Source organism: Callionymus lyra, chromosome 18, assembly GCF_982586985.1.
Source record: "Callionymus lyra chromosome 18, fCalLyr1.hap1.1, whole genome shotgun sequence".
NCBI lineage: Eukaryota > Metazoa > Chordata > Actinopteri > Syngnathiformes > Callionymidae > Callionymus > Callionymus lyra.
The window spans coordinates 14569717-14691612 of NC_141835.1; the positions used below are offsets into that span (position 1 = coordinate 14569717).

Here is a 121896-nt window from a genome sequence, read left to right on the forward strand (position 1 = left end):
ACCGGTAGGTGCCATCGGGGAGCCCTCTTGTGGACACCAACCATCACAAGAACCTCCTAACAGACTCAGTGCGACTCTCATTTCTCATGTATGTCAGGAAACAGTCGTACGTTAGATTGATTCTCACGACCACAGACGACACACACATTATATGTAACGACGGCACACAAAAAGAAGGAAACAAAATCTCTTCTGAGACCGACTATCAGATGTTGATCTCGGGTCTTGTTCCATTTACGTGTTGCTTGGAATGACTCTTGATTCGCAGCGCGCTCGCAGCAGTGGGGGAAACCCTGGAAAACATGTGGCATCCATCAGAGCCAGTAGTAGAATGACATCACTGTCACATAATTGACTCTCATCATCCGCCGCCCCTCGCCTTTTCTTTGTTGTCGGGGCAAGTAAAGGCCACGGCGATTGAAATGTTCCTCTCTCGCGTGATAATACCGTCGACTTTGAGCGGGCGACGTTTAAAAGACCACCTTTTCCAGCTACCACACATCTGGTCGTCTCGGGTCTCACAGATCTTTCGCAGATGTATATTTATGCTTCCTTTCAAAGCATCTGCTGATTTATTCACGGGACGGCGGAGACTGCGCTTCGGTAGCAGGCAAACCATCGTTAATAATTTAGAAGATGTCGTAAATCAGTCTTAACCGCAGTTTAGTTTTTTTAAACACTGCTCCAACAAGTGGACAAGTTATAGACGTTAAATCACGGAGCGGAAATGGTCCTAACAGAGCCCGTTCACCTGGTGAGCACCCACATTCTCCAGTTCAGGAACAACACTGTGGATCTTCTTCATGTGACTCACTTGGGTAACAAAATGTGTAAAGATATAGGGCAGGGTTTTGAATTCCATCTATATATGTGTTTTTAACAAATTATTTTTACTAACTAAAGAATCATTCATTCATTTTTTAACCACATATCCCTTATGGGGGTTTAGGGGCGCAGGAGCCTATCCCAGTTTATACGAGTCTGTTGCAGGACACACAAAGACACACAACCAATCTGTATGTTTTTGGACTGTGGGAGGAAACCGGAGTGCCCGGAGTAAACCCACGCAACACAGCAGAACGTCCAAACAGAAAGGTTACAAGTTGGTTCTCTTCCGGCCTTCTTCCTGTAAGGCGATCGCACTAGGTTAGGTAGAACTTTATTGATCCCTCAGGGGGTCTCTTTCGGGAAATTGTTTAGCCAAATTCACTAGCCAATGTGCACCCCATTACTACAGTATACGGGAACATTTTACCTACCTTTGAATATACCCCATAACTGCAATTATTTCCTCTCGAAACCTCACTACCCACCAATCTATGGACAGCTTGTGTACCTACATAACTTGGTTCCACAATGGGCCATGGTGGGTGCCGGTTTTTTATCCAACCAATCAAGAGAATACCTTTCTACCAATCAGGTTCTTAAGCAGTTGACTGTCAGTTTAGTGTTGCTTGTTTCAGCTAAAACCTCGTTGGTTAAACTTTGCGAGCTTAATACTGTAGGTTGAAATGAAAACCTGCACCACCACGGCCCTTGAAGGACCGAATTGCCAAACCTACCGTCCATGGTTTTTTGCCAACTTAAATGAAGTTTCAGGCACCACAGAAAAACATCCTTTTCTTTTCCAAACTTAACTATTAACTCTATAACCAGGCAACCCAGGAAACAATTCTAACGCCGAATTTGGACATCAAATAAGTAAGTAAGTAAGTAAGTAAGTGATTTTTATTTATAGAGCGCTTTTCCAGACCAGGGTCACAAAGCGCTTAAACAATCAAAACACTATTCAAAAAAGTATATACTTTAAAGGTCAAGAGATAGGTCAAGATAAAACTGATAACACAACAGGAGTTCCAGAAAATCAAGGAAAATCCTGAATAAATAAAAATGTCTTAAGATGTTTCTTGAAGGAGTCAGTAGATCATCAAACACAGAGGGAGAGGAAGATCGTTCCACAGCTTAGGAGCAACAGCCTGGAAGGATTTCTCTCTTCTGGTCCTGAACTGTGTGCGAGGAACCATCAGTAGATTCTGATCCACAGACCTCAAATGTGAGTTCTTCTACTAGAGTATGTACATAGCAATCTTACCAATCACCCTCACTTACCAACTGAATACATTTATCTACCAAACTATTCATCAACCGACCTACCTCGAATTCCTACTACACAAACGTGTCGCACACATTGGAGGCCGCTCACAGAGCCAGAGGTGTTGCTAAGTCTTATCAAAGCAAGAACTTGCTGTGCAGTTCACCAGAGCAATCCATCAGCGACACGACGACAGCCTCGGACTCAGAGCCCGGTGTCAACCCCACGTTTATTGCGTTCATATGACAGAGTGGCCGTTATTCAACGTGTCCCACATGCACAGTTGTACGAGGAAAGGAAACCCGCAGACACGAGAACACTCAAAGTGAAACGAAGGGAAAACACCGGCAGGCCTTCGAGATTGATGCTGAACTTGCTCCGCGACGACAACATGATGAAGGACAACTGGCAGGACAGTTGTTGCTCTGCTTTTAAAAAAGAGACGAGTCGCCGTTTTTTTGGCAAAACTCCTCGTTGTAGCGGCGAGTTAAAGAGCCGGCACGACTGTCGTTTCCTGGACGACCAATACTTCTGCTGAAGCGGATCTTATACACAAAACACATGGTGCGGCTCATAACAACACGAGATAGGAACCACAAAACCGATGGGAATGATGTTGTGACTCTCATGTAACATCCATGTTCTGGTTCGTCTGTAATCCATCTCACCGGGATCTCAATATACTCATGGCTGGTTAAGAAACGCGACGACAGAACCTTCCAATGATGTGAAACAGCAGCACTGATCGGTTACAATGGAGGTAAACTAGAGTTCATGGTATTGAGTTCATACAAAACAGTTTTTTATATGAAAAATAGTTCTGAAAAAAAAAAAAAGGAAAGATTGAATATGGATAAAAGTTTTTAATCTGGGGGGAAAAAAAGGGATAAAAGTTCCAAATCTGAAAAAAAACTAAACATTTTGAAAATAAAAATATTCAAATCTGACAACAAATGTTTTAAATCCAAATAAAAAACCTTTTTGTTTTAAATCTATCATTTTTGAATCTTGAAAAAATTTTTTAAGCTATAAAGAAACTTGAGAATATGGATATAGACAGTTATAAATCTGACAAAAGACAAAGAAATATGGAATTTAAAAAGGTTTGAAAGTTAAAATAAAAAGGTTTTAAATTTGTTAAAACGTTTTGAATGTGGAAATAATGTTTTCATTTAAAAGAAAATGTTTTCAAATAAGGAAAGAAAAGTTCTGAATCTGAAAAAAAGAGTTTTTAATATGAAAAACGTTTTAAATGTGACATTTTTAATCTGTCAATTGTTTCTGATCTAGAAACAAATGGAACTGGAAAGGAAAATGCTTTGAATCTTGAAATAAAAAGGTTTCTTTTTTTTTTCTTTGAATAGATTTGGATATAAAACATTTCTGAATCTGGACAGAAAATGGACTTGAACCAGGAAAGAAAGGTTATGAATCTGAGTGGGAGAAAATGAATTTGGGAACATTTTTTGAATCTTGAAAAATACTGTAAATATACTATTGAATTTGTATATAAAAGGTTCTGAACCTGGAACAAACATTTTTAAAGTAAGTATTAAATTTGGATAAAAAAAGAAAATCCAGTGCGATAAATAAAGTACATAACTCTTGATTTAAATGTGTATACATTGTTTTAGGATAAATAGTGTATAAAGAACGTGGGCGGACCAGAGGCTCCAGCTCCTGCGATGCAAGTTTCTTAATCACCAGCCAAACCTCTCCTGACTCTCCACAGAAACCACATCCTGGAGTTCCTTAACTTGTTAAGCCGGTGACATTACTGTGTGTCACAGCATCCTTCGCACAGATGTGTTGCTTTTGTAATTCCCCAAAACCCCAGGTGTTCTGTGGGAGAAGAGGTGAGACAAGGTGAAGAGAAAGGATGGAAAATTTGAGAAGAGCAATCTGGGAAAACGGTAAATGAGTTTCGTCTGCAGCCACAAACCCATTAAAGAGTTAACTCGTTGTAAATACAAGTATAACAAACTCTAGCCATCCGTCACCATTAGGAGGTTGTAAACCTACACCGAGCCTCACACCAACACCTGATCGATCAGCCCCATGTCTCTCGCTTGTTCCTCCCGCCGTAAATCATCGACCCGACGCTCTGTGTAATCCATCAGTTCCCACTCAGGGACTTAAAGTGATCACGTTAGCAGAACAAGCAACTGAATACATCAGAGCCTTCTGTGGGTAGAACTTAACGGGCCACGTGAGAACTGGGTCACCTGGACGAGACTCGGAGTAGAACCCACTGCGACTCCCCAGCAGAAGCCTGGACCTTTATTTTTTAGCCGTGGCTGCTGCTCTTGAACCGACTTTAGAAAAAGTGTTGCAAGGTCAAAGTCAAGGGTAAAGGTCTCGGTAAAAGATCAAACCTCTTCCTGTGGACGCGACGGGGAAGCGCTCCGGTGTCACGAGAGGTCAGAGAGCGGCTCGACCCCGGACTCCCCGGGTAACCAGCAACAGATGATCCTACTCAGGATGGATCCTGCGGGAGTCCAGGAAGCCGCTCGGGTAGGAACATGTTTGGACTGAGAGTTCTTTGGCAGAGGCCCGGTGTCTGGTTTGTTTTTGGGACCTCGGTGACAACCCCGCCGCTTCCCTGAGGTGGGCTCACAGTGATGGATAAAAGAGCATCCAGAGAGGACTTTCTTTCCCTGTAAACACCGCCTCTGATGTGGATCGCAGCTGCTGCTTTTTATAGTCCCAAAATTCCACCTCGGAACTTGACATACAACTAAATAACTTGTGACAGATGAAGTTTTTAAGACATCACATCAGCAAGGTTAGATCGAATGCGCTAAACTCCAGGTTATTGCCTGATAGAGCTTTCATTGGATGAGGAAACCACCAGAGACCGACTTCTTTCTCCAACCAGACCAGAGAACCAGGAGCTGTTCCAATTCCAGCTGAGAGATATAGTCTCTACTTTGTCTCCTGGGTCTCTCGCCTGTGGTCTCCTACCAGTCGAACATGCCCTGAACACAGGCTCTACACTGAGCCTCTTCTGGTTGGCCATGGATCTCACCCTGCGGAGAAAGCTAATTGAATCCAGTTGTATACTCTTAATCTTGTTCTTTCAGTCCAGACTTGTGACCATGTAAGGGTACGGACACATCACTCGGGCATATCGAGAGCTTTGCCTTTTTGGACCCACTCCCCTATTCAAAACAAAAGATTTGCGCGCCTGTTGGTATGGGCTGAAAAAAGTACTACTTTCTAGTGCCGCTTTTCCGTAACACAACACTTTAGAACTCCACCAGACTCAGCTCGACACTACTACTTGCGGCAATGGTGACACAAAAAAAAGGTTGGACCTCATCCACGGACCAAAGAAAAAACTTTTTGGACCAACCTAGCATACTCCTCGCGAGTTTGTTTCTTGTTTCGTGAGTCATGCTGATGACTCTTGAGCACTAAAAATAGCATCTGCTTCGATTTATCGTGCTACAGAAACGCAACACAAACCAGGTAGAGTCGAGTCGACAAGTGATACAGTCGAGTGCGGCTAAGACGAGCCACTGAACAGGAACATAAGGCAGTCAGTTCCAAAAATGCAAGTTTCTCTTTATTACAGTTAAGATAAGGTAAGGTAAGGTAAGGTAAAACTTTATTGTCCCTCAGGAGGTCTCTTTCGGGAAATTGTTTTTTTCCAATAGCCACAGAAAATACACCAATTTTTCATAAAAAATAAAGAAAGAACAAGATGACACAATCTAAGTCTAAAGATAAGATACGACAACGGAGTACTTTTGTGAGTACATTTTTCTGTAGAGCATGAAGGTAAAATACCATATTAATATTGTAAAACAATATTTGTACACAGAGTTTGTATATTCTCCCCGGGATGCGTGGATTTACTCCCTCAACAACATAAAGAGGTTGATTGAGAACTGGGAAATTGTCCATAGGTATGAGAGTGTGTGTGAATTGTTGTCCTGTGACAGACTGGCGTCCTGTCCAGGGTGTCCCCTGCCTCTCGCCCTATGATACTGGGATAGGCTCCAGTCTCCCCCCGCGACCCCGGTAAGGGATAAAGCGGTAGAAAATGAATGAATATTTGAACATTTATTTTACACATTGGTCCCTTGTGTGATTAACTTTAGAATAGATAGGGGGCGCCGTTGTGAGACAAATCTAGCAGCCGTACTCTGGACAACTTTGGATTCCCACAGTCGGAGGTGACCTTCGTTATATTGGTTCATATTTTTGTATTCAGGAACAAACCCCGTCCTCTAGAGTTAAGACACAAAAGCCCTCGGTAATGACCGTCAAGCTCTTCGACTTCATATCGGTGACTTCGTCTGTTACCACCTTTCATCCCCCCCCACGATTGACCTGGTCCAGAGTCATGACCACCCAGGAAAAAGCTTGCAACGGAAATTGGACTCCCAGACAGTGATGTGAACCACACGCAGGTTTTTATTAAACATCAGGGTGGGCAAGAAAATTAAATCAATCTGTTATTGATTAACAATGTCTTTATTCACACAATTAAAAAGAACACAAAATATTTGTTCAGCGAATAAGGGGTCTTATATGGTCTTTAAAAGCTTTAAGTTAGCATTCACCAAAAACCTTACCAATGTCAAGTGGAAATAGGGGGCGTGGAACCCAGCTACCCAGGGTGAAAGGTGCATGAGGACACCATGGAAAGTGAGGTCCAGAATGTAAGAAGTTAACCTCATGCATGTGTGTGTGTTCTATAAATACTTTTACTGTAGTACCCAATTCAACCATCTGGAGGCAGTGTGTGCAGAATTGTTGTTTTTTGACCCACAAAGAAGAAAATCTTTCTTTCGTTTTGTTAAGTACCGAACAGACATCGCAACTTCAACCCATCAACCAAAAAAAACATTTTTTGTTGTTGTTGTTTTTCGTCATTTTGAGTCATGCATTTTTTGAGTTGCCTCTGGCAAAATATCACAACCCTATTTCCAGAGAAGTTCGGAAAAAAATAAATAAAACTGATATAAAAGATTCTAGTCATCAACTAACCTTTGTACTTATTGGGACTTTGGGAGGAAACCAGAGTGCACATTTTAATCATTATTATTAACAATACGCACATTCAAGAACATTTTTTATTTTTCTCTTCTACATTTTTCTATTTTTTGGGGAATTTTTTATTGTCTTAAATTCCTCTAAATTTTATTAATTTATTTGTATTCTTATTTTAACCACAGACAAAATGACGTCACTGTAGTTTGTGGTCAGTTTCCAAACTCACCTCACTATTGTCAACAGGGGCCGGAGCAGGGCTGTGATTGGTCCATCTCGGGGGGTGTTCCCTCCTCTCAGGGCGCAGTCGCAGCAGGTCCAGGGTCGTCAGGAGGATCCTTGGAAAGATCTCTGGAAGACTCCGGGAGGAAGAGGAGGAAGAGGAAGAGGAAGAGGAAAAGAGGAAGATGCCTTACATTCTGATCAGCACTCAGATACGACTGGTGTGTATGCGACTGTTCATTGCGTCATAACTGCGCGACTTTTCCAAGTCGCTGCTGCGCCTGATGTAGTTTGAGTGACAGATGAAGACGGAGAAGAAGAGAAGAAACGAGGATGAACGTTGTTTACTTTTCAACCTCGGAGCTTTAAATCAGAAACACCTGTGGAGCGCATGCGCACCACCCACACTGGATCATGTGATTAGTCTGACCGTGGATTATAATCTCAGATTTACATTTCTTGCATTCCAAAACTTCGTAAAACATATTTAAAGTCTTTAATAATATTTTAGAATTATATATTTAAACCATACACTATTTGTGGGTTTCATATTTTTTTTAAATCAAATTCTTTATTATTTATGATAAAACATCGTCTAAAAATACGTTAAAAAAAAAATTAAATTAATAGTATATATATATATATATATATATATATATATATATATATATATATATACATATATATATATATTTTTTAAATATAGATTTCAATCTTGGTATTCAGTGTTTTTATCTTGAATAAGTAAACTAATGTAATTATTATTAATACTATTATTATTAAAACTTACATTTAGGAAGAAAAGTATTTATATATTAATAATTATTATAAAATTAAGTCATTTTTGATAGTTTTTATTTTGTTATCCATTTTTAAAACGTATAAAAAGATAGAAATTAAAGCAATACATAATTTAAAAAATATATATAAATTGAGTATACAATAAAAAGTATCAATATCTAAGAATTTTATACATTTTTTCTTTTCTTTATACCATATTTTTTGATGGTCAGTAGTATTAAAAAACTATTACCTTTTAATAATTATGTTATAAAGTATGAGAAATACTTGTGTAAAAGTGTGTGTTAAGTGTTAGCATCCGAGGCTATATGCTAACAGCTAGCTGGCTAACAGTTAGCGACTCAGTGGTTAAATAAAACAGCATATACAGTATATATATTTGTTATTATGTATTTAATAACATAGCTTGTGTATGATTTTAAATGTAAACCTGTGTCCCAGGAGACGGGGCCCACCAACGTGGGGGACGAGTTCTCGGACCCGGCCATCATGACCTACCTGGGAGCCAAGAAAACGACGGCGCTGGGAAACAACTTGTGAGTGACCCTCTGAGGTCAGAGCTTGTTCTGATCCGAAGCAGGTAACGGCGCCTGAAAGAGCCAAAAGAGAAACAAAAATTAGACACAGATTTGTTGACAAGTTTGGCCCGGAGAGCGATTAAAAGAGACGCTTTGTTCCTGATTGTGATGAGAAATCTTTCCCCGGCCAGGTTCTTGTCAGAGGAAACGTTCCCGAGAATAAGACTTTATTTATATTTGTGAAGCGTCAAGAGAATATGTGTCAATAAAACTAGTGCCAAAACTCACTTTTAAAGACTTTTTAAATATCCTTTTTTATCAATACTATTCAGAACAGATCCAATTTTGATTGTTATTTAGGATAAATTATATTGTTTTTAAATATTTTTAAAAAGTATTTATGAAAAAAAACATTATTTAAAAAAATAATTATAACAAATGTATTTATTTTTAAATCATATTTTTAAAATTCAACACAAAATGTACGTTAATTTAAATCACTGTAAATATATTAATATTAAGTCAACAAAAGCTTATTTAAAATAACATTTAAAGTAACAGTCAAAAGTGTTTATTAATGTTTATTTTACATTTTGTTTCTAGAAAAGGGTTGTCAGAAAATAATGAACTTGCGATTTTATTTAATTTTTGGTTTGCAAATCTTATTTTAAGTGTAAACATACTTCTTTAATGGTTAATAGTTAAAAAAGTGTGTAAATTTAGTTTTTTTAATTTACAAATAACAAGCAAATATTGACGCTGTTAATTTTTTGGGTTGCAATTAAACCCCCGACCACTAGGGGGCAGCGGTCTTTAATTCCCGTTGCAGTTAAAGGGACATGGAAATCCTGCCTGATCGCGGCAAAGACTGAAGACAAGACGATACTGAGGATGAGAGGATACAGTGACTCTAGCTGCCTTTAAAGCTGATGCTTGGACGTGTTTTGGTTTCATGTATTCAGTCATGTGGTCTGTAAGTTCTGCGACACCAGAGTCAAGTACTCGACAATACTACAAATATATACTTGTTCGTACAGCATCACTATATATCGTTAAGGCATCTGTATCGTGTTAAGTATTATGTCAGATTCCTGCAAATACACGACCCTGTCGGTTGCGACAGCCTCGTCCTCCATGTGTTCTCGGCACATGTTCCCTCAAACTCTGAGGCAGTTCCTCACTTCCTGGCAGACATCTTGCACACGTTGAGCGCAGAAGATTCAAAGAGACGCTGCATCAGATTTTCAAGCGAAAAACACAAACCCTTGAAGCTGATGGAATACAGATCGGCGTGTTGTCGTTGGCCGTGCGGCGCGAATGCTGCCGGGAAGTGAATCAGCGTGTGGCAGGAAGTGAGCGAGCAGCAGCAGCGCCATCATCATCTGCGGAGAGAGAGAGAGAGAAAAAAATGACCCTGGTGTTTGTTGTTCTCAGCTCCGAGTACCACGTGGACGAGCCGCCGCGGCTGGTCCTGGACAAGCTGGAGAAAATCGGCTTCCGGGTGCTGAGCATGACGGGCGTGGGTCAGACGCTGGTCTGGTGCCTGCGCAGGGAGATGGGTCACGAAGGAGCGAACGTTCTCAACTTTCCACTGCAAGTTCCATTCTGAAGTTTAGCAGCAACTTTAATGTGTTTATGGCCAATGTTGTAATGAAGGTGAGCTCACTCTGTTTTAGCTTCTCTGTCATTCCATCCATTGACTCTAGTCTAATGGATCCACTTCAGTATTAGAAAAACTATTTGAATGTCTTTGTTTACATACATTTGCTTGTTACCATCGTAAAATAAACATCTTTTCTTACGTCACTGTCAAGGTTCATCTGTTCTTTAATAGTGGTGAAAGAAAATATCACTATATACACTTAATTCAGTATAAACTCAGTATAAATTCAGTATAAACTAGTTATAAATTCAGTTTAAACTCACTATAAACTCAGAATAAATTCAGTATAAATTCAGTGTTAACTCAGTATAAATTAAAGTATAAATTCAGAATAAATTCAGTATAAACTCTGTATAAACTCTGTATAAATTAAAGCATAAATTCACTATATACTCAGTATAAATTAAAGTATAAACTCAGTATAAATTCAGTATAAATTAAAGTATAAATTCAGTACAAACTCAGTTTAAATTAAAGTATAAATTCAGTATAAACTCAGTATAAATTAAAGTATAAACTCAGTATAAATTAAAAGTATAAATTCAGTGTAAACTCAGTATAAATTCAGTATAAACTCAGTATTAATTTAAGTATGAATTCAGTATAAATAAAAATATAAATTCAGTGTAAATGAAAATATAAACTCAGTATAAACTCAATACAAAATCAGTATAAACTCAATATAAATTTAGTTTAAAATCAGTATAAACTCAGTATGAACTCGATTTTTTTTATATATCGTATGGAAATGGAACTCTGTTTTCCAAATATTATTTTGTTTTCATAATATTAATGGTTGCTAGTTATTTAAAGTGTGTATAAGATAAATTAATTCAATTTGAATTTTTTTTTTTTTACAATTAACATGCAAATATTCGCTTTGTTTGTTCATTTTTGTGTTGCAATTAGACAGTCACTATGTCCTCCACCGCTAAAGGAGCAATGAAATCCTGCAATGAATTTGAATGTCTTTGTTTACATACATTTGCTTGTTTCGTAAGATAAACACCTTTTCTTACGTCACTCTGCCAAGGAGTGACGTAATATTGGTGAAAGTAAATATCAATACACTTCAGTATAAACTCATTATAAGTTCGGTATAAACTCATTATAAATTCAGTATAAACTCAGTATAAATTCAGTATAAACTCAGTATAAACTCAGTATAAATTCAGTATAAACTCAGTATAAATTCAATATAAACTCATTATAAATTCAGTATAAACTCAGTATAAATTCAGTATAAACTCAGTATAAATTCAGTATAAATTCAGTGTTAACTCAGTATAAATTAAAGTATAAATTCAGAATAAATTCAGTATAAACTCTGTATAAACTCTGTATAAATTAAAGCATAAATTCACTATATACTCAGTATAAATTAAAGTATAAACTCAGTATAAATTCAGTATAAATTAAAGTATAAATTCAGTACAAACTCAGTTTAAATTAAAGTATAAATTCAGTATAAACTCAGTATAAATTAAAGTATAAACTCAGTATAAATTAAAAGTATAAATTCAGTGTAAACTCAGTATAAATTCAGTATAAACTCAGTATTAATTTAAGTATGAATTCAGTATAAATAAAAATATAAATTCAGTGTAAATGAAAATATAAACTCAGTATAAACTCAATACAAAATCAGTATAAACTCAATATAAATTTAGTTTAAAATCAGTATAAACTCAGTATGAACTCGATTTTTTTTATATATCGTATGGAAATGGAACTCTGTTTTCCAAATATTATTTTGTTTTCATAATATTAATGGTTGCTAGTTATTTAAAGTGTGTATAAGATAAATTAATTCAATTTGAATTTTTTTTTTTTTACAATTAACATGCAAATATTCGCTTTGTTTGTTCATTTTTGTGTTGCAATTAGACAGTCACTATGTCCTCCACCGCTAAAGGAGCAATGAAATCCTGCAATGAATTTGAATGTCTTTGTTTACATACATTTGCTTGTTTCGTAAGATAAACACCTTTTCTTACGTCACTCTGCCAAGGAGTGACGTAATATTGGTGAAAGTAAATATCAATACACTTCAGTATAAACTCATTATAAGTTCGGTATAAACTCATTATAAATTCAGTATAAACTCAGTATAAATTCAGTATAAACTCAGTATAAACTCAGTATAAATTCAGTATAAACTCAGTATAAATTCAATATAAACTCATTATAAATTCAGTATAAACTCAGTATAAATTCAGTATAAACTCAGTATAAACTCAGTATAAATTCAGTTTAAACTCAGTATAAATTAAAGTATAAACTCATTATAAATTCAGTATAAACTCAGTATAAACACAGTATAAATTCAGTATAAACTCAGTATACTTTCAGTATAAACTCGGTATAAACTCAGAATAAATTCATTTTAACTCAGTATAAACTCAGTATAAATTATAGTATAAATTCAGTATAAACTCAGTATAAATTAAAGTATAAATTCAGTATAAACTCAGTATAAATTAAAGTATACATTTAGTAAAACTCAGTACAAATTAAAGTATAAATTCAGTATAAACTCAGTACAAATTAAAGAATAAATTCAGTATAAACTCAGTATAAATTCAGTATAACCTCAGTATAAATTAAGGTATAAATTCAGTAAAATTCAGTATAAACTCAGTATAAATTCAGTTTAAACTCAGTAAAATTAAAGTATAAACTCAGTCTAAATTAAATTATAAATTCAGTAAAACTCAGTATAAACTCAGTATAAATTCAGTTTAAACTCAGTATAAATTAAAGTATAAACTCAGTATAAATTCAGTATAAACTCAGTATAAATTCAGTATAAACTCAATATAAATTAAAGTATAAATTCAGTAAAAACTCTTATTTTTTATATATCCTTTGGAAATTGGACAGAACTCTGTTTTTCTGTCTTCCAAATATTATTTTGTTTTTATCATATTTATGGTAACTAGTTATTTAAAGCGTGTATAAGATAAATTAATTCAATTTGAAAAAAAAATAAAATACAATTAACATGCAAATATTCGCTTGGTTTGTTCATTTTTGTGTTGCAATTAGACTTGCAGTCACTATGTCCTCCACCGCTAAACGAGCAATGAAATCCTGCAATGACTGAGAACGAGGGGATACAGTCGACTCCAGCAGCTTTTAAACCTGATGATTGGAGATATTTTGATTTCAAAATACGATCAAGAGTCATGTGCCTTCAGTTTGAACCTGAAGCTTAGAGTACAAACCCACTTTTCATGACAACAAAGACTCAAAGGCGAAGCAGGTGCCACAAATTTTCAGTCTTCACCGTCCGAGTAAACAAACAATTGTTTATCATTTACCGTTACGTCATGAAACCTGATTGAAGACAGATCGTGGACCAGAGATCAGAAGTGGGTCCTGGACGGCAGTGGAGCCTCTAGACATCTGTTTCTCCTCCTGAGAGACTCATCTGCTGCGGATTAAATGATGATCAGGTCGATTGTTTGTGTGCTTATTAAAATACAGGTTATTTAGAAATTCGTCTGAAGCACCTCGAACACCCGGATAAAAGATTCAACCACACAAAGAGCTGGAGAACTCCTCGGTCGCACGATCGCCTCGGGTCCACCGGCACATTTCTGGTACCAGATCGCAGACCTGAAGACAACAAATGCTAGATTCCAACAATGACCTCTGTGTGCTGCTACTTTTTATATAACTCTTTAAAACATACTCCAGGTGTCTGATGGACGACTATGCTTATCACCACATAACTACTGGACCCCAGTATTAGCAAATGCAGTTTTCGCAAACTTTTTCAAAAGCTGTGTTTATATAATAGTTTTTCAAAATAAAAGTGGAATCTGTTATTTAACTGCCTTTGCCAGGCGTCAGATACGAAGCTCTAGAGATTATGACAGCTCGGTATTTATGGAAGTATGTCAATACAATCGGAATATTGAATAGTTGAATTTAACAGTTAAAAAGTTGAATTTTTTAATTGTTTTATTGAAATGTTGTGTATTTTCTAAAACATTTTATTATTATATTTTTGGAATAATTCAATTAAAACGTTTTTTTTATTGAAAGGTTCAATTCAAATTTTACTAAATTAATAATAAAGGTTGAATTTACTATTTTTGAATATTTGAATTTAAAAAATTACCCCCCAGATGTTAAAACAAAGTTGACACATTGTCTGGGAAAGACCTGAATTGAAGTGTCACGTGATCATCTGTGCGTCGCATGATTGGCTGAAAGTTTGATCAAGTAGCTCGGTACTCTTTTGGTGATGTCTGGAACTATTATAAAACATTTTATATTGAATTTGAAAAATTTCATGTTTGTTTTTTTCAATTGATGGTATTATAATTCAAACTGTGTAAGACATTTTTATTTATTTATTAATTATTATTATTGAAATTCAATAGAAAACAACTTCAACCTTCTTTAAAAAAAAAAATGTATTTGAATTATTGGATTAAAATATTCAATAGAAAAAAAATTCAACTTTGAAAATTCAAATGATTGAATTCAATTACTCAAATCAAAACAAAAAATAGATGTTTTAAAAAACCTGAATTATAACATTTGAAAATTAAATTGATCTCAATGATATACTTCCATAAGCGTTTTACTGAGGAGTTTGTGTTGCAAAAAAAATATAAAAACTAAAAAGAAATTGTAGGAGAAAAGTTCTGTAAAAGAAAAAAGAAAAAAGCTTTTTACCTGCTAAGAAACAGTTGGTGTCAGAAGTGGGATTCGGCCAACAGTACAAAAAGTACCTCACTCTCGTGCAGGAATGTGCAACATGAAGAACTTCTTATACCTTTATATAGGGTAACTACTAAAACCTAACTCCTACTTTATGCTTTGTTTCATGCCACGAAGTTGATCCGTTTGCACTTTGTTTGAACTTTGTTCTTTGCACTTTGTTCCATCTTCTGTCGAGTGCTGTGTGGTGACTTGAACCCTCATTTCCCGAAGGAATTCCCCACAGATCACATCAATCCATCTAGTCGAATACGATGATGCATTCATGGACATGACCGTGTTGCATTCACTGTCCCAGAAGAGCTCTGTCGACAGAAGCAGCAGGACTCGTGCCGGGGTTGTCGTGCGGCACCAGCCACTGTGGGATCGCTGTGAACGATGTGTTTCCTGTAATTGCATTTCCTCTGTTGTCGTTTTGGACCAAAGTTTGTGTCTTTCTGGGCCTCGTAAACAGAACCATGTGATGCGGGGATTTTTCTGCGACAGGAGGGGAGCAGATGTCTCCGAAAAAACCACATGGATATTACCTCACGGCCGGACAATGGCGGGCAGCGAGAGCGAGGGACGTCCAGGTTGGATGTCACGATGATATCACGTAACTCGTCACGGGAGAAGAGGAGATGCGCAGCGTTACGTCATCAGATGATGGATGTTCCTGGAGGTGAGCGCAGAAGTCTGGCGCTGAGAGGTCTGACCTAATGTGGGTCGTAGATTAGGTCAAGATTACACAACGCGAGCATCACAAATAACGGACTCCATCTTCACTCTTCCTCCTCCTCTGGCACATTGTTTTATTTCATTCCTTTGTTCTCAACCCACTTCTTACTCCATTTTCAACCACCGTATCATCAGCAAACATCATCGTCCATGTAGATTCCTCCCTGAACTTATCCGCCTGGTTGATGTCTCTAAAAATCGACAAATATGGTCAAACCCGCCATCTTGTAATTCAACTTTATTAGCATATTAGCATAATTCTGATTTACAGCGTTAAGATTTATTCAGGAGAAAGTTTTTATTTTATATTTTTAGTGTGACCTTGTCTGCTGTGACTTGGACTACACAAGCAGGGGAGTTTAACTATTTTTTGACTAAAAAGAGAAGCAAAATCTAGCTACCTAGCATTATGGCGCCTAATAAAAAGAAACTTAACTTAAAATGATATTCATTCACTCGTTCATTTTCTGTCACTTCTACTCATTGGGGTCACAAGTAATTCATTTTGTAAAGTGAATTACAAACACGCAAACACTGACAGGGAAATCTAGCTAGCTAGCATTGTTATGATAATGCATTAATAAGAGAAACACACCGAATGTCATTCACTCGGTCATTTTTTTACCCTTTTTTTTGTTATGGGGTCGTATAAGCTTGATATTGATCCCATTTCCTCAGGGCGAGAGGTGAGGTAGTCAATCCATTTTGTGAAGAGAACTTGACATAAGCAAACGCAAACATTGAATTTCAGCTAGCTAGCATTGTTAGCTAGTGCTTAAATTAAAGAACTACACTGACGTTTATCGCAGCAATTTCAGGGCAAGATGTCGTTTTTCCACTTTGTAAAGAGATCTACATATGAGAAAATGCCTACATTGAAATTGAGCTTCCTAGCATTAATATGCTAACTCTTAACGTAACACGCATTGTATTTCGTTCATTCGTTCTTGTTCTGCGGTCCAATGGGCTACTCGAGGTAGTACATCTACTTTGTAAAGAGAACTGTAAGTAAGTAAGTAATTTAGTAAGTAAGTAATAGTTATTTCTAAAGTGCCTTTCTAGACCTGGCTCACAAAGCGCTTTAAAAATAAAAAACAATACACAGTTAAAACTATATACTATAAAAGGCCAAGATACTGTATATAAGCAAATGCTAACAGCTAAATTTAGCTACCTAGCATTGGTGTGCTAGCTAACAGCTAAATAAGAGAACCAAACTTTGTCATTCATATATTTTCTGACTCTAGTAACAAATGAACAGGGCTAATATTGAGTTATAAGCGTCACAAATGTGTGCGTCGGTACCGTGATCCTGAATGTGTAACTGAATTCATTTTGAATAAATAAAAGACGAGAAACACACGGAAGGTTGGACACACGTACAATTTCCAAAAGAAAAGACAAACAAATCTCTTCACACAAGTTACGCATTTTTAACTTAATATCAGGGTTCATACAGGTTAAAGGTTATCCTAACTACTCTGGGAAAGAGGCAGGGGACACCCTGGAAAGGTCACATCAAAGGACCACAACTCACAAGGACACCCAGGAAAGCAAGGGGGATCATACACCCAACAAAACCCCTAGAAAGTCATAGTTACACATATTTTTGTAAAGGCAAGCGACACCTCTGACCATTTTAGCATAGCATTTCGATAAAATGTATTAATTGTAGTTAGTTAATCATATATTAACCTCACATTGAAAAAGATTGAAATACCAAGAATGCAGTGAACGCAGGTGTTTCATGCAGAGATGACAGAGTTACATGCGAGAGAAGGAACTGGAGGAACACGAGAAAGTGTGCCGTCTGGAAGATTGCTTCCTAATGTACACAAAGGTCCGGAGAATAATCATCCAAACCGCCGGCTCTGTAATCGAGAAGCATAATGTTCACTTTTCATCACGTGAGGCCGCGAAGAATTCCCATAAAAAAAAAAGAAACCCCGTCCACCTTGTGTTCCACTCCACGGCCTGATTACAGGTTTTAACTCGGTGATTTCAAACGCCGCCACATCTCACGGTCTGCGGTCTTGGATCGGGCCGGTTCCTCGCGGAGGCTCCTGGGGCTCAGACGGGCCGAGAGGAATGATTTTCACATTAGCCTCAATCTGCTGCAATAAATGAGGTAATGAGTTGTCACAGAGCACCAGACGGCCGTCCGCCGATGAAACGACCGCGGCCCTGATTGCTTGCGATGTTGCGTGGATAATCTCCGCCGTTTTAAACACCAAATTGACTTAATTGACAATGAATACCTTAAAGCCTGGTCGGCTTATGCGAGGACGGGAAGGGGAAAAAAACAGATGTAGTCGCGGGGGGAGTCGGGAGGATTCTATCTGGACCTAAATCCCGACCAGAACGTGGCAACATGAAGGCTTGCGTGACGTTCATGGAAGTATCTAACTGGGTGAATTGATTTGCCAACTCCTGCTGTAAGACAAACACACCATCCTACTCCTGACACCGTTTGTTACAAGGGTTCTAAAAGGGCACCACGGTTATAACCGGACTGAAAAGCAACACATATTTCAGGGATATACTTTCCTGTTTTTATATATATATATATATATATATATATATATATGTCTATGAAAATAAAAACATGTACGTTCATTTTTAAATAAAGAGTTATATTAGAATCAGTGATTTTCTCTATTGTGTTAATGGGCTCATGATCATACAATCTAGCTCTTAAATCTTTGCGAAAAGTACTATAAGTTTTTGAAGCTATTTGGCAATTTGTTTTTTAGAGATATTGCTTGTCAGTAGTAGTGTGTATTGGCAAGAATCTGGCAATTTGATTATTATTACCATACAAGGGCAACGATACGATATATCGTGATACCTTAGGTTCAAGGATATATTTGTAGTATTGTCGAGTACTTGACTGAGGGATCAATAAAGTTCTACCTACTCTCGATGAAATTGTCACTTGTTATTTATTTTGAAACCAAAATATGTCAAAATATCAACTTTGAAAGATGCTGGAGTCAACTGTATCCTCTCGTCCTCAGTCATCTATCGTGGGTTTAATAGTAACACTAAAATTATGAATATTTAAACATTAGCTAAAAACACATATTTTTTTTCATTTAAATACACATAGACCATACTATAATTATGATTAAAAGGTAACATGTATTTTGAAAGAGAAAATAAAAACCATATCGATACAGTATTATGTGTAGTGATTTATATTTGTGTTAGTTCACACCCACTAGTAGTAGTAGTTTGGGTGTTTTTTTCATTCTTTAACTACCATTATGGCGACTGTTAAAAGTACCAGTTTGTCACCTGCACACCAGAGAATACATGTCCTGACCTGCTCTTCTTCAGGTGTAACCTGCACTCACGACAACATTGAGCTCTGGAGGACGGTTGGTCCCTGGCTAACCTTCAATGTGCTCCTGAACTTCAGAGGCTGAAAGAGACCATAAAAAAGAGTCACTCACAACAGTGGTATGAAGAAGAGTATATTTGAATGAACATGATCCTTGTATGCACATACAATAACACCATGTCTTATTAGATTAGAGAGTTGTTTTTCATCTGAAAAAAAAGGTTTAATCGTTGATCAAATAGTGAAACAAACACAATAAAAAAGGAGGTTTTCAAGTAACATGGATCTTATGTATGTATCGCTGACAAGTCGGACATTATACTCATGATGCAACACTGTTTTTTATCATTTAAAAGAATCTATAGAAGAGTGGGGTGTTGGGTTAGCTTTCAATCCTTGTCTTCTTTCTGCATCTCTTCGATGAGTCTCTGCCGCTCCGCTGCCTGTCGCATCTTCATCAGCACCAGACTCTCGTAGTCGCGCTCGTTCACCAGCGTGTTCTGGGGAGAGGAAGACGGTAAGAACAAGGATCAGGATAACGAAAAACGATTCATTTTACAGCAGGATAATGAACTCTGTCCTGGGCCAGTTATGCAACCAATTTTTAAACACACAACTTGGTGACAACAACAGTGATGATGACATCTGTGTAAATATGTCTCCTGGCATTAACACTATAGGGACAAATACTGATTTGTTAAAGTGATAGTTCCAACTTCACCCATTTTCTACTCACCCTCATGTCAACTAAGGGTTGGGTTTGTAGCAGAAGTTTAAACAATAACATGCTACAGACAAAGTATTCTGGGTAAATATTGCGAGTGCGTCAAGTTTACTGTCTAGACCAGGGGTTTCCCAACCTTTTTTGTACCCCGGACCGGTTCAATGTCAGGTTTATATTGACGGACTATGTTCGGATAGAAAAAAATCAAAACTAAAATAGCATGACATTCCAAAAATACATCTCACCATTACGCTGAATCAGCAATAGCTCTGGACTGGTTACAAAAAAGAGTGTAGATTTGATTGTATGCCGACGATGTTGTTCTGTATCCTCTCTTGATGGAGTCTACTGACTCCTTTAAGAAACATCTTAAGACGTTTCTATTTGTTCAGGCTTTTCCTTGAATTTCTCGAACTCCTGTGTTGTTCTCGGTGTTGTCTTGATCTTTGAAGTATGTACTGTTTTGAGTATTGTTTTGATTGTTAAAGCGCTTTGTGACCCTGGTCTCGAAAAGCGCTATATAAATATATATTACTTACTTACTTACTTACTGTATGTGTATGTGTTCTGTAAGATATTTTGTGCCAATGTTTCAGTTTCTGTTTTTCCATTATTTAAATGGACTTAGGACTCTGAAACTGAAATTTAGTTTCTAAAAATATATTGAATTATTCAAGAGTCACATGCTACTGTTATTTAAGAGAAAAACATATGTTTTTTTCAAAATAAAACAGTAATAATCAATAGAACAGATTTTTTTTTTTTTTGCGGCCAGGTAACAAATGTCTCTCCGATCGGTACTGGTTGGGGACCTCTGGTCTACACTACCGTCGATGGAAGCGCTATGATATTTACCCAGAATACTTTGCGTTTGTAGCACGTTGTTAGCCTTTAAGATTTTTAAGGTGCGACTTTTTGGACAGCGATTTTGAGCGCTAGTCGCTTCATTAAAATGGATTCAAGCTTTTGCCTACACCTTCGAGTTTACTCTTAAAAATAATCTCAACCCTTAGTTGACATGAGGTTGAGTATAAGATGAGTTAAGCTTAAATTGTGGGCAAACTATCACTTTAAGACTACAAGGCACATTAAGCGCAGCACAGCTTCATAGCTTAACCAAAGTCGTACTAAAACATTTTGCCGTATTTCTATCGCTGTGTTCCACAAGCAGTTCAAGGTAATAAGTACACGATATATCATGATGTATTGTGATACTGTAACTAACAAGGATATATTTTAAGTTAATATAACCAAAATGAATACATTAGGTGCATCGGATTCTAAGGCACACTGTACATTTTTTAATTGAATTAAAGGATTTAAAGTGCGCCATATAGTGCAAGAATACGATATACAGATGCTAATGCTAATGCTATGCTAATGTTGTTGATGATAGTATGCAAATGAAGCACGTCGGCCTATTAAAACACAGATACTATCGAGCTTTTTCTCGTCTACTGAGGGATCCATTGTTTTGCTAGATTACGTCCAGGAAGTGATTTTTTCGGGGCCAAGGAAGTGTCTTTTTAACGTCTCGCTGCGGGGCAGACGAGTGTGTGCAGAGAGAGCATAAACCATTTAAAGAAGAGAGGAAGGACTGTCAGTGAGCTCCGAGAGCATCTGGAAAGCATCACCGGGGACTCCAGCATCCGCCGAGGGCGAGGAGACCGTGAGGAGAGACCGTGAGGGGAAGTTACCCCCAAACTCTTCTCACAGCCGCTCCGTCGAGGAAGGCAACTATTATCATTCCAGTAATGTGAGCTCAAGCCCTTTGTCTGACACGTAACTATGAAATATCACGCAGATGCAATTAGATAAATCGCTATTTGAATCAATATAACACGCAACGGAAGGACTGGCAGACTCCACACTGCCCTCTACTGGCTGTTAAGTGCTCCTCTGGCAGATTGACCAACATCAATGCTGGGCAAAGGGCGGCAGCTCGGGCTCTGAGGTCTTCGGATCAGAATCTACTGATGGTTCCTCGCACACGGTTCAGGACCAGAGGAGAGAAATCTACTGATAGATGATGGATTGATGATCTACTAACTCCTTCAAGAAACATCTTAAGACGTTTTTATTTGTTCAGGCTTTTCCTTGATTTTCTGGAACTCCTGTTGTGTTATCAGTTTTATCTTGATCTTTAAAGTATATACTTTATTGAATATTGTTTTGATTGTTTGAGCGCTTTGTGACCCTGGTCTGGAAAAGCGCTATACAAATAAAAATGACTTACTTACTTACAAATGAAGGCCTTCTAACTCCATCAATGCAGCCCACATGAGTCAAAATTATACTATCAATCTAACCATATAGGAATGTTTTGGGATTTATATTTATTTATTACTAGCTCTACTCTGGATCTAATTGGTTAAAGACTTTGGATTTAATTTTCTCCGTTTTTTTTTTGTTTTTTTTTATCATTTAGAAAAAAAGGTTTTTTTTTAATATATATATATATCACAAAATGTATATTATCAGAAATATTACACATCTTATGGCGTAATTTGTTGCACTTTATTTGTATTTTCAATGTCAAAATAAATGCTATTTTCTTATCTTCATAATCTTTAATACATTTTAAGAATAAAACTTACGTAAGAACGTCCTTTTATTTAATCATTTTTTTTGTCCCTTCTTTCTTATGGCTTGACGGCACCTAGTAACAGTCACAGAATATATTGTGGCCCCCGAGAAACTAAACCCGAGTGAGTGAAAAGTTCAGCACGTACAAAAGGTTGTTGTTAAAAGTAAAAAAAAAAAGAAAAAAGGGGGGGTAAAGGCCACCGTGGAGGCAGGATGGCTGCGAAACTCCCATACAAACAAGCTAGTGGTGTGACATCAAGACACACACACACACACACACACACACACACACACACACACACACACACACACACACACACACACACAGGTCTGACCCGGGGCCAGAGATGACATCATGCATAACACCAGTGCAGCGAGTGAGTCGGCGAGCGAGCCATTACGAGATTATGTTGCCACGGCGACGCTACAACAGTGTAGTAGGATCAAAACCCCGCAGCCCGAGTGTCACCCAATTTGAGTTTGATAACAGGATTAGTCACGAACAGACATCTGCGATATTTTACCGTGTCGAGCCAACGAGCAACGTGTGTTCTGAGGTCCACGTTCATCCTCTAATGCACTTCAATGAAGGTAATCAAGGAGCCATTCATCTGCTTCTACAAGGTCATGACTCAGAGGTTATTCTATGTTAATCTTTGTATCCTTCTCTTTGCATCATTTCCTTTGATCTATGTTCTTTATATTTGCACTTTGTCATCCTATCACTTTTTGCTCTTTGTTCTTGTTTCTAATGAAACTATTGTCTGCTGTGAACTGGAAACCCAATTTCCCGAAGGAGATCTCCAGAGGGATTAATAAAATATCTAATCAAATCTAATTATTTTTTGGTTTTGGCAAACATTTATTTAATGTGATGGTTGTAAGGTAGTGCTCACTTTTCTTAGGTCCATTAAAAAACATCAAATTTTTTCCAAATTCTATTCAATGAATCTGTATCGCTATAAGCTTGACTAGGGGTCGAGGATCAATGCCGCTGTGGTTTAAAAGTGACCCTGAAACCCTTAGGGTCTGGTATGTTACACTGATTTTTGTGACTGAAATTAAAACAAATTGCCCAAATTGACTTCCTAAATCTAAAGCTTTTGCATGCCGGCAAACATCTGGACTGTCACTAGGACAGTATTCCAGAACATCTCCATCTTTGGTCATTGTTTTACGAGGACAAAATGACTTCCTACTGGCATTTCCTAAGTAGGACTGGGGGGGCTTTTGGGCCCTTGAGCAGCTTCACCAGGGGTCTTTTTATTTAATTGCAGAATACCCATTTATAATTGTAAAAATTAAATTTTGCACAAGGTTTTCATATCAGGATCAAGCGTATAATAAGCAGCTGCGGATAAATATAGCATTTAAAGTCTGTTAACTTTGGTCGTTTATGGTGTTAATGCAAGTACACTTAAAACTTTATTGATACTAAACAGTGACAGAAGAAATATTTGTGAAGATTCAACTGATTAGAAAATTAGAAAAATTTACCAATCAGCGACTTTCTTAGTTATATGATAGACTCATTGAGTTGGTACGCTTAAAGATTCAATTGGAGCCGTCAATCAAAACAGCTAAATTGGTACAATGTATCAAACTAAACAAAGGAGTGAGAGATTGTCGTCACAGAGGGATGCGTTTGTTGCAGTCTTATAAATTAAAAGTTATATATATTTTTTAAATATTATTTTGTAAATTCACTGTACCGCAAAAATAAGGCCATGTTTCTATATATATATAAATGGGATTCTCATGAAAATAGTCTTAATCTGTTTTTCAAGTATATAAAATTATAATTTGGGAATGCCTCAGTGAGTTTATTCAAGGTCAGGGTTGACCAACCCGGTCCTCAAGGGCTGCTAAAAGGTGCAGTTTTTAACTGATCAAGCATGGATAGTTTAACCAACAAAGTTTCAGTTGAAACAGGCAGCACCAGACTAAAAGTCAACTGATTAGCTCCTAAGAAACCTCCATGCTCGAGGTATTCTGCCATTTAGCGCTCGCTAGTTTTTAATGCTATAAAATGTAGCCCTCCTCCAAAAAGGTTTGGACACGCCTGATCTATCGCTACACCTTCTAAGGTTTGACATCTCAGGACATGATGTCCGACAACAAGTTGCGAGCGTCTACATTTTCACAAAAAGGTCACGCTGTGCGAAAGAGGGTGTATGTGGTCATAGTGCTGGAACTAAAGAACGGCAGTTGGACGAGGCGCTGAAGGCTTCTGGAAGCCCCTGCGGCCAAGGAAATAAACACTGATGAGAAAAATGGCAAGACATGAACATCCAGCGAACTTCTCTTCAAGATGGATGAGCTCCGGGATCAGTGAGCAGGGAGGTGTGCGTCGGGTGAGAGCTTTGGCTCCAGATATTGACGCAGAATGATGTCTTCCACAACAGACACAGCCGACTGAAACAGGTTCAGTAAAAATGAAAACAGATCTGGAGAGTAAACAGCCCGGAGGCTTAAATTCAGTTTACAATGAGCCTGAACCTGAACCGATTAATTTCAAGAGAAGTAGGTTAATGTAAGACAATGTTAACTCGTTCTGGTTGTGTACCCCAGTTATACTCTTAGTAACCAGCATTTATTTCTTTACATTTCAGGTTAGTGGGTCACTAAATTGAATGAGCGTTTATACAAACCTAAGAGAGACTAATTTTGTAGATGGCCTGCTGGTAACAAGGGAGCTTGATTTCTCCACCACAACAGCAACTTAGTTGCCATAATCAATTTAAAATCAGCATTTATTCAAAAAATACATCAAATTAAATGATATCTCCAACATGCAAACGTCAGAGCAGGTGTGAACCACGTGTTCATGTCTAGTGTATAGACTCAGGCACTAGTCCCCCCCCATTATGGAGCCTGTTTTAAAATGTGTCTGGTTTGGAATTAGTTAGTTAATTATTAATTGTCATTTGTTTGACTTTGAGAAACCATGTACTGTAACAAATTCATAATAGAATGTTCAAATGTCAAAATGCCTTTCTGGCTCGTTAATTGAGGCTGGTCACATTCATCTTTGTTTAAAAATAAGGTCATACTTTTTGTGAGCAGCTCACAAACCAGGAAAAAGTAACACTCCCGCGGAAGTTTAAGACTAGATTAAAAAATATATACACAATTTCGGAACATGATTTGGAGCTTGTAATCCATGTGTTTGTTTCTTCTCGTCTGACTATTGTTTTCATGTCCAAACAAGAAGGATCTGTCTCGTCTGCAGTTGGTAGAACTCTGCAGCGAGAATTCTGACTCGCTCTAGTAGAAGAACTCACATTTCACCGATCCGTAAAACTCTTCACTGGCTTGCAGTTTCTTTCAGGATCAACTTTAAAATTCTGGTTCTTACTTTCAGATCTATTCATGGTCAGGCTCCTCCTTACATCACTGATCTGATCCAGACTTACACCCCAGCTCGGGCTCTGAAGTCTGTGGATCAGAATCTACTGATGGTTCCACGCACACGGTTCAGGACCAGAGGAGAGAAATCCTTCCAGGCTGTTGCTCCTAAGCTTTGGAACGATCTTCCTCTCTCTTTGCGCTTGATGGATCTACTGACTCCTTCAAGAAACATCTTAAGACGTTTTTCCTTGATTTTCTGGAACTCCTGTACTGTTATCAGTATTATCTTGACCTTTAAAGTATATATTTTATTGAATATTGTTTTGATTGTTTAAGCGCTTTGTGACCCTGGTCTGGAAAAGCGCTATACAAATAAAAATTACTTACTTACTTACTTACAATTTAACAAGCTCAATTCTTACTTTTTCCCGTTAGTTTCCATTGTTTAACACAATGAAATCCTCTTGAAGATGAACCTGAATATTCAGAATCTATCCTGCCTGCTCCGGCTCTGACCCGATACTGACTTGATGACAGGCCACCGTGGTTACGTCATGTGTTTAGACTGCGGGGTGAAGCAAGAGTCGACGTTGACAGGTGCCTTCTTCAGAAGCCGGGTGTCGACATGTTGTCGTCGAACCGTTTGGTTTCTGTGAGAGTCGTTTCAAACACTCCACAGAGAAGACGCTGATGAAAGGGGGGAGAAGCCCTCGGAACATGTGGGCGAGAAAATATACAGTTATTTCTGATAATAATAGAAGGGTTGAATAAATAATCGAGTCATTATCACTTTGATGACTCGCCGTGAACACCGGGCTAATACACAGACTTATAGGTTGCCGTGAATCGTGTATAAATGTTTCAAGGCCCTCCATTCAGTGGCCGCCAGGAGACACAACAAAGAGCCAGAAGAATATCCCCCAAAGCCTCAGTTTGGGTTCCCAGCGCCAGTCAAAGCAATATCTGGAAACACTTTTTTGTCCTGAAACAACAAGACGTGCAGCATCCCAGATTTCAGACCCAGCACAGCGGCACCGACCACACTGCCCGCGATGGTCGGGCCTCGAGGCCGGCTTAGTCAGAAATCCGGCGAGGGTTAAACGCATCAAACCAGAGGCTTCGTAGCATGACAAGGAAACTCAATGTGTAATCCTCAGCTCTGTCCAGACGGCAGGTCACGAGAGGTCAATTGTAAGTGGCATATGCTCCTCAAACTAGACGGACGAAGAACTATAGATGACGGGAAATATTTCAAGACAAACACACAAAAGCATCGCCCCAGATTTAGCATTTCAGAATATCTACAGATAGCATTGTTATTGAATAGCTAAGCTAGCAAGCATAGCATTCAGTTTAAATGCCGTTTATTTTAAATTACAGTTAATTACAAGTGTAACAAATCAAGAAAATCAAATTGTGAGATCTTGCCTGTCCAAGACCTTAGCTCCAGCAGGGGTTTGATTTTATGTTAGCAGGATGGTGAGTAAAAGTCAAGGAAGCCCTTGAATAATGATTGTATTTACTTTATTAGTTTCATGTGAATCTTATAATATATATAAGTATAGAAATTAATAACTTTGATGCCTATGGAGGAGAATTTTATATTTGTTATTTCAAAGACAAATAAAGTAATTTTGAACAACTCAATTTACAGTTTGATTTTTAAATACATTTTTTCATAGGTGTTATATAATAGTTTACATTTATCATCTCTGCTATGAAACTGTCTGTTTAAGAGCAAAACTGTAATTGATTTAGGTTAACATTACCATAATGCCACCAGTTTAGACATAAACGATAGTGAAAAAAAAACAGTTTTGGTGCTTGATTTTTATTTTGGTGACATTTCTCCTGATAAAATCTGTGCCTTAAATAAAAAATATAGTCTCATTTATGCATCACAGCATTCTCACTCGTCTTCAACTAACATTAGCCCCACAATTATAATTACTTGTACAAAATATTTAATTTTTTATTGTACATAAAGGGTATAAAATGTTATTTCGATTAAAGTTTTTGGACAAGTTCTGGATACATTCTTTAATGTTAAAGCACCAAAAACACCAATATTAAAGGTATTTGAAGCCACATTAAATGACCCAAACGGCCTGATTTGTCCCCAATCTATCAATGCAATTATATGACGACCCACAGAAATAGGATAGTTATAATTATGGTTGGAAATCGTCTGTAAAACATAAAAATTGACCAGAATGAGTGGAAAACTCATGGAATTGTTACAGTGGCAAAACCCATTTACCAAAGAAAAGAGGATTTGACAGAGAAAACATGAACACATGTGGGCAGTATTTTTTCTGAATTAAAATCAAGTTGAAAATTCTGTGAATATGTTATTTTGCATTCACACCAAACACGATGTGTGCGTTAAACGCCATTTACATTAAAAGTCAATGCAGAGGTTCTATTATGAGCAACAAACCTTTGCACTAGAATATGCTACCATGAGGTACAGTGAGTTCATTTATTAAGAAAAAATTAAGCATAAAGATAATCTGAAGGATTTTACATAAATAAGAATCCAAATCTTAGGCTTTTTTTAATGGGGGGGGAAAAAATGTTTTTTTAGCCAAGAAACACTGACTACTGTAATGCAAGTATTAATAGATAATGTTTTTGTCTGGGAGCACTTGTGTTGTCTCTGGGTCAAGGTGACCCGAAGGCCAAGGTGAACGACGTCCACCTCTGCATTTCTGGAAGTCAGGGAGATCGCTTTTCCTAGAGGCTACACAAGGTATATCACAAACACATTTGTTTTCAGGCCTTCAGGTCACCTTGACCTTGACATAACACAAGGGTTAAAACAAACAAACAATTACATATGGTCATATGACCACAAAACAATGAATATCCATCATAAAACAATCACTAAAATAAAGGCAGTGTTTGGTGGTAATGTTTTCATTTTGATACCAAACCTGGAGTGTTAACCATGTTATGCCAAATAAAGCTTCCAAGAACAAACTATTCAACTAGGAGGCAGACTGCTGTTGATTTAGTTTCATACTTCTTTTTAATTCTTTTTCATTTTTTATTTTTATTTTCACGACATTACCGATGGCTCTGTAAATATTAATTCTCTTCGGCCCATCCGTGCAATCCTGGCCTCTCGAGGCATGAGAAAAGCTACAATCATATTTGGCTTTTTTTTTCATCTCCCTTGTGTAACCAGTGGGCCTGTGCATACACGCCTGAGAGCGATTGTACTCTTTTGATTCTGCAGATAAGTTAAAGACCTGCAGTCAGGCAGAAGCGCCGAGGGAGGGGCTTTGCACAGACCAATCGCGGACAGGAAGTCAGCAGTGACAAAATAACAATGACAAAAAAAAAAGCTTATCTGTCTGTTGGACTTGTTTGCTCACTGACTTCCTACCTCATTATCCTGCACGCCCTGTTGTACGTTCATTTACTTATTCAAATCCAGCCCTTCCCTTCCCAAGCCACTGGTGTGCCCCCCCCTCTGAACATGCGCTCTCAGGGGTAATGGACCCAGCCATCCGATGTAAAGACCCGACCAACTGCAACACTTGTCACGGCCGACTGACACCGCACCAGGGGTGACTTGAAACGAGAAATCCTTTGGAGAGTTTGACCTCCTCCTCTACGTCAAGTGACACACCTGGTTAAGGGATTCTCCTCGGGGACAAAAGAAGCTCACCTCAGCAACAAAAAGTGACCAAAGGTGAGCGAGCGCTGCAGCACGCCCCCGCTCGTCGTCGTGCCTTTGAGCTGAAGGAACGAAGGGCGACTCTTGCTACAGTTTTGGACAAGCCTGATCATGTCGAGTAACAGTTTGTCAGGGCGTTCAGGTACGAGGCGCAGCCAGGATCCCTGACAGAGACGCGTGTGTGCATGTGTGGGATACAAACACCCTGTATTTGCTCTGGACGACAGGTAAGAGAAGCTGTTTTTCATTGACCACTCATCTTCTCAAAACACCTGTCAGACGGAGAGCAATGTGTTGGATGATCGTCGTTAGTGGCGGCAGTGGAAAAAAAAAGGATCGTCTTGGTTAATATACTTTAATGGCTCGCTTTAATTTCTCTTTGCTATGAAGCTCTTGGATGCCTTAAAAACTCCTCAATCGGCCAAACTGACATGGCTGGAAAGGAATGCGGTTGTGTCCACGCCATCCCATCTCCCGCTGCTGCTAAAGTGCCGATAAAACCTTTACGGGCCAACAAAAACCTGTTTGCTGTAGTGGCTTACAAATTTACAGAGTGAGTGTTTCAAGTCACGAACACGAGCAGAGCCGTTCGGAGGACCGTAAAAAAGAATCAGACACTGGGAAGGTTATGTCATCGGCGTGCCAGCGTGAACGCAGAAAAACCCAAATGATCGCGGCTCACGGAATTATCAAAAAAACAAACAATTATATTATGTTATTGGTTTCCACCATTCGTGTCTTTCATCGTCAAAAACAAGCAGTAAACCAACTCGACGCCTTTCTAAGAATATCATAAACATGTGTTCCAAAAGCCATCATCAGAGAAATCATAGCAGGAGCTCAACTCCTAAAGAAAAACAAGTGAAAAGATGGGATGTACACTCATGCTGACTAACACTTCCTGGAAACAAAACAACTGTTTCATCACTAAAGGTGATAAACCACCCGCTCACTTCTTCCCAGACGAACACACCTGCTTTCTGGGGAATTAAAAAATAAATATTATTGAGAAATTGAAACTTCAAAGTATCATAAAAAAAGGGACCTCACAGTTGCCAAAAAAAGCTAAATTAAGGAAAGCAGCTGCAAAGAAAAAAAATGAAAATAAATTCAGAGGAATGATTAATGGAAAAAAACAAAACAATTAGGGAATCCAATTATAAAAAAGTCTTGTGGTTTTTATTTTTGATTAAATGTGTCTATAATTCCCAGTATCTGGCATCAACAATTATGTTATTATTGAACTTTAGAATAACTGAATTTGAGTTCTACTTCTTTTTTTTTTTTAAAGGACTACATATTCAACTTTAGATGAAAAAATGACAAGAATAATGAATATATAATTGAAATTGAACTGTCAATAATCTTAACGCCTCTTTAGTTAAATGGTAATCATTTATAAACTTATCTGAAGAAATATTTTCAGGTTGTATCAGTTTTATAATTCAGTTCCTTTATTTTGATATAATACTTTTCAAAAATGTCCTGCCTATTGACTGTATTTTAATTGGGATTCAACTATTTTTTTATAAAATTTCTTTATAAGAAAGGAATATAAACGATAGACTAGAATTATATACGTGCAATATATATAAATCACAAGTTAGGCTGACGATTGACTAAACTTTTTTGTAATGACTTGTCGACGAAGCATTAGCTTAAAAAAAAAAAGTGAAATTCTCTTTTTCTTCCTTTGCAGATGGAATGATGCTTCTGAACTTCATCACTTTCTGAGCAGAGAGAACCAAAAGTCCACCAAGATGCCACTGAGAACATCCCTGCACAGAAAAGGTGCCTCTGGTCGTTGGTCGAGCCGAAGGCGCAAAGAGGTTCTGTCGGTCAACATGATCAGCCTGCCGCTGGCCGACTTCCGCCACCTTTCGCACATCGGAAACGACGCCCACAGGGACAGCTTCGGGGATCTGTCCTTCCTCAAGATGGGACATAACTTGCTCCTCCAGAGCTCCCAGAGCGAGCAGAACCTGTTCCAGGCCTGCTCCCCGCCGCCGAAGCCCCCGCGGCTAAATGTGAACGACCCGGACGGCTCGGAAAGCCCCGACCCGACTCCCCAGACCCATCAGAGGAGGACGAAAAAAAGCAGCTCCATGCCATTGCTGGACCGCGAGGACAGGATCATAGAAGAAGAGGAGACGCTCAAATCTACCGCTCAGGATAACCGCTGTGAGCCCAAAAGCTTGAGCTTGGACAGAAATGGGAACCCGACTGTGACCGGTGAAAACACGAGGGACGAGGACAGCGGCTTTAACTTCAACCTGGACTTGGGTCCGTCAATTTTGGACGACGTTCTCCAGGTGATGGACAAACTCCACCATTAGAGGAACATGATGAAAGATAAGATTTCAAGTTTCATTTGATCACCAAGTCTTCCCTACTTCGTAAAAATATACAATAGACTAAGATCGAACGACACCTACTTATTCCTTTAAACTATGCATTCCCAAATCAATGTACTGTATGGACACGATCAGGAAAACCAGTGTGGACCTTAAAGCTGTGCGTCACAAATAATGTACATATGTATCCATTGTGTGTCACTATATAATAACATGGAGGGGTTTCAGAGTTTGTAATGGATTTTAATATAAAGCTTCTTTTAATGTTATCTTGTGTATTTCATATCTTCTACACTCTAGCGAGTATTGTTCATCTACAGTATAAAGCTCAGGATATTGGATATTAATATAGCTATTGACTGTTAAGGTAAGGTAAGGTAAAACTTTATTGATCCCTCAGGAGGTCTCCTTCGGGAAATTGTTTTTTTCCAATAGCCAGCAATTTCTCATAAACAATAAAAAATAATAAATAAAAATAAAATAAGAAGAAGAACATAAAGAGAAAGAACAAGATGACACAATCTAAGTCTAAAGATAAAGACAAAGAACGTAGGTCAAAGAAAAACAACGATAAGACAAAGGATACAAAGACTAACATATAACAGAACATCCAGATACTCTCACTCCACTCCTGCCCCCGAACTCGGAATTGTACAATTTAATAGCCCGAGGGATGAATGAGTCCCTGAGTCTACTTGTTTTGCACCTGGGTAAGAGCATTCGTGCACTCATTCTGCTTCTAGTTGTTATAGTTAGTTATAGTAGTTGTGTAATGTCTCTTTGAAGGGAGACCTTGTTACACATTTTCATCAGCTTTACCTCTGCCAAGGAGATCATTTTTTAGTCCAGTCTGTTTGTTAGTAAAATACCTAAAGAATGGAAACAATTTCCAATGATGTTGAAAATGGGGCAAAGATCACAATTTTTTACGCCATTTTATTACTTAATGATGGCCTAGTTTTATGAGCGTCTTATACTTTTCATTCAAGCGCGGCAAAGAAAAGGTAAAAGCCTCGCAGCACTTTGAATCAGACACTCGTGCACGTGTTCGGGATGAAGAGCTTACATATTTACAGAGCAGCAAAGTTGTTAACATTCTTCTGCAGGGAGAAGGGCACAATGGATCGATTAATGATTAAACTGATGTCAGCTAAAAACCTGCTTTTTTCTGCCTGGGTTTTCTATCATTTCTCTGGAGCTGCACACCGTTGTTAGGAAGCCAGCTCAGACTTGAATCCAAGGTCCTCGCGCTCAGACGCCCGTGGGCTCTCGCCGTGCTTGCCAATCCGTTTTGTGCGAACGGCAATTTCTCGTCCGCACGCATCTCGGAGGCCCCACTCGAAGGTAGACCAAGGTGCCCCCCGTTTCTCCAACCCAACAATGTCGGGTGAAAACAAACACTCGGCTCGCCCGTCCAATAAAAGGCGGCCGGTGGTGGCGGACCGGGCTGCGAACCAAAGCCAGGCCACGAGTCCAGGACCCTCTGAAGAAGAAATGAAAATCGCAGTCTGTTTTCTTAGCTGCGAATAAGAGTCCAATGTTCTGGTAAGTGGTGCACGAGAAGGAAAGTGGTAAAGGGTAAGTTGATACTTCCACATGTGCGGGGGGTGTCGAGGGAGGACGAACAGAGACATCCATTACTTCGACTAAAGTCCTGATGATGGTTTAAACACTACCGTCTGACCAAACAAATCCTGCATCTCGACCCGACACGGAGGAGAAAACAACACAAGGACTCGTCGCATGCGTCGAGGCCTGACAACGACAATACCAACAACGCCATCTGTTTTCTTTAGATCCAGGAACGTTCTGTCTGCTTCTCGGTGGGGGGGCCACTCGAAAAAAGCCTGTGGGGTAGAATCAGTCAAATTCCTGACTGCACCGCTAGTCACATAAAAACCGCAACAGCCCCGTCTCGAGAGTTCTTGTCTACGTCCAAACAGTAAGTTTGTGGCAACGTCTGCGATTCCTATTTGTTTTGGCGACGACGGTATTTTTACTGGATGTTGCAAATTGGGACAAAAACACATTGCAAAACTTCTTCGTGATGAACCGTGGATTGTTTTGTTTTTCCAGTCCAAGGTTGGAAGTCGACCGGGCAGCCGATGTTAAAATAGTCTTCGTATTTCGATGACTAGATACCCTGAAGATATTGGGTTTGGCGGAAATGTTACAACAAACTAAAACAAAATGACAACATGGGATTCAAAGCTGTAAAAAAAAAATGTGCTACAAACTTGTATTACGGTAAAACGGGTGAGATTGTTTTTCAAGCTTTGCCCAAAGGCACAAATGCATAAAAAATGACCGAACTTCAAACGCTAATTACAGGGTTGCCAATATCCATTTGTCTTTTCAATGCTTTAATACTATTTCATTGGTGCCATCGGCTCTTCAATAATACCACAACGTTATTCAAGCTTCACACATAAGCTGTAGTTTCGTATTATAAAGGTTCCACCACCGAACATTCCCGAGGCGAGCTCGCCAGATTCCGAGCCTTGTGGCCAACGTTTTTAAAGTCACGTATTGCGAGACTTTCACAAAGTCTTCATATGTCTTCAATTCCTCTATCTAGAGCGTGATGATGTGAATTATGAGTGTGTATAGTACATTTGAAAAAAAACAAACTCCTGATTATTTTTCTTGACCAAACACATTTTTCAGATGCAATTGACATTTCTATAGCAGCACAGATGTAAATGTTTTCATAGTCGGAGTCCAGTGTGTCCATATGTTCCCGGGAGTTATGATTACACTGTCTACACAACAGTCCTCAGAAGTGAGTGATGCTACGAAAGAAGGTAAATGATGTCCAATTATATTATCTACACACTTCTAACAGGTCGGGTTGTAAAGTTTCCTCAACCCCATGTGTTCCTGCTTATCTTTTTTGACAAAACGTAAACTCGCCTTCGTAGAAAATATCGAGAAAAATACCGTCATCTTTCAAACTCGGGGCTGCTGAGATTTTGTTTTCACATGTCAGGTCCTCAATTAAAACTTTGGCGGAAAGAAAAACACGTCTCCTGTTGTCACAGGGAGTCCAACGAAAGGGAATGACAGGAACAGACAAGCCAGTATTATATTACAATTCTGCCAAACAATATCAAGGACGAATGATATAGTTTGGCACTTTTACGACGTCCTTCCATTACATCCATATCAGATAAGAAACACGGGCCAAAGTAAAGTGTGGGTTGGAGGCGCTTCAAAATAGCTGGTGTCATTACCCGTGACGGTTTGAATGTTTTTTTTTTTGTAGCTCCCAGGTTTTAAAGGGGTTTCAAGTTTTCTGCTCCCCTATGGTAACACCCAGCAAAGAAGTTGTAAAGAATGAGGAAGCGCTGAAAATGAGTAATTACCATTATAACGCACACAAAGGTAAAAGGAATGCTTCTGAAGGAGAATGCACCAGAAATTGCACCAGGGACCCTGGAATAGAACAAAGGGTGCGAGCGACTGCCACAGGCACTGCTATCTAGCGTCTACATTGGGGTCAATATGCAGGTCGTACACAAAAGTAACAGATCTTAATCCTAAACCACTCAACTGGGAAATCATTTTGACAAGCCATACCTCTGCCAAGGAGCTTATTTTAAATGGCTTCATAAAAATTTGGTATCATTTATTGCTTCTTCATTAGCCGACTTCAAACCAAACATTTTAATCCGAAAAAACTTTTTGAGTGATGTTTTTTTACAGAAGACAATTACACACATAACTAGCTTTAGCTTAAGTCATGTGGTCTCTATTCCATTTGAGCAGGATCCAGCTCACACTCCTTCGACAGGTATGACTCCTCAATGCTAATCCGATGAAGTGGGGTCACTCTTAAAACACTTGGTCAAGTGCAGCGCGTGGCTTTACAAATCCGAGGCCGTTTCAGGTCAGAGGGTTATTTTCAAGTGAGCGAGCAGGCGGGCTAAACAAACATTCCCAGAATAGAGGTTCTGCTGCATCTGGTTTGTGTCATGAGGAGGCCTGAAGCCACTCGCTGGTTTAAGGATGGACGAACAAGACCAAGGAGCTCAGGATGTAATCCCTCCAGACTGACTCAAAAAAAGTTTTCAGATTTAAAAAGAGGTTTATGGTGGATGAAGGTTTTTTTTGTGTCAAAATACACATTTGCAGGTCAAGTACATGTTCCTTGTCAAAACAGACCTTCATTGATTAAAAGTAAGAAAAACAAAGATATTAAATACTTCATATTAACAAATTTACTGCATGTGAATACTGCTTTGTTGCTCTTTTCAGATTCTCATTAATATTAAAGATAGAGTAAAATCCTTTTCTTGTTACAAAAATAATGAAAAAAGTGAACATAAAAGAGTTTCACCAAGTTCCAGTGAACTCTTTATTCTGCCTATGACCTGAACAGTTGAATGACTTTGTAGAAAATGTATTTTCTTCCAGATTTTTCCCCTGAGTTGGTAGAATAAAATGATTAATGACAGCATATTAATTACCTCCCTAAAGGAGAATACAGGCACCATTGAGAGAAACGATTACGGATTATCCTAGCTCCCGTCAAACCAAGAGGTCGACGAAGGTCGGCGTTCTGTTCAGGCAGGAGAAAGCTAGACCCATAAATAACTTGGAAACACGACTAATAAAAATGCCATCAACTTGTCATGTTGAACAGAAAATAGCTTCTTAACCTACTTGTGTAAACTCATATTTTCTCCTCATTTCAGCTCGAGTGAAAACTAAAGGTTCATTGGATGACGCAGATGTCATTCCACCATTTGGGAAAAGATATGGTTTTAGAAAAAATTATCTGTTATTGGACCGCAGCTTTGTTAAAAATCATACTAGATTAATGTTCATGTTGATATTGTGATGCCAGTGTGTGTTGTAAGATAAGGAACAGCTTATCAATGTCAACAATTATACAGAGGCTTCATAAAAAGATAGAAAGGCTGAAGTAGGATTTTGATTGGTGACCGTTTGATAGAAGAGGGACAAACAGAAATATAAAAGATACAATAGAGGCCAAAAGTTTAGACACAACTTTTCATCCAACGCTTTGTTTTTCATGATTATTTACATAATAGTAACTGAATTGATCAAAATTATGAATGAAAACATGCAAGATTATGTATGAAATATCAGAAAACTTGTCTTATATTCTAGTTTCTTCAACTAGCAACCCTTTTCTCTGATGATATCCATCTTCTCAGGTTTGTCTTGACAGGGTTACTTAACAGACTTTTTTGACTTATTAATGGGGTTGGAACCATTAGTTCAGAAATCAGGTCGATACTATTGGAAAACCTTATAATTCATTTTATGAAAAAGAACCAATCAGCTAAATAAAGAGAAACAAGTGAAAATCTTTACTTTAAGAAATTAAGATAAGTCGGTTTGAATTAAAAACTTGAGCCCAGAAAGTGTGTCCAGATCTTTGGCCTGTACTTACTTTTACGGACAGGATGGCAAATATACCTTTTGTTCAGCCCAAGATTAAGACAACAAATTGATTTTTCATCCCTTGTGTAATTTAGTTTGACACCCCTGGTGTACAGTATAAGCCTGGCATGGTGGAGTGAAAGTCAAGATCTGTGGTATGGGTGTGAGAAAGAAAAAAATAACCGATATATATTGATTTATTTTTACGTTACAGTTGTTGTATCATGATATTAGCTACAGCCCTAATCTGTTTCCAGATAAAATGCATCAATTACATCAAATAACTGATCAAGCTACAAGAATAGTTTGTGTAAATTCCGCCTAAAATCAGGTTGAATAAGAATCACCCCGGGTTGTAAAAGCCAAATATACATACGTAAAACAACAACTGCGAAATCTCCAGGTCATTTCCATTTGTATTTTGAAAGAGGAGCGTAGAAATGCTACCTGGAAGCGAGACTGTGCTGCTGGCTAATCCAGGACTCCAGAGACGTGCACTGTAGCAAAAGTGCAGACAATTCTTATTTATTATCATCAATGGGGCAGAGAGTTTGGATTGCAGTCGATGTAAATCATGTCACATCTGTTTTTAAGGACAAGCAAATACAGCGCCAATGATACGCAACGTCGTCTCGGGAGGAAAAAAAAAAGGCGAGGGGAGCCGGGGGGGCCATTATGTCCATCACATTGGCCCGGGACATCCGTCAAAACCTCGGAGAGCTGAAACTGATGCTGGAGTGTGTGCGTCGGTTCCCTTCCCTGTAGAGACTCTAATAACGCCGTGTTTGGACGTGATGAGGTTAAATAAGCAATTCCTCACCTAAACGTCTCTTGTGTAATTGCAGCTGGCTGGCGTGGAGACGTGATGGAGGGATAAACAACGGGAGAGCGATCAATTTCCCCCTCTTTTTTTGTTTTTTTTATTCTAGCGACCTCTGAGCTTAAGAGCTTCTTATTACCCCTCTGTCCTTCTCCAGCCAGATGTGGAGCAACCTTATGGCATGTGTGGCCTCTTTAGTGAGAACATTTCTGAAGGATAATTCCAAAACGAACCTGCCGTAGTCTTTTTTTTTTTCAAGCAATCAGCTTTGGAACAAAAACAAAAGCATAACTACATTTTAAAAGATTAGTTTGACAATTCCCAGCGTGTTGGCTCGATCTGATCTGACAAAAGGCTCAGCGACGGAGTCGGGGGTGAAGCCCGGTTCAACTCTGGAGGCCTGACTGTGTGTCATCTGTGACGCATGAACCGTTCATACTGTCATTAAAAGCGATAGATGAGTTGTCTCTGATACTCAAGGTGTCAATGGGAAAGGACAAAATCAGAAATGAGGATATCAGAGGGAGGACAGAATGGTCATGATAGCAGGGCTGTGTATTGACAAGAATCTGGTGATACGATACGTATAGCGATACATGTGAGACGATATATTGCAATATATTGAGATACTGTATCAGGAACAATGATATATTTTTTCTTAACCCTTTTTCTGGATTTACAGCAACGAAATGAGTTAATATTTTCTCTTATCATATGTGGACCCGCTTCTTAAAATACTAACAAAAAAGGTAAACTTATATTAACAACGAAGTGCATTAACAGCCGCAAACAACCTGGAGCAAAAATGAGTCCAAACATCAGATTTAAAAGCTTTAGACTCTGGTTTTTCTTTGCATTTTCACTTATTGCTGCCATTTCGCCAGTTTGGTTGTTACTTTGGCTCGGAGGAAAATGATGAATGTTGCCAACTAGTGGCCAGAGGTTTAATTGCAGCACACAAATGAATAAAGCCGTGAATATTGGAATGTTAATTGTAAAATAAAACACCAAATCGTTTTTTATACAAACACTATTGAAATATAAACCATAAAATAACTTTTGATTAAAATAAAATGTTATTTAAAGGTTAATTGAAAATAACGATACAGTGCTGGTAAATATCGATCTAGTATCGGGGTTAAAACATTGCGATATATATTGTTATATCGATAGTTTCTTACACCCCTAACAAGATAGGTGAAGGTGGAAGAGGATGACCTGGAGCAGGGGTGTCAATGTCAATCATATTTGGGGCCAAAATCTTTTAATAATCAAGGTCGCGAACAAAATGTACTGTATATTTATCAAGCTGTCCGGAATAATTCAGATTGTTTTAAGTATATTTGCGTTTGTCCTCCTTCATCAGTTTTACTCTAATTGAAAGACTTTTTCTTATCATTATAAACTCTGCAACTTTATGTCGTCATATCAACATGAACGTTAATCTACTACGGGCCAAACAAAATTATGTGGTAGTCAAGATTTGGCCCCCGGGCCTTATGTGACTTGGAACACCAAAATTATCATTATTTTGTCTAACAGGTCACATCCATTAGAATACAAGCTTAATTTATTGATCCTGAATTGACACGATTAATGCAATTGAAGAGACGCGTGTTTACACTTGTGTAGATGTTTACATTTGTGTGTGTATCTTTTTTCTTTCTTAAAATGGCCTGAGGCAGCTCATACTTTAACTCTTGCCAGCTCTTATGGCAACAGCGTTTATATAACAGCACAGAATCAAATCAATCAAATCGTTTCCACATGGATCTGAAGGTTTTGTTTGATATAACAGTTGCTGGTGGTGGCTCACTAGTGACCTTACATAATCTCCATCCTCCACCTTAGAATGGATCACAATAAAAAAAGTAAAGTATAACATTTTAGAAAGCTAGTTAATATTTAATGTGTTTATTTAACTGCCATCTTTCTTTGATATTAAAGTAAAGCTATCTTGCACCTTTATTCAACAATAACAGATTTAATATAAGCCCTTTTAAAAAAACAACTACTGTACTTCATGAAATGTTTTGACACGCAAAAAGTAGATTGCACTGCTGCAGCGCAGCATTCCACGGATCCCTGGAGCTCACCAGGGAATTCTGGCCGATGTCGAGCGAATGCATTCTACACTCCAAAGATAACAAACGAGGCGCCATTTAACGGAACACATTGTTCCGAGACAGTCGAGTGAGGGAAAGCAGCGGTCTTAAATTTGCACTTCTTCGCATGAAAATTCACCTCAAAATGAGGAGATAGAACTGTTGGTTGGCGCCCGTACATGTGGAAAGAGTTTATGACGCTTGGCTGGTGTGCTGACGAGGGAATGTCAGAAATGCATTTTTCAGGTTACGCTGGTACCTGTGTGGACTTGAACGATGACGGCGCCGCCGCTTCTGGTTTTCCTGATATCCACGATATCTTCAACGGATTTTCGGTCAAGCCTTTCTCGTACTGCACCGCTCGCTCCTGGAGACACAGGCGAGACTTGAATCGATTTTTCAAGAGAGGCGTGATACAGTATATGTGTGAGGATTACAAGCAAAAACAAGGAGAACTTTTAACAAAATAATTTACTAACACAACTTTGCCTTAGACATGAGATAACACTAACTAGAAGAGCACTGAGACAGGACATACCTCTGCCAAGAGCTCACATAAAAACAAATATATTAAATAATTCCATGAATTTAGAAGAAAAAGGAAGATTTTCTGACAAGAAATCAAACCTTAAAGGTGAAGGTTTCCTAAGGCTTTAAAAGCACCGTATTATTCAGGACTATAAAGAGCACCAGATTATTAGGGGCAAGATCCATGAACCGGTATATTTTCATACACTATTAGCCAGGAATAGTTTGGGTTGTGAGTTGGGGTGTTATAAAAAAAATTAATACAGGGATATATCACGATTTTTTTTTCCACAATACTGTATCGATATTTGAAGGCACTGTATGGATTATTTATTATTATTTTACATATTTAAACTCATATTTAATTTTTTACCATAGTTCTTTTATGGTTTTCATCTTAAACTTAAGCTTTAAACTTAAATAATTATATTTTTAATTTACAATTTAAAATTCTTGGCATTCATTATCGTTTTAATTAAACTTTTGCTAGATCAGCAAAAGATTCAGCAGTCATTACGTCCTCCGCAGATAAAGGAATAATAAAATCCCACGAGGTCGCGGAGATGACTGAGGATGAGAGGATACAGTTGATTTCCCGTCTTTATTAAGAGTTATGTGGTCTGTAGAGTCCGCAACACCAGAGTCAAGTACTCGGACAATACTACATACAATACTTGTGTCTACAGTATAGCAATATAGTGTATCGTTTCAACTGTATCAGTAAAGTTATCGTATCGTTAGTTTCTTGGGAATACACAACCCTGGTCAACAGGGTTTCGGTGTGCAGAGAGACGTAAATAAATAGAGTATTACCACTGCAACTAGTAATACTAGCGAGCCCTTAGCAGAGAAATACTACAGCGCCCAACTGTCTAATATTACGGCGCTCTGCGTGGGTAACTTAAGCGCCTCATAGAGTAATACAATGGGTTCTTGCGGAGTAATATTATGGTGCCTTGCAGGGTAATACCACAGCGCAGATTTTTGACACCGTGTACCACTTAAAATTGTTCGTGGTACAACCAGAATTCATTAACAAAGGGCGCAACAGATTATCAGGCGCAATTTTGAGAAAATGTAGGGATTTGCGGTGACCCTTATAGTCCAAAAAAAAAAACTTTACAAAACTATAACTTCATTATGCAATAGTAAACAAATATATGTTTTATAGTCTTAACCAGAGCAAACTAAGGGGGAACTGGATGAGCCAGCTATAGTGGTCCGAGTTGGGACAGGGGTTGGTCCTTTTATGTGACTAATGGTGTCTGTGACTTCGTTGTTTTTTATCAATCCATCTTGAAAATACTTCAGAGCAACATCAAAGGTTCTTCTCGGGGTCTCCAACTGTATCTGAAGACAAAGGCTTGTTTGTTTCTGGAGTCGGGAATTTGGAGATGAGCAGGAGGAGAGCGTTAAAAAACCTGTGCCGGAATCCCAGGAGGGTGGCAGAAAAACCACATGCTGTGATGAAGAGACCACAACATAAAAAAAGTGGACCACAAGTAACCGAGGGCCCGGGGACCCAGACAGTTTGGAACAATAAGGTGGCGAGATGCCTTCCGTCCATTTGCACGCATCCACACAAACATCCGAGCGGATGAATGCGCGACTGCTTAAATGACTGCCGTCTCTCTGGTAGCTCCAGAGACTCATTAATCTCATTAGAGAGACCCAAGCTTTTTTGAAAATAACCTTTTCTGCAGAACAATAGCATGTGATACTTACAGCTGCTTTCACGGATGCGAATTCCACAAGACCGCTTCCTCTCTTGTGACTCGATACGATCACATGCGAAACATCGCCGTACTGGAGACAAACAGCAGAACGACAAATTAAAGCAGATTGTTCCAGAAAATCCATTTATATCTCGTTTCACACCACAACCCAGAAAACCATGGACACGGCAAACATGTACAGACTCTAAATGGTGAGACAAAAGTAAACGTGACAGACTTTTGGAAGGAGTTTGGGGATTAAATATGTGCGTACATATTAGATCTCATTTCTAATGATGAAGTTCATGTGTTTGGAGGGGAGCCAGTGGAAGAGTGGGAGCCTGTGGCATCTCAAAAGTGAGAGCCGTGTGGACGTCGTAAACTTTCAACTCCGTCGGAAACAACCAATTTGACATTTTGGCGGAAATCGGAGGCTTCCAAAAAAAAGCGCCGGACTAAACGATGAGCCACAAGTCCACTTGAACTGATAAGTCTTTTTATGAAAATCTATTTTCATTTAATTATTACTAGTTTCCAATTTCACAACCTCATCCCGTGAAAGCGTAGCCTTCTGGGAAAAGCTGAAATGTGTGGTTTGAGGACAGCCAACGGTGACACACCAGGGACTCTCGGAGAGACTGCATTTCACGAAATATAAATATCTTAACATGTTTTGTGGACTCGGAGGAGAAAAAAATACGTTGTCTGAAGCAGCCAAAGGACACACGTCTGGAGACCAGAGAATGTGTTTCTTTGACACAAACTTAATTGAGTCTCCTCTAGAATCAGACGGATCGGTATTTTGGAAGGGAGGAACTTTATCTGAACGCTGGGGTTGTGAGAAGAAAAACTGAGCGAGGTATCGATAAAGTTTAGACTCTTCTGGTAAGTTTGTTTATCTATGTGGTAAAAGGTTCCTGCGGCATTTGTGGCCCGTGAGAAGCTATTATTCGGCCCCTAATTTGATACCTAAGTGCGGGGGGGTCCATCTTTGTCAGATGGCAAATGAATAAAGACAGTCACCATGTCATATATTATCATTTAAATGTGTTAAATCTCAAGATGGAACAGATAAACGCAAATAAAATGATGAAATTGTAAAAATAAATTGTATTTTTGTGAATATGTTTTATGCATATTCAACTAAAAGTTACAAAAAAAAGTTTGAAATAGCCTTTTTCTTTGTCATTATTGTACATTAACATAGGGTTTCACGGACCGACGGATGGCGTGCGTGCAGAGGAGAGATTTAAACACCTTCTTCCTCACGCAGCTTGACGTCAGTGACAAAGACCTGGTCTTATTACCCGCAACCTTCACCCCCATGAAGCTCGGCGGCGGAGTTGCATGACAAGAGCACATTTCCTCATGCCTCCCTTGGCATGTTTAATCACCTGGTAAGAGGGGCACAGAACGATGGCGTGCGTGGCTTTAAAAGGGCACTTCAACATTGCCCTCAGCACTTGAGCTGCAACAAAACTTAATGGGCCTCGTTTAAGAGGAAAAAATAAAAAATCCACACACAATGATGTCATAACGAGCTCCGATATGGCCGGACACTGCAGGAAACTTGTGTGGCGGCTGTTGCTCCAGAATACAGTCCAATTAAAGCTCATTTATTAATCTGTTCAAAGTGTTTTTATGGCTATAATAGCTGTAATAATTCTCAACAAAGCATGCGATCCTCTAAAGTCGTGTGTGACGAGATATTTCACCTTTTGAAGAATGCGGAAAAGAACTTCTTGAGAGTATCCTCCGTTGGTCTCGTCGCCTTTTTTACACTTCCACTTTAACTGGAAACACAAAAACAACATTAGAGATCCAAAATGGTTTAAGAGAAGACAAGGAATGAGTGCTGCCAGAAGGATATACAGTACATACTGTTGACTTTATGGCAAAAGATTTAAGTCGAGTCTAGACTTTTTTTAATGTTTTTTTTGCATAGTTTGATTATCCTTTTAAATCTTTACAGGTCCCCTGGGTGTACTTTATTTTTATGGATGCAGTATTGTTCGAAGAAATGTTCTAGGAGAGAGTGCTATTGTGCTGAACAGACACGGTTTAAATGAAAATAACAAAAACGAACTGATATGTTGAATCTGAGCTATCGGACACATTTACAATAAGAATTATTTACTTTTTGGACTTTTATTATCCAGCATTTTACCCTCTTCTCTTTTTTTAAAATTAGGGTCTTTTTTTTAAAAATTCCCTTCCCCTTCTTTATGTCTGCTTTTGAGTAAAGAAATAAAATTAAACGTACTTTCTAAACCAATGGACACTGGTACTTGCTTCCTCTGATTGAACTCATCCTTGCTGCTTGAACTGTTCAATCCTCTGGGTGGTGACAGGTTCAAATCATCTTGTTTTTTTTTGTTTTCTCATCAATGTTATCTTTTTTCTATTCATCAGTTTTAGCAAATTTGTACATTTAAAAACGATCGTACACCTTAAATCATCCGCAGTTTGGTTTAGTACACATAATTCACGTACAATAGTAGTATTTACAATTTAACATTTTCAACAGTAGTCAACCAAATTACAAAGTACAATTTTAATCAGTCTTCAAACGGTTAACAACTGAAATTAAACCATTTTTTTTGTTTAGGATGGAAAAGAATCATTTATGTGTGTCAATAAAGTTATGCATGTCATGTGACAAAAGGATCATAATTTATTTATTTTATTATAAGGCCTGAATGAAAATATAGGGCTGAAAAAAAATCAAATCAAATCAAAAAAAAAAAAAAATCAAAATCTGGTGCTGGTTTCCTTCATCAAAATCACAAAAGTAAAACATAGGAACCTTGTGTTCTTTTCTCCTAAATCCTGCAAGAGGCGGGAATTCTGAACTTCAAATGTGCATCAGATGTCATTTGAATCATTGATGGCAAACTCACAAGATGATTAGTTACTTTTTAAATCCATTTCAGCTATTTTTACATCAAATTCTTTACTATCTACATCGGGTGCTCAATACATCGATATATAATACATTATGGTAGTGTGGGTACAGTATATTGTATGACTTTTTGCGGCAGATGCCTTTCGAAAGTCGCATCAATTCAACTTTTCAAGGAAAATTTCTTTTTTGGTGCGTTTCACCTTGACTTTTAGATTAATTCTGTTACTCAAAGTATATTTATAACTTCATTGAAACCACGGAAAATAATGATTGTTAGGGTAAAGATGATTGGATCAGGCCCCTAAATGCTAAAAATAATAATAGTAACGAATCTGTCATGAGGTCCGATATTTTAATAAGTAGCTTGAATGCTAAAAAAGTTTGGCGCCTGGAAATTAATTGCTAACATTCTAATCTTGTTGCCAGGAAACGGATGAACACGTTGCAAAGCTAGGACACATCATATGCTACATATTCAAACCCCTGACTGGCCAAATAAAATAACTTGCTTGGTGAGATTTGGCCCCCTGAGCTTGAGTTTGTCACTTGTGTCCTACCTTTTGTTCGTAACCAAGGACATCAATTATAGGGAAAAGTCAAGGCCCTGGCAAGTCGACTGTCTGGCGTTTTCAAAATGTCCATTCTTGCAGTTTTGCCTGAGCCAACTAAGAAAATCTCCTCTCTCTGGTATGTAGATTTATATTCCATTTAATACTTTAAATTTAGCTTTAACACCTGTGGAAATGCACTGTTGAAATGTTTAAGGGTTCTTTTTATGCTCCTCTCCAGCACCACTAAAGCCCGAGACTAGCGGGAGTTCATGAATTCCTAAAAAGAGACATTGCACAAGCCTTCATATCCACTAAAGACACGCAGGAGGCGTCTCGCCAATATCATGAAAGTAGTGTTCTAGATGGCAAGCACACGTGTTGACGCCGCTCCAGCTCTCTGCTCAGTGTCAGAGAAGATTCTGCGCTTTCTTTCTAAAAAAGAGTGAGGGTTAAAGATACGTCAGAATTGTCTTAGCTAATGCTGCGCGGCTAACCTGATCTGTCACAACGCGTTTAGAAACCGACGGCTGCGGTTTCGCTCTAACGTGGAAACCTTTTGGCGACACTGGAGTGTTATTTAACCAAATCAAGCCAAACTAAACCCCTTGGCTTGTGAGAAGGTAATAGATATGCCTTTTTCTGCATCGCTGTCACAGAAGCGGCAGGAAAGAAACATAAGAGGTGCACAAAAGCGATAAAGAGGGAAAAGGCCAAAAAGCAGAAAGGAGTCAATACTTCACTGGCTATGACCGGTTGGCAAGAGTTGAAGGGACAAAGAGGATGCAAGACAGATGCTGAGCCGAGTTTGTTTCCATTGGAGTTGTAGCTCAGTTATTTCCTTGATACCTTTCCAGGATCTCTTTGATGGATGACTTTGCTGTCATATCAAAGTTTGATGCGTGAGCGTCGAGCAAGTTTGTCAATAAAGGCGTGTGATGTGAGGCCACCGCGACTTCAAAAAAAATCTGAATCTGAAATATTCAACATCCACAATTCAAACACCATCTGCAGGGTTCGTACTCAGTACAACTGCCCCAAACATAGACAAGATTCACCTGCCGCTCATGAACTTGCAATTTCATTTTTAAATCTCACTTAATGCACACAGCTACATGGATGGGTTCAATAGGAGGGGGTGAGACTAAGAACGAGGGTTTGGAGTGAGTTTGCTAGTGTTTGTTAAGTCAGAAAAAAAACTCTAAAAAAGTGAATTTAGGATAGTTGGATATTGTTGTTTTTACATTTTTTTTTATTTCAGTTACAGTTCAGGATGTCCCTCCATGGCAGATAAAGAAACCTAGAAACACTTATCAACAAGTAAATAATAAAAGTCCATTAGAAATATGTAAAATAGTTCAAATTCTTCAGTCCGATAATTTTCTGTTTAGAGCAGGGGTCTGGAATTCAAATTTTTGGAGTTTTAAATTGTTGAGTAGCCAGTTCAAATTGTTGTTATTCGACAATTTGGGGATTTTTGTGTCGTGTTGCTGTGTATTCGGGCCATTTTATTTCGTTATTTTAATAAATCTTTTCTGTCTTATCTCAATGGAGGGCCACAGAATACCATTTCAAGGCCTGCAAATACTCCAATAGCCCTATGTTTTTACCAAATTTGAAAAAACTCCAATCATGAGAAACAAAAAATACCAGTTGAAAAATGACCAGATATAGCCATTAAAATGTAAAGAAGCTTATTCAGTTACACACTGGATGTAGCTTCTCTAACCTTTTTTGAATACAGTTGTGTTTCTTTATCCAAAAATGTAAACTTCACAAAAAACTCGATGCTATACTCGACATGAAATCCACAGCTTCAGAATCTCTGTAATAACTACCGATCACATGTACATAGGACACGGCCTTAAAGTTATCAACATGGCCTAAAGACTTACCTTAAGTTTTGGGGCTGTGTCGGGGACTGAAGAATTTTCAACTCTTGAGCCTTTAGAAAGTGGGGAGGAGAGAAGAAATATGGTTGTTAATATACTAGTACTGTAATATATAACATAAAATAGGACTTTTTATACAGATGTACATTCTTAATTATTAGAGTTTAAGCTGATCTCAACTTAAAGCAATATAAAGGCTTATGCCTTAAATGAATAGAACGCTTTTTTAATCAAGGGAATAACAGTGTTAAATCTTCGAACCCTAGTTTTGGATACTTCTTTTATACCTTGTTTGTTGCCATTGTCAAGAGAAATTTCTCTACTACTGACGATAAAAAAAACAGTTTCATGATTTGGAAAATCAAGCCTATTGTACACACTTAAGTGCAACTGCATCACACGTTTCCTGAAGTCAATTCTTAATCCGAGAAAGTCATGAAAGTTGAGAACTTTATCTTCAGGCTTATCTCGAACTTTCATACAGAAATGGATTCTCAAATAAGTCATTCAATGATCAAGTGTTTGACTTGGGCCAAAAAAACACTTTACTTTATCCCAAGGTTTTCAAATCACTCCTTAATTGTGTAACGGAATTCTTATAAACACAGCACCAGGATTTGTAAATCAAACTAAAAAACTGGTCTTAATCATACGCATGAATTCGGAGTTATGTTACAAGTGAACAAATGACACACAACTGCATGCTTAAAAATGCCAAAAATATCCTCCAGCATCTAAAATATCAAAAAGTATTACAATAACACGAATAAGGCAAATCGACATGTGTTTAAATTTACTGTTAAACACACAAATTGATCAGAACGTATCAGTTTTGTCATTTGAATTTCTATAAAATTAGACCTACTGCCAGGTCTAAATGTATATGACTTTCATGTCCTCATTTTAACTGATTATAGGACTATTTCTGCAGTATTTTTAACGTCTTATTATATATTTTTGTCATGAAGCTTTACAAGTATTTGTAGCTGTGAATATGTACATTAATTAGGACGCTGTTAATACTTGTAGGAGTATGAATATGCAGCAACTAACTAACTAATTAAATGCTTATTTTTGAGTATTACAAAGCTATTAATACTTTCAGAGTTGTGCTTTTTTACTTTAAAAGAGAAATAATTATTTATAGTAAAATTAGTAAATAGAGAGTTAATCTTTAATAACTTCTTTATTTCATGTTATTATCAAATGTTCAACTTAAACGCATTATCATCCTATAAAGAATAGATAAACAAGGTGTGAGTAAGTAATTTATATTGTTTAATGAGAGGCTAATTTGCTGCTAATAAATATATGACTAAATAGCTTATTAATAGTTAATATGTTCTCTGTTCTAGAGAGTTACCAGATGTGTATATAAAACTAAATAACGAAATTACATCCATTCTTTTAATAGTATTCTCCCATCATATCAAGGATTTTTTTCCTCTTCAGGAAATATAAATCCTTTGCTTGAACATGTAGCTGAACTATAAGTAATATTGATTGACAAATGCACAACGATCCACAACTGTCCTGTGGTAGAACTGGTTGCTGTGTGCATGGAAGACTGAAGGAAAAACTGATGCATGTAATAGTAGCAGCATGATCTTCATTGTTATGACACCACTGATATTTCCTTGATACTCTGCAGAGCTCCGCGCACCACTTGAAAAAAAAAAGTCTGCATGTACGATGATGAATGTACAGCTTTGGCGAAAGTCCGTCCAACAAGTAAATCAGAAGAGCCAGATGTGGACTTGGGGAGGCTAGACTCGAAAGATGTGCCGACGATGCGAAAGAAGGTCCGGTCAAAGATCCAAAGAAGAGGTTCAACTAGACGCGTATTCCTCAATATCATGAGCAGCATTAACGTAAAAGCATTATCAGGAGGTTAAAAGTTGGAATAATGTTTGGTGTTCTAAGTGGTAACATCTAGAGTTTCTGCTGCCAAGGAACAAAAGAAGTTCTTTTTTTTTTGTTTTGTTTTGTTTTCGATGAGAATAATAACGGGTAAACCGCAGGTTGTCTGCTGACTTCTGTGGTGGGACTGACAGTTTGCTGATGGGGTTTATTCCAGTCATGGACCGAGTCTTTGCCAGAGTATCGAAGAATCTGCAATACGGGAGGTGAAATGTTTCGAAAAGGCTGCTTACTTTCTCTTAGCATCTGCTCGCGGCGACTCTGTTCCTCCTCCAGCAGTCGCTGTCCTTCTTCCCGCAAGCGGACGATCTGAAGAAAGAGTTTAGATGATTAAACACACATAGATTTAATTAAAATAAACTCATTTTAGACAGGACAGTGAGGTGTTCCGAGTGGGAGGAGGACATCCTGGCCAGATGGTCAATTGAACAAGAACAAATTCCAATTGAAAAGAAAAGAACAAAGACTAGTCTATGGCCAATAACATACCTTAAAATGTGGCTCTAGAAGATAATCTTTTCATAATAAACAAACAACAACTATACAAAGCTTAATGTAAAGGCCAACGCATATGTTGGATTAGCGCCCCCTGTAGTTTAACAAAGACAAACAAGGGATTGAATGTTTACACCTGCAATGTACTTCAGCGGTAATTAAGTCAGATGGACATGCAGCAGAAGACTGTTATACCTAGCCTGGTTCTGCTCAGGTTTTCTGCTTGTTCAGCTCATTGTGTTTCAATTGGACCCGTGTTTGTCTTCTTTGAGTGTTATTTTCAGTGTAATGTGTCTCGAGGTCGTTCTTATGTCTTTGACGCTAACATTAAGTTGAACTTCTTTCAGATCTTCTGCTTTAACTCGGATGCAGATCTGTGGCTCAGATCATATTTTGTTTTGCAATTTTCAGCAAACAATGCGTTTGTCAACATTTGGGAGTTCTGGTGTTTGAACACAGCTGGGAAAACATATGGTAAAGACGGGGGCGATTATTCTCAGCCGTTATGGGCGAGACAGACAAAAGAACGCACTTGACACCAACTTATTTATTATATTCCCAGAGAAATATATAGTTAAGGCAGAGAAAATGAAGATAATCATGTCAGAAATGTAAAAAATTAACAACACATCAATACATATTTAAGTCCAATTCAGGTTTGTAACAATACAAAAAATAGAAAAGCACTCGAGTACAAACTGCTGCCAAGTAACTAAATGCCATTCACCTGCACTTTTGCAACAAAAAAAAAAGAAGTCGGCACTCAATCTGCACTGCCAGTAGGTTCTTAAAACAAACAACGCCACCTACTGGCGAGTTCCTCTCACACACTAATCCCTACTCAGTCATGTCATGACTCACCTCTCGAACACGCACATCACTTTATCCAGCGTAGCTTCTAGCATCTAGTCATGCAACATCACCTAATGACTGGACTGATAATTATGATATAGTGCTGAAAATAAAATGTATTTCTCATGAACCCCGCTTTCTGGAAGCGTTCAACTCAATTTAGGTCGAGGGACCTGAAGAGAAACAGGGCAGAGGCACCTGGATGTGCTGCAAAGTTTCCATGATGTGCGGTAATAAAATTGAAACGTATAGTTCAATAGAGCGTGCGAGAATGAGAAAGCCACACATGATCCTTCTAAATATCTTTTTAGAATCTAAACACCATCAATGATTGAAGATACGTACTTCCTGTTGTTGCCGGACGCTTGCCAATTCATTTTGCTTTTCCAATTCCGCCTGATGCTCTCGTTCTTCCAGGTCTGTCCGGAGCAGAACGAACAAAATAAATTGCTTGAATCTCTTAAATAGTTCACTTGAGTAACAGCAACTCACCGAACTTCATTTTCTTTCTTTTGCCGTCTAGTTTTTGAGTTCGTTCTTCTGCTTGTTTCTTGGCAGCGCAGATCTTGTCATACGAAGCCTGAAAACAAAGTAAAATATCAGTTTTTTTTTTCAACATTAAAATTCCATCCTTAATGAAGTGTCGGTGGACCTACCCTGGCTGCAGCATCCGTCAATAAGTCGAGGGCTTCGGTGAGCTGATGAAAAAGATCGGCTGAAAAACAAAAGAACGTGTCAGAAAGAATTACAGCGAAAAATAGCATTTAAAGAAACAAGTTTAAATAAAGGTTGAGGGGGATTTTTTTGAGTTGACATGCAGATGACTTAAATAATAGATTCCAAGAAAGTAATTTGATTACTTCAAACCAGCATTTAAGAAAGCGGGAATCCATCGATGCAAATCTAAAAATACATGTTGTTGTTCTTCTCCTTACAACCTCCGTGATCGTCTTTGTGATTTTGAGATCATCATCGTGATTATGTGAAATTGGTTTTGGGCGAACGGCCCGTGTTGTCACCATCATTTTGGTTTCTTGCCACTCCTATTATGAATTTGTAGACACGGACAAAATGCAAAAGCGTAACCGCGGACATGTGTTGGAAATCACATGAGCTAAAACAGGAGTATGCAAATAAGAGATACCTAATCTCGCTTATCGGAGAAGTCATCTCCGTACACTTGTCTGGGACAGGAATTACAGCAACCCAGTATTTAATCAGATTTATCATGACATCATTCCCTCCATTGGAGACATAAAATAATACAGAACCAGAAATGTCACTCGGATTGAGAAATTATTGAAGCAGATACAAGTTTTGTGTTGCATGAGAAGAAACATTGTCTTGTGTTGTTTGAAAATAATTAAAAATGGGACCAACACCACACTCTGATTAGACTCTCATTTCCTGTTGAAGGCTGTGCAATAAATATCAAATGTGTTTGGCCGGTGACTTGGAGTGTGTTTTATATTCCGGCTCATTGTCTGATTGGGTTTGACACAGAGGTTTTCTTATCATTATTCCCAGTTATTTTCCCTTTTCCTACAGCTATAAACCGGGTAGATCAATAAAATAGTAGTTACCTTCAACCAACCTGTTACTTTTATCCATATTAAAAATTGTCCCGAATTCAATACTGACGTCAGACAAGTAAAGGGTGTTGTGGTAGGTTAGCCAAAATAAAACATTTTCATGTATTTAATCAATGGGAAAATATTTTACAAGAAGTTTTTTCCCTTATAAAACACTCACTATAACAAGGGCAGCCATCATTCAATTGATTTGACTAACAGATTTGCGAGAAACCTGTTTTGAATTTAAACAACACTTGAGAAACCGCTGTATCTGTCACTCATGGTTACAATATACCTCATTGATAAAGTCACCAGGATCACAACCCTTTTACTCATCATGGTGCCAGCCCCACAAACGCAGCTAAAAACTTGCCAAGTTCAATCATCCACTTGGCCAAGGAGGCCAAGCTGACCGATCCAGATCCTCCTTGAGGGGACCAGAAGAGGACTCGGAGGAATTGCTCTGCCAGAAGAGGTCAGGTTGAGTTACCTACAGACCTGATTCAAGTGACAGAATCTCTTGCCCGCCGGGCATCTCAAGGTGTCACAACATGGAGAGGAGAAATGAAGGGTCTTTGTGTCGAGTCGTGACCCTCAGCTCACCTCTTACAACTTCCCCGAAGGGACGCAAGACTTGGCCCGCTCTTATGCAATCGAGACCAAGTCCGTCAATACGCTGGTTCAAAAGTTGAGGCCCTCCAAACCACTTCTTTTCCATTTCTGGGAAACCGACCCCCTGGTTTTGCATTATCCCACTCAACCTCCCCAATTTCCTTGTTTTTTTCCTGACATAATAGAGAATTGGCAGATCTCTCAGAGAAACCGCAGAAGCCTCCTCTCGCAACGCTGTTGCCTCATGAGCAGACTTTGGCCCAAGGTGCTTTCCTGGAGCCCCACGCTGGTTGTTGACCAGCTATAGAAGACTGAAGTCTGGCAAGGCAACGGCAGGTGAAACCAACGATCATTAAGGCGAATCGCACTGTAATTATTCCGTGCAACAAACGGCTCTATAGTCCAGGCCTTCATCTGTTCACCTGCTTTTGGGTTATCTGGATTCTTGTCCGGATGGCACGTCAACGCTTTCTGCCGAAAAGCCTTTTTGATCTGAGGGAAAAAGAAAAAAAACAAAGTGATTAGGACACAAAAGAACAAATTATCCACTTAGTCGCATACTTCGGCCATGTGCTGTTTTTTCTAACTCGGTAGCAATTATCCTCTAATGTGGTTGTCCTTGGCCCAGAAGAACGTGTAGACGAGGAACACGGTCACATTTAAATAGAAGTCCAAATGGCAGGCATATGACAAACTATCGCTGGGGTCCAGATTTTAATACAACAAACCTCAGTGAATTTGGATAAAGGCAACACTCTCGCTGGCTCTTTTTCTTTCTTTTGACTGCTATTTGGAATTGGACCACTTTATTTTGTGTTGCACAACTTAACTGCCAGTAGTGAGAACAACCAATGCAAACTGTGAATTAATAAATGATCCTTGTTTAACAGAATAAAGAGTGAACCACCTAAGGCGCTGCGGCGCCACAACAGCTCATTTGTAAATCCGATAATCTTTATAAAATACATTTAAAACATCAAGTAGTGCAAACATATTAACAAATATATCCTGTGTATATGACCTATTTTGCTTAGGTGGGTTTCCTCCCACAGTCCAAAGTGTGTGGTTACGACAACACAAATTGTTAGCAGTTGTAAGAGGTTGTCTGTTTACGTGTGACCTGTGACAGAATCTATCCAAGGTATTTCCTGCCTCTCACCCCAAGTAGCTGGGATAGTTTCCAGGCACCTCTTGCCATCCCATCAAGAGAATAAGCAGATGAAATATACTACATTAAAAAAAATACTACATAAAAACAATCGACAACCAACAACAACATTGACCAATAATCAACTATCTCATCTTAGACACTTGTTGTTTATCATGGTTTTGAATGTCCATGACGGTTAATCCACTTTTGTAAATCTCCTAGAATAAATTACAGCAACTGCTTAATTATATCTTAAGTTATTTAAAGTGCACTTTTGAACAAAAGGACAGTTAATGAAGAGATACATTTAAAGCAAACTATAACATAATTAACAGAGGTTTGTATAGTTTAACCATATTGTGTGTATAGTTACAACTTGAATCCAACACCAAGTGTATGTAAGAGTCGGTCTAAGACTGAAAATATATGGAGATCTGTAAAGATCACCACAAATCAGTCATTAAAACTTAAAAGACATAAGGTTTGAGACAGTTTTGCAAGACTGAACTGCTATTTTTCAAACCTCTTTGTATCCAAAAATCCAACTTAAATCTAAAGTCATCTTCTTCATTATAATCTCAGTTTCCTTTTTATATTCCCATATAGCATGACCATGTTTTAAGCATAATAATCGTGTTAAAGAGTCATTAGACACGTCCTCCATTTCAATTTCAGGAATATTTCAGTTTGAGATTCTCTGAGAACCGGCTATCATGACCAAAGGCGCTCTTTGATATCAAAACCACGTTGTTTATTTTCTGAAGGAGAACATTTAAATACTCTGAGGCCCACTGCACATTTTCATGATGGATGTTACGTGAGTGGCGACTCCTTCTTCATTTAAACTTTGAAAAATGAACACAAACAGAGCACTATTGTCTGTAATAATCCAGACAAGGCCGACATTAATATCCTAGGCTTTTAGCCAAGACATTTTGGAAGCTCGGGAGAACCACAGTGGAGCAACTAAACAATATTTTGGTGTTATGTATTGTCACGTGAGGGTTTTAGTTCCAGTAGACTTTTTAAACTCTGGGTCAGTGCGTGGAATTTTAACCATTTCGTTGGTCCTTCTCGAGAACCCGTTAATGACAAGATGGTTTGAATTAGCGTGGAGAAAGAAAGCAGAAAAACTTTCCGTGGAGCCCAGAGGGAGCTGTAGAGTGCAGCGTTGAAGTTTTCTGCACACAGCTTCCATCGCATGCTAAGCTTTTGGCACATATATAAACCATACATCAAGCTTAGACACAAAAACACATACACATTCTCGCTGGTCTTAATCAGCCAAGCCACTGTTCTGCATGTTTTCACGTAACCCCCTTCAGCGCAAATCCATCTGCTGCCAAAACACCGAATTTGGGAGCTCCTTCTCGTCTGGGAAAGATTTTCAATGAGCACCTCGTCTCCTGGCCTTTTTTTTTGTATAATTTTGAGGAATGAGGTCCAAAACAAAAGACGGCTTCACTCTTGGGTTGAAATAAATACAATGATGAATGGGGTTGACTGGTTAAAAAATACAAATACAGCCGCAGCGTAATTTGAGTAATGGCATTTACATATCCAAATTTATACTTACTCAAAATGACTCCACTTGAATGAGGATTATGTAATACTCAATTACAATTATTGCACAAAGAGCATGGACTAAAATCTAAAACAAAAGTCTGTTGGATTTGAAAAGTTTTGATCGTATCAAAATGAAAAAGAGGAAAAATCTAGGAAAGGTTCCTTTGGGGAAATTAGAATTCCAATCACTGCACAGAGCCGATGAAAGAACAGAAGCAAATACAGATGAATAAAAGTATAAATAAGAATTTAAATAGCATTTTAGATTAAACCACTTCGCCCCCTGCCCTCCTTCCTATTGTCCCTAAATACAGAGTTTTACAATTGGATAAAAGGAGCAACATCCTTCCACTGAACCGATCTTCTATGTGAAGGGGATTTTGAGTTGTATATTCAAGGATCTCCCGTCTTCAAATGTCACTAGGAAGTTAAAAATGACACCTAAACAGAACGATTATATAAATAAAATGAGATAAAGGTATGTCAATTTCAAATCGTTATACCGACAACTTCTTTTATTTACATTTATTCTAAGAATACTTTTATTTGACTTGTTTTTTTTTTGTGTTGTTACAAAGTGATATTATTATTTAGTTCTGGGCTTTCTGTGATCACTTGATAATCTTGACACTTGCAGGGTTGTTTGTTGTTCCACATTGTCACCAACTTGTCAACTTCACAGACCGTCTACGTATTTTTTAGGTTACAGAGAAACAAAGTTTACAATTTAAACTATTATCTTTTTGTTCTCAAGCTGCTGATAAACATTAAAACTACTTATTTGAATAAATACCATCTTTGTAATTGTATATGTTATTATTGTGATGATACCTTTATTAGTATGTTGCGTGAAAGGATAATGTGGGGGTGTGATGACTAGTACATTTATAAATTGGTTGATATACTTCTAGTTGTAGTAACACATGGGATGAAAGACCAGTGGAGGTATCAGGGAATGATAGCTTCGCTGCAGAGGATGATCGGTGAACACATTAAAAGTAGAGCAAGATAATAAAGAGTTACAGTAATGTTATGGGTTACAAAGCTATATATTTATATGTAAATGTGAGCATAACTAAAAGGTTGTTGTATGGAGGTGTGTGTAGTTGCAGAAATCATTTTCAGATTGCAAAACAATATTTTGACAGTCTGCAAAATTGCAGAACACTGAAAAAAAGTATTTCTACCACTGATATATACACTATGTGTGAATGACTGTCAAAGCGCTTTGTGACCCTGGTCTGGAAAGGCGCTATATAAATAGAGATTATTATTATTAATTATTATTATTATATACATATATACATTTGTATTTTTGTAATAGTCAATACATAAATACAATAATGTTTAACAAAAATACAGAAATAACTAAGAGCTGGATAATGAAGTGGGTCATTTGCACTCTGTCTACGCCTGTCTTTAAGATACCTACAATTGCTCCTCGATAAAACGAGCCGTGTCTTGAAGAGTCCAAATGTTAAACTCCACAACATTATTCTGGATTATCGTTAATCCGTCTAGTTTCCTCTCTAGTGCCAGAAGCTAAGTGAACAAACCAGAGGTTTCTCTGGCGTTTGATCCTGCAGAAGGGCAAACAGTAGTCGGGTCGACGGCTGGCGAAACAGAGCATCGGTCACGCCTTGATCCCTCTCTGTTTCAGTCCTAGTGGCAGCCTCACATCTTGTCTTCATTACAATCATCTTTGGTGCCAATTATCATTGACAAACTGGTTCTGGTACAGCCCGACCACAGCCGGTGGAGCTGATTAGCTGCTTGATGTGCCGTGGGTTCATCCTCTCTAATTACAATGCTGCGCTTGATGCAGATTATCGTCAGCTGGAGAAACCATACACATGCTCCACGGAAAAGAGACACTTGCCATCCTTAGATCAGATTTAAAGGCCCCGTTTTAAAGACTAAACATGGACTTCGAGGGACATGAACTGAAACTGATGGACATAAATCATTTGAACTCCTTCTATAACCAGCTTTCGCATATTTTACCAGAAACCAAAAGATGTAAATTTCCTCCAGACGTAAACGCAGAGTTTCTTTGACAGACATAACAATAGTGCCAGAGAAGCGTGCCAGACTTTTGCACCCATCTGTCGGGATTGTTATTAAAATGCCACTCAATTCAGGAAGAAACCCTGGCTGTCTCTCTCAGGCATCACAGAGGACCTCACACAACCAGCCTCTTGTGTTTTCTTTTATTTCAACCCAAGCCACAACCGCCGACTTCCAGCATTGTAATCCACTTGAGAAAGACTAGACTTTGAAACACAATTAAGAAATGAAATTTGTCCCTCATATTGCCAGCACACACCACTTATGGTATGTCAATTTTTAACGTTGGAAATGGTGATGAAAAGTGGTTAGGAAGAGGGAAAAATCAGGAGGACATTGCGGTGTACCGCTCGAGTACAGAGGAATGATTTGAAATGAAAGAAGGATAGTGAAGTCTTTTTGCATCTGAACTCTTATCAGAGAGTCGTGGTGGTGGGGTGAAGTTTGCTGAACCTTGGTGTGACTGTTCAAATGCAGGATAGGTTGTTGATCTGTCTGAAACTCTTAGTAGAACTACATTTATACATACAGAAGAGGTCAAATCAGGTTAAAATATTTACAGTTGGATTCGCAGAATTAGCTCAGTTGGTCACTAGATGTTAAAAGAACAGCCTCTATTTTACTAACTTGAAGCCTGATCAAAGTGACCTAGTCACATTGTGATCTGCTAGGGGGAAAATATATGGAAAATCAAAAATGTATTCTAAGTATTGCATCTACACTCTGGTCCCCCTACAGCTCTGATGTCAATACTGAACATAATTGCAAACATTAAAAAAAATTAAATTAAGTAAAACAAGTTTGAATTCTAATGATATTGCATTAGGAGATCATATGGAAATGAAATATTAAATAGTTAACGTCCTATCTTGATCTTTAAAGTATGTACTTTTTTGAGTATTGTTTTGATTGTCTAAGCGCTTTGTGACCCTGGTCTCGAAAAGCGCTATATAAATAAATATTACTTACTTACTATCTAACACCAGATTTAAAAGGAATACAACAGCACCACCGTGTGGTCATTTAAAAGCACTACAGCCAGATGACATACTGCTAACTGTTCGCAATATGTCATCTGTTAACTAACTTTAAATAATTATCAAACACAACATTTAGCCTCAAGATAACCTACTTAAACTGAGGCAATAGGGAACAACGTCATACTTGAATTACAACTAAAATAGCAGCAAGCTAACACATAGTCGAATATCAATGTACAAATCCTTTGCAAGAAAGGCATTATTTTAACGAAACATGTTAACATGTGTCGTATACATTTGCAGTTATAAGACACAAAACAACTTTTAAAAAAAGGTTTTAAATAAGGATACATCATTTCAAACTAGCATAAAAACGTACCTGTTTCGTTGAAGCGGTGCTTTCAACCCCGATTAGCGCATATAAATCCATATCTGTCAACTTTTTCTCCATTGTAGACATAATTAAACAAACTTTGCAGGATAAGAAACTGTTAATTCAATGAGAAACGCAGTAGTATTTGAGGAAATACGCATTAGCAGTCGGTAGCTCGACTCTTGTTTTTGGCAGCATGGATATGACGTCAGTGACCTTTCACCTTCTTGCGCATTGCTTTCTGGGTAATTGAGTTTTTTAACGGTTTATTGCTCTAATGAAAGACTATGAGGAATAAATTCGAATTTCATTCGAATTATTAGAATATCGAATTGATACTTAAATTGAAGAATGTGTTTTTAACAAATGAACACTTAAATATCTGAGTGAGGGATGACAGAGACTTTGTGACCCTGGTCTCGAAAAGCGCTATATAAATAAATATTACTTACTTACTTACTTATATTTAACCTCTTGTAGGTTAGTTTGGGATTAGATAAACCCAAAACAATATTGCGATTTTTATTTCTTGATGTATTTAAATTTTTAAATAAACCACAATTCTCTTTTATCTTCAATTAATAGTTCAGCATTAAATGAAAAATCATTGGATTCTTTTAAGTATGTTTTTACAACAATTGTGTTGCTCAGTCAAATCATATTATTGAACAGTTCTCCTTTTCTACCTTAACATAGATGAATGGTTATGAAATTATAATGAAAACATAAACGAAGGAAAATTATTACTGAACATTTTTATTTTAAGTGCAGTACTGTATTTTAAACAGCGAAACCAAAATTGTGGATCGCTAAAACATTTAGGAAGAAAATATGTCAATGGATAGAAATTCACCCAAAAGAAAATACATTTCAAACTGTGAACTGAAGCCACAAAGAAATTCAATGTTGTGTTTACAACAGTGAAAATAAAAGCACAACAAAAAGTAGACATAATCACACGATCTTAAATAATAATTTACTCATTTATTTTTTTCCTAGTTGAGGTCATAGGGGGCTGGAGCCTCTCGTGGGTGACCCCCTGAACAGGTCACCTGTCTGTCGGAGGACACACAACTTTTCATGCACAAACTAACACATTATATTTATTAAATTAAATACATTTGTATGGCAGGATAACATAGAAAATGTGACCCTGGTCTAGAAAGGCGCTATATAAATAGAGATTATTATTATTATTATTATAACATTGAATTAACATATCATGTATCAAATAAAGCGAACCGTGTTACAAGGTGGTAAAGATGCATGATTCTTCTTTCTGAAAAGTGACCTTGAGTTTCAAGAAAGGCGCCTTTAAGTAAAATGTATGATTATTTGGTATTATTATTAGTAGTAGAAGTAGTCGTAGCAGTAGGCGTAGTAGTAGAAGTAGTGGTGGTATTGAACACTATCATCAGTGAGCAGAGAGAATCAGATGGAGTGCATGAATGCTCCTCCCAAGATGAAATACTAATGGACTCAGGGACATATTGATTCCTCGTGCTATAATGATTTGAGTTTTGGGGGCAGGAGCGGAGTGAAGAGATGATGTTATTCCATGTTAATCTTTGTTTCCCTTCTCCTTTGTATCCTTTTTCGTTATTTTCTTTTGATCTATCTTCTTTGTCATCGCTTGCACTTTGTTCTTTTGTTTGTTGTTTGCTGGACTAAACCCACACAAGCACAGAGAGAACATGAAGTCTCCACACAGGAAGGTCACAGATTGCCACAGGCGGGATCGCAACCCTTTTTTCACTAACCACTACGCCAGTATATATGCAACATCTTACTTACTAATAATATACTTTACAACATATGACCTAGAGAAGAGAAGCGTTAAGAAAATACCACGTTTAAGAGTTTGTTTGTTTCTTCTCGTCTGAACTATTGTAACAGTTTGTTTTCATGTCTAAACAAGAAGGATCTGTCTCGTCTGCAGTTGATTCAGAACTCTGCAGCGAGAATTCTAACCCGCTCTAGTAGAAGAACTCACATTTCTCAGATCCTTAAAACTCTTCACTGGCTGCCAGTTTCTTTCAGGATCAACTTTAAAATTCTGGTTCTTACTTTCAGATCTATTCATGGTCAGGCTCCTCCTTACATCAGTGATCTGATCCAGACTTACACCCCAGCTCGGGCTCTGAGGTCTGTGGATCAGAATCTACTGATGGTTCCTCGCACATGCTTCTGGACCAGAGGAGAGAAATCTTTTCAGGCTGTTGCTCCTAAGCTTTGGAACGATCTTCCTCTCCCTCTGTGTTGGATGGATCTACTGACTCCTTTAAGAAACATCTTAAGACAAACAGATAAAAAAAAGACAAAAAAAAAGTTTTTATTTGTTCAGGCTTTTCCTTGATTTTCTGGAACTCCTGTTGTGTTATCAGTTTTATCTTGACCTTTAAAGTATATACTTTATTGAGTATTGTTTTGATTGTTTAAGCGCTTTGTGACCCTGGTCTGGAAAAGCGCTATATAAATAAATATTACTTACTTACTTACTTACTTAATCAATCCCAGATAGCTTTTAATTTCACCCGGATGCTTTTTTTTAATCCCTCAAAAAGAGACATCTGGTTAACCCAGCGTTAATCATTCTTGCTAAGAGGATCAAGTCGGTCTCTTCACAGCTGGAAGACGAGAGCGGGCGTCGGTCAGCAAACACGCCGCGACGACAGCTCCTCTCGCAGGATCTCGCATCCTCATTGGCCCGCCGACTGTTGACCACCGTGACATTTCGTGTCATTCAACGACGACACCTGCGAAACGCAGCCGAGATCCTAGACGCTACAATCACGGACACGCCCTTATTGTTTGTGTAACAGTTCCTACAACAGGTTAGAAGACATCTGTCATCGGTCTTAGGTGAGCAAGCACGACTTATTGCTTCTTGTAGATACTTCTCATGTTGACATTTGCCACCGGCTTGTGTAAACACGCGTGTCACGGATGGCGTCATCCTAATGGTTGCTTCTCATTGGCAATATTTAATCACTTAATGTTCATTATAGGCGCTATATAAATAGAGATTATTATTATTATTATTATTCTGATCAGGGATGCTTGAGAGAGTTGTTGAGGCCTGAGAGGTGAAGCTGAGTAAGAGCACCACTGATCTGCTGTGTACTTCAGGATGATGAGAAGAAGAAGAAGAAGAAGTCTAGAAAAGGTCAGAAGGAGTTGTGTTGTTCTTTGTTGAACGCCTGACACAGTTCCAAGAAAAGAGGTTTGTAACTGTAGAAGTATGCAGAACAAGTTAAGGCATTGACATTAGTTAAGTAATTGCGAAAGAAAAACAAAGGAAGAAGGTAGAGAATTGTATTGCAGTAAGTGAAGAAGAGAGTGAAGGGTTGATTAATTATTAAAATACAATTTGTTTTTTTAAACAAATTAATGGAAGACAGATGGTTAACTTCCTATCCGTGCAACACCTGTTGGGAAATTAGCTTAATGTAAAAACATTATCAGGTTATACATCCTCGGGCCCCATGTGACGAGAGGAGGAGTCGTTCCAGGGGCCGCATTATTCTTCGCGGAACTTGTGGGTGGAAGCCAATGAGCACTATTTTACTTTCTCTTGCTTTATTTGTCCAAACTCTGTGAAACATGCAAACACACTCAAGACACAGATATGGTGGAAAATCTCCATATTTGGTCCAGAAATGATTCATGTTGGAGCCTCGGGAGCTTTCTGAGATCTTCTCGAGAGGATCTGTTTGTTAGTTTTTTGTGTGTGGAGAGGAAGAGCTTGTTCTGGATATTTATCCTACTAGGAAAGCGTGTGTTGACTTTGCCTGGTCTTATGATTTGTCAGAAATCCTGTTTCTTTGGGTTTTACTTTTCAGAATTCTAGTTTAAAACCATGGTTCTCGGTTCTGTTGAAGTATTGATATACTTACAACTAGTATTATTGTTACAACATTAAAATGAATAGAAAGTGGTCTATGAAGTTCCATTTTTATTTGAGGAGTTTGTATCAAACATGAAGCCTCTTTTTACTGTTTTACTTATTTTCATAAGCAAATGGACCAAAGGAATTAGCAAAATGTGTTTTAAGTTCACAAATCTATTTTTCTCAGAAGGAAAACTTTCTTTTTTTGCATGTGCAATGATTACATGTATTTTTTCCATTAATAATTACGTTTTATATCAAATGACAGTATTTATTTTATTGTCAAACATTGGTTTATTAAAGATTATTTACGATTCGTCTGTGTTATTTGTAAAAAAAAAAAAAGAAATAAAGTCTGTTCCTTCATTTAAATCCCTTTTAAAAACAAACTTTTGGAATCTGGCTTTTATATGATGTTAAATGTTAAGTGGATTCATCAATACGTTTTAAATTAATCATTTTCAATTTCATTTTATTATCTAAACATAATTGACTTTTAATTGACTGTGCTTGTTTTGAATGAATCATCATTTATTTTTTTATGTGAATCACCCTATGGCATTTATCAGAATCAAAACGTTTATTGAAACACAAAATGTGATTTTTTTTTTGTAGTATCAGTACAGAATAAAAGAATAAAAAATGAAAAACACGCCAAAAAAATCTATTAAAAAAGAACCGAGCACTGCATGAGGATCGTCTCTTATAAATGCAATCATTGTAACATTATTATTAAAAACAATGACCATATTAGATCACCTAATGTATTTTTTAAATACCTTACATGTTGCTGGGATAGGAGGGAGGAGGAGGGACTGCTTGCGTTCAGCATCTCGAACAGGATGAGCGACGAAGACCGGAAACAGATTTAAAGCGTCCTTCAAAATAACGGTTAAAACCATTTTGCTAAATACGTCGTAAACAACTTTTTTCGCAGTAGCATAATAAATATATTCACGCGAATATGGATTTTTATCTGTAAACGCAAACGTAAGGTTACTTACTTATAGTGTAATTGATCGCCGCATTTCTATATTATTTTTAAAACTATTTTTATGATTTGTTGTGATTGAATTAACAATAACAACGTGTACTTTAACAACGTGTATTTTTCAGTAGAAGTATCCGCTTGTTTTTGGGGGGGAACAAGTTGAGCGAAGAGTATTTTATTTTGGAAATCATCAGCCGGATGTTGTCGCTTGAGCGCTAACTGGACGCTCCTCCTGGAGTCAGAGCAGGGGCTGAGGAGACTCGAACGCGGCATCATCCGCATACCATGCAGGGCTGGTCCTGCCACTGGGTCCTGCTCGAGTGTCCCGGGATCCAGCGCCACATCTCGGGGGAAAGGAACAAGACCCGCATCCCTGTGATCTCCACCCCAAAACCCCCGGAGAGGGAGTCGAGTGTGGAGTGACAGCAGGTAAGAGACTCAGGATGGAATCTTTTTTTTTTGTGTGTAACGGTGTTGAGAGTGTAACATATGTCCGCTGTTGTGTGTCCGTCACACACGTCCACGTCCCGTTATGTCACCCGATCGCAACAAAAAAGGAATCCATTTGTTTTCCGTCGACTCTGAAAGTGGAAAAAAATGGAATTCTTTGGCCTTAAGCCAAGGAAAGCAAAAAAGAGAGGAGGTAATTAAATAAAATATATGAGATTGAATGAGCTGTCAGTCATGTTTTGTTGACACAGCACACATACCATAACGCAAACAGAAATGATGATTTGAAAGGCAAGCAAAAAAAAAAAAAAAAGTTTCAAGTTTATTTAACTTCAAAAATATTCAGACTGGTTTGTCAGTCACTCCCTGAACAAGCAGAAGGAGGGTGGAGATCAGTTTGGACTCCAGATGTGTCTGCAGCAGCAGCAGCGGAAGAAGAAGAAGAAGAAGAGGAACATCCAGGCGTAAACAAGGGGGTGGTGGGCGTGAGAGGGCAGAGGGGGCACATGAGTGGGCTTCTCCGGTGTGCGGTGAATCAGCCATTAGTGCTTCATGTGGGAGCTGCTCGTCAAGGTCGAGCTGTTTTACCGGGTGCAAGGTTTAGCAAAGTGTTGTTTGTCACATTTTTTAAGGCTTCCAGAAAAATCCACGCTCGTCGTTTCACCTCCTGTCAATCAAACCGGCTTCTTCGAGATGTTTCCTCTGCCTCCGTTTTTTACTTCTTTTTTTTTTTGTTACCAGTGTTTCCCTTGAACTGTACTTATCTGGAACTTAAACTGTCTTCCTGTACAGTAATGTGACATGTTATCCACTTCCCTTTTCCCATATCCAGCCCTGAATTCAGGCTAAACTCTCTTAAATTGACATTTTGTTTTTAATAACTTCATAGAAGTTTATCCTAAAAATAAAGGCACCATTTGAACCCAGACACAGACCAGATTCACCTGCACAAGCGTCAAGACACGCACACAAAAAATGACGTTCAAAAAATCCACTAAATGCAAACAGCTCGGGTGCTGAGTTCACCGAGAGGGAGTGAATTAAGCAACCAGCAGATTGTTCTGTTTTTGTCTGTTGCTTATTTTGTGTGTTAATTTATTTCATGCTTTTAAACGACAAAAAAAATCATGAGTTTTCAATAATAAAGTTTCTGATTCTGAATTAGTTTGATCGGTTAAGTCTACATAAATACAAAAGGAAAGTGTTGAAAGTTGATGTATTATTTTCATTTAAACTCCTATTTACAGCAGATATTGAACATCTATCTTAAGAAAAAAATTAAATAAATTCATAATCTTTATAAATTTTCATCCATAATAAAAGACATGGTTTCCTGGATGTAATTCGACTAAATTATGAATATATCAGGCTTTAATTTCTATTCTTATCTGTAGAATTAAGTCCTTACATCATCTTTTGTCCATCATTTGTAACTTCGATTAACTTCCATCCTGTGAATTGAGTTAAAAAAGAGGAACGCGCTCAGTCATAGCAGCGTGATTATCATGTTTCCTGCTCTGGGACTTCCCTTTCCTTCCTCCTGAAGAAGTCCCAACACTTCACACAATCTTGGAAAACACTATGTTTCTGCTCCTGTCTTAAATCCCCCCAAAATGTCCTAATTTGAATTGCAGCCGGTGAAAGAGATGGAGGAAGGGTTGTTCTCCTGGTGATAAAAAGCTTTTGAAGGCCTCTTGTAAAACGCCATTGTCGGAGTGCTGGCTGCCACGGTAACACTCAGGCACAATCTTGCCAAAATATGTGAGAAGAAGGTTCACCTTCCTCAGTGAGAATAATAATCCCAACTGTCTGAGTTTCTATGACAAGCCAGTGCTTGTGTTAGTCGTGAATCATCCAAATCATGCCAATCGAGCCCTTTATTATGTACCAAGTTTGGTAAAGGGAAGAAAAAAGAAAAAAAAAGGCGCATGAGGACAATTCCTCTCATAGTTTAAGAAGCGACTGCGAGGCTTTTGTTTACCTCGTGCTCATCACTCACTGTCGCGTTTGTATAGCAGCTCTGATGCCAAGAGTGAAATCAGCAGCACGTTGAAAAACACACGGTGATATAAGAGTGTTTTTTTAATGGTGAGGTCGAGCCTTTTAAAAGTTGTTTCTGTACATTTTTGCTAGAAAAAAACCTAAATAAATTACTTAGAACGCCTCAAAGGTGAGTCTTATTTAAAAATATCTAGGTACAATTAAAACTAGAAAATGTGTGGAAACAGTTGAAAATGCAGTGTGAATCTGCTGAATTTGTAAAGTGAAATGTTTGAAAGTATCGAATTATCATTTCAAAGTAAAAAAGGGTGGAAACAGTTGAAATGATGGCATGAAGGAGAAAAACTGATGTGAAGACATTGAATTAAACTGAAAAAGGTTGAGAAGGAAAAAAAAGAAGAAAAAAGTAGAATTTGTAGTAGAATAAGTAGTAGTAGTAGTGGGAGTAGAAGAAGTATTAGAAGTAGAAGTAGAATAAGTAGTAGTGGTAGTAGAAGAAGTAGTAGAAGTTGAAGTAGAATAAGTAGTAGAAGTAGTAGTAGAAGCATTAGTAGTAGAAGTATTAGAATTAGTAGTACAAGTAGGAGAAGTAGTAATAGAAGTAGTAGTGGGAGTAGAAGAAGTAGTAGATGTAAAATAAGTAGTGGAAGTAGTAGTATAATAATTATTAGTAGAAGTAGAATAAGCAGTAGTATTGGTAGTACTAGAATTAGTAGTAGAAGTAGTAGAAGAATTAGAAGTAGAAGTAGAATAGTAGCAGTTGAAGTAGTAGAATTAGTAGTTGACGTAGAGGAAGTAGCAGTAAAAGTAGCAGTAGGAGTAGTAGAATAATTAGAAGTAGAAGTAGAATAAGTAGTAGAAGTAGGAGAAGAATTAGAAGTAGAAGTAAATTAAGTAGTAGTAGAAGTAGTTGAAGAAGTAGAAGTGGAATAAGCAGTAGTAGAATAAGTAGTAGAAGTAATAGAAGAATTAGAAGTATAAGAAGTAGTAGTAGAAGTAGCAGTAGAAGTAGTAGAATAATTAAAATTAGAACAAGTAGTAGTAGAAGTAGTAGTAGAAGTAGTAAAATAATTAAAAGTAGAATTAAAATAAGTAGTAGTAGAAGTAGCAGTAGAAGTAGTAGAAGAATTAGAAGTAGGAGTAGAAGAAGTAGAAGTAGAATAAATAGTAGTAGTAGTAGTAGAATAATTAGTAGTTGAAGTAGAAGACGTAGTAGTACTTAGTAGGAGTAGTTGTATTAGTATAATTAGTAAATGCAGTAGTAGAATTAGTAGTAAAAGTTAAACTGGAATTATAAGTAGTAAGTAGACAAAAGTGTTTTTAAAGTTGAATGAAGTTTCTAGGTGTGAGTATATAAATGTAACTGAAGGTCAAAGTGGAAGGAGTTGAAACATGACTTGAAGATTTTTATCATTCAAGTGAATGAGAGAAAAAAGGGTAGAAAAAGAGGAATAGAAGAAAGAGTTGAAGAGAGAAAAGAAAGATAGAAAATAGTCCACATTTCGGGAAATAACAGGTAAAAATCGGATAAGATTTGTAGGAGGAGATGCCTTCAGCATTCACACAATTATATATATATATTGTATCATTATTTATTGAAACAATCAAAAGGAAAGTGTTAAATAACTATTTCAAAAAATATTTAGTTTTGTATTTCAACTGATATTTTCCTTATATATCAATAAACACGATTAGTTAAAATATTGAGTTCCTTGTTTGCTTTTGTTGCTCACTTTGATCTCATCAGATTAAGATTAGATTAAATTAATGGTCAATTCATCTGAAGGAAGATGAACTACTTCCTGTCATCACTTAGTTCCGATCAAAGGCACAAACTGATCCCTTTAATGCTCGTCCAAACTTCCTGATTTCACCCCAGAGATCTCCTGATGTAAAAATAATCCTAATTCGATGTTTTCACAAGCGTGCGGTGAGTCAGAGGAAGAAGGAGTGATTCTCCATAAAAGGCCTCTGTGGGATCAATGCTGGCATTCACTCCTGATATATATGGAAATGCATGTTTGCACATCTGAACGATCGAGTGAGTTCAGCTCAGACGAGCCGCTGTGAACCTGCTTCGCTCGCTTTTGTCGGGGATTCAGCAGGAATGTGACGCGTCCGCGACAACGACTGCTATCGTTTCCTATTGTGTTTGTCTGTGACCGGCCTGTTTCCTGTGCTGCAGATAGACTTGATGAAGATACGAACATGAAGCTGCGTCTTCTGGGACTCAGTCCAGTCGTATTATGTAACGTTGCTGCTCAGGTTATCATTTTTTTTATTAAAAATAATAATAAACCACAGAACAAACACCCCAAGACAGAAGGAGACACACCTGGACAAACACATGCCACCCCAACACAAACCTACACACTACCCCAACACACAAATTCACTCCACCCCAACACACGCATACACACAACCCTAACCCATAATCACATACCACCCCAAACACACAGTCGCAAATACACACCACCCCAACACAAGTGTACACTCAACTCCGACACACAAACACATACTACCCAAAACACAAACACACGCCACCCCATCACAAACATACACATCCCAACAGACAAACACATACCTCCAAAAACACAAAAACACATGCCACACAAACACAAGTGTACACACAACCCCAATACATAAACACATACTACCACAGACACAAACACATACTACCCAAAACACAAACACACGCCACCCCATCACAAACATACACATCCCAACAGACAAACACATACCTCCAAAAACACAAAAACGCATGCCACACAAACACAAGTGTACACACAACCCCAATACATAAACACATACTACCACAGACACAAACACATACTACCCAAAACACAAACACACGCCACCCCATCACAAACATACACACATCCCAACAGACAAACACATACCTCCAAAAACACATGCCACACAAACACAAGTGTACACACAACCCCAATACATAAACACATACTACCACAGACACAAACACATACTACCCAAAACACAAACACACGCCACCCCATCACAAACATACACACATCCCAACAGACAAACACATACCTCCAAAAACACATGCCACACAAACACAAGTGTACACACAACCCCAATACATAAACACATACTACCACAGACACAAACACATGCCACCCAATCACAAAGGTACACAGGATCCCAACTAACAAATTCTCTACACCCCACATACAACCACGTACCACCCTAAACACACAGTTTCAAACACACGCCACCCCAACACAAGTGTACACACAACCCAAACACACCAACATACTCCACCCAAATACAAACATATACACAACCCCAACACATAAACACATACCAGCCGAAACACACAAACATAGACACACGCCACTTCATACACAAATGTACACACAACCCCAACACACAAACAAACCACCCCATCACAAACATACACACAACATTGACACATAAGCACATACTACCCTAAGCACACAGACACAAACACATGCCACCCCAACACAAACGTACACACAACGCCAACACACAAACCATTCCAGCCCATTAAAAAAATACACAAAGCCCCAACCCATAAACACGTACCCCCCAAAAAAACACTGCACAATCACAAACATGCACACAACCCCAACACATAAACACATACCCCCCCCCCAAACAAAAACCACTGCACAATCACAAACATACACACAACCCCAACACATAAACACATACCATTCAAAACACACAGACATAGACACACGCCACTTCATACACAAATGTACACACAACCCCAACACACAAACAAACCAACCCATCACAAACACACACACAACATTAACACATAAGCACATACCCCCCAAAACACACTTCCACATCACAAACATACACACAACCCCATCACACAAACGCACTCCACCTCAACACAAACATACACACAACCCAAACTTATAAACACATACCAGCGTAAACACACAGACATAAACACATGCCACTCCATACACATTTACACACAACAACAACACACAAACATACCACCCCATCACAAACATACCCTCCACCCCAACTTATAAACACATATGCATCACCCTGACGCACAAACACCACTGCAACACAAACCTATATAGCAGCAAAACACACAAACCCATTACACCACAACACATAACATCACAAAAATACTCTCCAGCCCAACACAAAAAAACATGAACATCACACATACCACCCCAACTGACAAAAAACAGAAGCAAACACTAATCCCTTTACAAACATACTCACTTCCCCAACACAGAGACACTTATGCTGCAAAAACCACCCCAAGACAAAAACATAAACATAAATAATTTAAACACGAAAGAAAACACACCACCCTTAAATAAACACACTACCCAAACACACACACCACCACAAAAGAGAAATAACATCACCCCAACATAGACAAAAACATACTCATTACCTAACACTGAGGTAATACCTAACACACCCCAATACGAAAACACAAATATACATCATTCAAACACAGACACACAAAAAACACACCTCAATCTCAAACAAAGTAAAAGATTGAAGAGAGAAGTGAGAAGTGAAACCAGTGAACTCAGATAATTCACTGCAACCACAACAACAAGTCCGAAGTGAAACAAGTGAGTGTGAGACGACAAAACATTAGATAATCGTGTGGTAAATTCATTTGTTCATAATTCCTGTTCGAGAAAGAAAGCGAGTCCTCCTGTTGTTGTGCTTCAAACCAGCTCCTCTGAACTCTTCGCTCTTTGACCCCACAGCACTTCACGCCAACATGTCGGTGAAGATGAACAAGTGGGCCGCGGTCCGGGGTCACATCGGCTCCTCGCAGGACTCCGACACCCAGCTGGAGGCCAACCTGGAGAGCGCCGACCCGGAGCTGTGCATCCGTCTGCTGCAGGTCCCCACCGTGGTCAACTACTCGGGCCTGAAGCGGCGCCTGGAGGGCAGCGACCAGACGTGGATGGTGCAGTTCCTGGAGCTGAGCGGGCTGGACCTCCTGCTGGAGGCGCTGGAGCGACTCTCGGGGAGGAGCTGCTCCCGCATCGCAGACGCCCTCCTGCAGCTCACCTGCGTCAACTGTGTGCGGGCCGTCATGAACTCCTCCGCGGGGATCCACTTCATCATCGAGAACGAGGGGTACATCCGGAAGCTCTCGCAAGGTTTGGGTCGAATCTTATGAAACTTAAATAACACAATATTGTGTTTCACCTCAGAGCCTGATGCTACCACTGGAATACCACAACAATACAAAAACAACACATCATTCCAACAGACACACACGGATATACAATACAAACACACACACACACACACACGCAACCCTAATATAGTTAAACACACACAAGCGCACCATACATACCAGAACAAAAAACACACACCACATTAACACCAACACATACATACACACAACACAGTACCAGAACCATACAACTATCACCCAGTACAGAAAAAAATCACCACATTACAAAAAACAACACATCCATACAAACACACACACCAACCAAACACAGAAATTCACACACCACGTTAACACAAACCCAAAAAAAAGCACACAAATACCACCCCAATACAGAAAAAAAACACCACCTTACAAAATCAACACACCATCCCAATATAGTTAAACACAGACCAGAACAAAAACAAACACAACATTTACACAGAAACAAACATACAAATAACACCCCAACACAGTACCACAACCACACATCTATCACCCCATTGCAGAAATAAACACCACATTACAAAAACCAACACACCACCCCCACCATACAAACACACACACCAACCAAATACAAAAATACACACACTGCATTAACACAGACTCAAAAGAGCACACAAATACCACCCCAATACAGAAAAAAACACCACCATACAAAAACAAACACACCATCCCGACAGAGACACACGCAAGACCAAAAACACCAGACACACAATATAAGCTTAATACAAACAAACACACCACATCAATACAGAAAAACACAAACCACCCCACTAAAACAAGCACACACACCAGAATAAACACCCAAACACCACCCCAACATTTAACCACAAGCACACAAATACCACCCCTATACAGAAAAGAAACACCACCATACAAAAACCAACACACCATCCCAACAGAAACAGGGAACTGCAATACAAACACACACCATCCCAATATAGATAAACACAGACCAACCCACCATACAAACACCAGCACAGAAACACACACCACATTTACACAGAAACAAACATACACACAACACCCAAACACAGTACCACATTCACACAACTATCACCCTAGTACAGAAATAAACACCACATAACATAAACCAACACCCCACCATACAAACACACAAATTAACCAAACAAAGAAATACACACACCCCATTAACACAAAAACTAACCCAAAAGAGCACACAAATACCTCCCCAATACAAAAAAACACACCACCATACAAAAGCCAACACACCACATCAATACAGAAAAACACAAACCACCACACTAAACAAACACACACAACACAGATACACAAACACCACATCAACACAGAAACAAAATCTCACACCAACCAAACACAAACACACACCACATTACATTAAAAAAACACACACACACACAATGCCCCAACATTTAACCACAGGCACCATAAAAATACCACCCCAATAGAAAAACCAACACACCATTCAAAATGGACACACACACCACCCCTCAAAGACACACAATAACAAACAAATACACAACCCAAACACCACCATTCAAACACACGCACACACCACAGAAGAAGCACAGAAGAAAGAAAAACACACACATTACTCTAAAACAGAAAAACACACACCAAACCAACGTATAAAAACCAACACACCATTCAACAAAGACACAATGATACACACACATTACCACAATAAGGAAAAACAAACACCACAACACAGAGGGGAACACAAACACACAGCACAACACAGAGAAAAACAAAAACACACAACAGCACAGAAAACACACACACCACCCCAACACAAACAGGAGTGTGGTGAAGAGAAAAGGTTGAACACAACATTGTTCTGTGGTTTCATCTCCAGTCAGTCGACATGTAAAGATGAGATAACACAGCGTAGGCAGCAGACTTCACATCTTTTGTCCACAAACACAAAAGTGATATTGACGACGTCTCAGTTCCTTGAAAGCAGCAACAAAGCAAATTTCACAATCCACATGTTTGTGTCCTTCAGTCACATGTCGACGAATCATGCCGAGTTCAAGCACATGTTGGGAATATATTGATGTTCGACAAAAACACCCGGAGAGGGCAAAGTTTTAGGGTTTTTTTATTCATTAAGACGAGTGTCTTCACAGCTCTGGACACGTCCAACATCATGGTGAAGAAGCAGGTGTTCGAGCTCCTCGCCGCCCTCAGCATGTTCTCCCAGGACGGACACCGGCTGGCCCTGGACGCCCTGGAGCACTACAAGGTCAGTAGATCCGGATCCTATAGCGATGAAACACCGCCCTCTACTGGTGGGTCAAAGAGATTGATAAGTAAGTAAGTAATATTTATTTATATAGCGCTTTTCCAGACCAGGGTCACAAAGCGCTTTAACAATCAAAACAATATTCAATTAAGAAAGATCAAGCTACAACTGATAACACAACAGGATAGGATAAGGATAGATATGGAAGTAAAGTGCTGGTTCTGCTCTCAGGACTTTTTCTATAATAATAGAAATGAATGCAACTGCCATCTCAGACTGGATTAAATAAATAGTTGCCCAAGTTTTTTAGTAAAGAGCACCATTAAAATAATAATAAGAGAATTCAACTGCACAAAATAAAACAATTTCCTGCAAAAATATGAAAAGAAAAATGAAATAAAATGGTTACACAGTGATACTTCAAGTCAGTGGTAATAAAAGTATTTTCTTATGTAAAAGAAAAGCTCAGATACTGCCAAAAAAAAGACAATAAAGTGTGGTATTTATTGAATATATACTGAATATATACTGTGTATATATATATATATATATATATATATATATATATGTCAGGCTATTTGAAAAAATAGATATATTTTTTTTAATTTCTGTACTTCTGTAGTGTGTGCACATGTACGATGTTGCGTATTTTTGGTGATATATTTATCATTATTTTACTCATCATTGATTATATTTTACTATTTTTTATTTATTATTGTTATCTTTAGTATTTGTAATATGTGTACTATATGTTTAATCTTTATTTGTAAACATTATTGTAAACATCAATCTTATTTTATTTTATCTTAAATAGTCCAATATTTGGCTTTTAAATGTTTGCTTAAGAACTAAAACCTGTGCAGATATTGATGAGGACCTATTTAAGTATTGTATATAATATTACTTTATGTCCCTTTAACATCTGACGCTCCGACTCCTGGTACAGGGCGTGAAGATGCAGAAGTACCGCTTCAGCATGATCATGAACGAGCTGACGGCCACGGACAACGTGCACTACATGGTGACCCTCCTCAGCGTCATCAACGCCCTGATCTTCGGCTCGGACGACCTCCGGCGGAGAGATAAGATGAGGAAGGAGTTTATCGGTGCGTGCTATATTTGGACAGTAATTCATTTTAAAGCGCCAATCTGTTGATCAGAGAATCAAGAGGAGGAAATATAAATGTTTTCTTATCAATTATTCAAACAAAACGTAGCAATATTCAGATGATCTTTTCTATCATGAAATACTAATGATCTCCTACGATCTACTTCTCATCGCTAGCTATATTGTTGGATTGACAGCAGGGATTGAACCGACAACCACCAATTGAAGTATCAAGGCTAATAACAAACAGCAGTATATTTTAGACAATAAATTAAATAATTGAAAGTATTTAACAGCCACGATTTAGTTTATTTTCTTATTAAATGAGTATTTATTTTTTCCATTTCACCGTCAACTCCACAAATTTCACTTTTTTTAATACATTTTTTAATCTATAGTCAAACACAAAAAATACACACACACACACCAACCAAACAGAAAAAAATACACACACACACACCAACCAAACAGAAAAAAATACACACACACACACACACCAACCAAACACAAAAAATACACACACACACACACCAACAAAACACAAAAAAATACACACACAAACACCAACCAAACACAAACATCCCGTACTCACACAAACCACCCCCAACATATAACCACAACCACACAACTATCACCCCAATACAGAAAGAAACACACCACTATACAAACACACACACCAACCAAACACAAACAATACACACACACACACACCACCCCCAACATATAACCATAACCACAAAACTATCACCCCAATACAGAAAGAAACACACCACTATACAAACACACACACCAACCAAACACAAAAAATACACACACACACACACCACCCCCAACATATAACCATAACCACAAAACTATCACCCCAATACAGAAAGAAAAACACCACTATAAAAACATACACACCAACCAAACACAAAAAATACACACACACACATACCACCCCCAACATATAACCACAACTATCACCCAAATACAGAAAGAAACACACCGCTGTACGAAAACCAACAATGAAAACAAACAACCGCACACAACACACACACGACCGCAATATAAACACACAGTGTCTTGATCTTTTAAGTATATATTTTAACTGTGTATTGTTTGTGGTTGTTTACGCGATTTGTGACCCTGGTCTAGACAAAGGACTTTACAAATAACCTTTACTTACTGACTTACTTACTGACTTACACACCACAACAATACAGCAAAACAGAAACCACTCAACCAAACACAAACACACACCCGACAATATCACAAATTCAATGTTTCTACACTTTTAAGTCCTGATTTAAAAGAATATATTAAAATAAAAACGTTTTTTTTTCTCAAGTTAATATTAAAATTAAGTTAAATGTGCATTTCCTTTGGCAAATAAGTCAATAAATATGTTTCTTTAAATGGATCTTTCATGTCAAACAACTAGGCGCTCCTTTTAACGCACTATTTAAGCGCCCCTGAATGCACCAAGATGGCTTCCTAGTTCCTACCACGCCTTCTTCGTGATTGCTCACCTGTGGCTGCTTTGAAAACCCACCTTGATGGCCTCAGTATGTCTTCACACTGATGAATAAAATAAAGGGGTTTCTTTCTCTCTGCAGGGCTTCAGCTGCTGGATATTATGCCCAAACTGAGGTGAGTCCCGGACCGAGATGTGGGTTCAGAGTTTATCGACTTCTCCGTCCTGCAGAGAGGAGGAGGATGAAGACCTGATGATCCAATGTGAGGCGTTTGAAGAAGCAATGGCGGAAGATGAGGAGGAGCTGCTGAGGGTGTACGGGGGCATCGACATGAGCGACCACATGGAGGTCTTCACCACGCTCTTCAACAAGGTCGGAGTGAAGGTTTTAACAAACCCTTTTTTTTTTTTCCTGGAGTTCTGAACCGTCGCTCCCTCTTCAGGTGAGCAGCTCCCCGGCGTCCGTCCAGCTGCTGTCCATCATGCAGACCCTGCTGGTGCTCGGGCCGAGTCGCTCCGACGTCTGGCTGGCTCTGGAGGCCGTCACCAACCGAGCCGTGCTCCTGGCCCAGAGCTGTGAGTCGCCCTTCGAACGTTGAAATTACACTTTTTCAAACTTTTGAAATGGTTCTGTTTTTTTTATAAAGCATTGAATTATCATTTTTAAAAAGTCAATAATTTGTGTATTGAAAATTTTAATTCGTTTTTTTAATGATTAAATTAAATTAAAAAAAGAAATATATATATATATATATATATTAATTATTTAACTTGTCTTGTTGACACTATTGTACCATCATTTGTATATAAACAATTTAAAAGAAGTAATTTAGTTTTCATTATTTATGTTTTAAAAGTTTTGTAAAGACTAGCTTTTTAACTTGTTTCTTACTTCATGATGTACAGCTCTGTCATTTGATCCACGCTAATGAAGTCTGACAGAAAAAAAAAAAAAAATCCAGACTTGCCGTTTCAGCTGATGACTACGGGAAGGGCTTTATTGTAATGGGATTGGGAACCTATACTGGTTATATTGCGCAACTGCGGTTGAAAGCTTTTAAGCTATTTGAAACAAATGTGTTTGTTTGTCTTTGACAGTTTTGTAGCACTCTGGTCTTATCTGTGTGTTTGAACCTCAGCCCAGATGGAGTCCCCGGAAAGGATGATGGAGCGTCTGGTCTTCTCCAAAAGAAAGAGTTGTGTGGAAAGGAGCGAGTTAGACGGACATGTGGTCAAAGTGGACAAGGCTGTGCAGACTGATGGCGACAAAAACGATGGGGTAACGAGTACAAACTCTTCTAAGGTGCTACAGTCCGCACCGCCTCCACCGCCGCCTCTACCACCTGCTCTCGGAGGTCCTCCCCCGCCGCCCCCTTTGCCTCCAGGGCTTGGGGGTCCTCCGCCACCTCCACCATTGCCCCCCGGAATGGGTGGTCCTCCGCCACCGCCGCCATTGCCCCCCGGAATGGGTGGTCCTCCGCCACCGCCGCCATTGCCCCCCGGAATGGGCGGTCCTCCGCCACCTCCGCCATTGCCCCCCGGAATGGGTGGTCCTCCCCCTCCACCTCCTCTACCAGGCATGGGTGGAGGACCACCTCCTCCACCTCCTCTACCAGGCATGGGTGGAGGGCCACCTCCTCCACCTCCTCTACCAGGCATGGGTGGAGGGCCACCTCCTCCACCTCCTCTACCAGGCATGGGTGGAGGGCCACCTCCTCCACCCCCTCTACCAGGCATGGGTGGAGGACCACCTCCTCCACCTCCTCTACCAGGCATGGGTGGAGGGCCACCTCCTCCACCACCTCCACCGGGAATGGGTCCGCCTCCTCCTCCTTTTCCTGGGATGATCATGGCCCAGACCAGTCACTTGTTGGGCAGCAGCGCTCCTGCACAAACCTACAGATGCCCCACTTTGCGAATGAAAAAGCTGAACTGGCAGAAGCTTCGCTCCGTTGCAGGTGAGTTACTGTGGCTACGTGACCTTAAAGTGTTGTTAAATCAAAGCTGTTTTTAATTTTGGTAAATGATGGCCATTTTGTCGGATGCTTTTGTAAGCGATATGCTGAGAACAAGTGTAACTAATGGTAATCTGGATAGGTTAAAATTGTTGCGTTAACGGTTAGCATTTATTCGGGGTGTCAACAGCTTCACAGATAAAAAAATCAACCAATGACACATTTTATTCTTTCCTCGTTCGTTTTTCACCAACATACACATGCCAGCAGAGCGCAACTGCCGTTGACCAATGAAGTGTATGTTTTGGTCATGTGACATTGAAGACGGGTGTTAGGGGTGTCTAAAGTTTTGAAAGGTTTATTGATCTTGTTTGGAGTTTCAAATGTTCTTTTATTACAAAATGAATATAGGGCGGCTTTGTATTAATACTCCAAGAGGCTCTCGACTATGTAGCCTGGCAGAGAAATATTGCGGAGTCTTGCAGTGCGACTTCGTGGTTGCTACGAACTTGCATGAATTTTGAATTTTGCTGGTGAAATGTTGCCGATTTTCGGCCAGTAAGTTCAAGAATTGATGCATCAGACACACTGCATTTTTATTTTCTGATAACTACTGGAAGGGCATTGTTGTAATGGGATTGGGACCCTTTACTGTTTCGTTTGCGCAACTGCCTTTGAAAGATCCTAAATCTCCGCTGTAACCAAGTACATGACAGTTGGAAGCTTCGACTACACGTGTAGAAATGTGATGTAACCTACCATTTTTCAACGAGCAGCAAAAAGATGTAAAACCGGTTGGATGCGGGATGTTTTCCCTGACTATGGGTCGCTTTCTACCTACACACAGATGGTCCGTCCATGTGGTCTTCGGTTCAGAAGGACCCTCCTGCGCGGGAGCCCGACTACAGCAGTATCGAGCAGCTGTTTTGTCTCCCGGTGGCCAAAGACAAAGACAAGGGGGCAGCTGCTCCTGTCAAGAAAGCGCCTAAAGAGGTTTGTCAGCACTCCACGATGTCTCTCTTCAACTCCTCAACTGTTTCTCCTGCTCCCTGTAGATCACGTTTGTGGATCCTAAGAAGAACCTCAACTTGAACATCTTCCTGAAGCAGTTTAAATGGTGAGCTGGTGATTGTGTTGAAGCAGCTGAAGTTAAATAAGTTTGTCTGCAGCTCGAACGAGGACTTTGCGGCCATGGTGGAGAAAGGAGACCGCAGGAAGTTCGACGTGGAGTCACTGAAGCAGCTTTTGAAGCTCATGCCAGACAAGCATGAGGTTCGTGACAATGTGGGAGGATGAAAAATCACCTGCTTTTTCTTTCATCGTGTCCTCTTTCGCTCTCTTTCTCTCTCGAAAGGTGGAGAATCTGTCATCGTTCCAAGGCGAGAAGGAAAAGCTGGCACACGTGGATCGCTTCTACCAGGCTCTCCTCACCGTCCCACGGTACGGTAATACTGATGGTTAAATTTTCATCACATTTTTTTTGGGGGGGGGTGTTTTTTTTAAGTGAATACTTTTTTTTAATTATTAAATTTAATATTTTGTATATTTAAAGGTAAAATACAGGTTTTTTTTGGGGGGGGGGTTTAGTAATAGTTTTGGAATATTTCAAAATGAATTAATTTTTATTTTTTGCATATACATTTTGATACTTTATTTATAATGATTCAATAATTCTAAATGTAATATTTCTTTTAATCGCTAGCCTTTTACATCTTTATATCACAGTGGCACTATTATTCTTTAAAAACTTTTGAATTTAGTAATTGAATTATAATTCCAATTATTCAAAATAAAAACTTTATTTAAAAAAATAGATGGATAGATATTTCATTTTTAAATTCAATTATTAAAAAGAAAATGTAGACTTACAATATACAATAATTAAAGTATTCAACTTGTAGAAAATGTAAAGTTTCAACTTTTTAAATGTTCAAATATTCAATATCATGATGGCACTGAAATACTTCAGCATAAATCAAGAGCAAAATGCATTTGTATAATACAAAAACGAATCTAATAACATAAAGATTAATATGCCAAAATTACTTTGTATTTTATAGGACTTTTTTTAAATAAAATGTATTTATTAAACTTTACAAAAACAAGTTATAGAACTTGTATTATATATCATGTAAAATAACTTTTTTAAATATGCCTATATTTCTGATGGCACTTGTATACTTTAATACTTCTCTCTCTATCACTTCATCTTGTCGCAGCTACCAGCTGAGGATCGAGTGCATGCTGTTGTGTGAAGAGACGGCGTCGGTGCTGGAGACAATGAAACCAAAAATCAGTATTGTGGAGGAAGCCTGCCAGTGTGAGTGACCTGCAGAGTGTTGCTGCTGCACAAATCGTCGCTCAAAACCCATCACTTAAACAGGAAGATTATGGAAACTGCTTTCTGTTAAAAGCCACTCCATGTGCACTTAAAATGTCTAAACGCCTGACTGGTTAACTGCTTTAATAATTAATTCGAACATTAACATTTTAAAAGATTTGCATCATGAATAAGCAGTTTTAAAAGTTCTTTACATTCTTTAAGACAAGGCAAAAATGTAACCAAAAAATTTAACGTGTGCCAAAAATTCACATTTTCTTGACATAAACAAATCCTTGATTTGAAAAGCATGAAAAACGATGGAAGATGAGTTAAGTTGTTTTAGATTGCAAATGTACCAACAGTTTCACATTGCACCTCACTGTGTTGTCTTGACCTTTTTTAAGAATTTATTTTTATTGGGTATTTTTTTGATAGTGCTTTGTGACCCTGGTCTTGAAAAGCACTTTATAAAAAAACAATAATAACTTACTACTGCTAGCATTGTTAGCCACTAGCTAAGCTAGCAAGTAGATTATTCTGTTTAAAATGTTAAAAATGCATGTTACGAGGTGTTAAATTTCAACTCGCTTCAGCAAGCAATGTTAGTCCCTGGCTAAGCTAGTCTGTACACTATGTACACTTTACATTAATGTTAAACATAAATGTTTATTTTATGTATTGCCGCTAGCATTGTTGGCCAACGGTTATGTCAGCAAGTAGACTCTTCAGTTTAAAATGTCCTTCACTTTTCATTACTGTTAAAATGAATGTTCTTCATGTAATGGGTGGTAAATTTAAGCTTCATGCCGCTAGCATTGTTCGCCGCTAGCAGGTAGACTATTCAAATTTAACTTTTCATTAATGTTTTTTACGCGTTTATTTAACGTGTTAAGTTTTATTTTTATTTACTAAACTTCAGTTGTTTTGATACTTCTAATTGAATGTTTATAAATATTTATAAAGAACTCATTGAAGGAGGCAGACATGTATGGCAGTTGTCAGCAAATTCAGTCTATAATGTCAATTGATGCGTCCCATGAAATCTTGAAAAAGTTTGTGGTCAAATTGAATTCTATTTTGTAGAATGAGCGTGCTTTTAATGCAAGTCATGACTTGTATAACCAGAGATGCGTTCTTGATCCTGCAGCTCTCAGGACGAGTAAGCTTATTCCTCGCTTCTGTCGGCTGATCCTGGATGTGGGCAATTTCCTCAACTATGTAAGACTCATTCAGAAAACATATTTATTTTTGTCAGTTTTTAACAAGGATGCTGCTTACAGGGGAGTCACACGGGGAATGCTGCTGGGTTTAAGATGAGCTCTTTGCTCAAGCTCACCGAGACCAAGGCCAACCAGAGCCGCATCACACTTCTCCACCACATCCTGGAGGTACGACTCCGACTTCTGTTTGATGTGACAAAGTCAAGTCGCCAATGTATCTCACAACTAACATCGGTAGCCATAGTCGACTTTAACATTTCAGCTGTTGTAACTTTGCCTCTTTGTTTAATGGTTTTTAAGTTGTTTTTTTTAATAATGAAATGAGCAAAATTGAATATTGTCGTCGCCTACCAAATGTTATAAATGTTTGTGCCGAGTGCAACATGTTCAGTCCTACCCAGCGACTTGTTCTCGTCCTGGTCCACATTGGTGACCCCAACGTGATCCAATGTGGAAGGACGAGGAGTAAAAAATGATTAGTCATTTAATAATTAAATCTTAAAATTTGATTTGCTAAACAAAAACAAATTCAACATTTCAATAGACTATATATAACTATATGTTGAGTTAAAAAAATGTTAAGCAAAAAAAAAGTTGCAACATTTGAAATGTTAATTTGTTAAATACTTTGATGACCTTGATATAACTCCATACATCAAGCAAGAAACAAGAGCAAAAAAGACTAAATATAATGGGCACCATCAAAAACTTGAGTTACAGAAACTGATCCAAAAATGGATGTATACACTCATATTTTGATTTGAACTAGTAATAAATGATAAAAAAATATGAAATCGATAGTTTCTACGTTGGAATCGTAAACTTTATCGGTAAAAATAATTTAAATTCAAATTGGATAGAAATACAGATGGAACGACATTTAAAAATACAGGTTAACTATAACAGTTGGTGGGATGATCTAAGGGCCACATGCAGTCAAGGGGCTCCCAGATTCTGCTATGGACTCGAAGAATGAAAAGACTTTTCCCAGTAAAGGAAGTTCCAATCATAATCTTATTTTTGATTCTGCAGGAGGCCGAAGCAAACCACCCAGAGATTTTAGCCCTGCCTGACGATATAGAGATCTGTGAAAGGGCAGCAGGGTACTGTCACATATTTACTCTGCCCTTCATCGGTTCTCTTATCTTAACCTCCTTATCTCTACAGAGTGAAGCTGGACTCGGTCCAGTCAGAAGCCAGCTCTCTGCTGAAGCAACTGAGCGACGCAGCCAAGAAGGTCTCCAACTCTGTGGAGGACGTGAAGGAGCAGTATGAAAAGATTCTTCAGGTGATTGACTTGCGTTTATACAATGGTACATTGGAGCTGCTTCAACTGGAGATCAGAAGAGCTAATGGTGTTCTCTCTGCTCCAGGAAAATGTGGAGGAGTGTCAGATTTTGAGTGATAGATTCACAGAGATCGACAAGAAGAGGGCTGAACTGGCCGTCTACTTGTGTGAGGATTCTAAACAGCTGACGCTAGAGGATCTTTTTGGAACTATTAAGACATTCCGGGGCCTTTTCATCAAATCTCTCAAGGTCGGTGAGACGTTCGAAATCCAGATGTCTGTGGATACGGCGCCTGAATGTTTGCGTTGGCTGAGATTGACGTTCATACCTTCAACAGGAGAATAAGAGCAGGAAGGAGCTGGTAGCCAAGGCGGAGAAGAGAAAGAAGCAGCAGGCTGAGGACGAGTCCAAGAGACGGAAGGGAGCGGATGGAAAAATCAGTCAGTACCTTCAGTTCGTCTTCTCAAACCACACATCAGTTCCACATTCGAGGGTAACCACTTCTCTCCGCAGTCAAGAAAGCTCTGCCCGAGAACGACGGCTGCATCATCGACCATCTGCTGGCGGATATCAGGAAAGGTTTCAGCCTCAGAAAGACCAGGCCAAGGTGCGATTCAGGAAGCCTCCCTTCTAGTGAAATTCGTAGGGATACCTGCCCACCTGGTAAGGACCCGAGACTGTGGCATTCATCCAGAGCCCCCCGCTCCTAAGCCGGTCAAGAGACAGCCTCGCTGCTTTACGTGTTCGCTTTCGTTTTGTCGTACGCATCAGATAAAGCACCGCCCTTGTGCTGCTTCTGGCCGTCTTTTGGCTTAATGGCCCAAGGACCTCATTCACAGTTGACAAATGTATAGACTTGTCCTGCTAGTCTTAAACTTTCCCAAAAAAGTTGCTAAATAAATTGGGATCTGTCACCCTATGAAATTAGACTGTTAATTGGGTCACCGTCTCTTGCCTGCCTCACCCTGTATTCATTCCTCTTCTCTCTATATTGCCTTTTATCCATCTGCATGTTTGGCCAATATTTGATATTCTAAATTATTATTATTTCTGTATCGGCCATCTGTTTCTGTTTTCTTGAATCGATCTATATTTCACCATGCGTCCATATGTCTTACCTCTTTTGATCTATCTGTATTGCCATGTATCTGCCTGTCCCCGGAATAGCCTTGTCTCACTGATACAAGGATGGAGTCTCTAGAGAATACGATCTCCATCCCACCGGATGGATTGTCCAATGGGTACAATCTGGTGTTGAATGTGTCCATTTCAACGTTTACCCTCTTGCTTGCAATCTTTGTTGCATGATGAGGATCTCTACCTGTATCTGCTTGTAGGCAAGGGTTTGACAGCCCTATAGAAGGCAGTCTCTGCATTAGCTAAGTCGCCCTGTATTGATTGCACAGGCTGCCGTTGGGGTCGATATTTTGTTCAACCCCCTGTTGTCTGTATAAAGGTCTCAATGTCAAGGTTACCAATTTGTATAACTCCATCTGGCTCCCCTGGTGGCTTCGATATCATCCCTGTGTTTGTATTAATCCTTCATTATGTTGTCCACTGGGTGAGCCCTTCTAAAGGCCTGTTAGATTGATTACCCTGTCTATTGTGTCAAGATCCGTAGCTATTTTCTTGCTCACAATCTCTTTTGTCATCTAGTCTGACTTGCCACCCTCTTACCTTTTCTTTTTTTTTTTGTCACCAAAATCAATTATAATAATTCACGGGTAGTTTTCATGCACTGTGAATGAGGTCTTGATTTGTGCGTCTTTCCACTGGGTTGGCTTCTTATTCCTAACTCCTGAATTCTGACACGTTTTCTTTATCTCTACGTCTTCAGAGTCAAGTGTGAAGCCTGTAAAAGAAGAAAACGCCGAACCAGCCAGCTCTTCAGATCCCACCAAAACCCAGACAAAGGGTCCCCAGCTAAGCACAGACGAAGTGGACGGTGTTTCCAACTCGCCCGAAAGCAATCCAACAGCTCCGATTGTAGTCGAACCAGCTGCACAGGCCCCCCGTCTTCCAGAAGAGGCAGCCACAACGACTCCGAAACCCCTGGAACGTCCTCAGGAGGGGCTTGTTTCGCCTGAGCCTTCTGTAACTCAAGCTAACGCTCACCAATCATGCCCAACCACAAATGGCTTTACAGAAGATGCATCCGAGACCAGTACACTCAGCCTGTCTCCACTTTCAGATTCTGACCTGCTAGAGGCAGCGTTAGAGGCTACTTCCGGCCTGACGCCCGAGAACTCGGAAGACCTCGCTGTGAAAGTGCAGCCAGAAAAAAGACCGATTCCTGACGCCAGAAACGTTACACTTGATTGTGAAAGCAATTCAGCGGCTGACGGGAAAGGTGAGCCATGTACTCCGGATAGTGGTGTAGAAGGGAGCATAGGTGAAGTGAAAAGTTTATATGCTCCGGATTGTGAACTTGTGGGAAAGCATGAGGTGGTGGGTTGCAAACATTCGGACACACAAAGCGGCATGAGCGAACTGGATGAAAGCATCCAGAGATGCGACACCCCCGAGGCCCCAGAATCCCAAGACGCCCCCTCCGTGTCCGAAGTGCCAAAGAAACAACCGAGCTTCTTAAAACGAAACAAAAAGAAGAGTAATCAAGGTAAACAATCTAACTTCAATAAAGATTACATCTGGAATGCTAGTCTCATATGTTTTAAAAGAGAACACTCATTTTATTTTTATTGCACTTTTGCGTTTTTATTCTTGATCTATTTTAGCACGTTTTATTGCATGAGTTCTGTGACGAGTATGACGTTTGTTTGAACGCTCCGTTCTCCACTCTCTAAAACAAAAGGTAACCGTGGCAACGGACACACAAAACCTAAAAAAGACTGTGTGTTGCAGTGAGGTAGGTCAATCGATCCGCAGGAACATCATCCTAACGACGCTTCCTAATGCCACGTCATCTGTCGGTCTAACCGGAATCGGGAATCATATTTGTGTGTCGTCCAGCTTCTTAACATCCCGCTCTGGCTATTAACAGTTTAACAGTTTTTGGCTCTAAACAATGTTGGGGGTGGACGTCGTCATGGACTCTGTCATAAAAGCACTTTTATGTTCTCCCATATTTTCTTGTCCATTACCCGAAAGCTGCCACCGGAACCACTAACCATCCGTGTGCTTCCTGTAAACTGTCCTCTTGTTCACCAGTTGTAAAGTTGTTGCATTAAAAACTTTATATTTTTAATTAAAAAAAGACCAGCAAAAACGGCATTTGAGTGAATAAATGAATTTTAAATATAGAAAGAAGTAGTTTCTGGGTTTTTATTCATTGGAATTGTTTTATTTCTTCTAGGGGATTCCAGGAAAAGAAAGTCGAGAGGAAAAAGAAAATGTTGATCGCTGCTGGAGGGATTCCAGTGTTTTATTTTGGACGTCACAGCAGCAGAGAATGAATTAATTTTGGAGATTTCGACGCCGTGGTCGTCCTTTTTGGAGACATTCCAGAGCGGAAATCTTCGCTACGTCGAGGAAAACCTGTCACTTTATGTAAAGGACTTTAAAAAAAAAAATATGATGCTTTATAAATGTTTATATTTAGCGAAGATTGTTGTTTTGGATTTATGTATGTATATTTTCATGTTTGTATTTCAGCAACTTTACGAAGAATTTAACTCTTGCATCTTAAATCTTGTTTTCTCTCTCTTTCAATGACCAAACACCGCACACATACTGGATTGTATCGTCTTGTTTTGGACTTTTAATGTTGAATGTATTTTAATAAAAGTAAGTTTCATGATATATTTGTCCTGTCGTAATAAAAAACCTAATTATTCAAGCGTGACTGTATTAAAAATCTGTTTGTCGGACTCTGCGAGTATAGAGTATCTGCGTTTCCCACTGGGAGGAGGCCCAGAGACGGACCCAAGGATGGACAAAGACGAGCGGTGTCACAATTGTGAGGTCAAGAGTTTAGACCAACAGTCACGTTGCCTTAATCATTGTTCCTCCTTCTTGACTGCGCCTTTCTTTCTGCTCACATTCCTAACACTCTCTGCACATATTCAATTGTAGACTCATTTTAAAGATATTAAACTAAAAAGAATGCATTTTGTTACAGATGTGCCAGTAGAACGTAAAAACAAGTCTTTGTTTTCTTTCTTCCATTTCTTTTTGGTCAAGTCTGCAGCAAGAATAAAAAGCACATTTTGTTTCATAAATATAATGATGAAGGGATACTGGACTGAAGTAATACTTTTGTATAGAGTTATTTAGGCTGATAAAGAGTACTACTGAAAAAATGGCCAAGTCTTGGAAAAAAAATAGTTGAAACTAATTCAAAAACTAACTCTTTTACAAACCATATACATTATTTACAAACAAAAAACAACAAAAACTAGCGATGCAATTTTAAGAACTACTGAAACAAATGAATTAACTGCAGAAAACATTTTTTTTAAAACCTGAGTGAACAGATATAAATTAAAAAATATATATATGTAATTTCTTTTCACAAGTACATTTGTTTTAGCTATTATACATTTGTTATTGTTTGCAAAACTTCACATATTTTCCGAAGACATTTCTTTTTAAATAGTTTTTAAAGTTGTTTCAAAAGAGTGTATAGTTTTGTTTCAGCACTATGTACATATTCCCAGCTGCTGTAGGAATCTAAAAAAAATGTTATTCATCCAAAAAAAACTTGTTTAATTGTTTGTTCAGTTTATAACAGTCAGTTGCTGCTTATCTTATCTTTACTACAGGGAGGAATTAGTTAGAAACCGTTGAAGAATGTTCTGGACCCTGGACTTAATGTCAAACACAAAACGTATCCACATGTTTACACTTTAACTTGTTTTATTTGTTATATTACTTTGAACAGCTGCGTCTACAATTATGTTCTAATTGTTGCTACTATTGTATTAGCTTTATTATGGATTTATTTCATGATTTTTTTACTCTAATTATTGCTTATGCCTGCAGTTGATTCAGAACTCTGCAGCGAGAATTCTAACCCGCTCTAGTAGAAGAACTCACATTTCTCCAATCTTTAAAACTCTTCACTGGCTGCCAGTTTCTTTCAGGATCAACTTTAAAATTCTGGTTCTTACTTTCAGATCTATTCATGGTCAGGCTCCTGCTTACATCACTGATCTGATCCAGCCTTGCACCCCAGCTCAGGCTCTGAGGTCTTTGGATCAGAATCTACTGATGGTTCCACGCACACAGCTCAGGACCAGAGGAGAGAAATCCTTCCAGACTGTTGCTCCTAAGCTTTGGAACGATCTTCCTCTCTCTTTGCGCTTGATGGATCTACTGACTCCTATAAGAAACATCTTAAGACGTTTTTATTTGTTCAGGCTTTTCCTTGATTTTCTGGAACTCCTGTTGTGTTTTCAGTTTTATGTTGATCTTTAAAGTATATACTTTATTGAATATTGTTTTGATTGTTTAAGCGCTTTGTGACCCTGGTCTGGAAAAGCGCTATACAAATAAAAATGACTTATTTACTTACTTATAGGTCTTCGTTGGAATTAGTCACTGTCCCTTTAAATCCGCCGCCATTTTTTCCCCCGGGGTCGCCCGGACGCTGCCGCGTTGTCATGGAGACGACCTGTCCGCTCGCACCGTTCCCCGCGCTGACGTCACGCCCGCGGGAGCGACAGATATGGTAACGTGCGGTCGGTCCGTCAGTCTTCTCGAGACGGACTCGACGGAGCCATCATGTCGCTCAGCTGGTCGACCAAGGACCACAAGAACTCCGGGCCGCCCGCCGCCCAGGCGGGACTGAAGCGCGGCCGCGGGGACGGAGGCAACAAAGTGACGGTGGTTCTGGGGGCGCAGTGGGGCGACGAGGGGAAGGGGAAGGTGGTGGACCTGCTGGCCACCGACGCCGACATGGTCTGCAGATGTCAGGTGAGCGACGATCGACTTCAGGAGCCATTTCTGGGGCTCAACAGGTTCTTCTCACGAGGAACTTTAAAATGACGTATAAAGAGATTTATTTGGTTGTGTGTTTTTAAAAGTATGTTTATATTTCATTGCGTTTGTGTATTATAGCAAATAAAAGTGAGAAAGTATTTACACTTTAAAATCTTAAAGTGTTGACTTGACAGAATATTTCCCACAATGCCTTTTTTTTTTATTTTATTAAGATAGTTTTCCAATTGTTTAGATATTCTGAAATTCTAAATGGTAAAGTTTGTACTAGGGGTATCTTACATAGCAATACATTGCTATATTTTTCCGCAATACTTCATTTTTATTTTACTTATGTATTTATTTGTAATTGTTATCATGTAATCATATTTTATTTTAAACATAGTTCATTTATGATTAATACTTCAATATTTCAATGTGATTAAAATGTTCATTTTTGTGTTGCATTTAAACATCCAACCGCTAGATGGCAGCAGCTAAAAGAACAATGAAATCTCACGAGATCCTGCAGATGACTGAGGACGAGAGGATACGTTCGACTTATGCAGCTTACAAATCTAATGTTTGCTCATTTTTGTGTTGCAATTAAACTTCCGGCCGCTGGATGGCAGCAGTCATTATGTCCTCCGCAGCTAAAGGAACAATAAAATCCTACAAGATCCTAGCAAAGACTGAGGACTAGAGGATACAGTTGAGTCCAGCAGCTTTTATAGCTGATGTTTGGGGATATTTTTACGACGAGTCTTGTGGTCTGTAAATTCTGCAACACTAGAGTACTCGGACGATACTACAAATACGTTCCTACAGTATTGCGATATATATTGTATTGTGGTCCCTGTATCGTGAAAAAAGAATTAGTCTTAGTCAGGGGTGGGCCATTAAACTTCCTTGGGGTCCACATTATATACTCAGACTCTTGTGAGTAAAGAACCCAAATATCACTGAGAAAATATAAAAAGTATAAAAGACATTTTATAAATCTCTCATAAATACACTTATACAAAACACTTTTTTCCCCCAAATATATTCTTTATATACCCTCAATTTACTTTTATGAAATATTCACCTAAAGGACCAATAAAAAAAAGGAAAGAAAAAGTCTGAAACAAATAATAAATATTACTTACTTACTTACTTACATTGAAGAATCTGTATTTATACATTTACTACATTTTTATGCTTAAATTCTTGTATTTTGTATCAGAATCTTTTGTTAGAGCAACAAACAGACTTGATTTTGATGGAAAACCAGTTTCCCCTCACAATGTAATTACATCTATATGTAATATATTACCAAGTAACTATTAATAAACTGAATAAATCTATAGTAAATGATGTACTTTTACACATCTATAAGGCCTGCAAAGACAAGTATACGTATGAACCTGACGCACGTAACTTTTTGATTCGTGGATAAGTACGTTTCAATCTTTCGTGTTACCATAATTCCGAAGATGTAAATAGCCGTACGTACATGTAGGTCACATCACACTCCAGACGCTTGCGTAACAACACTGTAGATATCAGAGGTCACAACAGCACCGGGACACACAAACCTGCCAACAGTTGCTGTGTTGTACTTTCTCCACTGACACCATGTGTTCTGGACGCCCGACAGCCCCTCCCACAGGGCAGGCGAGAGGTCACATACCCAGGGTGGCTGGATATCTGAGAAGGGCATTTCTGGGCTGAGGGGGGGGCCGAGACCCACACCGGCCAAATGTCATCAAAGAGAAACTGGATTTTTAGTAGTTATGGAAACTTTTGCATCTGAAGAAAACTGAGCCGTAGAGAAGAGACATAACAAAGGGCTGTTGGACAATAAATAAGAAAAGAAGGTCCAAAGATTTAATCTAATTTAAGTAAGCAAAATCTGGAAAATAAAAACTCACGTGGAGGTCAAAACACACGTATCATAATGGAGTACACAACTTGAGGATCAGGGCAAAATAAATGGTTAAAAATGCTCAACCCTACAAGAGGGAAAAATACAACAATTAGGGTAATCTGGAAAATAAAAGCACACAGAGGTCAAAACACACATATCATAATGGAGTACACAACTTGAGGATCAGGGCAAAATAAATGGTTAAAAATGCTCAACCCTACAAGAGGGAAAAATATAACAATTAGGGTAATCTGGAAAATAAAAGCACACAGAGGTCAAAACACACGTATCATAATGGAGTACACAACTTGAGGATCAGGGCAAAATAAATGGTTACAAATGCTCAACCCTACAAGAGGGAAAAATACAACAATTAGGGTAATCTGGAGAATAAAAGCTAACATGGAGGTCAAAACACACATATCATAATGGAGTACACAACTTGAGGATCAGGGCAAAATAAATGGTTACAAATGCTCAACCCTACCAGAAGGAAAAAAAGAACAATTAGGAGAGTGTAATCTGGAAAATAAAAGCACACAGAGGTCAAAACAGACACATGGTAATAGATTAACAGCATATCAGGGTAAACTAATAAGTTAAAAGTTGTCCACCAGACCAGAAAGAAGAAACAATGAAGGAAGTGATATCACGTAAATAAAAAGACACACAGGGGTCAAAACTGACACATAATAACAGTTAATAAATTAATGACATTGAACAAATTGCCCACCAGACTAGAGATAAAAAAGAAAAGAATGAAGGGACTGAATCTAGAAAATAAAAGCTAACATGGTGGTCAAAACACACATATCATAATGGAGTACACAACTTGAGGATCAGGGCAAAATAAATTGTTAAAAATGCTCAACCCTACCAGAGGGAAAAAAAGAACAATTAGGGGACTGTAATCTGGAAAATAAAAGCGCACAGAGGTCAAAACAGACACATGATAATAGATTATCAGCATAGTAGGGTAAATTAAAAAAGTTAAAAGTTGTCCACCAGACCAGAGAGAAAACAAGAAAAATTAAGAAAGTAATATCATAAAAACAAAAAGACACACAGGGTTCAAAACTGACACATAATAACAGTTAATAAATTAAGAGATGTGAAAGTGAAAGGAACTTAATCTGGAAAATAAAAGCACACACAGAGGTTAAAACAGACACACGACAATTGATTAAACAACTAGGGTATCGGGGTAAATTAAAAAGTTTAAAAATGGTCCACAAGACGTGGAAGAAAATAGAAGGAAGTGAAACGTGGGGGAAAAAAGCACACAAAGAGGTCAAAACATACACATGATAATATTGTAAACAACTAGGGCATGAAGGCAAATAAAAAAAATTAAAAAAGGTCTACCAGACCAGAGAGAAAACAAGAAATATGAAAAGAGTCAAATATGGAAAACATAAGAACACGTGGAAGTTAAAGGCTTACATCCCAAGAGAGTAAATAACCAAGTCATTGGGGTAAAATTAATAGTTAAAAATGAACCATGAGACCAGGGAGAAAAAATAATTTAGTACAATCTGAAGGAAAAATAAGGATGAAATGTGGAAAATAAAAACACACACAGAGGTCAGAACATACACACCATAATAGAATAAACAACCGGGGTATCAGGGCAAATAAAAATGCAAAAATGGCCCAACAGACCAGAGGGAAAACAAGAAAAATGAAGGAAGTGATATCACAAAAATAAAAAGAGACACAGAGGTCAAAACAGATACACGATAATAAATAACTAGAGTATCGGGGTAAATTTAAAAGTTTAAAATGGTTCGCAAGACAAAGAAGGAATTAAAATGTGGAAAATAAAAGCACACACAGGGGTCAAAACAGACACACTATAATAGAGTAAACATCACTGCATGAGGGCAAAACACAAAGTTCAGAAAGAGAGATTTGGAGGGAGGGAAAGAGGGAGATCCGGCAAAGACAAACCGGCGTCATCTGTCGAAATGATTCCACTGTACTGCTGGTCAACTTGAAGGTCCACATGTCTGATCTAACTGTTCGTAGGGAGGCAACAACGCGGGACACACTGTCGTGGTTGACGGTAAAGAGTACGACTTCCACCTCCTCCCCAGTGGAATCATCAACACCAAAAGCACGTCTCTCATTGGTCAGTAAGCCAACGACAAACATCACCACATGCTGTCTCCTATCAAGGATTCCTATCTTTGTGCTCTCAGGAAACGGCGTCGTCATTCATCTTCCCGGCCTGTTCGAGGAAGGAGATAAAAATGAAAAGAAAGGTATTGAGATTTGAACTTTGACCTGATGACGAATTAAAGAGTGTTTTTCTCCTCAGGGCTGAAAGGATGGGAGAAGAGGCTGATCGTCTCTGACAGAGCTCACATCGGTACGTCTGTTCACTAGACTAGAGGCTCATGGGTAGAAGCTAGAAGTCAAAGTTAGAGGAGAGACGACAAGAATGTTGGACGTGGGAGAAGAGGACGAGAACCAATGAGCTTCAAGCATCACACACGACAATGACGCTCATAACAAACCCTGGATAAATAAAACAGACTTTCGTCTTCAGTTTATAAGGTTTTATCAGGGATTCACAGAATTTTTCAAGAACTGTTTACAAAAGTGTCTTTCAAATGATCCTTTAATAACTTTACTCAGAGGACCAGTCCACATGAAAGACAGAGCCAAATAGATCCAACATAAGAGGACATTAGGGGGTGTGAGAAAAAATCCATCCACTGACGTAAATCAATATATATTTCTTGTTTGTGTAACAATATTTTTGGTAGGGGCAAATCATATTTAATTTTTTTTTTTGTGTGCGATTTAACCTCTGCAGCTAAAGAAACAATGAAACCTTGCAAGACGATGACTGAGAATGAGAGGATACAGTCTACTCCCGTAGCTTTTAAAGATAACATATTTTGACTTTCAGTTCTATTAATCCAAACATAAGAGAGTTGAATAATCTTACAATGTCAATCAAATTCAGTGTCTTTTAAAATTGTTCCCAACATCTTGAAAGTGTATCAAATATATCGTGTTGAATCGTATCGTGAGCTGAATGTATCATATCAAACCATGAGCTGAATATATTGTATCATGAGCTGAATATATCATATTGTAAGCTGAATATATTGTATCGTGAGCTGAATATATCGTATTGTAAGCTAAATATATTGTATCGTGAGCTAGTTATATCGTATTGTGAGCTAAATATATCGTATCGTAAGCTAAATATATTGTATCGTGAGCTAGTTATATCGTATTGTGAGCTAAATATATCGTATCGTAAGCTAAATATATTGTATCTTGAGATAAATATATCGTATCGTGAGCTCAATATATCACATCATGAGCTAAATATATCGTATCATGAGCTTAATATATCGTATTGTATGATCTTGTGAGCTGAATATATGGTATAAAATTGTATGGTGGGATAAGTGTATTGCTACAGCCCAAGCACACACTGTATCTACAACTTTATTAAACTGGGTCAAATGGGTCCAAGAGTAACTAAATATGGCTGCTTTGCAGCTTTTTGATGACATCATATTTCCCTGCTCTCTAAGCTGTCTTAATTGATTTAAAGTTTAGAATTGAAAGACGAAAAAAAACAAGTTTGAATCTCAAATCAAGAAACAGAAACTGTAAAAAAAAAAAAATCCTAATATTGCTTGAACTCAGAAAACTGTTTATCAACTTTTTCCCCGTAGCTGCTAGCATATGGTTGCTATGTACGCCAGCTGCAGGTTTGTAGCCGTGTTTGATTGACGGGTCTCATGTGTTCAGTGTTCGACTTCCACCAGGCTGTCGATGGTCTGCAGGAAACTGAGAGACAGGCCCAGGAGGGACAAAAGTGAGGAATAAAAATAATTCCATTAATAAAATGTAGCTTTTTTTAAACCACGTTTTTCCTTTTTCACGTGCTAGCATCGGGACGACCAAGAAAGGAATCGGACCGGCCTACTCCAGCAAAGCCTCTCGCACTGGTCTCCGGGTCTGCGACCTCCTCGGGGACTTCAAAGACTTCTCCACCAGGTACGACCTTTAACCTGCGCTGAGTTCTGGTGAAGCTAATCGTGGATCCTTTGCAGGTTCAAGATTCTGGTCCACCAGTACCAGTCCATGTACCCGTCCTTGGAGGTGGACATCGAGGACCAGCTGAAGAAGCTGAAGGTAGAAGCTCTGCTGGGGTCTGAGGGAGCGAGGCGTCACACTTTGGTGTTTCCTGTGCAGGACTACGGCGAGAGGTTGAGGCCGATGGTCAGGGACGGCGTCTACTACATGTACGAAGCTCTTAACGGACCCCAGAAGAAGATTCTGGTGGAAGGGGCCAACGCTGCTCTGCTGGACATTGACTTCGGTCAGGATGACACCGGGAGTCGGATTCCTTCTGAAGACTAACTCGGCTTCTCTCCTCAGGCACGTATCCTTTTGTGACATCATCAAACTGCACCGTGGGAGGAGCCTGCACCGGCCTCGGCATCCCTCCGCTCAACATCGGGGACGTGTTCGGTGTTTCCAAGGCCTACACCACCCGGGTGGGCATCGGAGCTTTTCCCACGGAACAACTGAACGTGAGTTTCGTTAAGATGAGGAGGAACCAGGATCAATAGTTTTGAATCCAAATAAAAAGGTTTTACCTCAACAACAATAGGTTTGAATACAAATGTAAACCAATTGTTCCATAAGATTTAATACCTATTTTCAGACTATTTTTGTACATTTGTTTTGAATACAAAAACTTTTTTCAGACTCTATTTTATATATTTATTTTAAATTCACAACCTTTTTTTCAGTCTATTTCTATCCATTTAATTTGAATTAACACATTTTTCTGGTCTATTTTTTAATAATTTATTTTAAATTTACAAACTTTTTCCAGACAATTTTTGTACTTTTATTTTGAGTACAAAACCTATTTTTCAAATTCTTTTTTTGTACATTTGTTTTTTAATTCAAACTTTTTTTCTGACTCTATTTTATATATTTATTTTAAATTCACAATCTTTTTTTCATTCTATTTCTATACATTTATTTTGAATTCACAACATTTTTTCCATACTATTTTTTAAACATGTATTTTAAATTTACAAACTTTTTTCAGACTATATTTTCTAAATATATATTGAATTGTCTGAGTCGTTTGGTTATTAAATACCAAGACATTATTGGATACACAAAAGACGGTTTTACATGGACTACAACAGTACTAAAACAGGAAATATATACATAAAAAAAGGGGCAAGAAATATTTCTACTCTCAGGACAAAAATCTAAACATATTCAAACTTCCAATGAAAGTAATAATACAGTATTTGATATTCCCTTTCATGTTTAATATTTAACAGATTTTTAACAAGTTTAAAAGTAAAAATACAATCTTTTTTTACTGTAGCCATTAGCAAAGCAATGCTAACTTGCTCAATGAGAGTTTAATGTTGCTAATCTTAAAAAATAAAAAACCCTATCTAAGCTGTATTTCATTGTCCTCTGGGCTCCAGGATCTTTATATTTCTTTCACTCCATCCCTCCATGAGAGCAGGTCCAAGTATGTCGAGGACTCTCTCTCTCTGCTCATGTGACCGGCATCAAGACGGCGGCGCCGGTCGCACCAAAAGGCGTGTGCAGCAGCTGTTTGGTTTCATGAGACGTCCTGAACATGGTTTACTTCTCATGCAGGTCACATGTGCGCGGAGATAAATTTAGGGACGGAGTTCGGGTTCGGAGTATATTTAACGTCCTCGCCGGGCTCCAGTTTCCTGTCACGAGAAGTGACCGCTTTAAAAACTTTAACACCCGACTTAAAGTGTGTAAGTTTGTCCTTCTGAGTCATGTTTGGATTCCCAGTCCCTCACTGTTTCACCCGGGTGGGAACATGTGACGCCAAATAGGGCTCAATAATGTCTCCAAAAAGATTGATTAAATATAGTGACAATTCCAAGATCTACACTTTTATTTTCTATTTATTTATAATTATTCAAATATTCTGAACTCATCTTTCAGCCCATCGGTGAGCTGCTGCAGACCCGAGGACACGAGGTCGGCGTGACCACAGGACGGAAGCGGAGATGCGGCTGGTTGGATCTGGTCATCGTTCGATATGCACACATGATTAATGGTTTCACCGCGTGAGTCCACAGGACGGATGTAAATCAGTGCCGTCACAATATGAAAGGGTTGGATTTAAAATGAAAGATGTCAACTTGAACTTAAATCATTGAATCCTGTATTTAAGCTTTTCCAATACTAGAATTTAAATATATATATATATATATATAATTCAATAATTTGTATATTGAAAGGTTGTTTGTTTGTGACCCTGGTCTAGAAAGGCGCTATATAAATAGAGATTATTATTATTATTATTATTATTATTATTATTATTATATATTTTTTTATATTTTTATTGATTTTTGTTACACATGGAGTCTGATTTTCAATTTCCAATAATTGAAAAAAAGCCTAAATTCAATATATTTTGATTCATAGCCATTTACAAGTACAATTACGTTTCTATATTAAATTTAAAAGTCTACAAATTTAAAAAAAAAAAATTGTTATTAATTTTTTTTTTAATTATGGGAAATACAACATCAAACTCTATGTATAAAAAGAAGCTCATTGATTTTTCAATTATTTTTCAATTAGTAAATTATTAAATAAAAACGTTACATAGAGTTTAATATTCTATTTCTAATCTTTGAAGAAAAATAATGTAAATTCATTATATTTTGATTTGTAGCCTTTTTACGCCTTTATGTAGAATTAACGTTTTTATATTGAATTTAAAATTGAAAAATATTGAATTCAGAAAATCTTTTTTTTAATTGTTGGAAAACAAAAACAAATTAATAAGTTTAACATTTTAACATAGTAATGATAGTTTTTAAATTCTTTAACAAATGAATTTTAAAACTAACAAATCAACATTTTAATTAAAAAAGAAAAATCGAAGTTTTAATGTATAAAATGATAACTTTAATATTCTGACGGCACTGACTTATTCCTCACAAAATCTTCTAACCTCAAGAATCCATCTTGATTCTAACAACCGTGTCGATCCTCCCGACAGCATCGCTCTGACAAAACTCGACATTCTGGACGTGTTGGACGAAATCAAAGTGGGAATCGCCTACAAGCTCAACGGGAAGACGATCCCTCATTTCCCCGGTCAGAGAAACTACCAGCAAACAAAAAAAACAGCTGGAACACAACTGGAAAAAAAACAACTAAAGGATCTGTTTATATTTTATTTTCCAGCCAACATGGATATTTTGCACAAAGTGGAGGTTCAGTACGAGACGTTCCCCGGCTGGAAGGCCGACACCTCCGCGGCCAGGAAGTGGAGCGAGCTCCCGGTCAAGGCTCAGAACTACATCCGCTTCATCGAGAACCACATCGGAGTTCCTAGTGAGTCCAAACACATCTATAATGGATATATTTTATAAATCATCTCTTTATTGATTATTCTAACTTTTTCTCTCCTTCTAGTCAAGTGGGTCGGCGTTGGAAAGTCCAGAGAGTGCATGATCCAGATGTTCTAGACTGTGGTGACAACAGGACTCATAGTATTTTCATCCTCTGATAAATGTTACGCCCAGAAGTTAATAAATTATATTTCTGTGTAACATGTGACTGGAGTCTTTTAATCATCAACTTGTCTTTGCGATCATCGTTTCACTTTCTTTTATGACTATCTTTTTTTTTCATGATTTGAGACTAAACAAACTCGAAATTGTTTTTAAAAGCTGAAATTACTACTTCTTTGTTGGTCCGTGAACGCAGCACAATCCAAGTAAACTTCCTTCATACTTGAGCAGCGCGAAAAGCGCCAAAGCGCGGTTATGATTGGCTGCGGTGTTGCACATGACCATAAAGCCCGCTGCTGATTGGCTGTGGAGATTCCTCGACCAGAGATTTTCCCGCAACTCTCGGTGTGAGGAAGACGAGCCAGCAGTCGACGCTAACCCTCGGTGAAAATGCCTAAAAGATCTTATCCTTTCCCTGAAACCTTCTCTTCGCAATACAAGGTCCACGTGGGAGAACACGAGCTGAACCAAAGCGGCGTGTTCGGAAGCAAATACAGGAAAGAAATATACGGTAAGAACACGTTAGCTTAGATGCTAAAAACACCTCCTAGTTACAGACGAATAAATGTTTAAAAGTCTTAATATATTTTCTACTTTATTATGTTTAAAAATCACCTTTTAACTGACTTTTCATTCCTCTTGTTTGGCTTTTTCCATCGACCTAAAGTTGGTTTGTTTATTAGCATCGCCCCCTACTGGCGGAGGTTGTTTTTATATAATTATTATTTTACAACAATAATATGTCAATACATTTCATGATCAACTTGACGTTTTAAATCCCTTTAACTGATGATTGATTATTGTACGTTTACGATGTTTCTTCCAAACATCTGACCCAGTGTTTTGTTGTTCAGAAAAGACGAAGAATCTTCTCTTCAATGGCGCCAAGGCTGTGGTGAAGATCTGGTCTGGAGAAGAAACATCTGCTGCATCTGAACGAACTCTTCTGCGAGGACAGACTATTATCGGGAACGATGGGAAGTTGACCAGGACCAGCGAAGTTCAAGGTGTGTGTCACGGATGGAAGTGACTAGTCCATGTGTTGATTTGTGTCAAATGGAGGTGAATTATAAGATGTTGGTTTAAATTTGTTTTTAACTCCAACTTATTTTAATGGAAAGGCTAAAATATCTTTTGAGATGTAAAATTTCATCTTGTCTTTTTATTAGCCTTTAGATTGAAAACATTGTTTTTCTCAATTTAAAACTTATCATTTCTCAACATTCAACACTTTTTCTTATTTATCGATAAATTATATATTGATTTTTAACTATTTATGTTTCTGCTCTAAAACATTTTGTCCAAAAGCTTTTATTGCTTAAAACGAGCCACCAATACTAAACATGTACTTTATACAGCAACACAAATATTAAGTGAGACTTTATTTAAACGATGCATCATCGTATATTCTGTATTAATTTGTATCTATTCTGTTTCTGCTTTGAAACATTTTGACAAATCTAACACTATTTAAAAATGGGCAAAACTTTAAATAACTTATTAAAACGTTCTTTAAACATGCAACAACAAAATACATTTAAATGTTGTTAATTATTAAATAATGCATCATTAATTAGTAATGTTGTTGGGTATTTTAATCTTTTTTAATTTATTGCAATATTCTATATAGATTTTTAAACTGCTATAACATTTTGTCCATTATCTTTTGCTGTTTCATGAGGTTACTTTACTGTCTTTTTGCTTGGTTTTTATTTTAAAACTTCTGTTTCACAATCTTTTCTCTTGGTTGATACTTTCTATATTTGATTCAAAGATATTAGAATTAACCTCCACATGTTTGGCCTCCAGCTGTTACTCTTCTACTTGGGTTTTCTCATCCTATTAAATTCCTCAGTTTCACATTTTTATTTGTTCAGACTTTTCCTTGATTTTCTGGAACTCCTGTTGTGTTATCAGTGTTATCTTGCCCTTTTAAAGTATATACTTTTAACATTTGTGAATGTCAATCTTATCTTATTTTATCTGATCTTCCTCTCTCTTTGCGCTTGATAGAGTCTACTGACTCCTTCAAGAAACATCTTAAGACGTTTTTATTTGTTCAGGCTTTTCCATGATTTTCTGGAACTCCTGTTGTGTTATCAGTTTTATCTTGACCTTTAAGGTATATACTTTATTGAGTATTGTTTTGATTGTTTTAGCGCTTTGTGACCCTGGTCTGGAAAAGCGCTATATAAATAAAAATTACTTACTTACAAGATAGATTGAATTGTTACACTCTTTCACCAGCAGATGGCGCCACTTCAATAAGAACTTTATTCCATACAAACGTTTCTCCTTCTGTTCAGGTCCTGCTGCCTTGAGCTGCTGCTGTGTTTGTCAGAAGAGTCTCTCCGTCCGAACCCTCTGCTCCCAGTGTGACCGTCGAGTCTGCAGCTCTTGCACCCGTCAGTGTTCCAACTGCTCCGGGGTTTGCTGCTCCGTCTGCACCACCTTAGAGTGAGTTCCTGCCACGCATGTGTCAATCATTCCGAAACTTCTTTTTAACGTTCGACTTCCTGTTTTCAGCTACAGCGGGCCGTACGACGAGGTCGTCTGCTGCAGCTGCTCCACATGACGAAGGAGAAGCTGTAGAAGCTCGAGTATAGACCATGTTTTTAAACGTTTTATCTGTCCTTGTATATATTCCATGTTCACAACTGAATTAAACTTGAATCGTATCAACATTTCTGCAGTTTTCTACGTCATAATGGTCTTTATGATGATAAATGTTTGTCTCCTAAACCATCTGCTTAATATTCATAGTTGTTCATCGAACCAGAATTCATGAACTAGTTCAGATTTTGGATGAACGTTCATTTTGAACATCTCGCGCTCTTCGTCCAGTAAGTTGCCAGATTTCTACAAAGACAATAACCCCCTTAAACACTATAAACAAGTCTTAATGTATCGCAGGATAACGACCAATCTGGCAACACAACTGTCGCTTCAAAACGAAGTGAATCTTCAGAAGCATGAAGTCGAGAGTATTTAGGATTATTTCTATACGTAAAATTTGTTTTATGACTATGGAAAAAAAATGTCTACACAGGACCATGAACGCATCGCTGTGGCCGAACAGACGGAAATGCTGCCTTGATTATACCTGGTTCTCTAGGCTTCAAAATGAGATTAACTGGATAATCTCCATTTATCATTTTATATATTTAGTGTCAAAGTCACTTGTATTTCATTATATTCTTTACTGTATCCACAACATTTCTGTGTACTTGTCTATATTATGAGAAATTTTGCATATTTTGGTATTAATACAGATATAATTGACTTTATAAAATCTTTTTTTTTATTTAAAGGAGCTCATTGTAACGTATATCTAATGTTGATACTAATTTATGCTTATGGTGTTGAACTTTGAATCAAGAACTGAAACTAGTTCATTTTAAAATTGGTTAACTGAACTTTGAACTAGTTCACGTAGAAAGTGAACTTTCCCGAAGTCGTAAATATTGAACTTTTTGTTGATGTAAATATTGTAGTATAAAAGTGTTAAAATGAAAAGTATAAATCAAGTAAACAAAACAGATCTTATCACACTTAAACTAAATTATTTTTTTTTAATTTGCTTATTTTTCCAAAGGAAGATATTTTTATAATTGACTACTTTGTTAATTATTAAATTAAAAAAATTACCAATTGTACCAAGTGCTTTATATACATTTTTACACGAATGGGGGACAAATCGATCCTCCCAAAATAGCGAAAATGAAAAATAAATGAATGATTAGGAATCTTTATGTGTATGTATGCATGTATATATATATATATATATAAAATATACTGTATATATCTTCAATGACGACGTTTAATTCAATTTTGTAAACAATCCGCTTCTCACCACCAGATGGCGATATTTCCCAGCATCTCCGCGTGTGTTCGCTTCAAGTGGAAGTTTTGACTAAAGGTCACGATAAAGACTTTATTTTCTCGTCGCTATCACTTCTTTCTTTTGTCTCCGCAGCAGTGACCTTGACGTTTGCTCAGGATCAGGAAAATAAACTAATGGTTCCGAGTGGCAGGAATCCCGGGAGTCGGCGGGTCACGTGACTCGCTGGAAGACGTGGACGAGTGAACTTCCTGATGGAGCGGAGCGAGGAGTGACGTCACAGGTGTGTCCAGCTGCCGGAAGAATGTCGAGACTTTCTTCTGTAGGATCTTTTTTACAATCTTTCTTTTTTAGAATCCTTCTTTTTTAGCAAACAAGCGGGATAAACTGTTCGTCATAAAAGCAATACGAAAAAGTAAAACTTAATTTAAATCATATTGTTGTTCAACAAAAATTTAATTAAAAATGTAAAAAAGGATGTAAAATATAAATATTATCGAATTACATATTCATTGATTAATATAATGATGTATGTTGATAAAAAAAAGTTTAATCAAGTATTAATAATATTAATTATTTTTGTGTTTACGTGTCATTAATTTTGATAAATGGTGTTTTTTTAATGAGGAAATAAAATGTTCCCTTCAGTTTTATGTAGAGAAAATAGTTATTTAAATGGAACTTAAATCAGAGATGGGCAACGAAATGGTCAAGTTTTATACAGTGTCTGTTTTAAGGGGTCATCAAAGACAAAAAATACAAAAAATAAATAATGTAAATTGTATAATATATCAATATATCAAATTATTATTTTTAGACAAAGGTCTTGAACAAAAACCTTGGTGTCATATTTAGAGAAGAGTAATAAATAATATGAATAAATTAAAATGTCGAGTTCCTGCATCACCTTTGATCATGTTGATGATTTCATGAAGGCCAAATACATGTGGTCATGTGGCCCTCATGAGGTCAAAGATCATGTCAAAACTCACACATTTTATATATGTTTGTACTCAGTCTCTAAATAGGACTATTGGGGATTTGTTTTATGCTTTTGGCCTTTTTTTTTACTATTTATATCCACTCAGTTACTATATCAGTTAAAACAAGAAAATATTTATAGATATGAAATACAACAAAGCAAGATTGTTATCATATTAAACTCAGGGTATTATTTGATTGGACTAATATCATGGAAAAACTAGACTCATTTTGATTTATATTCATATATTTAATTTATTACTAGTCTCTAAATATATGGGTTTTATTTTAATTTTTTTGTCTCCATTGCCACCTCATAAAAATTGAATGTAAATGAAAACACATTTGGAAACTGCTTTTAAGTTACATAAAATAAAATATGAATTTTAGAATATTTAGCTTGATTTTATAACTTGATGTTATCCTCTTGATGGCCCCTCACAACATGTGGCCCCTGATGAAATGCAATTGCTCACCACTGACTTAAATAGCATCAGAAAATGTACATAAAATTCTATATATAAGTAAATGTTCTTGTTCATTCGTGGAAGGTCATGCACAGCTGTCATTGACACTGAACCGTGATGTTTTTGTTCGGAAAAAAACTTCCGGGTCGATCCACTCGTGTCCATTACTGTCAACACTGAGCTGGGAAAACTGTGACCCGCTAACATCTGGCTCCCTTTCCAGCTGTTCCTCGCTTCCATCTCCCGTCCATCACACTCGTTCAGGACCACGAGTGGGACGTGACCCCGCAGAGGAGGCGGACTTGCTGAATATGCAAAGTGAAAAGAGCGTTTTTTGTGTCTTTTTTTTGAATCCCAAATGAAACCTCCAGCATCAACAAAAGGTCACGGCAGAGACCCCCCACTATCAGAGAGCCCCCTCTCTCTCCGCCCCCTTGCTACATGTCTGCGGAGTCGGGGGGCCGCTGAGCTCCAGACAGGACCGACCACGGTCAGCCAGCGGGAGCACGTGGCTTTGTCTCTCAGCCATTCTTTTTGGGGGACCAGCTGTGGTCTGGGCCAGTGATGCTGCTGCTATAAATAAGCCTCCACCAGTGTGAGTAAGTGACAGCTGTACACTGGAGCAAGGACACGCCGCGCTGGCCGGGTCGAGCACAGCTGATCCTAAAAAGGTAAAGCCTGCGTGAGGACCAGCACTTGAGGAGCTGGAGAGGTTTTTTTTTGGCTGTTTCCTGCACAGGTGGCGTCAACACCAGCAGAAACTCGAGGCTGAGCTGTTGCATTTGAGACTCAGACGAGATCATTAAATTATTAAAAAAATAAACTCCTACTACAAGTCCCATGATGCACTGCAGTCAGTTGTTTTCAATTTAGGAAAAGCTTTGAATCCAGAAAATCCTTTTAACCCGGAATTAAAAATTGGGGTTAAGAAAAATAAATATCTAAAGAAATATATGAGTTAAAAGTGGATTCAATTAAATAATAAAGATTCTTTAAAAAACTTTACCATTCTGAGGAAAAAAACAACTAAAATGTTTTTAATATAAAGAGAAAAAATCCCCCCCGCCCAAAAAATAAAATGTTGTGTGTGCAAAAAAAGTTTTTCTTATATGAATTAAAAAGTTTTAAATCTGAATAAACAAGATAAGATTTAAAAAAGTGAATCCAAAGAAAAGTTATGAATCTAATAAACAAGATTCGTGTCTTGATGAAATAATTGAATCCTGAAATAAAATCCAAAGAGAAGGTTTTACATTAATATAATAAAAACAGAGATAATAATAATAATAAACTTTTACTGAATGAAAACTTTTTTTTCATCAGAAAAAAAAAAAATGTGTTGTGGTAGGTTATAGAATATAAAAATGAAATAAGAGATAAATAATAAAATAAAATAAGAGATATAAGAATCAAATCATGCCTATACAAAAATGCAGAGATGCCCATATGAATTTTTAATTATAATTAAAATAAATCTCTTTAAATATAAATTATGAATCTTATAAATCTGAAAATGATCGGTATTATTGGTATCAATCAAAAGAAAAACGAATGTTTAACTTAAAATATATTTTAAAAAATATCCAGATGTTTGTAACACATTCTTGAGAATAATTAACTTAAATTTGTTTGTTTGTTTCACATATGTTTGTCCATCAATATCTTGTGTTTGTTCATTTAAAAAGTTATTTTATTTTTCATCGAGTGTAGATTTTAATCCATAATCAGTTGTTCTGAAAGTCAAACGAGGCTCAACCTAAAAGACGATAAACATATGCATGTGTGCGAGAACAGAGAGGTAAACACTGTGTGTGTGTTCTGGTAGACAAGCCCATGTGTGTGTTTGTGTGTGTGTTTGTGCCCTTTTCAAGTGTGACCACCTGTCTATTGTTAAGAAATAAATAAATAAGAGCGGCGCACCAGCTGTCCCTGGCAGTCCGTCCCCTCAGAGGTCAAGGGCTCCCACCGCTGGCCTTGTTGAGCTGTTAGACACTTACAACTTTTCCTCCCAACTTCTCTCCAACACACACACACACACACACACACACACACACACACACACACACATTAAAGTCACAGTTTATGGAGACAACTGAAGATCAATGATTGACTATTTAAAACGTTTTTTCAACCCTCAAGGTGAAATGGTGCCCCTTCACTCCGCCATTTTGACCTTACAATAACTTTAGACCTGCCAGTAGATTGACCTACTTTGTAAGGTGCACAATTAAAGACAGCAGGAAGTCAGGTGTGTGAAGCGCAGAAGAGGTTTTGTGTGAACACATCTTTAGAGCGCGGTTGTCAAGAAAACTTGACAAAAAATACCCGAAATATAACATAATAAATATTGTAACAAGCGTATCTTAACTTTTTCTTTTCAAAACTGCGCTGAATTAATCTATCTGGGGAAAGAGTTAAGTTGTTTGATGTAAAGGTGTAAAATCTAGAATCAAATGAGTTGTTGATATTTGTTTTGAGTATAAAAGTAACTCAAGAAACAAAACGAAACATTTTTTATCACCAAAAGTTCCACCAAAAAATCTTTTTTTTTTTTAAATTTGAATTAGGAAAAAGAGCAACTAAGTAAGTTTTGAATACAATGGGAGGCTTTTTTCTACTTTATATACAGATCTGACTAATAATATAGTATTTCTATCTTAAAGAAATATTTTAATACTTGAAAAAGTGATGTGTCTCATTGGAAAAAAAAAGTCTTTCTGTTCAAGTTAAGGTTTATATGACAAAAAAATCCAAAGAAAAGGTGTCAAATGTAGTGTAAAAGGTTGATATTTTGGCAAGAGTATAAAATCAACTTAAGAAAAAAAACATTTTTGCATCAAAAAATTGAATCTGGAAAGAATTGCTGAGGGATAAACTAGTTTTGAATTCAATGAAAAGCTTTAAATCTAAATAGGAAACAAAGATTTGACTATTTATAAAGTTTTTGTATCTAAATAAAATATTTTAATCCTTAAAAAAAACATTTTTCTCATTGTTTTTTAAGTATAAAAGTGATTATTTGTGTATCAAGAAAACATTTCAGAAAAGTAATCAGATAAATTACGTTTCAATGCGGTTTTTAATCTTAAAGAGATGTGAATCTAATTGAAAGATTGGAATTTTGAAAATAAAAAATAAAAACCGGTGACATTTTTTCGTTTTCATCATTTTGGCTCATTGGGAAAACACCAAAGTTGACAAAACACACCTTTCAGTCTATAAGCAACTTTTAATGAAGCCTGTCCCAGCTACCTGGGGCAAGTGCTGGAGGACTTTAAGAAGAGAAGAAGTTGTGGCCCCTGGGATTACAGACAGTCTTCCAACCAATTTCGGTCCTTCGGACTTCAGGATGTGGGTCACCGAAAAAGGGGACGTCTTGGAATGAAACCAAACTCATTTGTGGCCGTTTCCTTCTGAACAGGAAGACAGAAGCGAAACTTTTTTTATAACTCCTGGGGCCGAACGCGAGTCTGGAATTCTTCGGGAAGAAACCATTATAATGAAGAAAAAGAACTCGACCGAGACGGGGGGGGGGGGCGACGTCCTCGGATGCACCTTTAAGGTCTCTGGAGTTCAACGACTGGAAGTCAAAACGGGTCTGATCAAACACACACTAAACACACGCAAACTGAACGGTCCAGGCTTTCAGAGAGGAATGTTTTATTGCACTGTGGAGCTAAGCCCGCTCACCTGACCTCCACTTTCCATGTGACGCTTTAGGGGGACCGCGAGGAACAGCAGCCACCGTGAGGCCCCCGGGGGCGGGCAGATGTGGGCCGCCGCCGCCTCCGTGTTTGCGCCGCTCTGTTCCGTGGATTTTATGAATGATCTTGGCAGGACATTGTTGTCTTTATGTCGGAGCTGCCATGCCAGCGCCGCTGTGTCGTCTGTTTGTGCATAAAGTACGTGCCGGGGAGTCCGGACCAGACAATGGCCCGGCTGAGCGACTACCCACACGCACAATAGAGCGCTGGGACCCGGCTGAGGTTTGGGGGGCCATGCTTTTGGGGGTATAGACGAGGGGGCAGGGGTACTTGGATGCAAACCCTTGTGTTGTGTGTATACCATTCCCAGAGTGGATGCCGTTCAGGGTGGGGGGGGATGGTGGTGGGAATCTGGTCCGACCCTACCGGGACGAAGAAGCAGCTGGATTTCTTTCATGCTGCAGCTGGGAGGTAATTAAAGTTCTCAATGGTCCCACGTTTGTGTCTCAAACACCCACTTGTTGACACAGAAACACACAACAAGATTTGGGCTTTCTGTACTTTTGGGAGTCGTTTTTTTTTATATATTCGGTTCACTTGAGACTGTGGGAAACAAAACTGCAGAGAGGAATCCCACACTGGGACATCCAAACCAGTTGCCTTTTAGACGGAATAGAACCTACAACCTTCTTAGTGTAAGGCTCCTGCACTAACCACTACAGCACCGTGCTGCCCTGGGGGAAGAATTGTCGTCTTTCGGTCGATTCAGTTGTGATGTTTTGATGCCAAAACTCTTTATACTAATCGATCCATCCAAGACATCAAATGTTGGTGTCAGAAGATGGGGTTCCATCCATTGAACGTCCACAAATGAACTCATAAGACCTTTCAACCTGAAAGTAGGACCGCAGAATCGAACCTGACGAGCCAACCAGTATGTCGGATTTGACGGTTGCGATGCTAACCACCTGTTAGCTACAGGCCCTTTTTACTTCAAGCTCAACTTGACGTGACTCTGTTTTATTGGGTTTTGTTTGTTTTCACTAGCACGCTTCCTTAAAAGTGTGTTTTTTAGGCGAGCCAAGCCGGTATGTGGCGCAACCGATTGCCTACCATTGATTGGTCAGATAGTGACGTCACAAAAGAGACATTTAGCGAAACACATCCGCCATTATCAAAAACCAAACGCTGTAAGTAGGAGTATGTCGGTAAGAAAAGTTGATTCGTGGTTCTTGGGCGAGGTCCAGACTGTTTTGTGTCTGGAGGCCGATGAACTCATCCAGCAAGGGTTGGACTGAGGAACCCGTATTGAAGAGGAGTACCAGGAGGTTGCGAAGTTTCAAACCACGGGTCGGGTATCACAGCACAATGGTGATGGTTTTTAGTGTCTTGACTCCAGAGTCATAGGTTTAACGTTTAACAACGTTTTTGTAGGTCGTTACTTTGATGCTTTGAACCAGGAAGTGATGAAAAAGGGTGCTGCCCTGAAGTGGGAACTTGAAGGCAGGACCTCTTGTGTCAAAGCTTTTATGCAAAAGTGACTTGAGAAACTCACTGAGTTGGCCTTAATCTGGACTCTGGAAAACCAGTGACCTTCTTGCTTTGAGGCTGACCAGTGTAACCCCTTCACTGCCGACCAACAGTGACCTCATTTGGAGCTCAGCGCCATGTGACATCCGAGTGGTTGGCGTCAAGTTAAAACTGCAGAGCTTGGCCCTAAGGGGTCTCCCTAAGGATGTGTAGTGAGAATTTAGAGCTGAGTCATCGGTGACTCAGTGTGGAGCTTTCCCTTTGATAGTTGAGAGAACTACGTACCTTTCTTTGGACGTTTCACCAGATGTTGCAGCAGCTCGGACCACCAAACCAAAACCGATGTTTAAGGCTATACTCCTGGTTAGGGGGTCTTCTCTGGGGACTCTGGTTTCATCCCAAATGTATTTGCACTAGAAATGCCTGACTGGTATCATGTTTCTCCAACCTCGCTTTAAAGTAAAAATTGTACTTGACGGTAATTGATTTATTTCTTAAGTATTGTCAAAGGAACTGGTTCAAAGGTTTGGCACCTGTATCTGAATGAAAACCTGAAGAATTCCCAATTCCGGCTCACGACCCCGGAGTTCCAGGAAGAAGCAGCAGCAACCGATGGGCTTGACGAACACAAATATTTGCAGACACTAAACAAACAAGTTTGTTTGCCTCCGAAACGGACGGATTAATATTTAAATGATGGTAACAATGAGATGCCATTTTGGATTCATTCTGTCCTTGAGCTCAGTTTATGGCTCGAGTCGGGGGCAGAACCAGTAAGACCGGCGGTATTATCAGGTTCTGTTGTCTGTGTATACACACACACACACACACACAGAGAGAGAGACACACACATTGTTGCTGCCGTGTCTCAGACAAAAGACTCGATGAATCATTTTAACGGACTATTGAGAAACAAATGAAGGGACGCCACACAGTGAGAGAAAGTTGTTTCATTTAATTCTACGTTTAAATCTTAATAAAGACCTAAATCCAAAAGATTGTCACATTTTCACAGCACACACACACATACACTCCAAAATAAAACCCCAAAACAAACAAGAAACACAATTCAGAACTGCTTCAAAAAAACCTAAACAGAGTCAATTCTGCGTAAAGATTGTCGTCTAATATCTACACCGCTAGCTTCCAAGCAATTGTTACTATAAAATATACTTTTTTTCTCATTAAAAAATTATATTAAATTCTAATGGCACTTCTACAAAGTCTATCAAAAAGATTCTCATTGACATTAGGAAGCTTTTTTTTATCTTTTTTTTTTAAAACAAAAGTGAAAAGAGGGGGGAACAACAATAAATATGTGACAGACAACTTCACAGTCCTGCAGATGTCCAGAGTTGAGGCTTCGTCCACACGACCATGTTTTTTAATAGTAAAAAGTCAATTAAATGTGTATCGTTTTTGGTAATTTGAGATTCATAGAAAACTTTCCCGGAACAACACAAAGCGAAATATCGCAGATAACAAATCAGACTCCAGTTTGGATATAAATTATTAACTTAAAAACCTGCACTTTAAAGAAAATTAAAGGAAAATTCCCATATTTTTGCAGGTGATTCCGGCTCTTAACAAACGATACACAGACACGTCTAATTAGGGTAAAAAACATGGCGATGTGGACGAGGCCTCCGACTCCGGCGAGTGTACAGCATGAATCGATCGTCTTCCGTCGACACGACAATCTCAGTGTTGGACATTCAACAGCGACTACTAAGGTTTGTTTCCGTTGGCTCCTACAAATGTGTTTTTTTTTTTTCTTCACACAAACATTAAATCTCATCGCAAGAATAGGATAAAGAAAAAAAAAAGGTCTTGATCTAAACCAGGTTTTTCCAGATGTCATTTTGTGGCGACAAGGCACATGTGGCGATCACACCGGAGCTTTAGGTCACCACTTAAAAAACATAAATACATTCTAAACAATAAAAAAAAAACAGCATATGATCCTTGACAAAGACTGAGACATTGATGATTGATCGGAATTTCGTTCGGATCACCTTTTAGTGCATCGATTTCTCAGATTCATTACAGTTGTTCTGACCCAGCTTTTAATGACGACTTTTCTCGTGGTTAGTAGATATTAACAATTTTTCAGGAGTTGGATGGAGTAAATTAAGTTGTTATCAAACACTAAACTTTGTATGAGCGACTTCTTCAAGGTCGCGCTCAGGGATATTTAGCCTCTTTTTCTTCGTCACCCTGAAACGTCCATTTCTAAGGCCATGTTTGTGTGGAAGGCAGTACGAGTCGTTTTTTTTTAAGGCCGGTTGAGAGTGTGATGCAGGCACCTGTTGTCGACACAACACCGGCTACACTGCAGCGGCTAACGCGCTTAAGCTAGCCGTCTTGTCGGCCACATCGCCTCAGAAATGACTCGAGCCAGAAGTATCGACAAAGACAATGAGACTTTTATCTTTTTTTTTTTTTCTTCGGCCGTCCTTTGATGTCTTCTAACAATACACCTGTGTACAGCCGCACCGGTTTCCCTTCGCTAAATACATTTCTCGCATTCCAGTCCCTCCGTTTTTTTTTCTCCTGAAATGTGCAAAGAGAGACGGCGGTTTCTCCCCACGGCTCGGACAGGGATCTACAAAGATCCCTTGAGAACTACCTGACTGAGGGTGGCGGGGTTGGGAGAGTGGTTCGGGGTGGGGGGAGGAGGAAAAAGGGGGGAGTGTTGGGGGGTCGCGGACAATGGCTGTATTGTCTGATTTCTGTTGGCGGCCAAATCACGATGGCTGAACAACTACTTCCTGTGGCGGAAAAAAAACTCCTGCGATTTTTTTGTCCACTTGAATATGAAAACCGGACGCGCCTCCACGGACCAGTGTTGATAAATAGATATATATTTACATTAAATACACAAAAAAAATAGCAGCCTAGATGAAAGTGTTGAGACTATAGTTCAATGCCAAAAGAAAAAAGAAATCAAGTGCTTCTCTATGTTCAAAGAACAAAACAAAGATTACAGTAACTGGAGTAGCGTACCCAGAGTAAACCCTGAACCAAACTAATAAATAAAAATTCTGATCAAGTCTTTTCAGGAGAGATGAGACAAAGATATTCAGTAGCGTTTCACACACACGGCGAGGAGACGATCCTCTCGCACCCGAGTCCACGTCACCGCATGAGCGAGCAGGAAGTCCAGTCGCTCGCTCGTCCAGATAACCACCAACAATGGTGAAAGGTGACACCGCGGCGCCGTCAAGGTGAAATTCTGACCGGGGGGGGAAGTTAATGATCGAGCGAGCGTTCCTTTAAGAGGTTCATGCAAATTGGTAGCTTAATGGTGAACGGAGTCCACGGCACATCTGTGTTTCCATCTTTCAGGGAAGTTTTTGAATGTTTATGAATCTGGTTCTGGCGAAACATGCTAGTAGAAATATACGTCAGAAGCTAAGAAACTTTTAGACCCAATTCAAAATAACTTCAAACTACTTTGAAGGTAGATCCAAGTTCAAAAGCATCATGTTATGTTTGATTTCTTCAGTGTTGCTAACCACATTAGCATGTTAGCAATGTGTTGTTATGCTGATGACAAGGTTATGTTTTACTCATCAAACGATAGTTTGAATTAAATGTATTTAAAGTTGAAAGTTTGAAACTGAAACGCTCAACGTGAATCAGTTACTGCTCCACAACGACTTTCATTTCTTCAAAAACAAAACATAAACTAATAAATGAATGTGAAGCATACATTAGGAAAGACTAAAGCTAAGCTAAGCAAGAGTAAAATGAACAACTCAAATTGTTAACTTAATTTCTTCATAATCAATCAATTTAATCTTAAAATCTTTCTTTATAATTGAAAGTATTTGTTATGAATACCATACACTTATAAGTACCTTGTACCTTCATAAATATAACAAAATATTTGGCATCTAACATTTGTATTTAATGTTTTACCAAGTAGGGTTTTACCACATAGGAAGCAAGTATCAAATCCAAAATACCCAGAATGCAGCTTGTTTTTTTTTTAAGAACCAGATTCCTAAACATTCAGTCGATCCAACAGTGAAACTGAAACTTAAATCACTTGTAAATTTGACATTAATTTCAAAATAAGGGCACTCGTGGATCAACAGGTGTGAACTTTCAGAAGCATAACATCGCCACATTCTCGCGCTGAGAACTCAGTAGGCACCAGTGTTCAGGCCACAACAAAAAGAAGTGATTATTCAATTTAAAAAAAAAAAAGAAAGTCTGCTTCTTCTACACAAGCTTATTTTAGCCCACAAACAAAAGTGATATGATGGGTTTTACTCAAAACAATAAATCTAGTTCCAGTAGTCATTAGTTTTCGCTGCCTTGTTTACTAGTTTTAAATAAATAATAATAATAATAAAATAATAATAATAATAATAATAAGGAAGGAGTAAAACAAAAATCAGATATTGCTACTCGCGGACGGTTCACATGTGCACAGATAAAGTCTGACGATTGTATTAAAGTGTTAGTATTTCTCAAATCAAAAAAGTTTGATCGAATCAAACCAGTCATCCAGAGTTGCTACATATTGAACATGTAAAACGTGGGTTAGAGCTTCGCTAACAAAAAAACTGCCAGTGTGTCTGTATGTATGCGTGTGTGTGTGTTGAGGTTTTATCCGATGGCGAGGGTCTTGACGAGGCCACAGTGAAACTTCCTGATGTGGCGGTACAGGTCCCCGGACTGGGTGAAGCGGCGCTCGCACCACTTGCAGGCGTGCGGCTTCTCCCTCGTGTGGACGACGGCGTGGCGGCTCAGGTTGTGCGAGTACTGGAAGCTCTTGCCGCACTGGCCGCACGTGTACGGCTTCTCGCCGGAGTGCGTGCGCTCGTGGCGCTTCAGCGTGTACATGCACGAGAAGGTCTTGTTGCACTGCATGCAGGTGGGCACCGAGCCGTCGGGCGACAGCTTGGATCGGGCGCCGTCCTTCTCGCGGAAGTGCGAGCTGAGGTGCAGCTGCAGGACGTGCGGGCTGGGGAAGACCTTGCTGCACAGCGGGCACACGCACACCTGTTGGCCCGGCGGCAGGAGGACGCCGCTGGAGGTGGAGATATCCGAGGAGGCCAGGTCGTCCTCCTCCTCCTCCTCGCTGTCGCCCAGAAGACGACCCCGCCTCTCCTCCGGCTCCCTGCCGGGCGCGCCCTCCCTCCCCCGGCAGGCCTCCTCGTCCATCAGGTCCTCCTCCTGGGAGAGGAGGGCCGCCGTGGAGCCGTTGTTGCCTGGGAAGAGGGCAGCGAACCCTGTCACCACCGCGCTCCTGGCACTATTCCCAAAGTGCTGGCTCTCAGGGCTCATCGGCTCACTGTCCTCCTGCTCTGACAGCAAGTCGTGTTCGTCTTTAACAAGTGGCTCAGTGCCCTGCTGCTGGCTGTCGAGGGCCAGCTGTCCTGAGACGTAGGCGGGGTGTAAGGGATCTCTGCTAGACAGAGGCTTGAAAGACAAATCCAGCGCGCAGTCCATGTCATCCGAAGACCTCAGGGACAGCGATACGGTAGAACTACTGACATCAGCTTTTGTTTTTCCAGCTGTTTGGGCGCCGCTTTCCGCCTCCGCTGACACGTAATTGACACTTACAAGGTCCGGGGACCTGACAGAGTGACCGTTCGCCTTCTGCCTGCCCTGCGCGGACCTTTCACAATTGGTGACAGCCAGCCTGACTTCGCTCTTGTCCATGTCAAACTCCTCGGCCGGGGGGGCCCTCGGCGCCCCCTGGGACTTCCGCAGCACAAGCTGCTTACTGTGCAGCTCGCCGTCCGAAGAGTTCTCCGGCAGGCCCTCGCCCGTCGTCTTTTCGTCCGGAGAAGATAGCTCCTTGTCTTTCAGCTTGCCTTTGCACACTTTGACGATGTCGTACATGTGGAGGTAACTGGCGGCGGCCAGGACATCCTCCACTGGCAGAGTTCTGAACTCCAACTTCCCCTCATACATAAATTCAAGGAGCAGACTGAAAGCCGGGGCTGTCACGATGTCACTGTTCAGATGCACAACGTCCCTTTTGTCCAGCTGGTCTCTGTAGAAGAGGTGGAAGTACATGCTGCAGGAGGCCAGCACGGCTCTGTGCGCCTTGAATCGAGCCTCGCCGACGAGAACAGTGCAGTCACACAGGAAACCTTGGGTTCGCTGCTGACTCAGACACTGCAGCAACTGGCGGCTATGGTCTGGGAACTCCATTCTTCCTTCATAACCTGATGAAAAACAGGAAAAACAGGACAGTGGATAAATGGAATGAGGCGATTAGAGTGGACCCCTCAGGCACCGCCGAGCCTCAGACGCCGGTGCGTGAACTGCTGTTACCTTCATCAGCCAGAAGAAAAAAAAAACCCTTAAGCTAACCTCGACAGACGTTTTGGATTCGACTAGAAATGATCTTGCGGTTCCACAGCTGGATCCGAGACTCACGGGACGCGATTAAATACTTAACACTTCTTTTCTTCCTGGTCCATTTTTTTTTTAAGATCACACAATTTGAACTATAAGTCAATCCCATGATATGATAACTGATTATTACATCTGCCAAGGAGCTTATATCCATAAGTTTGTTTCGAAAAACTATATCCCAAACAAGTGAAAATGGATTTTCATGTCAAAAAAGGGACAAAAACTAAAAAAAATGTAACCAAAACATGTTTTAAGTCATTTGAAAAATGTAAATTTTATGATTGCTACTGACATGGTTCTAGCGATAAGACGTTGCACTAGCTAGCGCACAAGTTCAATCACTTTTCACGAACCATGGTAACCCTTATTTCTGAATTAAGTTTTTTTTTTAATAGGTTTGTTTGCTATGTTTTAATAAAATAAGTTTAAATTGGCTCCTTGGCAGATGTATGCACCGACTCGATACTTCCCCCAATCACATACAACTAATTTGAAATAACTTTTGTTGTTTATTATAGCAAAACAGGAGAAGCTCTTAGAATGTGATGTGAAAAGATAAACTTTATTATCTTTCCACAGCTGGATATGAACTGGATATTCAACTACTTAGTATTTTCAAGATATGATGGCTGATAATTATCTCTGCCAAGGAGCTCACATGCATTGTTATCTTTGTAAATAGTTATACCCAAAAGGGTGTCAATGTATTTCATGAAATCTTGAGGAAATGTTTTTGTTGCCGATTTAAAAAGAGTTTGCAGGTGTCACTTGAATGTCTTCTCACAGCTGTCGCTATGTTAAGAACTAGCAAAAACAAACAAACAAAAAAAAACATGTATTAATATTGTTGTTTACCAAAGCTTAACATGAGAAGATCTTAGAATTGTACGTAAAAAAACAACAACTGGGAAACACTAAGAAACAAACAAACTAACAAACCACAAAAAAAAGGTAAAACTCTGAAATATTACCGACATAGTTCTATCAATTAATACGTTTTACTAGTAAACGTGCAAATAGTGCAAGGTCGATTTCTAAGTTGGATCAAAGTCCAGACTTTGAGCTCCCTGGCAGAGGTGTACACCGCCTCGGTGCTTTCTTAGTTCAATTCAATTCAATTTTATTTAAAGTGTCTTATCATAACAAAGTTATCTCAAGACACTATACAGTTGAAGTAAGACTATAGTACAGATCCCAGCAATTCAAGAGAACCTTCCAACAATTCCATTTTTTTTTTTTTAAATGTTGGTGTTTACCATAGCAACACAGAAGAGTAAACATCATGCCTCATAAGTTACACACCTCCAAATTCTGACTTTTTTTTTGGATCTCACAGCTGGATCCACAGAAACGCAGGCAATTCCAAAAGGCACTTCAGGAATGTTTACGGTTTGTGTATTTTAAAAAGTTGTGCACTAAATGTGTCTGGGAATTAAACTATAACTTCGACTTTAAAACGCAACTCAAACAAATACAATTCAAATGGGAGTTTGTAGTTAAATACAAGTTAAGTTTATCCAACTTTTTTCTGTTCTTTTCTCATTCGCTCACCCGCTCATGTTCCCAGGGACCGGGATGTTCCTGCTCTTGGAAGGATCTCGTCGCACTGGGCGATGTGTCCTCGCACTTGTCGCCGGTGTAAGTTGTGTCAGGAGTGTAAGGAGTGTAAGGTGGAAAAAGCGAGTAAATGCTGCTCTGTTTGCTAATTACACCGCAAGCTGTGGAGTCAGCTGCTCTGACATCACCGCAATGGAAACGCTACCTCCAGCTGTGCTCGCCTTTCAGCCATATGTTAACTCGCTCCCGGAACCGACGCCGAAAACTTGTTTAAATTTTTTTTTAAAAATCAAAAAAATCCGACGCTTCCTAAACGCATCATATATGTATTAAAATAAATAAAAAATAAAATTATATTGAACGGTCTAAAGAGGGCGTTAAAGCGTAAATTTTTACTTTGAAAATCGCAACTTGAAAAAATAAAAAAAGATGTTAACGCCCGGGACTTCAATTTTAAATAATCCACGGTTTCGATTTCCCGCGAGTTAAAGGACACGTTCCACGGTTTAAAACAGCGAAGGAACTCCAATACCAAGATCGCCGCAGCGACACCGACACAAGCTTTAACTTTCTCCAAAAACAAAGAGGACTTACATTGGGTTTGTTTTCTTGTTTGTTTTTTCTTTCGCTGCCCCCGGTCCTGTCGTTGTGGTCTCGCCCGCTACACGCCCCGGTGTTGTTCCATGATGTTGCGGCCAGATGTTCGCTTCTCCTCGTCGTTTCTTGAGCTCCAGTCCGACCCCGACAGAGTCAGCGGCGCTGCTGTGTGTCAGGCAGGTTGATAATGGCTCAAGTCTCGCGAGATCAGGCGCGCCTCGCTGAGCCTGTGTTACCGCGTGAACTCACACAGCGGCAGCAAGCGGCAGAGAACAGAGCGACACCTGTCCAGGTCAGCAGGGAAGTCACGCTGTTTACCTTGACATGATAGTTGATAGTTTAATATACTTTTATACTTGTTTAACATGAATTAAAACACATATATTTTTTATAATCAATTTTAATATAAGCAAAAATAAGTATATCCAAGTTTACTATGAGTACACTTATTTAAAACAACAATTAAAGTGGTATACTTCAAAATACTCCACTGATTTATACTTATATTCATGTATACTAATTTACATTTATTCAATTACCGTATACTACTTTTTTTCTTGTGGCAACTGTATTATTGTTTTGATCCAGAAGTGAATTGTGCAAAGGATTGTGGGAGTACGTGACAGGTGACAGAGAGCACTTTTGGTGTTATGGTTAGATACACGCATTCAACTGTTTGGTGTTGCAAAGCGATGTACGGGCGACAAGTCAACACTTTGGATACATGACGGTGTCTGTCTTGCATGGATTTGGATGTTTATATTGAGACAAAAATATGTTGTGTTTGTTCAAATGCCAAAATATATTTGTATTGTAAAGAACAGTGTACTTTGAGTATACTTCTGTAAACTAAACTATAGAGTCAGAGTACATACATAGTACTTTTTAATATAGAGAACAGTGTACTTTGAGTATACTTCTGTAAACTAAACTATAGACTCAGAGTACAACATACTTAGTACTTTTTAATATAAAGAACAGTGTACTTTGAGTATACTTCTGTAAACCAAACTATAGACTCAGAGTACATACTTAGTACATTTTAATATAGAGAACAGTATACTTTGAGTATACTTCTGTAAAACAAACTTTAGACTCAGAGAACATACCTAGAAAATGCTTATTATAGAGAACAGTGTACTTTGAGTACATTTGTATAAAGGCAATAGTATACTACCAGTATACTTCTGTAAAATAAACTATAGACTACAAGTTTATACCTAGTACATTTGTATTATAGAGAATAGTATACTCTGAGTATACTTCATTAAACTAAACTATAGACTACAAGTTTATACCTAGTACACTGGTAGTATAGACATGAGTATACTAAAAACTTAAAATGTTCAAATTTAGTCTGAAGAAGTTTTACAAGAAAACTTTTAGTACACTACAAGTACATACCTACTATACTTATAATTAAGTAAACTTGATAAAATGACCTTCTAGTGGTTGATTAACATATATAAATGAAAATGTTTTTTATTGTTAAATGGAATACAAAATCCGACACAACATAGGAGAATTAAAACATCTATTGATCAAATCTTGAATCCTTTGTCTGATTTTCAGTGTGAAAATGTATTTCTGCGTCTTTGTATCTTCCGTCCCGGACTGAGAGTGTAGGTCAATCCAGGCTGAGAGACAGAAAGGAAGGAAGCTGGATTAGTCCTGGACAGATTACCTGTCAATAAAGGGCAAACACAAAAATAGAAACTGCTAATTCACACACAAGCGCACCTACGACAATTGAGTATTTAGCGTAGTATTTTTTTGTTTCTCCGCTATTTCATTTTCTGTCTAAGTTTTTCTTCGGGGGAAATCATTAGTTGTTTTTTTTGGTGGCCGTTCTAATCCCTTGAGTTGTGGAATTCCTTGGCTGGCACTGAACCTCCCAGTGTTTTGTTTTCCCAGACTCCACACGATACTGACTGGGATTTATTCAACCCCAATTTTTTCTTATAGAAGGAATTAAGAGCAGGGGTAAAAAAAAAAAAGAAAAAAGTTACAAGGTCCCTTTTTATTGATTGTTAGGTGGCAAGAACAGCGGTGAAGCACAGTTGAGGTTGCAGCTGCTGGCCTCGTCCCCCTCCTCGCGTCCCTCCCTTTCGCGCCCCCTCAACTGCCTGGGCCACCTTTGCCCTGTGTTCCAGCTGTCGTGTGTTTTGAAAGGGCCATTTGCAGCTCCTCGCAGCTTTTCTGACACAGGAGGGAATGAGCAATGTGGAGGGGAGGCGGCAGCCACTGGTCTGAAGGGGCCACTGGCGAGATTCTTATCCACTTACCGCTTTATTCCATTTTTAGTCCGGCTGTTACTGTCACACACGGGCGGATGTCTTCCAGATGATCGCAAGCAAGCGCCCCCCTAAATAAAATGTCACTCTTGCTTTCGCTATCACGCTGAAACATAACAGAAACAATTACCGCATCGGGAGATCCCCAGGGCTCCCTGATGGGGTCGTTTAAGTTTTTTTAACGATACAGCAATAATTACAAAAAAGCTTTTGTTCACTTCTTTAAAAAAAATATTATCGTTCGTCCCAGATGTCTCCATATAAGCAACGGGGGGACATCAGGGGTAAAGATTGCGAGGAAACATGATTCTGAATTAAGATGTTTTTTAACTTTTTTTTTTACCATGTTTTGATGTAGGCAGTTTAAATTAGCTTCTTGGTTGCTCCATCTCAGTGCGTCTCTATCGCAAGAGATCCTTCCACCAATCAAAGGTAGTTTAAAATGAATATTGTTGTTTACAAAAGCATAACTTGGGGAGATCTTATAATTGTTTTCTCGAAAACAGGTACTTAACTAATTTTTTTCCTCTTGGTACATTTTTCAAGAATAATGTTATTCAACTACAAGTAATTTCCAGATTTGATAGCAAATTATTAGCTCTGCCGAAGATATTATTTTTATTATCTCTTTGTAAAAACCTGTGTTATCTATGTGTCCCAAAAACAAACGTGTTTGATGTATCCCTTGTGTTGCATATGGCTCAAATGTAGTTTTAATGTAAACTTTTTTTTTTTAAAGAAATCTGCTTGCTTTAAAACTTTATCATCAAAACAATATAAATGATATCATATGGTGATTGTTGCTACTTTACCACCTGACACTGTACAAAGATGAAGTCCCTTGTTCTCATAAAAAAAACTCGGTTGGGCAACAGAATATCATTTCACAGCCCGGAAAATGGACTTCAGGTCACAAGTTTGACACCCTAAAAATAGATCCATGATCCCAGAAGAAGACGACTTACTTACTTTCCCTCTGGTGTCACAATCATCTCCACCCTGCCTGCACTCCCTTCTTCACCCACCATCATCTGAGTCCATTTCCTCTGTACTATTAACCCCAAATGATGTTTTCACTTCCTTTTTCTCACCAGCGTCTCCGCCACTCCCTTCCTTGATGTCACCTAAAATCACCATATCATCAGAAAACATCATTCGTCAACAGTGACTCACAATTGTCATATCATTAGAGGAAGTTTCAAGGTGAAATAGAGACTGTTTTTCAATTAAAATGAGGATTATTTCCCAGACTAGATCATCAATCTATTGCTAGAAATATGAATAGTTCAGAAAGCCGGACTTTCACCATGATTCCAAATTGAATTTAAGCCCTCAAAGTAATGTTTTTCTACCAGATTTTAAAGCCATTTGACAAATATAAACCCACTTGTATTACTATGTATGTGTGTACTTTGTATTGTACTAGGCATGGAAGAGTTTAAAGTATCTGACACAACATCTACTTTCCTTTAATTGGAACCCACTCTGTCATGTCGTGTGAATCTCCTTTAAAAAAAAAAAACCTTCTAAACAACAATAACATTTAGGCCTGATGAGCACACATTCACTCACAGTCCCACATCATCCATCCCAGTGATAAGAATAGGAGCCGTGGAGCTGTTTTTTTTTTTTCTTCCTGGTCCTGGCAAACATGGGCTCACAGCAGAGGAGGGGTCTGCGTTCACAGGACAAGACAAAGCAGTGGTTGTGCCCGGGGACCGTGGCCTCAGAGAGCGAGGCTCGGCACAGCGAAAG

The 121896-nt window shown here is 38.6% G+C and overlaps 9 protein-coding genes across 14 annotated transcripts; 7 read left to right on the forward strand and 2 right to left on the reverse strand.

Annotated features, from left to right (window-relative positions):
- Window positions 1-7380: 7380 nt before the first annotated feature.
- gchfr (GTP cyclohydrolase I feedback regulator) lies at window positions 7381-10440 on the forward strand. Of its 2 annotated transcripts, none has more exons than XM_087779780.1 (3): window positions 7381-7536; window positions 8558-8652; window positions 10069-10440. In XM_087779780.1, exons 1-3 carry the CDS (start codon window positions 7501-7503, stop codon window positions 10241-10243), a joined length of 306 nt encoding a protein of 101 aa, XP_087635906.1. In that variant the 5' UTR covers window positions 7381-7500; the 3' UTR covers window positions 10244-10440. The 2 variants fall into 2 exon arrangements, with proteins under 2 accessions (XP_087635906.1, XP_087635907.1); XM_087779781.1 differs by having other exon boundaries at window positions 7382-7536; window positions 8561-8652.
- Window positions 10441-19214: 8774 nt separating this feature from the next.
- On the reverse strand, window positions 19215-59500 carry dnajc17 (DnaJ (Hsp40) homolog, subfamily C, member 17). Its single transcript, XM_087779687.1, has 11 exons — window positions 59315-59500; window positions 53595-53664; window positions 51643-51701; window positions 51479-51566; window positions 51332-51405; window positions 49873-49948; window positions 47723-47772; window positions 44090-44167; window positions 42385-42465; window positions 40391-40498; window positions 19215-19594 (listed from the first exon to the last, which is right to left on the reverse strand). The coding sequence occupies exons 1-11, from the start codon at window positions 59393-59395 to the stop codon at window positions 19484-19486; spliced, it is 876 nt and encodes a 291-aa protein (XP_087635813.1). The 5' UTR covers window positions 59396-59500; the 3' UTR covers window positions 19215-19483.
- Window positions 22884-32063, forward strand: LOC148060604 (cdc42 effector protein 2). 4 transcript variants are annotated; one of them, XM_087779689.1, is made up of 2 exons: window positions 22884-22995; window positions 31140-32063. In XM_087779689.1, exon 2 carries the CDS (start codon window positions 31201-31203, stop codon window positions 31774-31776), a length of 576 nt encoding a protein of 191 aa, XP_087635815.1. In that variant the 5' UTR covers window positions 22884-22995; window positions 31140-31200; the 3' UTR covers window positions 31777-32063. The 4 variants fall into 4 exon arrangements, with proteins under 4 accessions (XP_087635815.1, XP_087635816.1, XP_087635814.1 ...); XM_087779690.1 differs by lacking the exon at window positions 22884-22995 and adding an exon at window positions 29038-29455; XM_087779688.1 differs by lacking the exon at window positions 22884-22995 and adding an exon at window positions 29043-29667.
- A 4948-nt stretch (window positions 59501-64448) lies between the features above and the next one.
- LOC148060605 (inverted formin 2) lies at window positions 64449-76813 on the forward strand. Its single transcript, XM_087779557.1, has 5 exons — window positions 64449-64617; window positions 71382-71783; window positions 73954-74069; window positions 75016-75175; window positions 76776-76813. The coding sequence occupies exons 2-5, from the start codon at window positions 71396-71398 to the stop codon at window positions 76811-76813; spliced, it is 702 nt and encodes a 233-aa protein (XP_087635683.1). The 5' UTR covers window positions 64449-64617; window positions 71382-71395.
- A 13-nt stretch (window positions 76814-76826) lies between these two features.
- On the forward strand, window positions 76827-83765 carry LOC148060606 (inverted formin 2). Its single transcript, XM_087780427.1, has 14 exons — window positions 76827-77006; window positions 77077-77209; window positions 77773-78591; window positions 79436-79581; window positions 79644-79705; window positions 79758-79860; window positions 79943-80028; window positions 80808-80908; window positions 82059-82129; window positions 82192-82299; window positions 83164-83234; window positions 83299-83419; window positions 83505-83673; window positions 83758-83765. Exons 1-14 carry the CDS (start codon window positions 76827-76829, stop codon window positions 83763-83765), a joined length of 2178 nt encoding a protein of 725 aa, XP_087636553.1.
- On the forward strand, window positions 83530-87177 carry LOC148060607 (uncharacterized). Its single transcript, XM_087779556.1, has 4 exons — window positions 83530-83669; window positions 83758-83860; window positions 83934-84027; window positions 85258-87177. Exons 2-4 carry the CDS (start codon window positions 83849-83851, stop codon window positions 86199-86201), a joined length of 1050 nt encoding a protein of 349 aa, XP_087635682.1. The 5' UTR covers window positions 83530-83669; window positions 83758-83848; the 3' UTR covers window positions 86202-87177.
- Window positions 87178-89033: 1856 nt separating this feature from the next.
- Window positions 89034-98825, forward strand: adss1 (adenylosuccinate synthase 1). The gene is made up of 13 exons (XM_087779469.1): window positions 89034-89294; window positions 93235-93337; window positions 93408-93470; window positions 93527-93577; window positions 94984-95050; window positions 95125-95232; window positions 95289-95370; window positions 95431-95557; window positions 95617-95771; window positions 97201-97325; window positions 98270-98367; window positions 98458-98607; window positions 98689-98825. Exons 1-13 carry the CDS (start codon window positions 89103-89105, stop codon window positions 98739-98741), a joined length of 1374 nt encoding a protein of 457 aa, XP_087635595.1. The 5' UTR covers window positions 89034-89102; the 3' UTR covers window positions 98742-98825.
- Window positions 98826-99126: 301 nt separating this feature from the next.
- siva1 (SIVA1, apoptosis-inducing factor) lies at window positions 99127-101459 on the forward strand. Of its 2 annotated transcripts, none has more exons than XM_087779965.1 (4): window positions 99127-99297; window positions 99626-99793; window positions 101093-101243; window positions 101313-101459. In XM_087779965.1, the coding sequence occupies exons 1-4, from the start codon at window positions 99177-99179 to the stop codon at window positions 101359-101361; spliced, it is 489 nt and encodes a 162-aa protein (XP_087636091.1). In that variant the 5' UTR covers window positions 99127-99176; the 3' UTR covers window positions 101362-101459. The 2 variants fall into 2 exon arrangements, with proteins under 2 accessions (XP_087636091.1, XP_087636092.1); XM_087779966.1 differs by having other exon boundaries at window positions 99641-99793.
- An 8790-nt stretch (window positions 101460-110249) lies between these two features.
- Window positions 110250-118129, reverse strand: zbtb42 (zinc finger and BTB domain containing 42). The gene is made up of 2 exons (XM_087779900.1): window positions 117845-118129; window positions 110250-115500 (listed from the first exon to the last, which is right to left on the reverse strand). Exon 2 carries the CDS (start codon window positions 115484-115486, stop codon window positions 113930-113932), a length of 1557 nt encoding a protein of 518 aa, XP_087636026.1. The 5' UTR covers window positions 115487-115500; window positions 117845-118129; the 3' UTR covers window positions 110250-113929.
- Window positions 118130-121896: the final 3767 nt, after the last annotated feature.

Bases quoted from the DNA above. Each gene is read 5' to 3' on its own strand.
- gchfr (XM_087779780.1), top strand. From the start codon at position 7,501: ATGCCTTACATTCTGATCAGCACTCAGATACGACTG. The intron at 7,537-8,557 runs GTGTGTATGCGA...CCTGTGTCCCAG, and splicing joins TCAGCACTCAGATACGACTG to GAGACGGGGCCCACCAACGT. The intron at 8,653-10,068 runs GTGAGTGACCCT...TGTTGTTCTCAG, and splicing joins ACGGCGCTGGGAAACAACTT to CTCCGAGTACCACGTGGACG.
- LOC148060604 (XM_087779689.1), top strand. From the start codon at position 31,201: ATGCCACTGAGAACATCCCTGCACAGAAAAGGTGCCTCTGGTCGTTGG.
- dnajc17 (XM_087779687.1), bottom strand. From the start codon at position 59,395: ATGTCTACAATGGAGAAAAAGTTGACAGATATGGATTTATATGCGCTA. The intron at 53,665-59,314 runs GTACGTTTTTAT...TTTTTCCCTCAG, and splicing joins GCACCGCTTCAACGAAACAG to ATCAAAAAGGCTTTTCGGCA. The intron at 19,595-40,390 runs GTACCAGCGTAA...TCCTCTCCCCAG, and splicing joins CATCGTTCAAGTCCACACAG to AACACGCTGGTGAACGAGCG.
- LOC148060605 (XM_087779557.1), top strand. From the start codon at position 71,396: ATGTCGGTGAAGATGAACAAGTGGGCCGCGGTCCGGGGTCACATCGGC. The intron at 71,784-73,953 runs GTTTGGGTCGAA...GTGTCTTCACAG, and splicing joins CATCCGGAAGCTCTCGCAAG to CTCTGGACACGTCCAACATC. The intron at 74,070-75,015 runs GTCAGTAGATCC...CTCCTGGTACAG, and splicing joins ACGCCCTGGAGCACTACAAG to GGCGTGAAGATGCAGAAGTA.
- LOC148060606 (XM_087780427.1), top strand. From the start codon at position 76,827: ATGTGGGTTCAGAGTTTATCGACTTCTCCGTCCTGCAGAGAGGAGGAG. The intron at 82,130-82,191 runs GTAAGACTCATT...TGCTGCTTACAG, and splicing joins TGGGCAATTTCCTCAACTAT to GGGAGTCACACGGGGAATGC. The intron at 83,420-83,504 runs GTGATTGACTTG...TCTCTGCTCCAG, and splicing joins AGTATGAAAAGATTCTTCAG to GAAAATGTGGAGGAGTGTCA.
- LOC148060607 (XM_087779556.1), top strand. The intron at 84,028-85,257 runs GTGCGATTCAGG...CTACGTCTTCAG, and splicing joins CTCAGAAAGACCAGGCCAAG to AGTCAAGTGTGAAGCCTGTA.
- adss1 (XM_087779469.1), top strand. From the start codon at position 89,103: ATGTCGCTCAGCTGGTCGACCAAGGACCACAAGAACTCCGGGCCGCCC. The intron at 93,471-93,526 runs GTATTGAGATTT...TTTTCTCCTCAG, and splicing joins AGATAAAAATGAAAAGAAAG to GGCTGAAAGGATGGGAGAAG. The intron at 95,371-95,430 runs GTAGAAGCTCTG...TTTCCTGTGCAG, and splicing joins ACCAGCTGAAGAAGCTGAAG to GACTACGGCGAGAGGTTGAG.
- siva1 (XM_087779965.1), top strand. From the start codon at position 99,177: ATGCCTAAAAGATCTTATCCTTTCCCTGAAACCTTCTCTTCGCAATAC. The intron at 99,794-101,092 runs GTGTGTGTCACG...CCTTCTGTTCAG, and splicing joins CAGGACCAGCGAAGTTCAAG to GTCCTGCTGCCTTGAGCTGC. The intron at 101,244-101,312 runs GTGAGTTCCTGC...TCCTGTTTTCAG, and splicing joins TCCGTCTGCACCACCTTAGA to CTACAGCGGGCCGTACGACG.
- zbtb42 (XM_087779900.1), bottom strand. From the start codon at position 115,486: ATGGAGTTCCCAGACCATAGCCGCCAGTTGCTGCAGTGTCTGAGTCAG.